The sequence below is a fragment of the Anopheles ziemanni genome, chromosome X (genome assembly GCF_943734765.1).
Source record: "Anopheles ziemanni chromosome X, idAnoZiCoDA_A2_x.2, whole genome shotgun sequence".
In the NCBI taxonomy this organism is placed as follows: Eukaryota; Metazoa; Arthropoda; class Insecta; order Diptera; family Culicidae; genus Anopheles; species Anopheles ziemanni.
The window spans coordinates 12192247-12334843 of record NC_080707.1 but is presented as its reverse complement, the minus strand read 5'-3'; the positions used below and the strand labels follow the sequence as shown (position 1 = coordinate 12334843).

Sequence of the window (142597 nt, the reverse complement as noted above, 5' to 3'; positions counted from 1 at the left end):
TATATAGGATACAGATAGCATAACGTCATTAAAAAGGAAGAGAGTACGAGTACTGTTTCCGTCCGCGCCTGGCCCCGGTGCGTTTCCGTTTTATAATAGCCATCAGAACAGTCTCCACGAGCATGGCTTGACAAATTAAAATCTAACGTTAGCATGTGTGGAATAAGCATCATTGTTATTAAATGCGAACAAATTTTAAAACTTTCATGGTGGACTCAACTAATTCAAGAATGTTATAAATAAATTGGAAAAGCACACGGAGCGTCGGAGCGAGCGAAACGAAACGTTACGAGCGAAAAAGTGAGCGACAAAAACCGGACTGTGGACGTTTTTTGAGATAGCGACGATGCTGTAAGACAGAGAAGAAAAACAACAAAACCCAAAATGAAACAATAGTTGTTACACTAAGAGCAGTCCAATCTGTTTAGATGTTTTTTGTTCCCCCCCTTTTGTCGTGTACACTGTCCTTTAGCTGGTGTTAGATTAATCCGTTCCTATCAGTTACTTATTTAATTTGTAGTTTACTTATTTAGACTAGCTCTCCTTAATCTCAGCGCCCCCGAGTTGAGGCGCAGCACTATATCTCTCAGCGATACTAGCTAGGTACTGGTAATCTTATTTTTTTCTTTCTATATGATCGTGAGCAATCCTCCCTACTCGTTCGCATCCACACGTACGCCCTCATACACACGGCACAAACAATGACTTTAACGTAATTGTTTATAATACTTATCTTGTACTTAGTATCAGATCCTTTAATGCGAAGAAGAGGCTACTGATACGAAATAATTTAAATTTTATCTGAAACAATTGTTCATTCGCGGAAGCACTCATCTTTTAATAAGATCGCACCGCTTTTTATTTGAACAACCTATTGCGCTTTGCATTACTTCCAACTTCAAAAAATTTCACACGACTTAAAGGTTCGTTTTGATGAACTTCGATGAAATTGATACAACAAGTAATGGTAGTACGGGTTTTGTTATATTTATTGTGCTTGGTAATGCCATTATCTTCATCCTTATTTCGATTTGCTATTATCTCAATGAGCTTAGGCTTGGTGATTATGCAATCCATGTTTTATTTCCCGGCTTGTCGATTGTTCATTCGAGAATCACAATTTATTCCAAATTTGTTACATAGTTATGCCCTCTATTTTCGTCAAAATTTCGTATCTGCGTTATTATCTGGCGCATTTGGAGCAATTCAAAACAGATGTAAGAAAGATAAACAATCCAATCGCTTAGATGACTCGGCCTTATAGGTAGCACAAATAATTGAACGAGTAAGGGTTGTAAGCTAAACGTATCGAAGTAAAACAAGCAAACCAATGGGTAATGTTTTCGAGTGGAAGCAGTAAGCAAACAAAAATAATCTTAAGCAAGATAGAACTCGTCCACGCGCCGAGGGCGAACGAATGTGGGTCGTTCGAGGAAAGGGGATTGGGCGCATCGTGGCTTAACTTTATTATACGACCAGGGAGGGCTGGCCAGGGTTTATGTAGCGAATCAGCAATATTTTTTACGTGGCAAGAAGGTATTATTATGTATAGTGACAATTTTCCTAGCACTAAAGAAGGAGCTCCCTTGACACGGGAGAAGATATTTTATGGGCCTTAGCGAACGAAGTCATCCTGTTCTTAATTTTAACACATTTTTGTCGTTTACTGTTTTTCGTTTACAGTTTTGGTGTTTTACTTTAGGTCGACCCCTGGTTGTGGGTTGTGGCGGATGAGCATTACTGACACTGACCTCGCTGCCATCGTAAAATGGTGGGAAACAAAGTCATATGATGAAGGGTCGTTCTGGTCCTGTGTGGGATGCAGGACTTAGCTGTTAAGCAAGGGAAGAATAACAGAACAAAAACGAAAAGCAACGTCTTCCAGTTGTCAAGAAGGAAAAAAAGGCGTGAAACAATAAAAAAAAACCCGAGGGTTGCATGTGATCAAATGAGAGCCCATCCGTAGTGAAAAATAATTGTGAAACCATACACCAACAGCCTGTAACATCACTTACATACCATTTGCGGTTAAAGTTGGCGAAGCGTGGTTACTAAACGATGTACAATTAGCAAATCCCTTTACGGGGGCGAATGACAAATGGGAACAGAACACTTAAAAGAGAGAAAGAGAGAGAACGGAGTGGGAAGGAGGCGATGAAACCATAGCAGTTAAGGTAGTGTTACTTAGGCGAAAGGACAGAAGGAAAGGAAGGCTAGCTAGAAATGAAGAAACGAAACGCTGTACCTCGTTAGTTTTGGTTTTTCCGTACTTTCTTTTTTTTGCATATGTTAAACTCCACTTTATCAAATCTTCACGAGAAACTACTTAATTTTGGGGGGGATTATTTGGAGCGTTTCGTTTACTCTCCCCCCTCCCCTACGTACTCCACGTGGCAATCAAAACACTAATTATTATGCAATAACGAACAAATCGCACCCCGATCAAATCGTTACGGAAGAGTGAGCACAGTGAGTGAGAGGAAGTGGGTGAAAATGTATGTACAGCGTATGTAGTGGTCAATATCTGGCCACTTGGTTCGGTTTGCAGCGTCCGCGCTTTATTCCTGTAACGATCCTCAATTGGTTGCTTTCTCCTATTTTTAGAGTTTTACCTAATTCCTCTTGTTACGGCGTTATATTGTTTTGGCGACGACGATGATGATTATAATAATTTCTTTACCTTCACTCTCCACACTTTCCATGATGGTGGTCGGTATGACACGATGATTATTCGCACCACAATACCTACACTCTTATTATTTTATTGCGATCCGCGAACCCTCTGTTTATGTACATAGTAGACAATTTAAATTGAATAAAAAAGAATTTCACACACACACACAACAACAACAGCAACAACAACGACCTGTCAAGCCATAGTTTAGTACCAAAGTGGGTGAAAGAAAAATTGCGCTTTAGTTGGTTGCAGTTGTTTTAAAAATTTGGTTCTGTAGTTGTTTATTGAACTTCGTCTTAAAATCATGGACTAATACGAATGTCGCGGTTTTGGTTGAAACGATTTCAAACGATTGCTTCGACGACTAAAATCAAATGTACATAAAGCTCTTATAAGCTAAGTGCTCTGCAAGGCTTAGTCTTAAGTTTTTTTCCCCATTGCCCAACCCTCGGTTATCCGGTGGCCGTTTCGCCTTCGTTCTGGTACGGTACGTAAAGCCTTTGGTTTTTGTTGGTGGTCAGGTCACTTGGTTTTCGTCTCGATGAGGAGACGCGCGCGGAGCTGATCGGTGGCGGTGCCATGGGTCCTGCCATTCGCCGTCGAGAGGAAGCTGTCGAGCGAGAGCGATTTGCGCGACTGGCGCGTACCTTGGCTGCGGTTGAACGCTTCTGAGCTGGCCGCCTCCGCTTCCGGCGCGTCCGCTGGTCCGCTGCTGCGCTGCTCGTACTCGAAGGTGCCGGAGGAGGATGGGGAGCGGGTGGAGGAGGGGCTTCCACGGTCGTACAGGCTCTTGATGCGCTTCTTGATCGAGCGCCGGTGACTGTCGAGCCGCCGGCCGAACCCTTCCAGCGTCGACGGTGACCGGCCGCCCGGTTCGCCACCATCGCTCTCGGACGCCGATTGGTTGGCGGTTCGCGCTTGGTCAACCGCCGCCGCCGCCTTGCCAGCGAAAACCCTTCGCAGTGCCAGCCGGTGCCGCGAGCCTTGCAGGTGCATCCGCTTCAGCTGCTTCCACAGACTGTTTCCGCCGGCCGGGGGCCCGGATGAGGACGAAGCAGGCAGCGAGGTGGAGGAACCGGACGTGTCCGACGACATGATCCGCTCCGGCACTTGAATCTGCAACGGAAACACACGGTCAGTTGAGTTATAAGTCGTGTCTGAAAGTTACTCTATTGTAACTCAGCTAATGCAATCGGTTCAAATCCCAAAAAACAATACATTTTTATAGCTTATGAAAAACTATTAACCCTATCATGATATAAACGATCTTCGAAACGCCAATTTACAATTAAAAACTTCGCTTCCACAAATTCTACTTCTGGTTCGTGAGATTATTTTTTAGTGGTTTCATGTTGCCGTTCTTTAATTTCATTTTGTTTGTTTTCGCATCGATTATTATTGATGTTGTTAGTATATAATTAAGATTTGTGTTCATCTTTGCTTGCTTTTATCTTTGTATCTTTGAAAAAAATTAGTTGAATCAGTTCAAACCCAACTTTTATTAATTAGGCTGGACACAGGAAGGGGGTATTCCTGGTTTTGCCCGTTGCAAGCTGATATACACTTTGAAGGAATTTTCCAGGGTCCAGGGTTTTTCCCTGGATAATAATTTTACCCAAAATAAAAAAGAGATTAAATTGCAACATACCATTACCGAACGGAATATGTGAGATTCGGAACACTTAATTGAATTCTGGCACGTTATAACAAGAATTATAGATCTCACAATGTCAAAATCAATGCTCAAAAATTATTTTAAATCCAATTATCGTTAATATTTGCCTTTAATTTAACTTTTTCAAACAAACCTAGGAAAAAGATATTTTCCAGTTTTTCGCTTGGTCTACTTGTTTAGCGACAAAACAATAAATACATTCATTCATACAAGAATAGTTTGCAAAGAGAGATTCCAAATGTTTGTTTTGACGTAATTGGCGGTGGTTGAAATAATTCTATCGTTTCTTAAATACTTTCCGTAACTTTCTGTAAAGTGTGTTCATTTAGGTACAAGATTGGTTTGCATTAAAACAAATAGGAAACGGGCCACCGTTCTTACCGGTTCATAGATGTGGTCGTCCCCGTAAAGCAGGACACTGTTGTTTTCCGGACGCCGAGCGTCTCGCTCGTCCTCCTCGAGCCGGTCGAGGAAGTCGTTCACGTCCTCGTAGTCGTTGTTGTTGTTGCTGTAGCACCGCTTGGCGGCCGGTCGGTGGCCGCTCCCGGTGGCCGTCGGAATCTGTGGCAGCGAGACGGACACGAACGGCGATCGGGTCGTGTCCACCGTGCCCGTGTGCGTCTCGTCCGGCCCTTGCAGCGTTTGTCGCGCAGCCCGGCGCGTACGCTTCGCGCATATGTCCACCACGGCGTAGATTGGCTCGCTGGCGGTTTCCCGCAGCTCGGCCCGGGGCTTCCGGTAGTCGCGAACGTCGGCGTAAACCGCGCCCGACTCTCCAGCGGGTGTGGCGTACGGATTTTCGCCGGAAGTATCCGCCCCAACCGGTAGCTCCACGGGCTGGCTCAGAGCCACCGAGGGGAGCGCACTGCATGAACTGCAACGAAAAGTAAAAGTAAATTCATTACATAAGCATTGACATTTTGACCAAGTTAGAAAACATGATCCACGAACAAACATTAAAACATGGAAACCCAAGAAGCGAGCATTCAAGTGAAGTTCCTAGAGAACAAAACAAATTAATTACAAACTCCAAAGCATCACACGTTATTGAATTTATCTCTGTTAAAATTTGTTTTAGTGAAAAAAAACTGTAGACATCGACAACACCATTCCTGAACTCCACGTTTTCAACTAGCAAATACAGTTAAGTAATGTTCGAACTTTCCGCACGTTTTAAGAACATCGTGGCATCTAACCGCAGCTTGAGAACACTAAAGTTATGTTTTGCATCTTATTGCTATCACCAAACTTGTTGTTTTCACTTCTGTTGATATTGGAACGTGAAGTTAATTTCCAACAACACTGTACAGTTTAATGAAACAATTTACAAGCAAACAAATTATTGCAACACTGTAATTGTTTCGTGTAATTAGCGATGAGTAGATTCTACACGAACTAAACCGTTCTTTGTGCAATTGGGTTTTATGTTACAATGTTCTCAAAGAATGTTTTTTTCTATTTATATTGTAACATGTAAGAATTTATTTACATTAGAGCAAAGGTTTGCCTGGAAAAACCAACTAAATTATATTATGAATCTTTCGGCTAGTGGAGATTCGTATCTTTAGTTATAGATGAAGCTAAAAATGTTTATGAATGTGCATTAATTAACTCGATTACTCAAGTGTTCGTATTGAAGGTAGTGTTTTGATATTTGTCGAAGCTTCACTAATGTTTCCAGTTGACTGATTCTCTTGACAAAAACAGTTGAATGCAATATGGTTAAATTCAAATTATGTAAATCAGGAAACAAGTCGAACTTTTTGAAAAGCAAACTGTACAAAAAGGTTGGTACTCTCACTCTCGTTTTCCTCAGGAAAATTTTGGATAGCGTACCTTGTGAATAGCTTTCTGGTAGCGGTGTCTCGGTGATTTTCCTCGTCACTCGAGACGGGGTGAATCGTTGTAACGTTCGAGTGTTGCTGCGCGCCGCCGACCGACTCCAGCGCCGCCGGCGTCCCGGGCGCCGTTCGTTCGCCAAACATGCTGTTGATGCGGCACACGTCCACCGACTGATGCGTTTTTCTCCAGACGTCCGGATGCAGCCGGAAAATCTTCTGCTGCGTGCCAGCACTCTCACTCTCCTCCTCTTCCTCCTCCTCCCCATCATCCTCTTCCTCCTGTTCCTCTTCATCCGTAACCTCTTCACCATCTTCCGGCGTCGCATCCACCTCAGCCAGCGCTTCCCGCTGCGGCTCATCTTGCTCTACTTTCGCCTCCGTCCCGTCGTTGCAACATTCATCAGCTTCGATAGCTGCACTGCTCCTCGCCAGAACACTGCCGCCTCCCTCCCGCTGTTCCTGCCTCTGCTTTTCCGACTGGCGCTCCCGCAGCCACCACTTCCATCGGTCACCATCTTCCGCGCCCTCGTTGCACGGTACCTTTCCATGGCGTCCATCAGTCCCACACGCTTGCCGTTCTTCCTCCTGCCTCCCCTCACCGCTGCAGCTAATTCTGAAACGAAAAGCAGTGGGTGAAAATAGAATCACTCCAATTTTCCTCCCTCTTCCGTCATCCAGGAGAAACTCGGAACTCCGTAGTTAATCGACAACTTCGACCACTGATGGGGTTTCCTTTTTTTTCATTTACCGAGCGAAATAACAATAGGAACATGGATTTTAACAATATTTTCCAAACGTCCATAGTGTGCTATTTCCAATTTAAAATGTTATTACAATCAGTTTCACAACTTGTTGATGCATTTAATTCGTATTACTGTGGCTGAGTAATATTTAAACCACACAATTCATAAAAACATCCATCGGTAAACTTTTGAAAAACGTTCGATAATATTCCAATAAAAACTAACAGTAAATCAATTTTTCAAAAATTAGATGAAAATATTATCAAAGCACGTGGTGGAACTGTCATCCGGAAGTAGAGTAGGAAAAAGGCGAAATCATTATTAAAAAATCCCAGCACCAACCTTGTGATTTCATCCTCCCCCTCTTCCTTTCCCTGACATTAATATTTTGACTGTGTGCATTTGTTATTGTTGGCGAGTGAACACCAAACCGACAGTAAGGAGAAAACCATCTGGAGGAAAATTCTCAACAAAAAAAGAAATCCTCCCGAAAAGCAACTGCATTCGACGTTGCATCGCCGCTGTGGAAATTATTCATAGGAAGTTCGAGTGAGAGTTACCCTGTTTATGTATATTTGCTTTTTCCTTCGGGGGGTTTTTCTCGCCCTTTTCGCTTTTAAGTACGGTTTTTATCTTCCAAACCAGACCTGATGTCTGATGCAGTTTGTTCCAGACGTCGTTTTCCTCTTCGTCGGGTGGAGAGTTGAAAAAAAATTGTTGTAACGATTCCTGTTCCATTTTTAAATCGATTGGAATTAAATGGAAGGCTTCAAAGTAGGTTTTAGCTTCCACCCCTATCCTGTTTTTTTCCTTGACCTTTGTACTCTTCCGTTGTAGTTGAGATTTACCATACCCGTTACCATGTGGAGTGGCAGTGGATGTTTGAGAAAAAAAAGATAACCTTACTGGATGCGAAGAAGGCTCATCGTTCGAACGTGCTGCACGCGAGTAGGCGCGAGAGGATTTGTTGTTTTCATGTTAAGTAAGACATTACCTGCGCAACATCGTTGTTGGCAAGAAGCACTGCGTTGAATCGTAACGCTTGTGTGTGTGGTTGCATCCAAGGTCGTGGAGCAAAATTCCGACCGCGTGTGCTAAAGAATGTGTCATCTTTGACTATAAAGTCTCTCTGGCTTCTTGGTTGCGGTTTTTCCAAGTCGCATATTTTACGCCAAGGAAAATTTTCACAAAGGCTACACAACCGTTTCTCGAAGTGTTTGGAGCGTGTCCATAGGTGGGGGGGGCTTTTGTGTACATGGCTTAATCGAGATCCGGGACGGGATAGTCATCAGCCAGATGTACACCATCCATAACCCCTAGCCCGATTACACAATCTCAAGAGCCTGCTCCACCATTAGCGTGTGGCGTATGTCGTGTCACGGTCTGCTTGCTGTCGATTTTCCTGTTTTCCACTCTTTTCTACGTGCTCCACGTAGAGTCCTAGACCTCTAGGCCTTCTTCCTCTCTCTCGGTCTCTCTCTTCATCGCTGCCTTTGCTACCCGTTCGGTAACCTTTTCTATTAAAAAGAAAAACCAAAACGGGGTGCAAACATGTGAAGTGACAAAAAAGGTTGCTGTGGCCCTTCTCACAGTGGGCTATCTAGAGGAGTTTTAAATTGGAATAAGATTGTTGAAATCACTTTAATGGTCTCTTTAAGGATATTCTTCAAAAAACAGACTCAAACTGTCCACTTGTAATCTGGTGATGAAATCTTAATTTCGAATAATATACTATGTCCTAATTAGCTGTGTACCTAATATTGGCATTCGAAAAGGATAAACAATTTTAAAAGGCCATATTTTCGTAAATAATTATTTAAATAAGAGCAATGAATTTGACTTTTTGCTTGTATTTTACATTACACGAAATATCTACTTTACGAAATACGTCTACTCTTCAACGTCTCACCCATCCCCTACCCCATCAGGCGCGAAAGACATGCTGGAGCATGTGATGATGTACATTTTGATTGCCACACAATCTTGAATCCTACCCGGCCGACAGAAGGGATTTCAAAACGATGGATTCGAAATGAACAAAACGATATGATAAAACTGTATCGTTAAACTTGGGTGTAGTTGAAGGTTTTGATTGCGAGTGTCCTTCTTGCTTCTCTTACGAGTTTAATGTGCCTAACCTTTCCTCGCACGCGACTGAGCAAAGCAGCGCACAAACAAATAAACAACGCACAGGAACGTGCACTCTCCCCCTCGTCACACATGTGATCACAACATCAACAACATCACCTTTTCGTGCCACTTCCAGCGTAAGCAATCAAATACCCCTCCCCCGGTAGCTGCATTGGCGATGTGTTCTATTTTCAAAAGTGCATTGGCCTTTAGTTTTTCCCGATTCGACTTCGGAAAGTGGATGGAACAAGCGGCCTGGATAAAGGCCACCCTATGTCTCCCCCTGAGAACGCTTGCTGTTTGTTAAAAGCAGACGTTCGGATAAACAGCTTCCGTGCGACTGGCGAAGATCGCTCGTGTTCCGAAAATATATCTTTGATAACGAGAAGTAGTATCCTTGTAAATGTAACCCTCATCTAGGTCACACACTAGCAAAGCAATATGGTTAGAACATTTTTTTTCGATTTTTTTTACGTACCCTGTTGCATTCCTGCTATTCTTCGATGGCACAGTTTCTTGTGCCTCCTGTAAGTTCGCTTGCGTTTCGAACGCAATAATCTTACTCTTCACACTGGTTTCTCCAGTATTACTACTTCTGTCACTACTAACGGTGGTATCATCTTCAGCGGCTGATTTCGATAGCGCCTCGATATTATTATTGAGCGCATCTTCGCTTCGCCTTCGCATCTCGGGCGGTGTCTCACGTCCTCTCGTCTGCTGCTGCTGCGGCGGCCGGACGCTGCTGGTGAAGCTTCGCGGGGGTTTCGGTGGCGCAATGGCGCCTATGGCTGAACTAACATCGCTGCGCTGCCGCTGGACGGTCCTGTCGAATAGTTTACCGCGGGGCGGTAGTGCAATTGATGCCAGCGGCAATGTAGAGCGCTGGAAAATGTTCTGCGGACTGCAACGAGGAAGGATAACAAAGGGTGATACATTTTCAGTTATCCGGTACATAAATGGTCCCACTCTATTTTTCCCAAAAGGATAGGTTGGAATATTGATTTGCCAAAGGATGTAAAGAGAATCCTGCAGAGATTTCTTTGCGTTGGTAGTGGACTAGGAATAATGCTTGGTCGAACTGAAGGAAAACAAGATAGGTTCACTGTTTCGTGCTTACCCATACCTGAACGACCTATCCATGTTCACGCCACCATTGATCGCATTCAGACTATCAAGCAGGGCCATAATCCACTCGGAGCAACTACCTTGATCATCGCATCGCTATACGGGATGGTCACAGAAAGAAAAAGATGCACCATTACCATTCCGCAACACAGCTGGTAGGTTACGCTACTCACGAATGTGTACATCACTTTCGAGTTCGTTTCGATCGTGAACCGCGGCCCCGTGGTGGGAATGACCCTCGTTCCCGGCACTAGGTTGATGATATCCTTGAACGGGGCAAGCTTCTTCTCGTAATCGTCCCGTGAGGAGTAGGAAAGCAACAGCTGATTCTGCAGGATGAAGAACAGCTTGCGCCAACCGCCCATTTTCTGCAGCATCCAAAAAAAAAGCGCCATAAAGGAAAGTGGGTGACACATTAGCGGATGGTTCGCGGGATACTTCGACGGTTGTCGCTTACATTTCGCTTCTTCTTCAAATATCCGCTCATTTTTATCACGCCGCTCGTCGACTTTGTCGTCGCCGTCATCGGCGAGGACGATGGTGAGGCTAGGGACGGTGTCGAGGCCGAGGTAGCTGGCGATAATGCTCCCTCCGGGCGATGGCGTGGCGGTGACTCACTCTGCGTTTCCGGCCGTTTTTCGGGTGAACCGTCGTCGTCGCTGCATGGCGGGTAATCGAACGAAAAGGCACTGACCGGGGTGGGTGGAGGACGAGGCTTCGGGGTTATCTTCCTGTTGCTGGCCCCGATGGTGCGCATCGTGCGGGACGCCGGATGTTCCGACGGGTTTGCCGCACGCAGTAGCGCCTCGAACGTGGCAAACGTGGACGAGGGGTCGGATGAAGAGGCTGATGATGTCGAAGTTGCTGGTGGTGGTGGTGGTGGTGCTGCTGCTGCCTTGGTCGACATGAATTTCTTCATTTTGAAAACTATCTCGCCTGGCTGCGAGGTTCGATAAACTCCGTGAACGAGCTCCCAGCTGCGTTTACGTTTCTGTTATATATTTTTTTTCCTCTTTTATTATATTGCACACGAACACTTTAGCACTAAAATGACGAAAAAACATCAAATATAACCAAACGGCTTACACACGCTTCTCGGGTGATTTTCTAATCGAAAACAAGTTGTTTCGTAGTTGCTAGCGATAGAGTAAATCAAACGTAAAACATATGTTGTTTAGATGCAATGGTTTCTTGAAATTCAAACTAGCCTCTGGAGAAAAAAATAGTCATTGAAACTTATGAGCTACAAATGCATTGGTGGTGGCAGTGAACATCACACAAATGCAATGAAAAAATGGCGTTAATCGAGCATCGATCACGGTTGATCGACACGTGATTAAGAGCGTTCCGCTCGCAAAAAAAAGGTAGAAAACAAAATGGCCCCACAGTGGACGTAATCGGGACAAAAAGGCACACTTGCTGGCAGGCAGCGGCACGCCATTAAGCAGATGAGCGTCACAGTCCACACAGAGCCGTGCACATTAGCCTAGCACACCGAAGCTGGCGGGTGCGCCATTTCGGTACGCTTACGCCGGGCGCCGTCAAGCCGAAAGCGCCGAAATAATTGGCTTCGCGCCTCGTTGCCACGCCACGGCACACGCCGGAATTAGGTTTTCTGATGGTTTATGCAATGGGCCCAAAGGAGACAACCAGTGGGGATAGTCGATTGACTGTGGCTCGGGTGGCACGCAAACGAAGGTATATTTGATTTTTCGAATTAAAATTGTTAATAAAAAACGTAGCGGAAATAAATAAATGGAAATTGAATAAATAAAGTTTAAGATGCTTGACATCTTTGTCCGAGTCGACTGAACTAAAACATACTTTGCTCATACAAACAAGCTTTCGGGGCTACAGTGCTATGTGTTATTTGTATTCCAACTAGTAATTCTACACAGAGAAAAATCTGGAACAAATGTTGATTGCACAGCAAACGGCGACGTATTACGACGAATCGATGTAAAAGTTGTCCGATTATGGCACGGATCGCGGTACGGTGCCAAATAACGGTGGAGCGCTAAATTTCACTTTTAAAATTCCTCCGGCATCCTCGAGCATTCGATTTTCCTTCTTTTACCCAAAGCATCGCATTTGCTTGGTCATTTTTTATTCCTCTCCTCGCTGCCAATCAATTTCACTCGCCGCCGCGATGATGTTCGGGGCACGTTGTTTTCACTTTTTATTGCCTTTTGCCTCGTTGTATTTTGCGTAGTCAGCTTTACGTAAAATCACAAAACCGGGTGGGGGGAGCAAAAATGTCAATAGGCATATTTGATCGAACGGCCGATCAAAGGGTGACCGGCTAGTTAATTGGGCTTTTTGGCTTTCCTCTTGCACGTACGTTTGGTTTTTTCCTCCATTTTGTGTGTTTTTTCTAACATACCTTAACTTTCATTTTATACGAATGTTGTTCGGCGAGGCTTTCATTTTTTTCTGAAATATTTGATCCATAACGACTGAAGCCGTGCATGAAGTTGCACTATGCGCTAGAATGGTATTTGTATTGATCATGGCGACGCAAGGTGAACGAAGCAAGCCACTGACCTCTTCTAATGCACTGGTCTAATGCACAGCTAACCAATAAAAATCATACCTCTGGAGTATGGTTATCCTTGACAACCGACGACAAAGTACGAACAACACACATATACACACTGTTCACATCGGACAAATTAAACGCATCACATCGCCCGCAAAACTGTTAACCACCGACCGCTACACTCCACCATTGACTGACTACTAGCCAGCGCTACTAGCCGCGTTGAAGATCGGTGTTATCCAATACTAGGCATCTCGCATTACACCTACACATGTTGATATTCGTTCTAAAATCCTTTTGTGACGAATACATATTTGGTGTAAAGTTTATAAATGGATTCCTTTCAACGAACCTTTACTGCCTTTAACACTAGAACTACCGGACTAGTTGATTCGACTTGTTTCAAAAGTATGAGTTTAAACATAACTAAATGAAACACGAATGTAGTATCTTTTTGTTCAAACAATATCTGATCTTTTGTAAGAAGTGGTAGTGTACAATCAATCCTTAAGAATTTATTAAGCCAATCTAATTTATTCATAGATTAAATAGAATATCTGACCATTAATGATAACATCAAATGCTGAAAAAATTGATTTTGACTCCAAAAATATATCTAAATCTAAATAAACGTTGAACGTATACTAGCTTATGAAAAATACTCGCTAAACAAACACCAGTCATTTTGACACGCGTTAGAATCTCGGTAGTTCTAATGTTGAAATACTGCCTCAAATTGGGGTAGTGTATCGTGAACTGAAGGTACTTTACAGGTGTTTTGTGATTCAATTGTGTTTGGTCGGTTTAACAAAGCTTTTGACCATAATATTTTAGGATAATTTCAAGGGAAGTGCATTCCAGCCAGCGTAACATACTTGCGACATTCATCCAGCGTAACATACATTCGAAATTCAACATCACACTACAGTAGGAGAAACGGATGAATCAGTAGATCGATAAACGAGTGCGATAGAGCTGGTATTTTTTTTTTTTTTTTTTAATTAGTTTATAGAGGCTTTGACCGTTTATAATGCTGGTATGGCCGGGCAAGAGCGTCAACTACAGGGTCCTGCCGAGCAGCGGGACATTTTGCAGCAGTATTACAGAATGCTTATTAGTATTACAGAATAGTTAGCCGCCGGATGATCTGATCCGCTTCGGATTGACATTTTTTGGACGGCTGGAGGAGAAACGTAAAGAGCTAGCGACGGACGCGTCAATCAAGCTCGGCACCGTCACAATAGATAATCAGACCGTGAGGTCAGTGAAAGAAGAAACAACGCCAGTAAAACCGGTGCGTACCAAACCGAATCCGGATCAGTCAGTCGACAACGGGGACAAAAGTGACCGACCACCAGCTCCTAAAACGCATGAGACGCGTACATGGTTGTGTGATGCACTGACCGATACGGTCTTTTATCGATCGCTGGACAAGCAGCAGAGGGGCGAGGTATTGGATGCGATGTTCGAAAAGAGTGTCCATACGAACGAGTGCATCATCGAGGAAGGCGACGATGGGGACAACTTATATGTAATTGCATCAGGTGTGTTTAATGAATACATTCGGGGAAGTCAGGAGCCCATCTGCACGTACGACAGTGAGGGGACCTTTGGAGCGCGAGGTCTGGCGTACAGTGTGCCAAAGGCCCCCACTGTCCGGGCGCAACAGGATGGCAAACTGTGGGTGTTGGAGCGAAGCTCTTATCAAAGGATTCTGCTTGATTCGGTACAGCTTGCTTTGATTCCCTGCTGCAAGCTGTACCGAAGCTGAGGACGCTCCAGGATCGCGACCGGTTAGCTTTGGTCGACACCGCGGAATGCTGCCGTATATGCCGCAGCTGACAGGGTAAAGGTTGCTTTCCTGGACGTCGGTGCTTTCGAGCAACGTCGGTGCTCAACAACGGCAGCGGTGGCAACGAGTCCCCGCTCGTTCAAATCTTTGGCAGCATTGATTTATACTATAACAAGGAAATCTGAACATTTGACGCCCAGTTTGATCGATGAGGATCGTTGCTTATCGTCGTGGATAATGCTGGCCATTCGATACGCCGAATTTACTATATGGACGTTGGAACGGTTCGTTCTGAATAATGAGTTTGTAACGGTCGAAAGTTGACCACCACCAGGTTCACTGCCAAATTATTTAAATAAATTTATGTTTGTACCACAATTCAAGATGGTGGGATTGCACTACACACGTGTCTAAGGTGTGAAACTTGAGCTTGGTTGGGAGCTAACAAAGCCGGACGCTACGAATTTCCATTACAACGTGACACAGAATAGCAATAGAAGTTTTAAGAACACACACACACGCACACACATATACACGGCCGTTGACTGGCACACTGAACAAAGCTGAGCCTCGAGGTGAGGCCCCCGAATCGCGATGGCCTGCGCGAACCTTTTGTCGCCCTTCCGATTGGGGTGAACGCGCCCGCCACCGGAGAAAATCGGCTCCCTTCAAACTCACCCTCGTGCCCGTTCCCCTATATCCCCTTCACTGTGCGGGGCAGACTGCCCACACTGTGCCAAGTCATCGCCCTACTTCTTTCTCGTCGTTTCATAGCGCACACAGTGGTGTAATACCGATGCGCTGTTACCGCATCAGCATACCGCCGCTGCTTCTGCTGCTGACCGTGGAGCCGGCGATGGAAAGTCCCCGAGAGCGCATTTACGTACCACTTGCAGCCTGTACTGTCACATTTCGCTGCGCACAGCGTTGCCACCGCACGCCGGAGTTGATAGCTGGAGTTAAATGGGCGTACGGATGGATTGGTGTATTTCGCCGAGGTTTTGTTTGTTAGCTTTCGGATCGGTTTATTTTGCCTAGGCGCCTAGGGGGGGTTGCCCGCAGGTGTTGGGGCGGCAGCGTGAGCACGCGCGCGCGCGCTCGCACGAGAAATTCGGTCCGGAGCACGTGCTTCCGCCGCGAAGAGACAAGCTGCACTGGTTGCGGGAAGCCGTGCGTGGCCGGCTGGAGCCGGTACGCACGATCGCACGGTTCGCTGGTCGGTGGACCACCGCCTTATCCACCGTACACACTTCGTTCACCCCTACCCTTCTCGTGGGCCCGCTTAATGTGTATGTCTCTCTTTCCTCTCCCGCTCCCCACAGCTCCCTCCTGCGGGCAGCACAACCTGTTGCGGCCATTTGCTATAATGCCCATACAATGTACAAACGATTTTTCCTCTTTTTCCCGCTATTGTCACCGCGATGGGAACCGTCATAATGCGTTCCAACTACCGGGATTGCCTTTAAACATCTTTTCGGGTGTGGATATGTATGTGTGTGTGTGTGTGTGTGCCAATGGACATTACACTTCGTAAAGCAGCATCTAAAATTTTCATCCAATAAACATCCTACAAAGGTTCACCATAAATTCGTGAAAGATGTTCCGCAACGTGACATTCGGAATAACCCAGGTTGTAATTCGATTCCTTCGTGCTGTTGTTCGGTTGTTCCGAAACACCGGGACGCGTTCCCTCGTGAGCTAAGAATGCTTCCACACATGCCTTGCACGCCGTTTTTACTAGCTCTGATTGCATTGACTAAATTGCAATAAACAACTTGATTGAAAAAACATCTTATATGTAATTTGGGGCCTCTCTCCCGACGACAAAGGGTCTCGCACCGGAAGCACGGTCTACTGCAGGTGCTGCTACTTGTGTCATGTTGATATTGGATTGTTTCCGAGACAAGCACCACGGCGAGCTGGAATTCCTCTTGCGAATGTTTCTGAATGTTTGCCCACTCCCCCTCTCTCTCTCACACACACAAACACGCACACACTCGCTTGATGACAGTCAAGCAGGTAGGTTCCCGTCATCGGGTACTTCCGCTTACACTTACCATCATTGTTGCGCACGCTGGACTGCTGAGGATGCACTGAAGGCGTTTATGGTTTCCAGTGTTCTCTGCAGCACTGTTCTGTTCACCAACCTGATGTACCTCCCGTACGTGCTGTAGGTGATGTTTCCTTAGCGGTTGAAGTAATACCGCTGCCGCGAAATATATCTGTGCAGACACGTTCTGATGTGGCGGGCAACCAACATCCAGAAAGCGCCAACTCTTCTTGACCATGAAAATACCTTAACCTTTCCAACAAGTTCTCGAACCTCCATGGTTCTACTCTAACGGAATACAACCGACTTGTATAATATTCAGGAGCGTTTGTAGCAATCTTCTACTCTAAATACTGTACACCTTTCAGTTCTTCGTAGTCTTTCTCATAGCCGAATATATACAAGGAACCTACTATGGCATGCGTTAGGAAGTCAGCAGTATCCGTAGGTTATGCTCAGGTAGGGCCATCGGCGAGCTGAGTCCGTTGTTCTACGGATTCCGCTCCCTAATCCCCTCCCTCCCTCCTCGTCTAAGGGTGACATTCGCTGGATTGGAGCGTCTGCTCCATCGTGACCGTGCCGGCATTTAAAGAAGCCTCCACTCAGCTGTCTCTTCTGCATGGCTCACCCCGTTTTTGGCGGAGACCATGTCACCATGGGCTGTGGATCGCGACTGGTACGGTGCACAATAATAATTGAAATCAAATGCATTCCTTAATGTCACCCTCCAGCAAACCAGCTTCTGTCAACCCTTTCGTTTACCACCGCCACCTCGTTTCCAACGCGCAACCCTGATAGTAAACTAATCTCCGATCCAACATGTTTCCATCTCCGTCAAGGTAGGGACACATTTGCACATCCTACCCTTTTTTGGCGAGCGGTTGTCTGGAGTAGTCAATTCACCCTCAGTCCTTCGCTCTGAGGGGGGGATCTCTGACTACCGAGATTCCTATCCGAGGGCGCTTCTGTAATGAGTTTGGCACTCGATGCACATGTGACCTTCACGGCGACATGTGCGATGAGCTCAAACTACTGCGAATGTATTTGTAAATTACAATCTTTTTGGTCAAATTGAATATGTCGACTTTAACTTCAGTGTCTGCAAGTAATGAAAAACCTCAGAAATTTTCCATCCACCGAATGGAAGCTTCCTAATCACAGCCTACACTGGATAAGATAGAAACTTCTTGACGTTAAGTGGATACTTGTTAAAGGAGGTTAAGTGAATTCCTTGTTTGATCTCTCGCACAGTGTGACACAAAATCTGAGGTCCTCAGTTTGAAAACGTTTTATAGGTTAATAGTGCATCTTTCAATCTGTCTTCGTTATAATTTTTTTAAAGGATTGCTTAATATTTACAAAAAAAACAAGGAGAAAATTTTTGGTTGCCAATATTTCACCATTAACTTAAGTAAAAATCCTGCCGAAAGGCGTAACAGTGGTTTCCACACAACATGATGTATGAATAAAAAACTACTGAGAGTTGTTTTATATTTTGATCATTCATAAGGAATGCGATTTCTCAGCTCCTGTTTGCAATATATGTCTTGATCGAGCGGCCGCCGAATTGTGTGCACTAGGTTTACTGTGCAACGGGGGAAGGGAGAGCCGTGCGAATGCAGCAGATCATCACCGTTCGAGTGCTGTCGTGCCCCTTTGGGACACACCATCCCCGTAGATTGCGGCACAACATGGTGTGAGCCACGCCGAAAACGAGGCACGAGATGCGAATTGCAAAAAAATAAAACGCCAAACGAAAAACATCTCAAATGTGCGGAGAAAAAGGATTGGCACTTGGTGCTCCACTTGCCGTGACTGTTCTTGCTCGTGCTAGTGTCCCCCGTGGGAAATGGTGGAGAATGGAAGCGAGTATAAATACGAACCCGGGAGCTGCCGGGTGCATGCAGTATTCTATCGCCGTTCGCTGATTCGTGATCCTCCTGTGAGTCGTTCGTTCCTTGTGGTTCTTTGTTGTTTTTCTGCATCTCGCGCTCCTTCCGCTTGGTCCGAGGACCTCGTATCCTCGTCCGGAGAGGCAGCCCCAGCATCAGCACCATCAACCCGTCCAAGCCCCGTGCCGAACGTCCTGGCAGAAGCTACCCCCTCAATCAACCAAATATCCACGCCTCGCTCGTCCTGCTTCCGGTGCACCATGTCGGCGAAAATGGTGACGCTGCTGATGGTGTTGTTGAGCGTATCGATCATGCTCCTGCATGCCGCACCACAGGCAGAGAAGTACGAGGCCGTAAGTACAACCAGCTCACACACAGAGAGACTTAAGGATGCTCGAAAGGGAAGGAACATTAACGGAGTGGGATAATCAATAGAATGAATGGACTCGTCCTGCGTTAGCTGGAGCTGGCAACATTGTTGACTCGAGATTCTGTTAGTTCGATTTGCTGAAAACACTATTTCCATCTTCTTTTAGTACGAGTACAAGTACGAGGTGAAGGATCCGGAGAAGCAACTATTTTTCGACAAAAATGAAGCCGGCGATACGGCGGGCAAGGTAAGGGGGGATGGGTCAAGGAGTGGGAGACTACTCCCCATCAGCCCAGCTTAGTTACCACTATCTACCACTTTCTCCCAGGTGACGGGCCGATACTCGGTATGGCTGCCGGATGGAAGACTCATGACGATCAAGTACATCGTGGACAAGGAGGGAGGCTTCCAGCCGGAGGTTGACTTCCAGGACAATGCCAACCCGCTGTCGGGCTAGGACCGATGAAAGTCAGGAGCGTAGCTGTGCTGTGTGTGTTTCTTTCTCGTCTGCATCGTGTACACCGGTTGTGCGACAACTAGTTTGATGTACGGTGGGCGTCGTCTGCTGTCGAATTGGGTGACCAGATCCGAACTCTATCCAATATCCCGCGCTGTCACCGATATACGCTGGAGATGGTGGTGATTTTGTAAATAAGATTGCAATGTAAACAAATAAAGCTTACCCTTTAAGATTTTTATCCCTGGCATTATTGTTGTAGCTGGAAAAAGAAACGTTCATTATTTTATTTTCGTACTACGACATTGGTAATGGAACCTAGTCCGGGGTTCAACCACCAAAATTAGGTAAGATAAGAACACATTACAGTTCCGTATCGGTAGCAGTAAGTGTTTTATTTGATCACATACAAACATTAAATCCAGTGGAAATACTAAGGATGTGTGACCACTCGTGCTTAGTCTTAATATGGATACAATTAAACCTTAGCAAAATTCAGAATATAGACGGTCTTTGAACACCTTATCATCGGGGCGATTCCATTTTTTTTACATCGTTTTCTTGCCGCAGCTTCTCTCTCTCTCTTACCTTATCCTTTCGCGGCCTAGCGAACAAAACTCCGTAATGACTCCGGACGACAACAAGGTGTTAATAACACTACAAAAAATAAAGTGATATCAAAAACAAACAAAATGCCCTATAGAAAAAAAAAATGTAGGCTACCTTAAATAATAACTCTCTGCCCTGCTGGCGGACCTGTGACAACTTTTTTTTCTAGCTTTTCTATCGCGTATCTGTTATGAAGAATTCACACCTTACAATCTACTGCTTAATTATACTAAGAGATAATCGTAGTAGTTCTTGCCTTGCCACTAGCAATTAACTTTTACCTTTTTCTATACGCTACCGGCTGGCGCAAGTTGGGAGTGTTAGGAAAATCCTAGAATACCACCTTCCTAACTATTCTGTAGCGCACTGCACTCATCTGCTGATCCACGAGCTGGAAAAAACTAAAAACAAATGGCTTAGTGCAGCATTTGATCGAGTCTATCTATCGATCGAGTATCGCTAGGATTTGCAGTTTGGATATCTGTGTTAGCAACGGTTTTTTTGGTAATACCATTTTAACCATCCTCTACGTGCATTATGTGTTGAGAAAAGGTTCACTGAATGTTAGGAATGGTAGAAACAAATTGAGTATGTGAAGTAAACCGTAGCGCTTGGGTAAATAGTTTTATCATAAGCAATCCCAATCTTTTTTGTATGAGTCTCGTGTGCATAAATTTACAGTTAAACTTATGCTTGCTCGGAAAGTTCAAGTCGAGCGTGAAAGAGGATGAAAAGTGCATTGCAATGCTAAAGAAAAATCTTGCAAAACAGGGTGATAAACTGTTCGTTCTGGGCAGGTAGAGCTCGCACGGCAATGGACAGCAAGCTTACAGACTGTACTCGAGCTCGTAGCGTATGTACTGGTTGGTTGGGTCGTTGGCGATGCGGGGGTAGCCAGCGATGAGCGCATCCTGCGCGCCAATGTACAGCGAGTTGTAGATCTTCCAGTAGACGTCGCGCACCTTGCGCGCCGGATGGAACAGCCCCTGGAGCGTGTACTGCAGAATCTTGACGGGACCGAGCGCGACGCGCAGCCCCTCGACCGCGTCCATGAACGCCTGCACCAGATGGGGCGACGTTTCGAAGATGTTTGGCCACACGTAGTTGAGCAGGTGGATCAGGGCGTCCTCGCACCCGAACCCGTACACGCCGAGCGCCATGTGCTTGATGGCGGCGCAGGCCGTCTGCCGGTGCACCAGATCGCGGTCCATCAGCGCATCCTCGAGCAGGGGACACACGGCGTAGATGTAGTCCTTGCCCATCTCGCCGATGTACTCGAACAGGAAGGAGAGCGACTTAAGCACGCCGTTCTGCACGTTCAGCTCCGGCACGCGGTACTCGTTCATCAGCGCCGGCAGCACGGTAAACGGGCGGCAGGTTTCGGCGACGATGGCAATCGCGACGGTGGTGCACACGCGATTCTGGCGCTCCTGCACCTTCAGGTTGTTGAGCAGCGTCGCGAGCACGTCGTGCGGACCGATCGCTTTCGCGATGTAGCCGAACGTGTTGACGGTCGCGCGCCGAATCGCCTTCTTGTGCGCCTTCAGCAGCTCGAGCAGCTCGAAGCAGATGCGCATCCACTCGCGGGCGGACACGTACTCCGGCCCACGATCGGCGATACGTCCCACCAGATCGATGCAGTTCTCCTGCACCTTCTCGTGCCGGTTCTTCAGGATGGGTGTGAGGCGCGGCAGCAGATCCTTGATCGGTGGTGTCATCTTCGTCATGCCGATCACGTTCACGATGGCCTTGAGCGCGCCCAGGATCGAACCGAGCACCTCCGGGTACTCCTCGCCGAGGTACTCGTACAGCACCACGCCCAGATGGCCCATCAGCTTCTCCTCCTGGCACGTCTTCATCACGACGGCGATGCGCGATATCAGATCGGCCGCCTGCTGGCGCACCTTCGCCGACTTGTTGTTCAGTCGCCAGAGGATGGTGCCGCAAATCTGTGGCAGGTACGGCTTGACGCGCTTGCTCAGCTGATTCACGATCGTGCCGAACCCGTTCAGCATGACGACGTCCTCGGTCGTTTGCTCCTGGAACGCGTACAGGATGCCATCGATGAGCTGCTCCTCGAGGCGCGAGTCGACGTCGGCCGCACCGAGGTTGGCCATTATCTTCTCGATCGTCTCCATCACCATCTTGCGGTACTGCTCGTTCTCGTCCTTGAGGTCGTCCACCACCCGGTTGATGATCTCGGACGCGCCCACCTTGTTCGCGATCTCCACCGTCGTGTCGACCAGCTGGCGGTAGTTGCGGCGATCGAGCGCCATCCGGTGGTTCCAGAAGTGCTTGAAGAAGTGCGGCAGGATCTCCTCCTTGATGTACTGCGCCTCGACACCGTCGGTGGCGCAGCACTGCTTCACCACCTTCAGCACGATCTTCTTCATCTCCTCGTCGGGCGACTGGAACTCGCGGATCAGAATAAGCATCACCTCACGCGTGTAGTAGTTCGCGTACTCGGCGTCCATCAGGGGAATCAGGTAGCCGATCGCCTTCAGGAACGCCGCCAAACCCTTACCACGGTGCGTACGGATACCCTTCCACAGTGGCTTCAGCACCGAATCGAACGACTCGATACCGTACGGGGTCGCTGCTTCGGCAAGCGCTGCCAACGCCAGCGCCGTGATCGTGCGCACCTTCTGCTGCTCGTCCACCAGCCCGTGCTCGATAATCTCGACCAACGACTTCAGGTGAGGCAGGATGGCGCAACCCATCAGGATGGCGATCTGCTGCACAATCTTGATACCGGTGTGGCGCGCTTGCCACGACTTCTTGCTCTTGCACACCGCCTTCAGGAAGGGCAGCAGCGAGGGAATGCCGAGGGCCGAGGCGACCACCGCAAACGCGCGGGCCGTCGTGTTGCGCACGTACTCGTCGATGTTGTCGATATCGGGACGCATGGTGGAGATCATCGTCGCCAGACCGGCCGCCTTCGCCAGGTTGGAGATGATCTCGCGGCCCTCGACACGCGCGTAGTAATCCTCGTCGATCAGCAGCGGCTCGATCACGACCAGGATCTTGTGCACGTACGGGCGCACCAGGTCGTCCAGCTTGTACAGGATGCGATCGATCACTTTCACCAGCAGGTGGCGCTCCTGGTCCTCCAGCGTGGGACTCATCAGCAGCGGTAGAATCTGGTTGAACAGCGGTCCGGCGCCAAACTCCCGCGCCTTGTCCGTGATCTGGCGCAGTGCGGCCTTCCGCATCGGCGGCGTGCCGTTCTTGATCTTCAGCAGCAGCTTCATGATCTTGCGCTCCTTCTGCTCCTCGGGCGTCAGCGACTCCTCGTCGACCTCCACCAGCAGCTTATCGAAGTACTGCGCGTCTTCCGGCTTCATGAACGGCAGGTTGCCTTTCGGCTGGTTGTCCACGAACTTGGCCGACTTGTCCTCGCTCTGGATGAAAAATGCCGCCGGTCCGCTGCCGGCAAGCGGCGTCGGTGTAGCCATCAGCTTGCGCGCCGGCGTACGGATCGGAATGTAGCCGGCCGGTGGTGGCAAAATTTTGTAGCCCGGCGGGAACATTACGTCCAGCTCCTCGTCGGTGAACGGCCGGTTGCGCTCGTCGATTTCTTTCTCCCAGCGGTACGCCTGCAGCTGCTCGGGCGTCATCGCTGCGAGGTGGCCGGGCGTCGGTGTTGCCATCGCCATCGCCTTTTGTCCGATCGGAGTGGTGCCGCCGGGGGTAAGGAGTGGCGTCGCGTGCCCTGGCGTGCCAGCCGCACCGTGCGGTGTCGGTGTCATCGCCACCGAGGGCGTCATGGCGGAGGGTGTCGCATTCGAGGGCGTCTCATCCCAACGCGAGCGGCGCTTGGAGGCGGGTGTGGTGCCCTCTAGCAGCACTCCCTCCCCGCTCACTCGGTCGGCGCGGGGCGTTTCGGCCCACGAGTGTCCGGGCGTTTCGCGCTCCGTTTTCGGTGTCTCGTCCCAACGGTTGCGCCTGGTCGATTTCTCTGCCGGCGTCTCTCGACCCGGGGTCGCAGCCGCACCGCCCGCATGTGCCGGAGTTGCATCCCAGATGCGTACGTTTGGCGTTGCGCCAGGTGTTTCACTGCCCTTGTGTCCCGGCGTCTCGTCCCAGCGATGGTCGGCAGGTGTTTTCTGCGGAAGGAACAATTAAAAACTGTTCTGTAGCATTTGTTTTAATTGTTTCCCTCCCCTTCAAGTCAGTTATTATTTTTCTTTTCTAAAAGTGAGTACCATGCGTAACTGTTTTTGGAAGTATTGAAGTATTCGGAAAACATTGTAACGTACTCATGGATACCAGCGATTGTCTTCATTCAGATAAGAAGTTGGGAGAAGGGGTCCCAACAACAATATTAGGGAAATTCAATGCTGAACCCATCTTAACTAGGAAATTCGCCGAATTTGAACATGTCCGCGTTAAGGTCTACCTCTTGGGAGCACGTATTCGTTTACGTGTACTTTCCACAAATGCATAAGCAAAATCTGATAAGTTGGCAAATAATCTCAAGATCTGCAGAATGTGTCAAAACAATAGTTCAAGAATTTTACTAAATATTAAATATAGATAGTATGCCCTATCAAACACTGTTAGGTGAAACTGCACAAAAAGCCAACCAGTTTGGTACGACAAAGATATAGCAAACAAAAACAACATAAATTTTACAAATTTTATAACGATAAGAGCCTGGCGAGTGATTTTAATGTTTGCCACCCACTAAACTAAAGGAGCTCGTCCTGATTTTTCTAATAAATTTAAGAGAAGGGATGGTCACACCATTAGATTCAACATAACACTGCACTCGGAGTATGTAAATTCAGCTCATCCATCTCGTGCTTCGTGAGCATTTGGAGATTAAAATCAAAGGTGTCTTTTAAAAACTATTCATGAAGAAGGATTATATTAACAATCTGATGACAAATATCTACCGTCATTTCGCCGACGGTGAGAAGCCCCCAAACATAACTAAAACAAACTTACCTCCGCATCCCATGTCGGAGTTGCCGGTACAGAGGGTTTCTTGGGCGGAATGAAATGTTCCTCCACCGCCTGATCCCAGCGCCCCCGTCTTTTTGGCTCGGCCATCGGAAGCTGCGGTTGCGATGCTTGCTTGAGTGATCCATTTGAGCTGATTTTAAGCGTACCGTCTTTCGCTTTCTCTTGAATTTTCTTACGGAGCTGCGGAAAAGGTAAGAAAAGTTAGAAGTGACGATTATTGTGTTCTAGATATACACTGAAGGAAACAAGAATAGCACCATTCGTTAATATGTATAAAATTTCCATAATTGAAGCTTTTTCCAGTTTGGAACGTTATTGCATTCAGTTTAAGCTGTTAAAAGCTTGAATTTTTCAAGCAGGATGGTGCTATTCTAGTTTCCCTCAGTGTACTGTTGAGAGATTGTATTTTCCATACCTCTTCTTCTTCGCCTTTCACCATCTGCTCGCGCATAATTTCCGTGTAGGATCGGCTGCCAACGTCAGGAGTTTTGCCACCTGTGAATATCGATGAAAATTAAAAGTACGCTCGAAAAAAGCTTCCTTTACTTGAGACAATGTCGGCAAGTACGTACCATCTGCAAACGGATCGACTCGCTCAGGCGAAATGACCAGGCGTCGCCGCTTCTGGCGGTATTCATCTTCCTTTTCTGCTACCGTGGGTCTTCTGCGGTCTGCAAATGGGTCGTAGTCCTCAGCCTGTAGGAGATAAACAAATAGCAAAGTTGCAGACCAAACGTGCCTTCTTCTCCAAAGCTTCCGGAGCGGAAGCAGGTGTTCTTACCTGTACCGCAATGTCATTGAGCAACGCCTGTGGGGCGGTAAACCCTATGGCGCCATTATTCCGTCCGATCGGTAGCCCCTCGTCCTCCTCGTCGTCAATGTCGTCGTTCGGGGCGATGGATGTGACGTATCCGTCGTACTTGCTGTTCGTGTTTCCATCATTGTAAAGATCCGTATCGAAGTAACCGCGGTCGGTCAACCCAACTCCTTTATCTTTTGCTGCCTCGGATGTGATTTCGCGATTTTTCGTCTGAAGATCTCGAATGTGCGCTTCGATGTCTGCAAATGGGAGAAACATATTGAAACAAACAGAAGTATATGGAACCGACGTGTCTGCTCTAGCGTTACAGACCCATTCATAAAAGCATGTACCACTCTGATGCCTTATCTTTTCTTTCTTAGTCTATATTTCATATTTTCGGGAACAGGATATAATTTAAAAGCTACTTATTAGATTTGAATTTGGTTGCATTACTGTTTGGCATTTCAAGACAGCAAATGTACCTTTTTCAGTCATAGAAACGAGATCAAAAGTAGAAAGGCGCAAAGTGTCTGTGAAAAGCAGGCCGCGGAAATGTTTCGTTCCGCAGAACGTAAGCAACCACTTCCAAACGATCCACCAGAGCTTCATTTATGCCCATTCGTGCCACTATTGTACATACCTTCGTGAGTTCTCGCTATATTTTCCATTTTGTTCCTATGAATCACTTATAAAACTTTCCGGGTCAATTGCTGGACAAATATTTTGCCTCTAAATTATAAAATTACGCGTAACTAAACACGGCAATTCTGCTAATATAGAAATGACAGGCTTATACCAAGAGTAGTGATGCTAACCCGGAGCGGTGAATTAAGACCGATCCGATCACAAATCAAATTGACATTAACTCGGAGCAATATCGAGGGATGTTTGATTATTTTTCCAACCTTTAATATAAATAAAAATGGATAAAAATCATCGGAACATGCTTTCAGATTAGACTTCGGAGAGTGATATGAATTAAAAATTGTCTTTGTTCTTAATCGGAGCCAGCTAAATGATGGACTCGCTCCTGTACCTGAGCGGACCTATCCGATTGTCGCTAATTTTTGTTTCCATCACTATTTCTTTTAATACGTCAGTTGCAGTTGTTCTATCCGCTATACCCTCAATGCTGGGGGTATAAACTTTTTCAAACCAGTGTTGTACCTTTTTGAATGCTTGAGTTTATTCCAATTGCTATATCGGGTACGAACATTAAAATAAACGAGGCGTGTAGAGGATCCAATTGCTGCATAGTTGAAATCAACGTCAAACCGACCTTACACATTTTTTTAGGGATTTATAGAACAGACATTAAAGCCAATGTTTGATAAAATATTTTCAAAGCATTTAAAATGATCTGGAATTTGAGCCCAACCCAGGGCTTAAATTTAAAACTTCAGCTTCACTAGGTCACTCCTTCAGTAACCCATTGAAAAGAAAGGTAATAATATTGTCATCACCTGACTAACAAATGCCTGTAAACAAAGCTCTGATCATGGTATGAACAGGTAGGACCAGTATCGAGTTTTCGATTGAGGCTGGTGTCAATGCTTTTAAGTACAATATTTTATCGGACGTCAGATCCGCCAATGTTTTTGAAATTTTCCAAATTCAAACCAAATTAAATACATTTTATTATTTTTTCTTGATGAAAGCCACGATTCCGAGTACTGTCCGGCCTCGGTTTTTGTCATCAAATCCGTGCAGGTTTACAATAACACATTCAGTGCTTCAATTTAAATACTTTTTTGATTAAGCAAAGTAGTCTGAAGCCAATGTGTATAAATATACAAGGTGACTTATCACGGTATCGGAAAAGGATTGGGCTTTTGAAATAACTCTTCTCAAATATGGCACCCCTTCCAAAGCGACATAAAGTCACCTTCTATATTTATACACCTTGATACCCCCCCTCAAATCCCATATGAATACCCCAGAAGTGCTACGTCAAGTCATGAAATGTCATTTTACACTGGTCGACTTCACCTTCTAATTTATACACCTTGGTCTGAAGCGAAAAATCTGCACCTCTCGTTTATTAGTCCATGTTCGAATCTTCTGTCATACAAAATGCATTGAATCGTCTGAGTAAAGAACAGAGCGCGTTGCTATAAACCATCTTCGAACAATTTGTCAAACGGCGAAAACCGAGGTCGACGAAAACCGGGGACAGCCTGTATATAAAATCCCACTTTGTTGACAGATAAAATCGGACAGAGCAAAAGCGTGATATTTCCCTTATACGCACACTCTACATATGAACTACTCTCGCAGGTAGCAGCGCAACGTTTAACACGAGATTTAATGCTCTGTTCATAGGTTCCATCAGAGTTATCATTGACTGCAGGTCTACACGGCGCTGCGACTTTCCTGCGACCGTGGTTTCTGAGACTCGGGGTCCACACTACAGCGCGACGTCGCTTGACAGGCGCTGAACTCCATATAAAAAAAAGCTTGCGCGATGTCTCGCGAATCGCGCTATGTTTTTTTTGCATGGAGTTCAGCGCCTGTCAGGCGACGTCGCGTTACGCGACGGTGCAGTCTGGAAAGCGTGAGACACTTTTGACATACGAGATGGCCGACTCAGGCTATTTTTTGATTACTTTGACACTTCTGTGGTCGCAATGAAAGTCGCAACGCCGTGTAGACCTGCGATGAGCTTTGTTCGTAGGGCAGCCACGCAACGTACGCAGCCATCGGTGTTTGTAACGCGACCGCAGCCCATGATTTCTTCATTGTACGTCATTTGGTGTCGCCATAGTACGCGTAAGTACGGGATTTCTTAAGAAATACACTTTTATCAATCATAGCGAAGAAGAAAAGCGCTTGCTATGACTTTTAAACCTAAATCCAAGGATCGTGATCGCGAACGCGATAGAGATCGTGATGGTGGAAAGTCTCGAAGTAGCATGAGTGGTCCAAGTAAGTCTCGCGATAAGGAGCGTGAGAAAAAGAGGTATGGATTTTTTTTTTCCGAGAACCACCTAAGCGCGTTTTTGCGCAGTCGTGTTGATTTATAGGTTAACCATGCCTATTTGTACCTCGCACAGCTCGGACAATAAGGAACGCCAGATGGATCGTGGGGCTGGGAGTTCTAAGGACCGCCATCGCAGCCGTTCCCGAGAGCGCAGCAGCGAGCGGAACCGGGATAGTGGGCGCAGCAAGGATAAGCGAAGGCACAGTCGCCCACGGGAGGATAGCCGGGAGCATGACCATCGGAGGCGGGATCATCACGAAAGACGCAGCCGCAGCCGTAGCCGGGACCGTAAACACCGGAACCACGAGAGGGAGCGACACCGTTCGCGTGAACATCATGACGCCGACGTTAGCCGAATGGCGGAGCGGCCGCGTCAACCGAGCCTAGAGAAGGAATACGATTATAAGGGCATTGAGTTCACTCAAAACGTTATGGCATCGATGATGCTTACCGCATCGACAGCAAATGATTTTGCCAAATTATTAAATAGTTATAACCAACAGCAGCAGATTCAGCAGCAGCAGCAACAGATCCAGACACAACAAGCACTCTTTGAGATGCATAACGAAAACAGCTGTTCCTCCATTGGATCAAAAGGTAACACTAACATCACTGTTGCTATTATCAAAGCACCTGTCCTTTAGCTCGAACGGCAAATGTTAAATCCTTTCTGTCGTTTGTTTTATGTTAGGAGAAAACAATGCAGCATCCGCAGCTATTACGAGTGGGCACAGTAGTGGTGGCGAAGGGGAAGCGGCTCGAAAGCGTAAAAGGAAGTCCCGTTGGGCAGGTGGTGATCACGACAAGACATTCATTCCAGGAATGCCTACTGTTCTGCCATCAACATTGACTCCCGATCAACAGGAAGCGTATCTGGGTAAGAACATCGATTAAAGCTATGGTTTAAGATGATTCCGCATTTAGTGTAAGTTCTTAATCCTTCATCGAAGGGGTCTATGCCACGAACTAATACATCATCTGCTTCTTTTCATTACAGTGCAACTACAGATCGAAGAGATCAGCCGCAAGTTAAGGACGGGTGACCTCATGATTCCACAAAATCCGGAAGAAAGGTTAGATCTTGTTCTTGCCAATGTAACTTCCCACTTCAACATCTTAAATTTTATATCCACAGTCGTCGAAGGGGCTGGGGTTGTCGACAGTATTTTCTTAACCTTCCTGAGCATATTCTCATATGTTCAAACGAATTCTCTGTTGCTTTTCGAGAGTTTAATTTTCACGTTTCATCAACTAGAATATGGTCTCCATCGATTACCAACGCTAACCCATTTAATTAATTAGGCATAACAACTTTTTGTCCTTTAGGGTGTGTTCAATATGAATTAAAAATCCATCCTACCTTTCAGGTGTACCCACTCCCCCACACCTTCCGTCAATCCGCATGCCCTTTTGTTACTTTGTTAATGGGCTAAGATTGCCTTTTGAAAAACCGATAAGTTTGCAAATTTGTCATTCAGCGTTTCCTCTCGTTTCGTAACTTCACCGATCTGTTAGGATCTCTTTTACTTTGTTTGGCGTTGTCGATTTAAAACGATGAATTTATACAAAATACCGTGTGCTCTGCTCTCGCCCAGTGGTCACACGCGTTCAGTTTTAGACAAAATAATAGGATTCTATCATACGAACGATAAATAATAAATTTTGCGAGCTTTTTAATAACTAAACCAAAATCAATGAAGCAAAGGTTTTGAAGGTGTGAAAAATGCACTTGAAAAACTGTTTTAAGTTTCGTCTTGTCATGTTTCTTGTCTTTCCATTATTTTTCAAAAAGGTTAAGATCTTACTCGAGACGTATGAGAGCACTGTGATTTATTGCTTTTATAAAATTGTTGTTTAAGTGAGGTTTTCTAGCGCGGGAGGTTTCGGAAAAGGATATGTTTTCGTATCGAAATAATAATCTAACACAGTCAAGGAATCCTCCGACACAAGCACACACACAAACACAAATCTGAATGCAAACAAACAGACGAAGAAAAATCAATTGCATACTTCAACTCGTTGTAGCAACAGGCATCTGTGTGTCCCAAGTGGCAAAGCGTATGCGCAACCCAGCGCGACCCAATCTCCCTCCGTCCGGCATGTCCTTCGTCTTCCAGCGGCTCTCAGCAAGTAAAAACAAACAAACAGAATCTTACCAAAAACGAATCATCCTGGAGACACGGCAGAACCTACCTTCTACGTGTGAACGGTTTATTAATACAGGAGCTTTAGGAAAAGGACGAGCGGATGGAGCGAACGCGTGTATGCTGGGCGTTTTGTCTGTGCGTGTGTGTGCGGTTGTGGTGTGTACGTGTATGCGTGTATGCAGATGTGTGACAGCATATGAACGAAGCTGAACTGAAAACACTCGGAACACAACACCCGCATACCACCCCTGTGCTGTTGAGCGTCAAACGCATCACATGAAGTGCAATATCGGAAAAAATGGATCAGAGCAGAATGAAAATTAACATATTCCTTTTTCTTTTCTCTTTTCTTAATGAAAACTATTCTCGTTTGTAATCCCCGACCAGGCGATTTAATCTAATACTTTTTTTAACTACATTTTAATTTATATTCAAAGACCTTCCCCCCCACAAAGGCGCAAAATGTCCAAAGACAGCCCGCGACACCAAAGGTGTAAGATAATGGTAGAGAGAGAGAGAGTGAGCGAGCGAGCGGTGCGCGTTTGCTTCGGTGCAGACAAACGGTTTTGTGACCGTTGTTGGTGTTGTTGGCCAACCCAATAGGTAACCACGCTACCCTCCCGCCCGACTCATGCAGCAAAGACCGCCGCCCCTCCCTCCTGTCGCTGTTTTTTCTGTATTTTTAACGCTGCAATTAATAATGAACCAATTAATTATTTTTTAAAGGATACCGATCGTTGCGTGCGTGCGAAATCCGTGTGTACCAAGCGCATAAAGTAGCCAATCGCAAGCAAACCCAATGTCGCCGCGCGCACGTTCGCTGCCCGAGTATATAATGTCGCACTTGCCAATGCGCTCGCTAATAACTATGATCATTTTCCAGCACACGAAACCAGGCAAATCGCGTGGAATACCAAAAAGAAAAAATAAAAAAAAAGATCACCAGCGAACACAGGGATAGTAAAAAAAAAAAAACCAAACAAACTCAAGAGTTGTGTTGCACAGAGGAAACAATGCATGAAAAGAACATACATGCGGGGTTGTTCTTCTCGAAGCCGAGCCCGGCAAAATCCGGGCGTCCATCACCTTGTCGCGGCGCAGGGTGTTGGTGGCCACTCATGAAACAAGAAACCGAAAAATGCGGAACCACTGCCCTACGCAAACACTAACGCTGTTGTTTTGTTGCTTTTTAACCCTCTCTTCAATCTCGCAACGCACAGGTCGCCATCGCCGGAACCGATTTACAGTAGCGACGGCAAGCGGTTGAATACCCGCGAATTTCGCACCCGCAAGAAGCTGGAGGAGCAGCGCCATCAGCTTATCCAGCGCATGCAGTCGCTCAATCCGGACTTCAAGCCTCCGTCGGATTACAAGTAAGTCTTCTTGACTGATTTTCCCTTTTCAGGCCGAATGCTGGATTGAAAGCCCCTGTTAGCCAATGCTTTCCATCGATTATTCAAGTGTGTAAAGCTGTGTAATGCTAAGCCAATTTAGCGGTTCCTTCATCTGTGACACTGGTTTTTCGATCATTCTAGTGGTTTTATGGACATGTTGTGTTTTATGGACCTGCCCCGTTAAGGGCTTACGACAGTTTTTCCCTGTGCGTACGTGGATAGTCAGTCCTCTCGTACAGGGGAGGGTCCGGTCTCGGTTGGGATTCGAACCGACGCCGTCGAGGTGGCGAGCCCCGGCGCTAATGGGCCGGTTTTCTAACCGGTGCTAGCGCTCGGCTGTCGCGGACCTGGTATTCTACGTAAAAAGCCGTATGTAATGTAGCTAGTTGAAGAAATATTCAAATTCAAATTCAATTCCCCCCGCTACGATTACGAGAGTTTACATTGGTAAACCGGTAAATGTGACTGAATTCTCATCGTTTCTCTTTCGGCAGGCCGCCTGTTATTCGCGTCAGCGACAAGGTGCTGATCCCGCAGGAGGAGCATCCGGACATCAACTTCGTCGGGCTGCTGATTGGACCGCGCGGTAACACGCTGAAGGCGATGGAGAAGGATACGGGCGCGAAGATTATCATCCGAGGCAAGGGCTCGGTGAAGGAGGGTAAGGTCGGGCGCAAGGATGGCCAGCCGCTGCCGGGTGAGGATGAGCCGCTGCATGCGTTCATCACCGCCAGCAACCCAGAGGCGGTGAAAAAAGCGGTCGACCGCATCAAGGATGTGATCCGGCAGGGCATTGAGGTGCCGGAGGGCCACAACGACCTCCGGCGCATGCAGCTGCGCGAGCTGGCCCAGCTGAACGGTACGCTGCGCGAGACGGACGGGCCGCGCTGCAACAACTGCGGCTCGAACGAGCACAAGAGCTGGCTGTGCCCGGACAAGCCGAACATCACGAACAACATCGTCTGCTCGGCGTGTGGCGGCACCGGGCACATTGCGCGGGATTGTCGCAGCAAGCGTCCGGGCCACGGTGGCCCGCCCGGCTCCACCGGTAACAACGTGGCCACGAAGATCGACGAAGAGTACATGAGCCTGATGGCCGAGCTGGGTGAAGCGCCGCCACAGCATCTTGACAATGGTTACGCCAATGGCTACCGACATGGCGACGGTGGAGGTGGCGGTGGCAGTGGCAGCGGCAACTCGCGCGGTTCCTACAATCTGTTCGAGTCCCGCTCAGCCCCGCGCCCCCTCATGTCCACACCGCATCACCCGCCGTCCCTGATGGGAAGCAATTCGCACGGTGGCCATCATAGCGGTGGTGGCAACAGCAGCGCCACCAGCAGCACCAGCAACAGCAGTGCCGGTAGCAGCGGCAGTGGCGCCGGCGGTAGCGGGCACCAGTGGGGTCACCAGCAGCACCATGGTACCGCTCCGATGATGCCGATTCCACCGGTTCCGCCAGCGCTGCCGACACCGCCACCTCCACCGCCCGGCATGCCCTCGCTGATGCAATGGGCCGCGCCCCAACCACCGATTCCATCCGGATCGCCGAGCGATGCGATTCCGGCTCCACCTGCTCCCGCCACCCCACCCGGTGGACATCTCTACGGTGGCGGTTGGTCGGCGGGGAAAGCAGCTGGAAGCAGCTGGCCGCCGCAGGCTAGTGGTTGCTTTATTCCTCCGCCACCCGGGCCGCAGCCCCCACCACCACCACTAAACAGTGGTGTAGCGTCACACATTCTCGCTCCACCCCCGCCACCACCACTCTCCTCTTAGAGAGGAGGAAAGAGAGAGAGCGAGCGAGAGAGCGACGCACGTGGAGACAAAACAAGCCTAAACAACTCGATGCCCTCTCGCTCGCTGCCGACATCACGTGCGTCGGTATGCAATATGTGGAAAGATGGTACCGCTCTTCCGATACACCATTTCACGTCGTATCCTAGGAAGTAGCTGCCCATCGCTTTCTCTCATGCTGGCATGGTCTTGTTTACGATTTGTACTCACGCCACCAGCGCATTCGTACAGTTATCACATGCCCACTGGCGTGTGCATTCCTCCTGCACCATACACCCGTTTCCGGTCAGGTCCTTGTACAGTAATTGACAGTTCAACTACAAGATCCAGCAGCATTCTTTGTAAATCACACTTTCTTTCACGCCAACGAACGTGAAAGTTTACGCTGACGTGAAAGAGAGTGTGATCTATAAAGAATGTTGCTGGATCTTGTAGTTGATCTGCCAAACCCTGTTTAAAGAACGAACTCAACGCAGTCGTGATGGGCTGCACCGTGTGGTGGATTGGGTTTCTCTCTTCCCAGGCATCTAAAAGGCGTACATTCTTAGCTGCAGTTTCAGTGGAACAAGACAAGATCATGTGTGCGGACTACATATAGTGCTAGTTACCTTACCGTTTTAACGATTTGCTAACGTATTTTTTATTCTTTTTTTCCTAACCTAACAATTTGCAGCCTCTTATATTAATTCAAATTTGCAATCACGCAGCATCGTCTAGACACAGTCGTATAATGAACGTATTTATACATACATAACGAAAGCAAGGCGTACAAACAAACCGCCGGTACATTTTAAGCTTTTCTCCCTCCCCCTTCCAGTTTTAATTCAGCAGCTTTTTAGGTATTTGCAATATTATAATTCTTATCCAACCGATAATAATGTCCCAGCTGCGAAACAGTAATAATGAACCATCTTTCAAATAAATATACATATTTTAGGTCCGTACAAATGACCAATATAGTGTGAATAGTGCGCATGAGTGATTCGCGTTGTTCTTTCCGTACTGATGACAGAAGGTTCTTGTGTTCGTTTAAATTAGTTTTCCTTCAAGCATTAGAGGTTTTCACTCTAGTTCTTCAATTTATTTTTTTTCTTTGGCATCGTTCTTTATACACCGAAACTGAAGCTATACTAAGCGATGTAATGCAATGTTGGGAAAGATATTTTTATTTAGTTATATTCATGTCCGCCACTCAGGGCTCTACGAGAAATAAGAAACGGGTGATACAAAGATTTGGTTATATTCTAACAACGTTCAGTCTTTATCCAATTGTTGGTTCTTGAACCTAATCGAGGTTCATGAACTCGTAGTCGGTTAAGAAGATGATTTCAACTTTTAGTAGCTTAAATATGAACATCACTTTGGCCTTCTGACAACGATTGTCAAATGTTTGTAGTCCTTGTAACAGGCATCTCGTCCTATCACTTCACAGAGCTATTTGGACACCTTAATTGTCTAATTGCATGCCTAGTATTGCATCGAACGGTTGGTGGACACCAAAGAACTCTAAAATGGATCGGACTAGATTGATAAACTACGTTTTTATACATAAAGGATCGTTGTATCCGCAGGCCAGCTTAAGATCTAAACCGAAAGTCCTGTTGGCCTTACTAATCATATCGTAGTAGTGATGTCTAAAAGATAGTGTTTCGTCTACAATAGGACAAATAGATCATACACCCTAGTACTTTGTATTCTTAAGTCATTTATGGTGTAAGAATCGAAACGGATGTCTTAAACGAGAAAAAAGATACTACGGGCCCACCGTCATAGTGGGGTCAACCTGGTTTACTGGGTTGACGGCGTGAAAGCCTGGAATACTGGCCTCCTCGTGGCGCCACCGGACCCTCTGGAAACAGAGGTGACCGACAGAGATCTGGGTGGGAGGGATATCCGACCTCCCGTACACTATCAGAGTGATGCCTCGAGGGGCCGGGGTTATGGTAGTGTGCCGCAGACGGAACGGGCCTGCGTAAGGTATCTGTAATCCTGGTTGCAGATATCTAGCCCTCTGATCTGTTTAGCCTCTCCGGGGGTTAGGATGAATCCTATGTCAACGGACAGGAACGTGAAGATGTAGGACGTGTTTCGGAAGGGACTCACTCTCCTAGATGATTCACAAAACGTGCCAGAAGTCAAGATCTATGCTTGCTCGGTTTGCAGGTGGACTGTAGCATTCTTGATCGAGACTGATGCGCACACTGAAAGTGGCTCCCCGGCTACGAAGGATCCGAGACACGGTGCTGCCCCGTGCTCGTTTCCTGGGGTTACTGGTCGATAGACAAGTTCCGCGCAGAAAGTTGCCCGACCAGTAGCAGAACGGGACCTGTCACGAGTAGGGTCAGGAAAGCACGCTAGTGCAGAACGGGACGGAAGCCACCGTAGACTATGACATGCTGATTTTCCCACCAGGGTAGTAACACCACCAGACACCGGTCACGTCCAGGACCTGGCACAACAACAGCCAGGTCAAAGAAGTAGGATCACCATCTCTTAGCCTTCCAAAAGAGTGGTGGTCCTGGAAGGTACGGTGTACCTTCACTGGAAGTGGCTTAACAGTAGCCAGAGGTTCAGAGAACCGCAAGAACTTCCGCTCACGGGTTTTTAGGTGGTAGTGGTGTCAGATAAGTCAGCTGTCAGTTTCCTTAAACTGCTTAAGTTCGCACTGCACCGAGTCCATTGCTTTAGGCAGGGGGAAACATGACCATGGTAGGCAGGGGGGATACCCGTTAGTTCTTTAGCAACACGCGCTTTCACCCTTCAGGAGTTAGTTGCGTGCCTCAGCGTCCGTGATCTGTGATTTTAGCCCAGGAAAGATGCCTCATCCATCATTGCTTCTACCGTGTAGGTTCACAGCGTGATGGAAGGTACAAGGCTCGAGGAGGGAGTAGTGTTGTTCTTCGGCCCACGGGTCGGAGTCCAATCTGAACGCTCACAGATAAAGTAAGGAAAAAGATACTCCAGCCCATTTCGCAACACAGATGAGTACGATTATAATACCACAAATATCGGTTTATGTTTACGAAACAAGCATTCAGCAGATATATCGTACGGAGTTCGGAGTGAAACCCATCGTGTCCCTGTTGAGCCTGTGATACCGCGGCCGTGTTTGGGTGAGAAAAATAGGGTTATAAATGTCGGTCGCGAGCCTTGGTCGTCGTTCGGGTGCTTCGAAGGGTAACGGGCACGGGCGGGGAATGAATGTAAGTCCGTCAGTTCAAGGAGCTAGTCCCACATTCATTCGATCACAATCGCCACCGGTCCAGGTCAGATCACGGCCAGTCGCTGGGTTGAGCATACTTCTTGGTCGAGCAAATTCTCAAGGCTGTCTAGTTGTCTTTGCACTCACTCCACTGTGTCTCGCGTCCTCGCTGCGTATCTTTTTATGTATATCGCTCGTGAAATTATATCACGAAACATGCAATCGGAACGCGACACTAGCGCGGGGTTTGCCTCACACACTCAGCTGTTCGGCGCTTCTAGAATGTTTAACCCCATCCTTGGTTCATGATGTCGTCTGCAAAACCGGTACTCCGGCATTCGGCAGCGGTGTGTTTTGCAATTCACTTAAGCCTTCTTGAGTTCGCACTATCCCGAGAATAACTGGCAAAGAACGGTTGTCCAGTGCTGGGGAGAGAGACCCGTTGCCATCGATTCATGTGGCAGGGCGCCGTAGGAAGCACCTTTCGGCGGTGCTTTGCAATTAGTCTCCTTCCAAAAACCAGAGCGCACCAGAATCTGCGGTGATGGCGGTGTGCGTGCGCGAGTTTGGCCACACGGTTTGCGCTATTACACTAGATGGCCATGCCGGGCGCTCCGGGCTCGTTATCGATCTAATTAACAACGACTTTTGCTCCCCCTAATCAACCGTCCTCCCATACAGTGGCGAGCTTACACGTGTGCGTACGTTACGTCCACGTCGTCGGTGCGGCTCCACGGGCAGAGAACGGTTACCTTTCGGCGACCCAACACCGGGTCACACGATGGCCGAGTGAGTGTTGATATAAATTTAATTAATTAGTTTCCCTGTCCCGATCGCGGCTGATCGAGCCGATCGGTGCGGTGTTCCAAATATGGCTCGCTTAACGAGCTTTGCACATACGTGTTACGTCTCGAGCAACTAGCCCCGGCCTATCAGCTGCTGCCGTTAAGCCAGCGATACTTTTGCTTTCTCTGTCGCAACGTCTACGTTGGTTTTGGTTCTTATTTGTCGGTGTTTTAGAGGAAAAGGAGGCATTTCGGTACCGGTTGACCTTCTAGAAGGGTACGAATAGTTATAATAGACTTTGGAGGAGAAGAGGGCCCGTCGTTGAAAACAAAATCGAAAATAACCTTACAAACTAGTAACCTGCGTACTGAGTAAGAAGAGTGAGTGGGAATGAGTAGAATCTTACAATTGAATTGATTGTTTTACACCTTAACTCCTGTTTGAATCCTTAGCAGAGATTGGAATCCCAAAAGATCGAATAAGCGGGTAAAAGAGCTACTAGATTTGAATCCGCGCGAATCTCAGACATGGATTCGAATCCAAAGATATATTACTAGGCATGCAATTAGACATTTAAGATGTCCAAATAGCTCTGTGATGTGATCGGACGAGATGCCTGTTACTAGGACTAGAAACATTAGACAATCATTATCAGAAGGCCAAAGTGATGTTCATATATAAGTTACTAAAAGTAGAAATCATCTTCTTAACCGACCACGAGTTCATGTACCTCGATTTAGTTCAAGAAACAACAATTGGATAAAGACTTTGCTTTGTTAGAATATAACCAAATTCTTGTACCACGCGTCTCTTGTTTTTCTTCTCGTGGAGCCCTGAGTGGCGGACATGAATATAACTAAATAAAAAATACATTTCCTAAATTTGGATTACATCGCTTAGTATAGCTTCCATTTTATAAAGAACAGTGCCAAAGAAATAAAAATAAAGGTAAAACTGAAGAACTAGAGTGAAAACCTATAATACTTTAAGGAAAACTAACTTCACTTAAAAGTTGTCCAAGTCTACCATGCGAACAAGCGCACTATTTACACTATATTGGTCATTTGTACGGATCTAAAATATTCAGTCTTATTCAAATCTCTTGAAGGAGTTGTTATTCTCATCACTATTACCAATGTGTGATGGTGTGATGGAAATGGTCCTACAGCTCGGCGGGTTTTCACCGGCTTAGACACCTAGTACTCGCATGAAGATGACGATGATTGATCGAGGGTTAGCCTAGTGATCGTCGTGATTGTCGTCGGCCCTCCAATCCAACTCATGTGCGATACCTACCTGCGGCTCAAACCTCCAAGCGTGCCGAAAACCACTTTGGCTTTCAAAGAAACGGAACACTGCATCCCTCCTCCCCTTCCAACGGCTCCTCCCTTCTGTCGTATCTGTCCCATCACAACCTTGGTGCCTGATTGGTTCCACCGCTCGGACCGCGGCGTGGAGGAGCCCGGTGGTGATCCTAAAATGCGCCATAATCCCATCGTCCGGTTCGCTCGGCACCGGGTAATACACATTTCAAGCGTCTCGATAGGTCACGGACGCGAAGTTTGCTGTCAGAATGTATGTCAGCGATGGCTGCGGTTCAAACCGACACAACCGTGGAGCGTGTGGTTGAGAGATTTGGCGAGCTAACCGTGGCATTACCTTCAGGTGCGCCATTGTCGTTTAGTTTTAGGCCTCTCGCATTTCTTCCCCGCTACCCCCGAGTTGCTTTGCCAATTCTTTTATCTGGTGCACAGTTCGACGGTGAGTGCGTCCGGCGGCGTCCAAATGGCGCCCACACGATACGTCGCTGCCCGCCGGGTGTATTAGTCGACACCCGTCCGGCTCTCGATGTTGAGCAGGGTTTACCTTCAGCTGGGTTAGGCTGCCCGGGCCCATCGACACACACACACAAACTTCGCTGGCGTTTTGCGCGAAAAACAAAAATAACCCCCAATGCCCCAACTCCAGGGAAACACCGAAGTCGCAAAGTCAAGTCAACAAAACACAACAAAAAAACCCCAATCGAAACCCAGCGAATGGGTTTCCGAAGGACATCGTGTCCATTCTTGGGTCCGCTGAAGAGTTTCCTTTTCTTTTTAATGTGCGCATGTTGCCGCTCTTGCGTTGCCGTAGATTGTTGTTGACTGTGAGCTACTTTTCGCTCGCCCGCTGGCTATATACACCGCCGTCCGTTTGTAGCTGCGTTTCGACACTTCCTTTTTCCCATCCGACCGATCGCCATCTGCGACAAAGGTCAGCTTGGAGAGCAAAACAAAAGCAAAAAAAAAACACAACAAAAATGGCGACAGAAGTCATTAGAAGATGCCGCACAGACACACCACACACACCTCGTATGCGTTGGATGCTGCGCAGTCAGCCCGTTGGTGCGCACCTCGCAAGAGCCTTCGATGTTCACGAATCTTACCACAGAAGCACGCCATCGACTCGGAAGAGGATGATTGACATGTTTACATTTTGGGAGAACCGAGATTTGTTTTGTTGACCTTCGCCAAACGCGCCAAAGGCCCTTTACGCCAGCGAATGCCTGGGGAACGCCAAGCCTGCCCGTCCTAACGGCCCGAGATCTAGCGCTCGAGCTCATTAAGACGGACACGCGTGCGCACTGATGGCGATAATTAGCCGATCCCAGGTCAGGCCGGAACCCTCCCGACAACCTGACTCGAGGGAAAGGTGGTCCCGAGAATGCCTTTTTCCCCTTCGCTCGGGCAAGCACCAGGTTGGTGAAAACCAACCGCCATTAGGAAGAACGCGCGCGCTCCAATGGGAGGATGGGAGCCCCACGACGAACGGACGGATGGTGTACACCTTGGGCATACATCATGGCATGAGATACATCTTCTCGGCTCAAGGACTCCATAGTCATGCGCGGCGCGGATATTACACAACAAACAACCGCAACGTGCGCCGCAATATACACGGCTGCATTGCGCATATTGTGCCTTGGAATTGCGACGATGGTGGCCCGCCGTCGTCGTGTTTGGTCCACGAGCCGGCGGTGGCGGCACGACAAGTGATTTCACTGTACAACGAATCGAATTAGCCCGCAGCAGCGCGATAGAGAGCGACGAACGAGTGAATGCAACCGCGGGCCTCGTACCGCAATGAAACGTTTGCACATTTTCCCTGAATGGGTCACTCGGAATGCCACGATTACCAAAAGTCGCCGAATACTTCTCGCTGGAACTCTGAATGCGTGATCGGCTGAATCTAAAAGTCTTTGATGTCTCAGAGTACTTACGGACATATAGCCTTAGTAGCTAGTTCTACTGTATTGTGAGAGATCTCTATCAGCACGTTTGCTTACGATGGTCCAGGAAGCTAGATTCAATAGCGGTACTGGATTAAATACTCGTTAAAGCACGAGAACAACGACTAGAGAATGTGTTCTGGAATCTCGAGACAGACACACTCTGGTATTACGAACAGCATTTACCGGTTAACAATAGGTCACCGTCTCTCTCCTCGAAGAGCGGCCAAGTTCCACTAGGGATATTGTGCCATTCAAGATATTACCTCTCATAAACCGCGACACCTGTGTCTACATAACCAAGGAATAGCATTTATCTGAGACTACAGTACGTCATAGAGTTTAACGTATGGCTACAGGCAGCACCCGGTACCGAACCGAAACCATAATCAACATCTACGAATTGGCATTGGGGTTTTGTTGTTTTCGTCACTTTGTGTCGCGCAATCCGCTCGACCGTCTGGCCAATTTGACAGAAGATTGCGTTTGTCATTGGTGTGTCCGTTGCATCGTCAGGGGGCCCGGTTGGCCAGCAATTGGATCGCCAGAAAAATTTGCATTTGACAAACCCTTCATTACGAGCGGCTGGATTGCGCTGGCGGTGAACCGGGCGCCGATTTCCTGCACCACATCGTGGTAGCTGTTGCTCCACATCTGCGCCGCTCGCTGATGGCGGCTGGAGCTGGAGAGCGTGCGGAGCGTGCAGATGCAGATGTGCCACAACGGCTCTCTAGCCGCTGTTTCCTATCAGCTGGGCTCCCTGAACGTGCGGTGAAAGGGCGTTTGTTGTTTTTTGTGTCGGCGAAGCGTCCGAGCCGTGCAGCTCTACGAAGGGAGAGGTCCGCTTAGGGGGCGCTAGTACCTAGGTAGCCAATGTCTAGAATCGGAGAGACACGACTTACTCGAGATGTCGAAAGGATCTCAGGTGTGAACCAGTCACCTTTCCTTACTCAACTCCGTCGAATATATTATGCTATGGGTAAACGGAAAGATATGTTTTATCTCATCTCTTAGCCAACAGCACGTTATAAGTCGTGTGTATGACTGTCTGAGTGATCGACAGAGGTACTTCTCGTTATCCTCTCTATTGTTTTTATAATTTTCTAGAACCTGTAGATCTAAATTTTCGCCTATACATCTGGGATTTCAAGATGCATTTCGATCAACATTCCATCTGCCTATGAATGTCTAAGTCTAAAGTAACCACTGAGGTCAGTTTTAGGCCCCAAAATTCTCGACTCAGCCGTCATGGAGGGTAATGGCGTCGCTCCGATAGGTAGGAGTCAGATCTGAAGCTGTGTATTTCGGATTCAGATTCATTTATCTGAATGTCTCTATGCTTCGTTTTTGGGATTCATGAATCTTTTAATGAGAGATTCATGAACTCCAAAGAAACATTTATGTTAGAAGAACAGAAAAGTAAAGCAGTACCTCTGAAGAAGGTTTTTTCACGGCGCTCCCCATGAAACTCCCGATGCGTTGCCGGAAAACCATAGCCCAAACCGATGGTTACGCAAAATATTTACCCCGTTCAGCGATGCATCGCTCGTGTGTGCGAAATTAAATGCACAAAGCAACCCGAGCCGCCATGTTGGCCAGCTGTGGGGCGCACTTTTGCCTAAACGTCACGATCGCGCGATCAAAGTGCCGTGAATGTACTTCTCCAACCCGCCACTACTGGTTTACAATAAGCAACCGATAAACAGACGCTACGGTTACACAAACAATGCATGATAAAGATGGAGGGGGAAGGAAAAAAAATATAGGAAAAATAAGGATACAATTGGGGTTTATCGCGCCGGCGTGCAGTACCTTTCTAATTCGATTCGGTTGCAATTGTGTGACACATAAACGAGCCCCCCTCCACTCATCGTTTTCCTCCAAATGGCTGGTTTTTTTTTCACTCTCTCTCTCTCTGATGACTTTCCCCGTTTTATCTCCCCAAAGAAAACCTCCCCCCCCCCCCCAAACCCGGCGAGTTATTCACGTGTAAGCGAATAATCCACGCAAAAAACCGTCACCGTGGACACGGGGTACGATCCGGTAAATCCCTGGATCTCCCCTGGCCGTCATTGCATAATCGAACCGCGGGCTCGCATTCCAGTTCGCGGTGAAACAAAACTGCCCTTACAACGCAGCTCGCACCCCAAAAGGCCATAAAGATTCAGGTGAAACGGTTGGCCTTGTGCCTGAAATATCAAAAAAGAAGAATGTACGACAGCAATATCTTTGTATTTAAAAGAAAAAGATAGATACAAATTAGGGTGTGGGAACAACAGGGCCACATTTGGGACGCAGGCTACGGCACACACACATGGGCTTCGCGTCTTTTTATTTTTTTTTTTTTAATGAGGACCGTACGAGGGCAATCTTTGGGGTCAGCTTGTTCATTGGGATATTTTCTTTTTTGTTACTTCATCATAAGAACAGCGGAAAAGGGAAAGAAACGCACGCTATCGATATACCGAATCGACCCATATGGGCTCATACAGGATGCTTCGCACAGTGGTCTGATGGTTGACCAAAAACCCCCTTAAACTTTTCGCTTCTCCAAGGATGCAGTTTTGCACGCCTACTCGTTATATGTATTTCACTAGTTAGCTTATGTCTTAATGAGTAAATTATGGAAAAATTATGCTAAAACTGTAACATATTTTACTGAAATCAGTGATCACAACGGATGCTGTGAAATTAATTTATTTTAGACGAATTTCAATTACAATTAAAAAGAACCGATTGGGTATTTTATGATTCGGAATTTAACTTAAAAGGATTTGGATAAGGAACGTTTCAGAAGATTCACACTTCCTTAAGTGTCGGTGAAACTTAATAAAATTAGGAAGAGCTGCTCGTTATGCACAGAAAAATCGTTGAAAACGAACGTAAAATGGTCAGCTGTTATGCAGTTGGTCCCACTGTGCGTCCGGCGGCTACCGTCTCGTTGGGACATTTAGGACCATCCATTTTCAATCCGAAGTAAAACACCGGTGGTCCAGCATTCGAACCAGATGCAGCCGGTTCGCGGTAGATCGAACGCCCCAATCGGACGCCCGAGTTTTACAGCCAGTGAGCTCGATTTACCAAGCTATTTTATTTGTTTTATACCTTGTGGGTTTCTTTACGTTGTCCTGTTTTTTGTTTTTCTTTTTGGGACCGCTCCATTCGAGCCGATCGCACTCCGCTGGATAGTGGTTCGCTCGTAAAACTACGGCTTAAAAACAATTCAATCGGGACCGGCTCCCCACGGGTCAAACCGTTCGCAATTTATTGAGAGCAATGCAGCAGAGTAAGTTGCGTACGCTAAGAAGTAATAACGTTACATGACGTAAAGGTAAATAAACAACTAGGAGCAAACCAGCGAACACAATAAAAGCAGCTGCACGGTGGTGTGCGACCGGTGGCAAGGTAGGGACAAATAAAAATACAGTAAAAAAAACTCCCCATACACACGCACACACACACGCACGCATGCGGTGAGGAAAACGGAAAAACAGACCTACATTTCGTAATTGAAGCAATTCGGTCGTCCATCTGGCGCTGGGTCCTTTTTTACGCGTCTCACGTCAAGCATCGCCGTCTCGGCTCTGCATCGCCTTTGACATCAGGGGAATTGGAGCTGCTTGGTGGAGATCGTGGGGGAAAGGGAGGACCGCTTGCAAGAGGCTAGTCGACGAAGTCGGACCCCATGGTCGACCGAACCAGTGGAAGAAATCCTGTCGATCAACTTTCTACACGCACGCGATTCCGATGCCGCTGAATGCATAATTGGGTTTGCATGCAACCCCACCTAGTCATCCAGAAGGTGGCAAGGGACGGGTAGGGTGGGGTTCTGGACACTGGTGTCGTGGCGTGGTCTTCGGTAGGTCAAAATGTCGCTCGCCAAACCGACGCAGACAGTATGGCACGTTCGGGCGGGCGGGTCGGCGGAAGCTGAACGAGACACAAAGGGCAACCGGACTGCCGACGGAGGCCACGAGCGAACATGCGGCATGATCTGCTACAGTTTACAGCCCACCAACTATGCCTTTCCTGCCAGCCAAACACCTCCGCCCGATGGATACCTGCAAAAGCCTTTAGGCTAGCTGTCACAAACATAAGCAACAAAGTAAACTCCAGAACTAAATGGGACGAAGAAAGGAAGCAAAGTGGTTAAAAGCCGAAAACACGGTCTCGAAGAGATGAGTTATTGAATTCCTTCAGCTCCCCCGGAGATTGCTCTTCCAACATTTTTATCCTTTTCACTCTCCCACACAAACAAACACGATCCATCGAGTTGACCTATTTCATCCTCCGAAGGACCATTAGTGCACAACCTTCCTTTATGCAAGTCAACGACAAAGAGAAAACAAAACTATAATCAGTAAGTATACTACTACTAAACGTCACCGCTACGCAACCGACCAAATGTCAATGTGACATTCGCTTGGATTTGCACAAACAATGGAGGGCAACTTGATGAAGAGGAGCAGTATCAGTTGAGGGAAAGGATGCAGCGCTAAAGAAGAAACAACTTTTCCCAACCCATACGACGAGATGCACACACAAACAAGATTTGATTCAGTCAAATCTAGTCCACCACTTATATTTTTATTACTTGTGTTTTGCATTGATAAACAATAAATAGGTCACACTTATTGAATTAACTGGCCAACAAACAACAAACAGAACCAAATAAGGCTACAATAGCAATCCAAATGTGTTGCCGACCTTCTGCTTAGGTTAGGCTGAGCATTAAGTTGTTTAAGCTTCGATAGTTAGCTACTGGAGGTGCCATAACTCAGCTGCTTTGTTGTGTTTGCGTCGATAGATTAGAAAGAAACCAAACGACACAACTGTTTCCAAGCCAATTGAACTCGAACAGATAAATAGGTTTCCAAATATGTCTCCGACCTCCATCTTGCTCTTCGCAGTATCGACGTGTTTGATCGATTTTTGACAGCTGACAAACCGATACGGTATAATGTAGAAATCAATTGTAAAATGTATTCCATTTCGGGAGACTTTGTATTTCGACCCGTGTCCGAGGTAATAATTCCAAACCCACAACAATTCAGGTCACCCACATGGGAAAATGATCACATTAAAAGCAGAAACATTAAGAAAATGGTAACGATTGTTTTCGGTTTCGTGAACTACATTTCATGTTTTTAATTTTGGCATTTACCAATAACGTCGTACAAATACGGCGAAAAACAGTAAACTCCCACTAACGCGAGCGTGTACCACCCAGCGTGCGTTTGATTCATGCACCGATCCCTTGAGCAACTAATCCTCCCTCCCCCCCCTCCCAGTACCCTCCCCTCCAAAAGGAGAGTGTCGGCTATAAAAAGGACCTTCGAGGCAAACGCGTTCACGCCTTGGAGGCGAAATAACTTTAAAAGCCAACGAAACGATAGTGCGTCATCCGCTATCGTGCTCGGTTGTCCCTTTCGTCCCCATATCGCTCCCCCCCCACCCCCCGATCTACCGCCTTCGGTCGGTCCGTGCACGCATAGGAGCGATTGGTTTAAAGCTTAACGAGGCCTGGTCACCGAATTTAGGTTAACTCGGGTTGTTTTTTGTTTTTTTGCCAGCCAAGAATGCGTACGCATTTGTGCATGCGCCAACATAGGTCCTTCGCCCGGGACGACGGAACCGCCCGCCTTCGGCTCGCGTTTGACGGGCACACGCGCGCGCGCGCACACACGCAGACACTAGACGAAGGGGAGTCTTGAGATATCTTGTTTAGTGCGCACGTGTATTTATTCGCCGGAATTTGTTGGGCGATCTCGTCCCTCAGCGATGCTGACGGCCGAGTTCGCGTGATCAGCAGTTCTCAAACAAGTATTTATTTTTAGTTAGTTTATAGTTGTATTTATTTCTAAGTGATGAATTCGAAGAGAAGAGATGGAAAAATCTCAAATCTTTGCCTTAAAATCTCTGCCGTATCTTTTGCTTTTTCATGCTCTCTTTCCCCATTCGCGAACTAGTGAACAAAATAGCTTACTATACTTATCTAATGCACGATGAAACCAAAACAAACTGTGATGGTTTACAAAGAACTGCCATCACTCCAACGGACGACAAGGAGTTAATTATCAAATTTATTTTCGATGGAGGTTTATTCATGTATCAGATTTAAGACTAACAAATTCGAAATAAACACACCCATTTGATACGGAAAGGATACGTGCATGCCTATTTTATGTTATTAAAAGACATTTGGAAGATATTTTTATAAAGCAACGTATGTATTGTGTCGCTAAAAAGACAAAACTGGATCGGGTTGGAGTGAACCACTAGAAAATATCCCTAACTTTGAGAACAATTAGAAAATTTCCCTAACACAACATAGCTGAATCAAAAACACGCATTTGCTAGACGAACCTATTTTCATACGATAAAACATAAAGACATAAACTGAATGTTTTCTTTGGAAAAAACTTTGTTTCATGTATTTTTCAGATGTCGTTTAATGACAATCTTTATGTTTAATTGTTTAGTTCGCTAGTTAGTTAGCTTGTTTATTTGTTTGTTTGTTTGTTTGTTTGTTTGTTTGTTTGTTTGTTTGTTTGTTTGTTTGTTTGTTTGTTTGTTTGTTTGTTTGTTTGTTTGTTTGTTTGTTTGTTTGTTCAATATCAATACTGTTTTTCTGATGAAGGATTCTCACGGAGATCTTTTTGCACGACTACGGTTAACTTAAACGGTTTCCAAGTAAGCTTGAGAAGCACTGCACCGCTAGATCGTCGGAACCGCGTCGCTCCAAAGTGAACGCTTTGGAAGATTCTCTTGGCCAAAATTTTACCACACACCGTGTTACCTTCCCCTTTCTGCGCCTCCCCCTCCCCCCTTCGCACCCGATTATGCTGGCCCCGATCAATTCGATCGATTTCTCACATTCCCATTTTCCCTCGTTATGCCCCTCCTCGGCCCGGGGGTCGGGATGTGAACGCGAAATATTGTACATATGCGAGGAGAATGCGACAAAAGAGAGTGGAAACGGGTAAGAAAATCGCGTGACCTCTGCATGACCGTGTGAAGCCTTGCGGCCATACCAAACCCAGCCCGCACCCCCCTTCCTATGGCGTCATCCCTTCGCCATAGTTTCGTCGCTCGTTCGATCTATGATTTTCAGCGGGGTTTTCTTTCGGCGGCGGCGGCGGCGGCGCGGGGCTGCTAATTTTTTCCAAATTAAAAATACCCTTAAGGCGATGAGGCTGTACCGGCTTGCTACTAAAAGTCGTGGACACACTCACCACATGACGGCCGTGCGTAAAGGTCGTTCGTGGCACGCTCGGGAAACCGGCCTGGCTCTAATTATTGGCAGGCAAAACTGCTCGTAGCTCCCCCTATCGAAACCCCACTCCCTGCTCCGCATCCGTCCACATGATCGGCTTACGCTCTAGACTCACCCTCCTGACTGCCCTTCCCCCTAGCTCCCCCGTTTGACAGCCTGGACAGCCCCAAAAAGCGAAAGGCAGGGGAGATTTTTAATGAAAATAAATTCATGAATGACTTTGATTCGACCGAAACTGACTAGAAACAACAAACAACTGGCTCTTGTATCGGTGTGTGTGTGTGTTTGTATGCTAGTTAACCGTTGTCCACCACTCGCTTATCGACGGTTCGGTATGTTGCATTCCCGCATGCTGTGCGGTGGGCTGGGGGAGGGAAGTTAATAAGATCACGAAACAGAACCGACACTCGAGAGCGTTAAAGCCTGATGGATTTAAGCGCCCCCGGTTTTTCCAACCAAGCGCGAACGGCGTTGTGGGGGTTGGGGAGTGTGGGAGAGGATGCTTTGAATGGCACCCCCCATGCGCTACCCTACAGCCACATCCGTTCTTCCACCTCCTGCCCGCGTGCGTCACCATTTCGAGGGACTCGTAGACCAACGACCTCTCTTGCTGTACTTTCAGGCTGCACGTGGCTCATGCCAGACGCAAGTCCGGGAAGGAGTAGGGGCGGGAGGAACGATGGTGGTTTGGACCAACACCCCTCTTCCCACCCTCTTATCCTTTGCGAGCCAACCTCATCCCACCGGCCCCATTTAACAGTCTATACGGTTCTTGGGCGTAAGACGATATTTCAAACGGACGGCTGGGTTATGTAATCTTTCCCTCGCTGGGGACGTAGGACCCCTTCCCTCAACCCCTCCCGGTTTTGGGCTGGCGAAGGGAGTGAAGCAAACAATCGAACGCTCACTGGGAGCAGGGCATGTTACCGTTGACTTTCAGACGGGTCCTTCTAATGGTACTGTTAGATAAACACACTCAACCGGCAGGCCATCCTCAACCGATTGCACTGCGACGGCTTTTACAGGTGCGAATCATTGCCAAGACCGCATTTCTCCCTTCGCCCAGCGAGGCAGTCAAAAAGCAAACAGTATCTAATCAAACTTCCGGCGTGAAAGCTTCATCCGCGAAAAGGCTGCATTGGAAAATGTCGTCTGAAACGTTCTTGATGAGTTAGTAGCACAAAAGAAGCTCTTTCCAATCGAAATCATACGATAGTTGCATACAGAAGAGGGATTAACACTAGAAAACATTCCTTTGGAATCTTCCGATAATGCTTTTTGGAGGCCATTTTGATTGCACTTTTTAAGACGCTATAACTTCTCTATTTTATTATGATTTCTAATCCAAAACCGGCTCCTGTTTAGTATATTTCATATATTGGGCAATCTTTTCGCGTTTTTAATTTTATATGCACCTCTTCATTATTCCGCTAGCTTGGTGTAAAGCAAAACAGATCGAATTGAACGGAGTTTTTATCCTTTTCAATTTTTATTTGTTCAAAATTTAAAATTTAAATTAAAAAAAAACTGTGCCCTTGAAAGTTAACATAGTAAGCAAAGTTACATAGTAAGTAAAGTTGTGGATTTTTTATTTTCCACATGTTGTTTCCGTTCCATGCCATGTTCCATTATTCTGTACGTCTGCGTACTTTTTTTATTTACACCAAATATTTTGTAAATATTAACGATGAAAAGAACTCCAACTCGCTTTTTTTGCCGAGTTGGCTGAATAAAGAGAAATCTGATATTTTTGGTTTTACATGTAGCTTTGAAATTTAAGAAAGTCATTCCAAAACTACCGCTATTTGGATTTTTGGAGTGTCAAACAGAAGCTCACAGCAGGTTAGTAGCGAATGCATCCAAAGTGCAGAGCGTTTAACATGCGAACTAGATCAATGAAAATAAGCAAATAATCGTGTTAACAACAACTTTCACACATCGATTAAATAAAACATGTAAAATCATTTGAAATTAAGAGCTAACAGTCGAAAAAAATATGTTAGAAGCGAAAAAAATGTATGTTTATTTCTTTTATTTTGAGCATCTTTACTTCCAGCCTCAGAAGATTTGTTCACACTTTGTTTTAAAACTTTGCGTCACTAGAAAATCTAGCATCCCGTTCCTTTTTGTAAGTCGTTCGCTTACTACGAGAAGAAGTTTCTCGTTTAAGCTACAAATAATTAACCTGTGATCATTCTTTTTTAAATATCGAAAACGTTTTGTGTTCTTCTAAACAAAAAAGCAGCTCTTCGGGAAAAAGAAACTGTTTGAACATGTTCAATTTAAGCGTTTTGTGTTAAGCGGCTGCCAATTTTGTTATGTTAGAAAGTGGTAAAACATAGGTACCAATACACAAATATATATTCTACCAGGACTAACAGATTAATATAAATAAAGATAAGAAAACATTAACCATCATGAAACCAAGAACGACCAAAGATAGCATAAATAAATGATTAGCAGAAGCCGTTTTAATGATTTCAAATCAACTAAAATGACTAATTTATGCTAAAATTAATGGTTCAAATACGGTGAATTCTAATGTTTGGTGTTTGTTCGATTTCCAAGTAAAAATTCATCTATTTCAGGATTGCACCGTTCGGAAGCAGTAGTAGTGCCACGGGGGGGGGGGGGGGGAAACGACGAGGCGGATCTACATTTGGGAGGGCCCCGAAAGTGCACCAGCAAGGCAGGCACACGAAAGTGAAAAGCGAACGCCGCGTGCGCGACCTCTAGCGACCCGCAACTTGCGCAGGGAAAGTGAGCCGGGAAAACGGGATTCCCAGCATCAACACCGTTCCCGACGGGTGCGATGCGGGGGGGGGCGAGGGAGAACGGGCCGAAGAACTGGTCAAAAGTTTAAAAAACAAATGTGGTGTGCAACGAGAGGGGGCAAAAGAGGTGTGGGGAAAGAAATTGAACCACAAACCGGCGTCCGGCAGCAGTTGCTGGTGAACCGTCGTGCGGTTGGCATCGGGCCCGAAAATCTCCACCAAACCGGACGAGGTGCTAAAGGTTCTTGCCTTCGATTCGCCCGCAAACGACCTGTGATTGCACGAAAAATTAAAAGAGAAAAAACGGCGCAAAAACGGCGAAACGGAACGAAAGACTTCAACGCCCGACATACCGCCAGCAAGCGACGAACCCGTGCGCGCTTCGGTTCGTATCGTGAGCGCGTGCGCCCCCCGTCCCCGCCCCTCCGCCGCGCACCGCCGAGGTAACCTGCTTATATCACCGCCCCAGTGTCGTGCCCTTTCCCCCTTCCTCGCCCCCCTTCCCCCCCTCACTCGAGGGGTCCACATCCTTCGTTGGGTAAAAGGCAAAGAGAAAGAACTTCGAACCATTCGGTGCATGTTGATGTTGGAAAACCTGGGAGGGCCACGATCTGGTAGAATAGAAAGGGAGCGGCCGTTTCGGGAGAGGATAAGACGCGGTTAATTTTTTTTTTATCGTCGCCTTTCCTCTTGCATTTTTTTTCGTGAGCCTTTGTGTGTGTGTTTTCGGGGAGAGACTTCTGCCGGTGCTATCTAATCCCCCCCCTCTCCCCCTCGTTAGCCCTTCCAGGCCATTTGTGTCATCATCATCATCATCGTCATCATCATCATCATCCATCCAGCACGCGCGCGCTTGGAAGGGAAAAGCCGAGCCGAAACCGAAGCCGCGTGCGTCCGGCCGGCGCGCGGGGTTCGTCGCTTACGCGAGCCTTTACGTGCCGTGGCAAATTCGAGCGGCGCGTTCAGTTCTACTCGAACCGTTCGCGGCGACGGTTTACAATTCTCAGCGCTCCTCGTATTTGAGCATTTTTCCCCCCCGGTGGCCAAGCGCCAACCGTAGTTAGTTGTGGTACGTTCGAACCACCCTTCAGTAATTCCTGTCCAGCGGTTGTGTGTGTATGTGTGTGTGTGTGTGTGTGTGTGTGTGCGTATGTGTGTACGTATGGAATGTGTGGACTGACCGAGGACCGCTTTGGGAAAACAAATCCATCTCTGGATTTCTCCAAACCCTTTCTTTTCATTTCTCTTTTACGAGGCGATCTGCTCTGGGTTCGCTTCTCTGATGGGAACTTTCCCGGGAAATTTAGCTTGCATATTCTGTGCCCCTTCTCCCTCCTTCGACCCTTCATTCATATTTATTCTTATCACCTACCGCAGGAAGGCCCCCAGCGAACCACCAGTCTTCAGTGTGTCGTCTTCAGTGAAACTCAAGTGTACCCGTTTCGGTGTCGTCCGGTGTGTGTGTGTGTGTGTGTGTGTTTGGTTGGTGACTTGGTGGTTTTTTTTTTTTTTATAAAGTGCCAGTGGACCCGATGCAAACAAGCAAACAAACCAAACTCGATTAACAATAGCGAACTACGGGTCATCGGAAGGGGAATCCGTTCCCGAAGAACAACCATAACCTCAACCTGCTGTTGCAATCAACTATTTGCGCGCGTGACAACACAAGGAGAAAAGAAAAGAAGAAAGCGCCCACCGCTTCCCATCACCCTTTTTCCGCGGCCTCTTCGGGAAAACGTTCCCGTTCGAGCCGAGCACCATGATTCGGTAAGTTTACGAGAAGAAACAACCCTGGTGGGAGGGGTGGGAAGAGGGGGAGAGAACCCTCAAATGACCTCCCGTTCGCCACGCTCTGGAGTTGGAGATCCTTTCACTCGTCGGGGCGAAGTTATGATTAAAAATAGTGCATACCACCCTTGGGCTTGTGTCCGGCTTTATCGGAAAGGCCACCAGTTCCCTGTTTTGCGGAGTTACTGTGCGCCTCCCTCCCCCCCAGCCGGATCGGATCCCGAGATCGCGCGTTGCACATTGTGCAGCGGGCAAGACTAACGAGGGGGGGTTTGGTTGTTTCTTCTTTTCATAAAAGCAGTCAAAACCGAGAACGAAGGGCACGAGACGAGGAAGCACAACGGAACGGAACACGAGCACCGTTCATTTGTCTTGCTTCTTGGCTAATTGAGAAGGGAGGGTGGGAGAACCGGGGGGCGGGTTGGTTGAAATCGATTGGAAGGATGTAATGAAGGTTTTTCGAAAGTGACAGTGAAGCTCGAATAATACAAGAAGAACGAAATAAAAAAAAACAACAACACACACCAGGCAACAACGTGTTGCTTTGGCACTCCGCCAGCGGAAGAACGTAAGCGCCAGGCGGCTGGGGGGAGGGCGAAAGGGGACGGGAAACCACCGCTGATCTCAAGTAGGCCAAAGAGGGCACGAGCCAATGCCAAAAGGGAGCAGCATCTCGTACTGCTTTCGAGCAGAACGATCTGATAGACTTTTATTCGCATCAAGCAGAACAAGAGAGGACAGAAGAATAATGTTCCAACCGGAAGCTGACATGTTGGTGGGAAACTTTTCCACACAAAAAAACCCGGATCGTGGCGAGAGTGGTATGAAAGAGTTTTCACCGTACGCATTTCTTTTTAAAAATTCAAATTATCATCGTTGTCAAATACTTTTGTCAACGCAAATCAATGTATGAAAATTAACTGTAATTAGTTTCGATCAATATTACTTTTTTTACACTTATTTAGTTCAATCTTTTTCAAATAAAATTTGTTTTATTAAACATTTATCAAACCAACGATTTTTTAAAGGCCAAGCAAAAACTTAGCTTCCCAACGAATTTATATGACATATTACTTTAAGTTTTAAGTTACATTTTCATTTATTTATGGAACAAAAACTTTTTAAAACTAGTCAACGTTCTTTTCGAGCCAAAAAGTATCACATAAAACACTAAAACAAGGGATGTGCAATACGTAAAAGTGGGAAGAAAATACTAACGGTAGTTTTACCAAAAACCAAACCGAGTTCGGAGGAATGTTTTCCTTTTCTTCGCGTCGATAAGGAAACATACGAAGATTTGATTAAAAGAAACAAAAAATCGGTAGATGCTCGAATGTCATGTTTTTAACGATTATCGAGTTTTCGAATGAGTTATAAACATTTCAAGAGCGAGGAAAAACCATGTGGCTTCAAACGATTTTTTTTGTAAATTAATTTTACAGTTTTTCTTCTTCTGCTGCCCGCGTCTCCTTTTTCTCCTTTCCTCTTCATCTCTTGGGTTTTGCCTTGTTTTCATTATTTTTCGTACTCTTTCATGACACTTTAACCCTCGGCCTATCCTTCCATTCCGTCCCTCCCTCTCACCGCTTCTTGCTCGAGGAAGGTTGCAGAGGATGTTCCGCATCGCACTCGCCTCATTGCTGATGAATTGTTGATGCGCTGGAAAATGGAACGTGTCGCGTCATCGTCGCACGGTGCTGCCGCTTCAGAGGTGCAGAGGCGCAAAATGGCGTTTCAGGCTCGGGCGGGCGGAGAGCGCGGAGGAGGGAATGCATAAAACGACGTAGGCACGGGCACAGAAGTGCGAAATGTATCACAATTGTAAAAGGAAGCCGCCGACCGCCAGTGCGCTTCTTCTTTTACCGCCTCAATCGCCGATTTGATGGATCATCTTGGGTGCTTTTTTTTTTGTTGCTTGCCTGCCTGCCTGGCGACGTGTGGCCTTCCAAGCAGGCGGCGCAATATCGCGAGCGTGGGATGAGCATAAAACATGCTCCACCGTGCCGCCAAGCAGCTGTCAACGCCGCGTGGCGAGCGATTTGGCAAGCCTTCCGAGAGGAGCCTTCGGAATGGTGGGAGTGTTACACAAGAGGATTTCGAAGTACCGTACTTTGGCGCATCCAACGGTGCGCAAACCAACGATGTTGTGTTTATTTATTTATTTATTTTTTTGTGTTTTGTTTCGCTACGGGAAAACGAAACCAAACGCTGCTGTGTGCAAACGAGCTTCAATGGGCTTTAATTATGTTTGAATTGAGCCCAAATATTTAGCATGCCATGTTTGCAACGGCGTTGAAGGACTTTTTCCACCGGAGAGAAAAACTTAGGAAATGGCAAAAACAAACGAATTAAAAACTATTACTCGATGAAGTGCAAAAAAAGGCGAATAAACTTCGGTTTATTATAACAATCGCATTTAGGACGCGCTTTTTTCCTGAACCATGCTGCAGCAGTAGGAATGATCGGTCATTCGCCCCGAGGTTTTGTCCGAACAATTCGATTTGTGTCCCACGTCACCACAAACCAAAAAATAAAATAAACCAAACCAAACCAAGAAAAGCAAAGCGATCGTAAGTAGCGCAGGGCGGCAACGGTAAAACCCGATAGCGTCCGATTGTTCGGGGTCGTCTTCAGCGGCAGGTGCTAAACAACTGTTTTCACCGCGCCAGAGGAAGAACGCTGGGACTTTACGTTGGCCACAGCGTGGCCAGTTGCCATTTATTGGCCGCCGGTCCGGATTTGGGGCGCGCGCGGGCTATCTTTTATGTTGACCGTGATTTGTGTCATCCCATTTTTTTTTTTCTCGGTGGTTTTAGCCAGCGGACCCGGCGGGCTAAGTGGGGCAGGCAGCGGCGGGGAGGGGTCGGGGTGGCTTATCGGTGAACCTGTACCGGTTTCGGTTCGAAATTCTTGACCGCACTCTCAGGCGCTTATGATAATTTTTGCCGTTGCCGTCCGCCATTGTCAAAGTGCTGCACAGTGGGCTATTTGGAGCATTTGATTTGGCATTTCAACCGTCATCAACAAAATGGTACCATGGTAACAATCACGTGTGGTTGAAATTTATACAAACAGTGGCTTCTCTCTGTGTTCTCTGTTCTGTGAACACCAAAAAATATATTGAAACAGGTGTTATGCTTGATTTGTTTTAATATCCCTTCTCAAAAATTGAATTGATCAAGATTAATTGCTTAGAATTAATGAACTGATTAAAGAATAGCTGGGCGATTACGCCGTTTAGAAAATCGGATTATGAGCTTGGCGAGGCGGCGTGTCTTTGAACTCTAAGGCTGGTGCTTTACGGCGTCACTATAGGATAGACGAAAATGTTTGGGATTGGACAGCTGCAAGCTGCGCTAAGAAAAAATCAAAATCGTTTGATTTTATTGGATGGTCGTATCCGATTTTTATCTGTCAACATCTGTCATTTTTTAATCCTGGAATTTGGTTCCAAGCCGGTCGTTATGCCAAGAAGAAGAAGAAAACCCCTGGCTTTGAGGCTTTTATCTAGAAAAAATAATAAAATTAATTTCATTTTACTAGAATTTAAAAAAATAACATAAACATTAGTGAATCTGACGATCGATAAAATATCGTGTGACAAGGCACTGACAACAGCCTAACCAAGACCGGATACTTTCGTTTAGGGTTGAGGTACGATAGGACTGACTCTATCCAATCATGCAAAGTCCAATTAAGTCCAGAATGTGTAGGTAGAAGCGAAAACTGTTGTAAACGCAAAACGATTGTAATACTTGTACATTCAAGTAGTTTCTTTCGGTTTGTACAACTTGATCCTGTTGATTCGGCAATACTGCATTTTGTCAACTCTTGAATCAAGTGCGAGTATCGCTCAATTTTCGATACTGGATGGTTAAAATTGAGTAGTTGATGGGAAATTTTTTTAGTGGGCAAAAACGAGAAGGTCATTTCCAATTCGAAAAGTATTTGAGTGCAATAGTCGTAGAAGCTGTCCAACAAACCGAAACTAGGTTGCAGGTATTTCATTTGACTAATACGTGAATGTCCACACGCTTTCCCAGCGTGCGGCGACCAGCAGCCGGCGCTCTAACGGTTTTCTACTCAGTTCTCTGCCGCACCTTCCGCTAGAAACGCTAATTCTCTTCCGCCCCGTACACTATTTGATTAATCTAAGCCCCGTGATCTGTCCATATTTGTCATGGGGTTTTTTTTTCTTTCTTCTTCCTTCATTCCTTTCTATTTGCCTACCTTCTGGGGCTCTGGGCGGTTGCCTCTGCTTTCACTCGTGCCGTCGTTTTTCCCAAATCGGCTTCACGTGCAGCTCATCCCCAAAGGCAAACGAAATAACAATCCTTGGCATACCGAGACCTCGCCTCACCTCGCGTCGGTTCCCAAAACCGAGCGAGAGAAAGAGCCATCCCGTGGTTCCCGTGTGGCGCATCATTTTGTTCATCATTTGGTGCCCATCTTTGATGCCATTAACCTCAATGTGGCGGACGTTATTGGTTGATTTCGGTTCCCTTCCTTTTTCGGCTTCGTTGTTAGTTGTTTTGCTCTTCCTTTCCCGTGCGCCCCCTTCAAATGACAACGACAAGATGTTACCGAAGACGACAACAAACCGAAAACCGACGACAGCGCCTGTTGACAGAACCCGGTGGGGCTTAAAGTAGTCCCCAAGTGGATTCGAGTCAAGTGGCTGATTCCCCAGAAAAAAGTCCTCCACCAGGTGGAATTAGGCATTAGGAATGGGGCAAACACACGGCTAGAACCCTAACCACATCTTCAAGGATATGCCAATGTCACGCAACGCCGACGGCCGTTATGCGCCGATCGTTTTAATCTCTCGCCGTACGCAACCCCAGTCTGCATTCGTACCCCCAAGGTTACTATACCCTTCCAAATTCCCATCGCACGCTTGACTTTTTGAAAGACTCTGCAACCGGGTCGTTGAAAGGTGCTCCATAAAATTAGCATTTTATGCCCTCCCCGACCCCAAAGAAGGCGATCCACGCTTGGGCAACGGCGCAACGGTGTAAAATATCAACATAAATCTGTTGGAAAATATATATAGGCAATTTCAATTTCAACCGGTACACATTCCGTCGCAATTAGCACGCGGCGGGTTTTTCCACGGCTTCGCAGATTTTCTTTGAATGCTCCAATCAGAGCCAAAAAGGGAAAGGAAACGAGGTTGAATTGAAATGAAATTGAAAATAAATACCACCGCAGAAACAAGCAACCGGGCAAAAAGCAAGAAGCCGAGATGTGGTTATCGTCAAGAGGGCCGCATCAACATAAAAAACGGGGCCCCCGGGTGCTGAGATGATTCACGCCGGTGATGACTTCAGCGAGATAAAGATTTCCCTTTCCCCCCCCAAGCGGGTTGGGTTTCTTTTTCCACCGGGGCGTTTTCCTCCAGCCAGTCAGCGGCCGCAAGTGGAATCGAAACCCGTTACCAAGCCCAAACCACCAAACCTTCCCGCGACGAATGTCTTCTTGACATTCCCACGTGGCTGCACTTGGGGTTCGAGCTGAAGCGAAAGGAACCTTTTTTTTTTTGGTGGAGTTCATGTTTTTTCGGAATAGGGTGATTTTTCGGTACTCAAGTGCGGGCGACCCAACCCAACAGCGAGTGGTGGGTTTTTATTTCTTGCTGTTGCCAACACCGACCGACACCCCTGAGCTGTCAACAACACCGAGTCACAAAACGCCTTTTGGGTCGATTGCGATCAATTTAGCTGGTGTTAATGTACATTTTCTCCTCCGTTTTAACCACTTGCCTGGGTAACTCGATCGTATAGACACTACGAACAATAAAGGCCAGAAAAGTTGCCAGAAGTGATGTAATTCCATGTTCGTACGGTTCCTCTTCGGTCGGGTTACCGGAAGGGCAAGGGTGGGTTGCGTGCAACTATGAACCTGTAAAATGTTGAGTCCTCTCTGATCGGATTTCGGATCTTTCTAATAGTCATTCAGGTGTTTGGTGAACAAATTGGTAACGTTGCGGTACAAGACATTATACGCCACTCGACAGTTCGTAATGGAACACTGTGCAATGACCCGTCTTACACGACCGAACCCTTAAAGGCTCAATAATTGGTAGATTAATCAAATATTTTCTAACGAAAGGAAAATAATGAAACACGAAACATAAAAATGGCTTGGTTGAATACAGTTCGTAAAATTTATTAAACTTCTTGAAAAACAAAACAAAATGATTTTCGCAAATGGTACTTATCACTAGAGTTTCAAAAACAAGATTGGATGGGAATAAAATAAACCAAGACCAATAAGCAGGTACCAAGACACAGTATAAATTGAATTCAAAGAATTAAATGTAGCAATTTTTGTACAAAATATTAAGACAGCCATTACGCAATATTGAATAATCGTGAATTAGTGTCATAAATTATTTTTTATGTGAATAAAAGGAGCTACACTTGCTTCTATTTGAGCGACTGTATTGCTACCCAATCGCTTCTGAGGGTTAACCTGAATTACCTTCTTCGTTCTTTTTCTATTTACTTGTTTTGCATCGCTTCTGCGGCGTGTCCGCGCTCCATCTTGGCGACGCGATCCGCCGCCCAATTTCACGGTCGGTGTCATTGCCCTTTTACGGATGCCATAGCCCGCCAAAGAAGGGCAACCCCGTTGGAAGGCGGGACACATTAGCTCCCGCCGGGGGAAAAAAAAAAAATAAAACCGGTCGATCTCGAAATCGAGCGACGAAATGAAAACAAACACTCGAGGAAAGGCAAATAAAATCAGCTAAACGCGGGCCGCTTGGTTTAGATCCGATGGCGATCGGCACTAAAACGGCATTCGCACACACACACAGGCCCGCGTCATTCGTGCAGCGTCCCGTGTCGATCGACCTCGAAACGGAGGGTTTAACACAGCGTACGAACTGGGCCAACCTGGAACGGAAGAAGGTGAATTCTCTCCGACACTGTGTGGCTGTCGTGTGTCAAAACAGGCTCTTCTAGGCTGGCACCTGGTGGTGGGTACGCCAGGGGAAGCCTTATCTGTGCAACACAGACATTGACTGGAACCGGCGGCTGGCTGTGGCAGATCGGATAAGGCACTTTTACTTTCCTCTGCGGAGTCTGGTTTCGGATCAGGTTTTATTTTGCGAAGTACCGAGCGTTCGCAATCGATGCGTGTAGCACGCCAAGGGTTGAAACGCGCCACAAACATGCCATGGACAGCCACGCAGCCAGGGTCTGAGGATGACGTCCCGGGCGTGAAGGTGACGTTGCGAGTTCGATGCTCCCGCCGGATGCGCGTACCCAGATAAGAAAAGCACAGTGAGGAAAATTAGCCAATAAAAATAAAAGCCAACTCGCCCTCCAGCTGTGTGTGAGTGTTGTGCGTGTGGGGTGTTTTTCATTTTGAAGTATTTTCCCCGCGAGACTCCCGGGTTCGGGGTTGCTATTTTTCTTCCACTGCACACATTTCCAACCGAGGATCGAGTTTCGAGGCGTACAGTGTGTGCCGTAGAAAGTGCAGCTGACTGACCGGCTGGAAGCACGAGACCGCCCAGCCTCTAACGATATATGTAGCTAGTTCCGGTGAAAGGCCGACGCCGCAGAAGCTCCCGGGTTTTACAAGTTTGGCGAGACTCAAAGATGCACCGGTTGTGAGGTTGGTTGATCTTGCTACCTAGGGCAAGCGATAAGGTTGGAGGGTAAGCTATTGTATGTCGTCCCTGCATTGCAGTCCACCATCTGCTGATTACATCATTGTAAGCGATCAGCTCATCACAGTCGTCCGATCTGATCAGGCCAAAGTCGCTTCCCCCAAACGAGGCTAGGCTACACTTTCCACCCAGATGGTGAAGGTGATGCAAAACGTCATGTCATGGCACGTCATCCCGTCTTTGGGAGTCGGCTCTATATGAACTCCCCGGGCGGGTAGAGTGTCTAAATCAAAAAGCCCTATTCCTCAACCGCTAGAAATTGCAAGATCCTGTACCAGGTGTGTGACGCAATACGTCAGCCAGCATTTTCCAAACGGGGGGATTCGAAACCCGTATCGGGGCTAATGTCAGACGAATCGAATCCCTTCGTCGGATTCGTGCTTTTCTTTTTCGCGTGTTTGTTCATCGCCAGCGCGGCGGATAGACTTTCTGCGGTTGTTTTTTTCTACCCGCTTAACCCTCTTATTATTCGCCTCCAATTCGTCCCACATCGCAGAGGAATTCTTTTGCGCCGGTACTCTACCCGGTGCCGGTGACATGTGTGGTGAAATTGCGAAAAACGACACTCGGCAAATCGGCATCGACATCGGGCCCATAGTAATGCTGGCGAAGCAGTCCGTTCAGCTCTTTGTTACGGATCTGCAATCTGTCTGGTAACACGAACAACAAAAAAAAAAAGCACACCTGTCCCTCATGCGCGCATGCGATCGATCACAATGAACTGTCATATAGCGTCGCTCTCCATCTGCGTGAATACACCGTTCGGGGTGCCACGGCTCGAGCTCCGGTGGCTCCTAACGGCAACTTATTAGCAATGCGCAAACAACGACGCAGCATGCGTCCTATGTGCACACCGTTCGTCTATCGATATTCACCGCACATACGCTGCGCACTGCGTTTGACGGCGATCAGGTAGGCCTGACCTGATTGTCAGTCTCATTAAAGTGTGCTTTGAGATACATGAACCGGCGAGTGCCCGCGGTGAACGGATCAACGCAGCGAGCTACAGCGGCCGTGTCTGGCCCGGCTTAAGAAGAAGCCATTGGTGTGTGCTTGTGGCGTACTTCTGCGGACCACATCCTGCCCCGGTGCACGTGCCACCTGGCACGGCGTACGCAATTTAGGTTGCTCTTGTTTCGTGCAAATGGTCAGCACATCTCGATGGCCGTTGGTGTTAGCACACACCTCATTGACATTCCGATGACTGCGGTTTGTCGATGCTCAACCATGCCGTTCGCTCGCGGCTATCACCGGTAATGGTTAGTTAATATTCATCTCGATCCCGCGGCCACCTGTGGAGGTTCTCGCCAGCGTACGCAACATCGACGAGTCTGAAGAATGTGTGGCGCACCACCTCGCAGGCAGGACTCTCGGCAGGACCGACGTAGAAGTAGAATGTTGTGCTACCACCTCTGCATCCCGAGCCAGTGCGTGCTAGATTTCGAACGGGCAGCGAGTGGTCTGCGCGGTCAGCCTACCACTTCTTCGGTTTGCATGTCCTTACCACGCAACAGTGCGTTGGTAGAGTATCGCGTACGCAATGGCGTACGTACCGCTGGCAGCTGGCAACAGTTCAGAAAACAAAAGTGAAAGTAAAGTAGGACCACCGGCTGGAACTAGCTTCAGCTAGCGAGAAGCGGTCCCTCCCTGCCATCAGCTGAGATCGTAAATGAGTCTGAAATGTGTGTGCACCTTATGTGTTTTTTTAAGTTTTACCCTCCGCTCCGTGTGTACGGGTCTCGTGCATGCTTGCTGCACCTCCTAACTGCCAACGTTCGGTGAAGGTGCCTACAATGTGGGTAGTCACGCAAGGCAATTACTGGATGCGTTACTGCCTCCTCTGCCACCAGCGTGCACGACGCTGGTCTGCAAAAGAACACTTATAAGCGGATGTTTTCCTATTTTTCCGGCTAGCAAGCACAAACGGTTGTGTGGAAAGGAAGACATACCGCCAGTAAAGACATACCGGACCAAAATGGCAGCCTCTCTCTTCTCCCATTTTTTCCCCCTTCCCAGGTTACTGGCGATAGCGGCGGCTATTGCGATCGTGGGCATCCATGGGCAATTTCTGGCCTTCGACCAGCACGCTACCGAGTGTGCGCTGTACGTGAACGGTCCCGGCAAGTCGTCCGCCTTTGACTACAACCTGAACCTGTTCCGTGGAACCATGTAAGTATTTTTCGGCGGGCGCAGCTACTTGGAACTTGGACTTGAAACGTGCGTGCACTTTCTCTACTTTCGCACAGTTCCCCGCTGCATGCCGATCAGACCACCTGCATTACGTACGATGCCATCAACCAGGCGTACCTGGATGCCCGGAAGCGGATCCGCGTGTCGCAACCGAAAGGTGATTGGAAGACGGAGGACATCGCCACCGTGGGTGAGCTGCTGCTAGACATTTCGATTCAGCTGGCCAGAACGTAAGTTTCGCGTTTATGGTGGTGGTTTCCCTAGTGGCGCTGACTCCATCCATGTCTACTACTCTCACAGGTACGGACTGTCATACGAGGAGATCGAGAAGGGTCTTCCCTCGATCGACACCTCGAAGACGTTGATTCGGGAGGTGTGCCCAGCGTTCCTGTCCGGTGTGGAGTGCCGCCCGGGCAAGTACCGACGTGTGGACGGTCTCTGCAATAACCTGAAGCACCCGACGTGGGGTGCAGCGATGACGCCCTTCCAGCGCCTGATCGGTCCGCTCTACTCGGACGGAATCAACGCACCGCGCATCTCGATCACCGGCCACGACCTGCCACTGTCGCGTGTCGTTTCGCGCACGATCCACCCGGACGAGGGCTACCATGACCACGCCGGCACGGTGTTCGTCATCGCCTGGGGTCAGTTTATGGACCACGACTTCACGCTAACGGCCACCCCGCTCGACCCGATCAACCGCAACGACCCGGAGGAGTGCTGCAAGCGTCCGCCGCACCTGAAGCACCCGTACTGTAACGAGATTCGCGTGCCAGACGACGACTACTTCTACCGCCTGTTCAACGTCAAGTGTATCGACTTCGTGCGTGGCTTCCCGTCTCCCCGGCCCGGATGTCGACTCGGCTCGCGCCAGCAGTTCAACACGCTCACCTCGGTCATCGACGGCAACACCATCTACGGCGTGAACGAGAAGTTCACGCGGAAGCTCCGCACGGGCTACAACGGACTGCTGCGCATGAACCCGGTGTTCGCCGAGTACGGCCTGAAGGATCTGCTGCCACTGAAGCTCGACATCCCGGACGAGGGATGCACGCGCCCGAACAAGAGCATGTTCTGCTTCGAGGCCGGCGAGATCCGCGTCAACGAGCAGCTGGTACTGACCTGCATGCACACGCTGTTGGCCCGCGAGCACAACCGCATCGCGACCGAGCTCGGCAAGATCAACCCGCACTGGGACGACGAGACGCTGTTCCAGGAGTCGCGCCGCATCAACATCGCCATCATCCAGCACATCACCTACAACGAGTTCCTACCGATCCTGCTCGGCAAGGAGGTGATGGAGAAGTTCGGCCTGCTCACGCAGAAGGAGGGCTACTGGGATGGCTACGACGAGACCGTCAACCCGGCCATCATCGATTCGTTTGCGTCCGCCGCCTTCCGTTTCGGCCATTCGCTGCTGCCGACCGCCGTTGAGCGCTGGTCGAAGGCGCACAAGTTCATCGCCTCCAAGCGCCTGTCGGACCTGATCCGTCGCCCGTACGATCTGTACCGCGCGGGCGTCTACGACGAGTACCTGATGGGACTGATGAATCAGGTTGCACAGGCCATGGATGACTCGATCACGCAGGAGGTCACCAACCATCTGTTCAAGAAGGAGGGCGCCCGCTTCGGCATGGATCTGGTGTCGTTCAACATGCAGCGCGGCCGAGAGTTCGGCGTGCCCGGCTACATGGAGTTCCGCAAGTTCTGCGGTCTGCCGACCTCCGATAACTTCCAGGAGCTGTTCGGTTCCATGCCCAACGAGACCGTACGTCGCTACGAGAGCATCTTCGAGTAAGTATTCAAAAACCTCCTGCAGACCTCCTCAGTGTGGCATCGTTCTAATTGATTTGATCCGTCAACCGTGCGTCTATAGACATCCGGCCGATGTGGATCTGTGGTCCGGTGGTGTGTCGGAACGCTCGCTGCCCGGCTCGATGCTGGGACCGACCTTCGCCTGCATCATCGCCACCCAGTTTAGCTACGTTCGCCGCGGTGACCGCTTCTGGTACGAGCTGCCCAACCAGCCCTCGTCTTTCACGCCCGAGCAGCTGCAGGAGGTCCGCAAGGCGAAGCTGTCGCGACTTATCTGCGACAACACCGACCTTATCGACACCGTGCAAATCTACCCGATGGTGTTGCCGGACCATGAAATGTAAGTACTTGCGTCGATCGGCAAATCCAGGCGTCTCGCTAACCTCACAACTTTCTAAACCCTGCAGCAACCCCCGAGTGCCATGCAAGAGCGGAATCCTTCCATCTATCGATCTGACGAAATGGGCCGACTACGGACATGAGACCCATTCGCCGCATCAATATGTAAGTACACTGGGCCCAAAGTTAATCCGGACGCTCAAAAAATGAGCATGCGTCCGACTTTGTGGTCGATTTTAGAGTACTTAGAATTGATAACAATGATTTTTGTTCATTGCATCTTCTTGGTGCACCTTCCTACGAAGTATGTGCAAAAAGAACGGTGAAAAAAATCGTACCCAAACGGCGCAATAAACAATAGAGTGGAAAAAGTCAGAATTTTGACGGCCAATCGCAAAGTCGGACAGTTATATTTCATCGTATTTTTGTTAGCTAAAGTGGTGTGTAAGTTAGTTTCGACACTTGATATTTGTTATTATCGATGCAGAAGACTCTTGGGCATCGTTAGAAGCACTCGGATAATTCGATTTATTATATTATTGAAGTTTTTATTGAGATATGCGTCACACTACTTTGTTGGAACGAAACGTCATCATTTATTCATCATAACGATGGAAAAAGATTTCAAAACATATGAAATTAGACTTACATTAGCAAACTAACAGATTCAGACATCATTAAAAAGTATAACACTTCAAAAAGTATCCTAAAATCACCAAAGAACTGCTCTTTGCAGTACACAATTCGGGAAAGGGGAGGTAGAATGATTCAAAAAACCATTTGATGTAACCCAGTTACTATTGCCCGTCTACTAATTCTCAACTACTTCCCTAATATTATGTAATTTTCCAACTCCTTTAGCTTACATGCACTCTCATATTATTTTGGAACCTTTAAAAACTCGGACAGTTTTGGTGAAACCCTTTCCCTCGAACGCACCATATGTATCGCCTTCTATCTGAGAAAAAATTGCGAATTTTTGTGTCAACTGTAAACAGGACATGCACAAAATATCATGATTGTTTAACTTTAACTATCTTTTCGACGTAGAATGATATAATTTGTTCCTAAAATCATTATATTTATCGATATCAGTTCTAGCAACAAAATCGTAGTTTTCAATTTTTCTCCGATATTAAAGATTTCTTTCCCGGGGTTCTGGCATGCAGCCCATTGCAGTGTAAATAGTTCCTTATAGTTAGAGTACTTAACAAACACTTTTAGTAAAGTTTCTTTTAAGTAGTAAAGTAGTAAAAGGGATGAATCGATTGGTTCTACCTCCCCTTTCCCGAATTGTGTGCTGCAAAGAGCAGTTCTTTGGTGATTTTAGGATACTTTTTGAAGTGTTATACTTTTTAATGGTGTCTAAATCTGTTAGTTTGCTAATGTAAATCTCATTTCATATGTTTTGAAATCTTTTTCCATCGTTATGATGGATAAATGATGACGTTTCGTTCCAACAAAGTAGTGTGACGCATATCTCAATAAAAACTTCAATAATATAATAAATCGAATTATCCGAGTGCTTCTAACGATGCCCAAGAGTCTTCTGCATCGATAATAACAAATATCAAGTGTCGAAACTAACTTACACACCACTTTAGCTAACAAAAATACGATGAAATATAACTGTCCGACTTTGCGATTGGCCGTCAAAATTCTGACTTTTTCCACTCTATTGTTTATTGCGCCGTTTGGGTACGATTTTTTTCACCGTTCTTTTTGCACATACTTCGTAGGAAGGTGCACCAAGAAGATGCAATGAACAAAAATCATTGTTATCAATTCTAAGTACTCTAAAATCGACCACAAAGTCGGACGCATGCTCATTTTTTGAGCGTCCGGATTAACTTTGGGCCCAGTGTATAGCCATCCGGCCATCGTCAAATTGATGCGACAGATTGAGAGCGATAAACACTAATCCACCACTTCACATCTCGTTTTCGCAGCAATTTTTGAACGACATTCCCGAGACGATCGGCTTTAAGAAATAGGAAGCTAAAGTGAATCGACGTTTGCCACCTCACAACGTTCGCTGAGATTCTAGAATTATTGTTTACCTTTTACTTTTTTTGTTTTCGTATTTAACATCGTTCTTCAGCAGCCGGGCAAAGTGGGGCGGGCAGCAGGCATCGCATAAACTCGAAACATTTCCTTCAGCCATTAGAAAAGAGCTAACTTCCCGCAGTCCACCTTTCAAGTTTTCGGTCTCGTCTAGCATTTAATCGTAAGGACCTTCTCATCCCTTCACGCCCTTTGAGTCTCCCCTACTCCTTCTGCCATTCTGCCCTGTACTCATTGTATTATACACATTTCATGAACTACTTCAAATCACCCCGCTTCTAAAATATTGTTATTTGCGAGCAGTACCTAAGCCTTTGCTCCCGTAAAACAAATGCATTTAGCCGAAGCAAATCTTCGGCGGAGACGCAGCCCTAGGAAATAATGAACACACGGTTGGCACTGGAAGGAAAGAAAAGACAAATGCACCCGCATACGTCGTGCTACGCCTCAGTCGCTTCTCCCGGGGTGGATTTTGCGCCATCTTTGTCGGCAGCCTCAAACCTCAATCAAACCAGCCATCGACCACCGCTACTTACCGGTGAACTACGGAACAATGTTCTGACCCATCTCCCGCCTTTCGGATACCCCTAGCCATTGCCATCAACAATCAACAATCTTCGATCGCTCGCACGAGTCGGCTTAGAATAGGTGTCACGTAAATCCAGTCCCCGGTTGAGGCGAGGATGTGCGGAATCCTACAAGAACAAGTGCTGCCACCGGCGTTCTTCACCTTAAGACAGTTATATACATATATACATTAAAATCATACGTTGATTCTGTTTTACCGTTTTTATTTTTTACTTTATAATTTAGAACGGCCCTTGTTTTGTGTAATATTTATGTAAATAATAAATTGTTCGATCAAATTCGTAATGCGTTTTTCCCCCCGGACGACGGGATTTCACCGAACCGCGGATTAACAGCCTTTTCTTCCCAGAAACGAGTTCTTCCTGCTAGATAAAGAGTTTTGCTACGATCTATTCCTACTAATTTTCTTATCCACTGCAAGGAAACAGCATTCCTAGTTATCTGTGGCTTCGAAATCATTGGACATAGCCTGAAAGGCCAGAAATTCCTCACCTGTTGCGTCTACCTCTAACTTTACCGTACGCCCAAGTTTGCTGGGGAGGAAGCATATTTTACCAAAGCCTAGTTCGATTGGCTCGTCCTGATCCAACGGCAACCGACCCTTTCCACCAAGCACGAGCAGCACGGAACCGTTCGCCGGATTGGAGAGGGTGTATTCGCGTACTGGTGCCGGCAGTCTAATTTCCGACACGGCGAAGTCCTTCACCGGCGGGAGGAACGTTTTCGTGTGTGGCTGCACGGTTGGTTGTAGGAGCTTCGGTTGAAAGATCATGCTGTTGGCGGGTGCACAGCGATAGGATACGAGTCGCAGGAGTGTGTCGACGTCTTTGAACTTTGGTGTCAAGCCCGCCCGGACTACGTTGTCTGAGCACGCCATGCACTCCACACAGTCGCCATCGAGGTACGCGTGCGGCACGTTCGCCGCCAGGTAGATCGCCTGGCCGGGTTTCAACCGCAAGTAGTTCAGGAAGTAGATCGATAGCACACCCACGTCGGCTCCAAAGTCATCGTACAGGCGCTGGAACAGTTTGTCCAGCAAAGCCGGTTCACCAGTGCGGATGCGTTCGGCAATACTGTTGATGCAGCGCTCGATGGCAGACTGGTCACTATGCATGAGCCGCTCGTACGCTACCTTAACGGCATCTTCTTCCTTCGCAGCGAACTTTTGCAGCACGTCCTCTCCTAGCAGTACCCGCAGCTCTCTTGAAGCATTCAGCAGCTCCGCAGTTGCATCGTACTGTCTAAAACCACATAGCGCTTGAAACTCGGTCAGCGCGATAGCCAACTCGGGCTTATGGTTTGGATCCTTGTAAACGTCGGGAAACTTTTCGTGCAGTTTTTCCGCCTCTACCTACGGAAGGGAAGAAATATGTAGTGTCTCTTGTTGCTTTATGAAACAAAGATAAACAAAAACATACCTTATCGGGATGAACCTGCACACTGAGGGCCTTCCGGATGCTTAGCACCTTCAGCAGAAACGGTAGCTGGCTCGCCGTTTCCTTACCGATCATTCCGACCGGGTCGTTCTGTATAGCTTGCTGCAGGGTCGTTCCATCACGCTTCAGGGTTGCCGGTCCGTTGACGTGGTCTCCCATCCACAGTTCGGCGTACGGACAATCGTCCTTTATCTCCAGCGTATCACTGTTCGCCTTCGCCAGCTGTGCGACGTAGGACTGCTCGCCGATCTTACCCCAGTCGTAGTTCTTCACATTGCCGACGATTTCCATTTCAGCAACTTCGTTTCTCTGGAAGGCGACTTGGTTATTTATTAATTTTCGCGTTTGTAATAAACGATGAAGTGTATCTATTGACGTGTTTTGGTTTTGTTTTAATTTTTCCGTCAACTGTCAGGGCAAAGTCAAGACGGGATTCCGCATTACTATCGCAGCGCCATCTTGCTGTGGGTGTCTCAAACTTTGACTTTGGATTCAGGGTTGTAGCCGAACGGTCAACTGTGTTGTTTCTGCTGTTTTTGTGATGGACGAAGCATTTGTGGCTAAATTATGATATTTCAATTATGTACGACTGCCAAGCACACTTGTTGGTTGTGAAGAAATTGTCTGTTACCCTCAAGAGGGTCTGTAACTTCCGTCAACTCCGTGTCGTAAACAGCGACCGTCTAGATTATGCTGTGAGTGCCCTCTCCCGATCGGGAGAGGCGTAAGTGGAACGCACATTCCGGGGCAAGTCGGGCTTTGCTGCTGCTGCGGGGCCCATTCAGTTGACTGTCTCGTGTTGCCAACGGTAGAGGTGCGTGCAGTGGTGCGTTGTGAATGGCGTAATTGGGCTTGGTGTAGTCGATGTCGGCCGCCCCCTTCTGGTGTGACGTTAAGTGTTTGTGAAACGGTACATAACGGCATCATCGCGGCATGTCTCCCTCAGCCATCCGTTTTGTAGAACGATGAATGAAAATGCCCTCCCTCCGCACGGTGGCGTTCGAGGAGGGCTTGGTTTACCTGGACACTGCAAAGAACGACTAGAAGCAATGGGTTTTTGCGCTGTCCGAATGTTGTGTGCTCTCGGTTCAGTTTCCTTCCTTCCGTACCCGTTTGGCGATGGCTGCTGGGCGCGTCGTTCGACGCTGCGGATCGGGTTTTCCGGTGGTTTACTGGCAGCTGCATCAAATTCCATTCGCTCCGAGGCATCGACGGTGATTCGATTCGCCATTTCCGGACGAAGCGGACGGCGCCAAACCGTGAAGCCATTCCGTAGGCTCCGTAGAGGGGTCAGTGGGAACACGCTCCGGAGGCGAAGCCCCGTAACATTGGGTCGGGTCAGGATGTGCGAAGCACGGAGTGGTCCTGCGTGTGTGTGCAAAAGCATTGTGTGCGCAGCGAATGCCCGTCTTCATACGTCAAAAACAATCGGCCGCGATTCGGTCGTTGGCATACTATTGTGGCGGGCGTTAGTCGGCACCCAGCGAACCCACCAATGGGCCTCACATATTATCCTAAGGATTGTTTTAGTAATATGCTGAGGCTGACTAAAGCCCGTCGTTTGCAACCAACTCGGCGGTGCATTCTCAAGCGACGGGAAGATGTCAAAGATGCGTCTTATGACAATCTTTCTAGCGGTGCATTCGAAATGCATGCAGCTCGTCGCGGTCGTTTTCAATTGTTGCACCAATACATCGAACCGCGGGGATGCACGCTTCCTGCTACCGCCACCGTCGTCGCCACCGTCGCTGGCAGACTAGTTTTAGTTGGGTTGTTGCTGCTGTCTAACCCTCACAGCGCCATCGCACAGTGCTCCTGGAAGATGGATATTTCCCCGTCAGACCGAGTTAAAATTTGATATGGTTTTATGAACTTGGTTCATGATTAGAATTTATATACTCGTATTTTGTCCTTTTGGGAACGTTTAATCAATTTGGTTTTGCCAAAACCCCAGAGATTATCGTTTGTTTACGTTTCCACTTTCTAGAGTTCGTGCAAATAATGGGCTAAAACCTTTGAAGAAGCTTCTATTTGGTGCTATACATTACATCAACGGTTCGGTCCCATTGACGTGATTTGTATGAAAATTTATAGCTCGATGCGGTCGGATTGATTCGATCATAATCGGTGCTGAAGCTGTGTATCTTACTTGAAACTTTCATTATCGTGCACCAATTTTTTTATTGCCGAAAGTTAGATTTCATTGCAATGTTGTATTACTTAGCCAACCTGGTTGGAAAATGCATTTATTACTTGTTGACCTCTCCGGTTTGATTTCCTTTCAATGAAAGATGGCACTCGACTAACAGTGTCGTCAAAAAGGAACAACCTTTATTACACAGATATGTGATGTTCAGTCCTAGAAATTGAGCTGATTTGTTGTCTCTTAAAACGGGTATACATTTTGAAATAGTCCAGTGGAGTTCAAATTTTCAATTTTATTCTCACTCATAGTTTAACCGGCGGTTAAGTTGGTTGTATTAAACAGATTTATCACATTATTCGAAGAAAGATCACAATTTGTATGCTTTTAATGAACCACTGTGCGGCTTTCGATATGTCCATGCATAAGCATGTTGGTCGTGGTGTGTCAAGTTGACAAGCGCCCGAGCGGGACGGCACGCTACCGACATGCTATTCATGCCATTTCCTCTCGACCCGTGGAGGGCAGCAACGTCTTCATTCACGCTACCCGCTTCACATTAGTGCGTGAAACTTCACGGGAACAGGGTGTGTGCCAGTACGCTGTCGTGTGTTGACAGGGTAAACTCGCCTGTGAAGCGCTACTCGTGGTCGCGATTTTTTAATTCATACATTTAGCAAAGCGCCACCGCTCCAGGAACAAAGTGGGCAACCCTTTTAATAATTTCCTCCCCCAATCCAGCGCCAGTGGCGTTCGTGGCGTTGTGCGTGCCCGCGTGTGCTTGTGTGTGTGTGTGTGCGTGTTTGTGTACGTGTATGTTTTACGGTTCGGAACCCACTCCCGCTCTCGCCCCCTGCTCGCTCCGCGGGGTTGATGACAGTATGTGGCATCATCCTCTTTTCTGTTTTCTTGGGTTGATTGTTTTTCAGCTCGGTTCTGCGTCCGCCGTCCCGTTGCTGTTGTTCGCCTCTGCCTCTGCTTTCTGGAAAAACTGTTTCACGTCAAAAAAAAACCCCGAACCGAATGCTATCTCCGGCGTGCGTAAACCGCGTACGGAGCCAATTGCCAAATTCCGGTCGCGCGCGGGTTCGCGATCTCGCGATTTCCCATCCATACACTCCGACCCCGACCCTCCCCCGGTTCGCCCCGTCGGTTTCCACTGCATCCACCGCCCAGGATCGCACGGTATGCCGAAATATGTGTTTTTCTTTTATTTTTCCTTGCGTTCGTCGTCGTCGTCGCCGCCGTCGTGTGTGTTGGTGTTTGTGTGTTCGTGTGCGTGTACGTGGCTTTGAAAATGGTGGGCGTTTGGTTGGAACTGTACAAGGTGCAGAGGTCTACTTTCGCCGTGTCCGTTCTGCAGTGTTGAATCTTTTCTTCTATCTAACGTTTTTGTTGTTGCCCCCCAGGGTTTACCCTCCCGGTTTTTGCTACATTAAAATGTTAAACCCTCCCTCCCGCCCGTGGGTGTTTGATGTTGCTGGGAGTGAAGAGTTGTGGAGTTTTTCCTTTTCTTCTTTCTATGTTTCATTGTCATGTTACTGTTTTTGCTCCACATCTCTCCCGAACGTTAAACGAAGGGCAGTGGGGAAGTGTTGCTACTTTGTGCACCGTTGGCTTTTGTTGCCATCATATCGAAAACTCAACCCATCAACCCCAGCAACCAACAGCTATCAACCCTCGAGCAAGCAGCAGCAGCAGCACCGGCAGAACAGAGAAAGAAACACACCAATGTCCACCGTTCTTCAATCAACAGGCGACTCCGGTGGTGTTCAGTGTGCGTCGCGTACCCCCCCACCAAATCGAAGAAAGCCACCGACGAACACTTGTAAACACCGGGCAAACCTCGCGGGTTTGTGGAAAAATAGATGACGGTGTTCGCAGAGCCATTTAATGTTTCGCCCGTCGGGCTCCTGCCTCCTTGAGCAAGTACGTTGACAAACAACAACGGGCAAACGAGCCGGAACAGAAGGAGCGAAGGAAAAACAACACATTAACACACGCGGCACATCAAGGGCAAGGGGACGGAGGGGATGGAGGAAAGCGGGCAAACAAATTAGCCCGTCCGTTTTGCTGCGTGCGTGAGCTTCGCGTGAAACGCGGCGGCAACGTGACTCATTGAAGAGGGCAAAATTAAAGGAAACGGTGGTATGCACTTTTGCGGCAAACATACTTAAGGCCCGGCCTGACGAAAAGATAAACCACTCGGTCAGAAAATCCCACGGATGCTTCCGGATGGTTAAACAGCAGCAATAATGGCAGAGCTACATGGTGAAAGATGGGAGGCGAACGTGTGACACGCGAAACGAAAACACCAGACCAACCAACTGTTGCCACACTCCCGCTTTGTCCCCGTCAGGCAGATGCCGGTCGGTTCCTAGGTCCCCGCTCACGAGGGAAAACTCAAAGCTTTTTAAAAGCAACGGGTAAAAACCGAAAGATCACTCCGATGGGGTTTGTCTTTCGTTGACCCTTTTCCGGGAAATCCATTCCCTGCCGAACGAGGGGGCCGATTTTGGGGCCGCCTTGTGTGTACATTCACTTTCCTTAGTTTGCCAAAACTTTTCCCAATATTGCTCCGTACTCTAATACCGGACCCCCTCTCTATCAATTAACGATCTTTGTTTTTCCAGAAGTGCTTCCATTTTTAGGAACCCTTCTGTCCCATCGCAGGTAGTCCGGGTTCCTCTGGGGCCGCACTTTCCGGGTAGCATGTAGTTGTCCGCCGGTCGTGTGTGCCATGAGCAAGAGAGCAGAAGAGCAGGGTTCCGAACAAAACAAAAAAACCGACCGGGAAAAACCAACCAGCCGTGGGTGGTTGGGTAGTTGCAAAATTCTCCGCTGGGAAATGAATCCACACGCTTACCAAGGGGAGGGGGTCAGCGACCCTTTGCTTTTTCTTTCTGTTTTTGAAGTTAGCATTTGCTGTAGTAGTGTAGTGTACCGAGACCTTCACTACCGCTGCCCGCAAGTGTAAGGTAGACGAGAAGTGTACGGACGGAAGTAGCGGGCAGAAAAATAGACAAATCGAACGGAAAAAAACGTACGATCGGAAAAACGGCGGCGGCGGTTGTTGCGAGGTAACGCGGCCAACATCCAAACAACGCGGCGGCATGTGCGTGTACGTGTGCGCGCGTTTACACGTGTGACTCGGTTGTTGGAACGCTCGGAGGAGGGGGTAGTGAACACAAGCACCCCGAATATATATATATCCTCTTCGATAAAGAAAAAGAAAACAAGGGTGCGGTATGTAAATTGCCCGACATTCAGGTAAAACAACCACCTACCCCCGAAAACGCAGCAAGGAAGTGAACGATAGGCAGCAATAGCTCCGAGAAAGGAGAGACGGCGCACGGGAAGAGGGACATTTGCCGGCACAACCTCTCCGTCGTGAAGGAAAAGCATCGGTGCTTAGTGGCAGCGGAAGCGCGGGAAAGCGAACGACGGTGATCGGCGCCCCGTTGGCCGGCAACCGCGGCAACGTTCCAGGATGTTCAAGTACATACCCATCTTCAAGGGATGCAACCGGCAGATCGAGTACGTCGACAACCGGCACTCGTCGCTGCCGAACGTGCCGGAGGAGATCTTCCGCTACTCCAACAGCCTGGAAGAGCTGCTGCTGGACGCGAACCACATCCGTGATCTACCGAAGGTAAGTCCAAACATTCGCTGCACAGTTGTGTTCTTAACTCCCGCACCTCTAAAACTTTCCTTTTAGCAGAGTACCCTTCCCCCCTCGACGGATCAAATCCGTGCGGACATCAGAAAAAGGTCGAATTACAATCGTGACTCATTTAAAAAATGTAGACTCACCGAAAGGATTCCTTTCCAACCAGTTGTACATCCATTTACCAAAGGTGGTTCAAAGCGGTGTGCAACTTGGAAGTAACTTTACCGAGAAATACCACTGTCCAAACCTGTTGTAGGTGCTCAAGCTCCGATCTGTTCGAAGAACATTCCCGAAGCGAGTGGAGTTACCAAATGTCAATCACGGTCACACTTAGCGCCCGCCGATTCCTCGGCAGCTTCCTACTGACGTGATTCAATCACACATGTGTCTTATGTGTAGGCGGCCCAAATTTGCCGCTTATCTTGCCGCGAGGCGAACGGGCAGGACAAGTGGTGGCAACTCTCTTCGAACACCCTTGCACATTGGACACCGAGAGATGGCAAGTAAAAGTGCGCCATGATTTAGGACCCTTTTTTTTTTTTTTTTTTTTTTTTTTTTTTTTTTTTTTTTTTTTTTTTTTTTTTTTTTTGTTTTCGGGGAGGAAACCTTCAAAAGGCGCCCACCTGGCACGACAGGTGGGGAGTGTCTGATTTCTACGGACTAAAACCTAACCCCGGCCTCTAAACCCTGGCTCCACCCAGATCCCGTCTTAACTGATATGGCATGGGTGGGGGTGATGTTGGTACATCTCGCCTTGGGTGATGCATGGCATCATGGCTCGTTTTAACGTGCATCTCTTTATCGTTGTCGCTGTCGTCTCCTGGCTGGCATGGGGCTTTCGTAGTTCCACATCCGCTGCAGATTCGTCATAATGCTTTTACTGGTGGAGCAGGCTGCCTGCCACACATCCTCACTCGCACACATGTCGTCGCATAATTCTCGTAGTGTTGGATATGATCCATCGGGCCGTTGGAGAGGTCGTCTTTCCGCGTTGAACCGAGGGCAGATGCGAAGCACGTGGTCTGCTGTCTCTTGTTCTGCTGGGCATGCTGGGCATGTTGGTGACTCAGCGTTATCGACCCGGTGTTGGTAGGCGCGGAGAAAACCAAACCCCGTCAGCACCTGCGTTAGGTGTCGGTTGATCTCTCCGTGCTTCCTTGTTGTCCATCTGGAGATATCTGGGATGCATTCGCGGGTATGATGTCCGTGCCCAGCAGCCTCCCATTGATTTAGGACCCTTTGGTTACATGGATTTTTCCACACCGCCAACTGTCTAAAGTTTTCTGGTTGTTTCTTTGAAGCTGCTGACTCATTCTTTGTTTGGTATACTCATTGATACCAATATAACCAGTTCCTCTGTATACACCATGGCTAATCTACTACATGTTGCTGCAGTGTGCTTTAATTCGCTAATCAAATGTTTAATTATACAGTCAGAGTTTTTGAAGATCCAAAAATTTATAGCTAGTCCATTGGAGAGACAACCATTTGCCTTTTAGAGACAAGATCCAGATTAAAATGGGGATGCTCAACGTCGGACAACACTTGTTTTTGCGCATGTGTCATGGGATTTTCCCCAAATTTTTCCAACTCTTCAAAAAAATTGATCAACTCTTCAATTTTCCAAAACGAGGTGAAATCGGCGGAACTATTTTTGCTCTTTCGATTAATCTAATTCCACGAAAAATTGCACGATTTCAGTGCGGATCACCATCTGCCTCTTCTTCTAGGAATTCGGGCGGGGGACAGTCATTGTGACATCGTCTCGCTCGCTTCTAAGCAATAGGAGAGAGAAAGAACGGTACCGATGATGTAATGTGTGTTTTGATTACTCGAAAGGAAATTACCACAATTTCAATAAATTTATGAAATTGCTTTATTTAGGTCGTCCATCGTGGTTGTGTCTGATGAATCTTTCTGTGTGTTTAAATTGGAGTTGTGCCTTCTGAAAATGTTGGAGAGATATGAATCTTTCACCCAAGATTCATTCAGATTGCTCTCTGAATATTGGAATCTTTAAAATATTGATTAATCTTTGGAAACATTCATTTATCTTGATGAATCTTTCAGAGGCATGGGGATCAATCGACCAAAAACAACACTTTTTTTGTGATTCTTCGACCTCATGAATCTGTCATTGAAATGTTGTATCTGTTCGAATCTATTCATAGATCTTTGACGATTCGAATATCAAAACGTTGATGAATATTATCAATCTTTCTTGAATTGGAATGACATTTTCATGAATCTTTCTTGAAGTTTCACTTTTATTCAATCAAAACAGAAAAAAACAGGAGTCTTTTCTAAGAATTGTTTACGCGTCTGTAGGATGATGAATCGCTCACTCATAGATAGATCGATGCAGTGGATCATTCCAAGCCATATATCTGAATCCGAATTGCCTAACACTAGTTTTTTTACGGCTCTCTCTAAAAAATGTTCACCTATGATAATTTGATCTTTCGACGTGTCGATTCGTTCCCATAATCTTGCGTGTGCTTGATTGTAAATGCATGCCGCATTGATTCGTTTTAAAATGTGTTACACATGAACACCCCCGCCGTCCCTCCCGCACACCTAACAAAGGTCAGATCATTTAACCAAACCTCGCACCAAATGCGGTGCCGGTCAGTTGTTGCCCGTTATTCCCCTCGGAACAAAGTACACGGGCGTATTTTTTTTTCGTCTTCTTTCCGTTCGGACGCAGGTTTGGAGAAAGAAAAGTACGAAATCGAACCGAAAAATCTCATTCTTAGCCAAAACTGCTCCAGCAGCGGATCGAGCGATGTCGTCATGCAACTCATCCGTCGGTGGAATGCTGTAGTGGCTGGGACATGGGAATGGAAAGCAACATCACACGGCAACATCGTACACTGGTGGGGGGGAGGAAAAAATAATAATAACAATCGCGCAGAGGCCGACATGGGCAGTGGGAAGCGGTGGAAAAAGCTGTTGCTGACGAAGAGGAAAAGGGCAAGCCGCGGGAGGACGGGGACGAGGGAGGTTACCGACTACTCCATTCCCGATCCCGCGAGTGATGGGACGCGCGCGTCGAAGAGTGGCCGCCGCGAATGCCACGGCATGCGGTACGGAAGGGGCGCTACAACGGGACGCGGTTACGGGGGTGATCTTCCCACCACCAGCACCACCACCACCACCAGCAGCAGGGCTGGCTATGTCCCAGCCTGGAGTGGCGTACACACACCACCACTGGCCTGTACCTGTGTACAGGTTCGCGCTTTTGAGGCCATGATGGGCTTGCAGCAGCAGGTACGCATCGCGGGTCCGGTGACGGCATCGTTGACGCGACCTCGATGTGTGTTTGTGTGCGGTGGTCAACTCGCCCCTGTCCCTTCTCTCCAGCGCCGTTCGCCATCCGGCATGGCGGCATTTCGCTGGAAAGTAGTGGTGCGGTTCTGCGACTCCACCCAGATGCGCCTCACCAACGACAACAACGATCCATGGTCGCGATGGCGCGGATGATGATGATGATGATGATGATGGTGATGGTGGCCGCACTGAAAGCCCGGAAAAAGAATAGACCACTTGTGCATTGATCACCACTTTTCCCGTTGTTTTCTTTTTTTTTTGCTCCGCTCCTCGCTGATGGAGAAGTGCATTTTTCCTGCCCGGGCGAATGTTTTTCTTGTGATGATCTGTCATGTCAATACAAGAATCGTTTGAACCAAAGTTTGGAAGTTTGACGTTCAGGAAGAAATCGCTTTGTAATATAATTATTTTACCGGTTTGGTTTTTGAGTAAGTTGTGTTTATTTTTGGAGTAAACATGAATTATTCAAGCATTTAATAATTCATTACAGGATAAATCATTGAATCTTTAAACTTTATTGTTCCGTTGTCATTGCTTTCGTTGTCATTTATTCAAATTATTACTTGTATAAGATTATTTCTTAGTTCATTTGACCGAAAGCAAAACTAACTTTACCGCAATACAACATAGCAAACATCCCCAGTACAGTTTTTACACATGTATTCTTTGTTTCGAATGTTTTTGAGACTCATGAATCTTTGAATGATAAATTCATGTAACCCAAAGATTCATGATTGCTTGACAAACAGATTAGTGAAGCTCAAAATATCAGTGAAATATGAAGAGCAGACCCATCTTTTTCCCACACCCAATAAAGAATCGTAATGATACATCAAAGGTTCGCCGAAGATTCATGAATTTTTCAGAAGATTATTAACGTTTTAGGAATCAATTCTTTAAAAAATCATTCTCAAAACTCTAATGTATTCCTTACACGCCCTACATTTTTCGAGCACATACTGCTTGCACCTGTTACAAATAGATCGGATTTTGTTATCTTTACGCAGTACTATTTGGCAGCATCGTCTGGCGTGTAGATGATCTTTTGATGTAGTAAATGTTTTATCTGTGCATTACTGTTACAGATGTTTTTTCATCATTTTTATCCTATGTTACTTTCCATTGCTTGCTGAAACGGCCATCTTGTTCGTGATTGATCAGTTTTTCATAATGTTGCATCTCGTAAGATCCTTTGAATGGAAGCTAAACTAACTTCAACCGCATCATAACGTAGCATACATCGCTATTATTGTATTTACAGATGTATTTCTTCTTTGTACGGCATGTTAGGATCACATACTGTTTGCATCTGCTTCACTACTACCACAAATGTTGGTAGTGTTATTGTTTCTCTGTACTATTTGGCAGCATCGTCTGTCTTAGTAGATGATCTTTAGATGTAGCAAATGTTTTTTTTTATGTGCATTACTGCAACAGATGTTTTGTCATCATTTATATCTTTTGTTACTTTCCACTGCTTGCTGAAACGAGCATCTTTTTCGTGAATGATCAGTTTTCCATACTGTTGCATCTGAATCTTTTGCGAACAGAAGCACACAATTCCCTCTGATTCTCTTGTTGTCTTCGAAAAACAATGTACATATCATGTCCGAAAACTGGTCATGAATTTGGTGTACAATTATTTTCAATTTAAATTCTGCCTTCAACCATTAGTACAATAAAGTTTCAAAAGAGTTTTGAAACGAAAAACTACTGTTATTTGAGTGTGACTTACGTGAATAAAGAATCAACTTCAAAACAATTGATATAATAACTTCGTAAGCATTCATTGTTCACTATGAACATTTCAAGATATAAGGGAAAGTGAATTATCAACTACGATAGAATCATTTTACCTAAATAATTATTCGTGATTGAAAGGCACTATTGCAGTCTAAATAACTGATCTGGTAGTTCTCCGGTTAGTTCGATTAATTCTTTCTTGATCAATTTTTGTTCCATTCAGCATCGCGAAAGCCGTTCATCGTGGAGTGTCCAATGCATTCGAACACAGTTTTTCCAGGTTGACAGGATCGGGGAATTGTCCATCCAAATGTTCTCACTATAAACCACTGTGAAAATGAAATCATTAGCCTTTGAGGAGTATGATCTTACTGTTGTTGTGGTTGCTTTTGTATTGCAATTGTTTCTGCAACTGTCAAACGGCATCAACGTCGACACTGGAACGTTGGAACGTTCCTCCCTCGACGTGGTTGTAAGCAACTCCAGTTTGGGAGATTCAAGCAATGCGAACGAAATATTGTAATGCAAATATGGACGTTTTGTCCGGGAAGCGACGAGCCCCATCGATCCCGGAGCGCAGGCAGGGTGCGTGCCGTGCGCATGCATACACAACTTTTCCCGAGCATGTTTTGTGTCTATGTGTGTGTGTGTGTGTGCGCCTATGCCTATCCCTTCAAGCCCAACCGCGCATCCCGCAATCGAGCAACGCATTGCGGCGCACTCCAGCAAATGCCCTCCGCCATCACAACTGGACACTTTGTCCGCTGTGTGCTATCCATGTATTTGTGCGCGGTTACGGTCAGCATATTTATATGGTGGAAGCCATAGATGAAAGGGCAGCATCGCGAAGAAAGATAAAGAGAAAGAGCGAGAAAGAGAGAGGGAGAGGGTGAAAAAAAATCAGTTTTCCGCCGCAAACCGCGATCGGCGTCGGTGTCGGTCCAGGTTGTATCCCTTTCCCCAGCGTGGTGAACCTGGTGTGGTACGATGGTGGTAACGGAAATATGCTCCTCCAGTTTCGTCCCCACTCCATCGGACGAAACTATTTCCATAGCACTTTTTTAAACAGCGCACACTTTACATTCATCGCTTGACCATCGATCGATTGATCTTAACTGTAACGATACCCTCCGAACGAACCGGAACAGAGGGAGAGAGACAGAGAGAGAGAGAGGCATAGAGAAGTGATAGCATTACTATAGCTTCCCCTTGGTTTCTTCCCATCTTAGGGAAAAGTGTTCCAACATGCACCACCTTTCGACGGGACCTGAAGGGTTTAATTAACAACATTTCCCTCAATTTGACGTAACTAGTTTTAGCCCTTGATGAATGTTTCCATAAAGCCATAAAGATATGTACGATATTTTATTGACATTTGGAAACACTGGTCTTATTTTTTGTTTAGCGTCATTCTGACACTGCGCTAGAGTAAATCAGTGTAGAATAAATAAAAAGGATAGGTGCCGTTTAACGTTTAATACGTTGCTTTAGGACAGAAAACTGGAATAACTTCCTAAGAAAAAGCCTTTAGCTTTTTATAAAATACTTTCGCATAGCTTATACATAAAAATGCGAATTTCAAGGAAATTATTCATACTTTTACGCTGTGGAAAGGACTGAAAGGATTAATGTTAAAGTAATATCATATTTGAGAAAGCGTTTCTGAAACCTCTCGTCACAAAACATCTACATAGATGTAATGTGCAAATAAATAAATCTGTAACCATTATACCCTTATTAGACGACCAATATTACTCACTCGATTTTGGATAATAGTGTTCAATCGCCATTGACAGGAATATTGTTGTCAGAAACCGGTTGTGCCCGGTTCCGATTTTCTTTCGACTGATATTTTTATGCCAAAGAGGAGATTTGTTTACTTTTTGCTCTGTTGTTTGCAACAAATTTTATTTATTACCCTAAATTGAACAATACTTTAAATTCAAACATTAAAATGATCAACCATCTGCAAAACCCATTTGGTGGAACTTTGCGTTATTACACGAGTGGACAGCAATTTTATGTCAAAAACCAATTTTGATATTAAAACTCTGTGGAAAGGGACAGTAAAATCCCTCGTCTAATAACGGTATTATGCAGAAAACTATTGTGAAAGGACTACAAAACCCTACGGAATAAAACGATCCAGAAAGAAAGCAAATATTGTCAATTTTGGTTTATAGCAATACGAATAGTTAATCCTAGGACATTTTAAGTTTCTTTTTTCTTGTTTTCTTTCTTGTAGTTTGATGTAGCGTTATATCTTTTACGTACCCTTTCGAACCGCGCTTATTTTCCAACCGTTTTGAAAACGCCTATTGTTATGTCGCGTTTTGCCCAACCATATTGCGCACTGGAACAATCTCCCCTACTTTAACGTCAAGCCGGGCTTGTATGATGTGGTCGTTGTTTCCTCTGGTACATTCCAGTCCAGGCCACGTGGTTTCTTCGACCATTTGGGTGGTGGAATGTTGTCCGATTGGTGCGCAACCCCGTGCATCCAGAAGTGGTTGTGACATTGCTTTTCTGTGCACTTTTATTTACTTTTAGATCATTTCATACCATACACCTTTCTCGAATCGGATTGAAATATTTCTCAAATTTTGAATTCACCCGTTTCGTCAATTCAATATCAATTTTGTTTCAAATCAATTCTTGTGCCTCAATTGGCAATACAAATCAGCATCACATCATTACTACCTTTAGTTTGCATTACTTTATATATAATTTAAATGCGAATATCTGCGTAAACGTCATGCATTATGATTATGAGAAAAAATTCTCACTTGACAACGAAACAAAGTAAATTTTTTCGGTAGCAGTAAATGCATTTTGCGCACAGTGTTTTCAAGCAGTGGAAAAATAACAACTCTGCCAAACACATTTTGCCCTTCGCTTTCCCATAAACACCACCATGTGTGTAGTGTTTTTGTTTGGTGTTTTTAATTTCGCTGTGAATCGGGAGTGTGAGTCACAAAGGAAAAATTATCGGGTTGTGATATTTATGTTCAAAAATTGCACCATGTTCAAAGCCACAGGTGCTACTTCGTATAGTATTTTGTTTAAGTAAACTTGTCGTTTGTTTTTCACCTCCAACTTTACTTTGAACATTTGTGTATTTATTCATCGTTCGATGGGTTTTTTTTGTCTTCCTCCCGCGTAGGGCTGGAAGTGAGTCATTAGCCAAGTGCTGGTCAGTTAGGGCGATATTAATAGAATAACGATGGATTTTTCTTCTGCCCTGCATCGGTGGACAATACAACCACCACCCTGGGCACGGTGGGAGGGGACAAGGATTTAATGGGTTTTTCGTACCGCCGCCTTTGGTCAACTCTCGTTGTTATGTGGAGGCGTTTGCAGTTTATCCGGAAAAATAAAATAGAAGCAGTTTATTTAGCCATCAAGCTGACAAGCAGTGTTGAACTTTATTGCTTCTTTTCCTCGACATCGAGACGCCTCAGGTATATCATTATTGTTTATCTGCGGATGCAATGCGCATTCGTCCGACTTCTGTGTTTATTTTTCCGTTGCTATATCGCTAACGCATTTTACTTCATTTTTAAGCTGTCTCGATTATTATTTTCTACATGTCTTTCTCCCCGCTCTACTTCGCTTTACCCGCTCGCCATTAATCGACCACCCTCGCCATTACGATATAACCTCATCATCGTAATGGGTGGAAAGTGCTGGAAATATATCTCTAATAAGCTCGCCCGTGCTGTCGGGCTACGCAGAGTGGGCGAGGTGGGTGTGCCAAGAATCCTGCCACCGTTGCCAGGAACTAAAATAGCAAAACGGTAAGCTCTCCCCGATGCACGGATGCTGTAAGCTCCGGCAGCTACAAACCAATCAAAAAAGGAAGTGGGGAAAAAACGAATCCAAACCAAGCGACAGAAGGAAGCCAAAAGTAGAACAGGAGGGAGCCAGGAATCCGCGGAATCGCCGGTGGTGCTCGGATCGAATCCGGTGGACAATGCAGCCAGGGCTGGGGTTGCGCGCGGACAAAAATCCAATCCTCCCTTGCCAATCTAGACGAGCCGCTGATGGGGTGCTACTGCCACGGAAACGCTAGTAATTGCCCTTGTTTTTATTTTTTGCCTCCCCAGCGCCGCTTTGTTGGCCTTCGACAGGAACTAATAATAAACAGCAGTTCCTCATGTTGCGACAGAGTTTCGGCGTTGCCCGCCCGCTTTTTGTTTCGCTTGTAATTGCTATCGTTAACAATATGCAATTGTGTGATGCATGCACAGTGCGCGATGCTGTGGTAGATACACACACACACACTGTGGAGGAGTTGCTGGTGGTGGTTCTCAACTTTGCACCTCACCGGGAAACGTCCGGAGCTTTCCAGAGCACAACTTGCAACTCGGAAAAAAAAGTCAGATGGGGTGAAACAAAGCGATACCATAGCACCGCAAGCAGCTGGCAACATCATCCACAATAGTCCTGTTATAGTCATCTAGCCCAGTTGGACTCACACTGGGAAAGTCGTCGTATCGATTTCATCTGTCAATTTATTGTATCGATTTTAATAAAACGAAATTCTTGGTGAAATTAGATGAGCTCGAGACAACACATTAAAAAAGCTTCACATATACAAATGTTTGTACGTTCAAATCTCGTTTGAAGTTTATTTGGATATTTTGACAACTCACTGAGCGATGGCTCATTTAAAAATAAATAAGCCGCTGTTTTGTGTCAGAGACTTCGCTCTTTTGAGGTTAAAATGCCTTTTTCGAGACTTTTCCTTTTGAACTCTGGTAGTCCCCTTGCACTTTTGACACAATAGTTTAAAAAAGTGCACCAATGTTTACCCCTACAACTTTTCCATCTGCGATATCTATTTTATTTTTTATCTTGTTCAATTTTACAATTAGCATTCAAAAACTGATTTACTATTCGTAATTTTTCGATTTAGTATTTTAGAGATGTTCAATTGTTACAAGTTACATAATTATCATATTATAAAGTGATTAATTGCAAAGAATAAGAGAAATACCAATGTTAAATGGTCAATGTTTATTAAACGGTTTTGTAATCAGTTTTCTTTTGTAACCTCATACTGTCTTTATAAAACTAATATGCAATCAGTGTTTGTTGAGTAATGTATGAACAGTGAACGCGGTTTTTGTACAAATGTGTTCTAGTGAACAAGTTATTTGGAAATCTACGATTTGATAGGTGTGTAAGTGTATTACAAACGGGCCTGACAGTTGACGTCATTTTGTACTGGTATAATTATTACGGAAATGGCCGCTAAGTGCTTCCGTGTGCAGCCCACTGTGCGGTTGGACTACAATATTGCTCCGCTTTGTTTGTCTCTCGAGTTGGGTTGTTCATATTCTCTTTGCATCGAATTAGAGATTCGGGAATCTTTGAATGAGAAATTCATGCAGATCAAATCAGATTTCTGAAACAAGTAATTTTAAAGGAATTAAAAGAGTAAACAAACTAGACAAAAAGTGTATTCGTGATGTATTTGCATCTGTCCTGACTAGTAGCTCTTTTACTCACTCTTGGAATCCGACTCAGCGACTCTTTTGCTAACTCATTTGAAATTCAAATCTCTCTTAAGGATGCAAATCTCTGTGGCGACTAATAAATCATTTTTCAATTCAAAATTCACTAAGGAGTAACTTAAAGAATCGAATCATCTCGGTGATTGTTCAGCCTGATTCAGATCATTAAAAAGATTTGCTATTCTCACGACTATATGACACACCTCTAGTTGTCTTTCGCTCGTTTCGCTGTCTCTTTGGCGAGGATTCGTTTGTTCTCGTTTGGATTTAGTTAAAAATGGGACGCCAACCATCGGGGGTCCCACATCATCGTGCTCCGTAGCTAACTTTGCTAACAAGCTGGCAGTTCCCCGGGGCGGGGAGGAGATGCACCGTATGCGCACTAATAAAACCCATCTCCCACCAATCTTCCTATCGGATGTCCTCGGAGATGGTCGGCAGCCGGAAGTGCACACCACCACACGAACCCCACGGTGGGTTTTCTGCGCTGGAAGAAACTGGCTCACTCCCGCGAATCGATTGATTCGCATTTGCCACGACCTTCTTCCCCCGCCGTTGTTTCCGTTTTTTACCCCCCTCTGTCCGGTGTCCTTATTGCTCCTGTGGGGAACTAACCGAAGTGGCGGGGCAAGGTGCTGGCGGGTGGAAGGCGAACACATTGTGCACGTAAACCATTAACTCTCCCGGGCGCAACAACAGTGGAAAGAAAAATAAACCTAGCGAAAAACTAACAGGTTGCATTGTGTGTTGCATCTGTGTGCTACTTTCGGGTTCGGGGCCCGAGTGCAACCAAGGAAACGCAAACGGATGATGCTAAAGGGACGAGGGGGAGAAGGGAGGTAGTAAATATCACAAATAGTACAGTGAAAAAGTAGAGCGAGCGAGCGGGCAAAAGTGACGGAAACGCGCGGGCGGCGGGCACTTCCGTCCCGGGAAAATGGGTGCGAGAACTAGGGAAATGCTGCTGGCGGCGGTTTTTAAGGTTATGCGTGGTACCACCACCGTCCACTCCACTTCCAGTTCGCCCCCGCGGTGGAGTCGTAATGAATAGAAAAGCGAAAACCTGTTTTTCGCCGAAACACTTCGCCCACCCGTGCCTTCGGGCGCTTTTCCGTGCCCCCCCTTCCCCTGCTGCTCTTGGCGAACAAGTAAACAAAATAATACTCCGATTCGGAATAAATGTGATGTGGCCTCGGGAAGCGCTCCCGGTGTGTGTGTGCTGCGGCCGGTGGCTGGGAAGACAAACATTTAATTGAATTGGAAATTTTAAATCGAGCCTCCAACCACCTTCCTACCGTCAGGTCGGGTCGGCCTCCGCCAAATGGCGCCCTGTTGCTTTTGTCGGAATGAAAGCGACCTACCTGCATACTCCTGGCTTCGGCGACAAACCCGCGCGAGTCCCCCCCATTTCCTCAGCACCACCAGTTGAGCATTCCGTTTGCTGTTTTTCTTTTTATACACCCCACGTCTCCTCCTGCGGTAGATAAAATTCCGTATGTTCAATCGGACATGTTTTTATTGCAGCTCTCCCCCATTGTGTCCTACAGGACGCGTTTTATTTCTGTGCACGTGGTTTTTTTTATTGAGTACGTGTTGAATGAGCTGTTGGCGCCAACCATTTTCTTTTCAACCACCTTGGAAAGCCTCGGTTGAAATGTACCGGGAACTAATGGAGCTATCAGAGAAATAAGCCATGGATGGACAGAGTATCAAAATTGGGATTTAAATGCACTAACGCAGTGGTAAAATGGAGGTATAAAGTTTATGGCTCCGTGTTTATTTCAATACTATTTCAATAATATTAGCGAAACAGCTCGCTAAGACACCAACTTTTGACTCAGCGCGTCCTTTTTTGTTACTTAAAGTTTAATCATGCTAAATGATTTGCAACATGAAATGAATATTCTCATCAATCAATCAAAACCATCAAATGAGTCAACAAATGCATAAAGTGAGGTTTGCTAGCTATAAATTCGTTAAATTGGGTTTATAATTTCATACACTTTCTGCGTGTTTTTAATAAACGTAAGAATGAGCAATAGAATTGGTAAAAAACACATGGCAATAGAAATAAAGTAGTTGACAAGTAAATAAAATCTATAGCTGTACGAGCTTGTTAACAAAAACACTATTTCACACAATATTTCAATAATATTAATTAAAACAAACATCTAGAACATCCATTTAATACTCAGCATCACAACACCTTGCAGTAAAACAAGCTAGACATAGTTGTCAATTATTCAATCAACTGATTCAACAAACGCTTCAAGTAGCGTTTTGCAGCTCAAAATACAGTAACGTGTGGGTTGGGATCGTTAAAAAAAACATATGAATAAGTGATAGAACTGGTAAAAAACAAACAAAAGAAACAAAGTAAATATAACGATAAAGTAATTAAAATGTATTACTTTATGATCTAAATCATTTAAAAAAGCACCTATTATATCGTAAAATAGTGTCTTAGAGAAGTGTCTTAGAGACAAACATGGATCCGCTCCGAATAATGCTTGCTTTTGAGCGTGTATTAGTTTAATCTTTTCGAATCGGCAAGTGGATAATGTAGTTTAATTTTGCAATATAAATAATAAGAATCCTCCTTGATCCATTGTTTTTCTTCTTGTTTTTTGTTTCTCAAGCAACTTGGTTTTAATTATTTTGGAGCACTTACGTCTTGCGTCTCCTGCCATTTTCTTTTTCTAATGTTATATTTTGTTTTTCACTTGCGGTTTCACCTTTTTATCATTCGTGTCTTTCTGCATAGTTTACAAAATTATCATTTGTGTGGCCTTTCCGAGTTTATTATGTGTGGCATTGCAATGGTTTTCTCATAACTTCCACACACGCAGTAGTTGTTTACAGGACAGTCGTTTTCCGCAGCAAGCAAGGATACGGCTCCACATTTAAATGGTGCTGCCTAACGATTGCATCTTTACGGGTATCTTTCATGTACTGCTTCACAACTTGCGGGCTCGGGCTGATTGTTTCCCGAGCTGCAAACTCGCCGCTTGGGAGGCATGCTTAGAGGCACGTGCTGTCAGCGGCCTGTTTGTGCCCCCCCAACCTGCCATCCAGCAGCCTCAGGTTGGGCCACCGAACTTTCGCCGTTGTTTGCCGTTCGTGTCCCGTGTTTGAATCACGCACCGCACTTTGGAAGACCCACTACCGTCTTACGCTTACTCATTGCCGGTTCCCGCGCTCCGCGCCACCGCTGCAGCAACCTTCCCCTTCCGCTTCGACCTTCGCTAAACTTCGTGTTTGGATGAGACTCCGGTGCCAAGTGTAGGAAAATGCGCTTCAGAAACATTGTAAAAACAACACTTAACACAAGGGGGTTTCTTTCGCCGCCGGAAGCCAAAGCGGGGGTGAATGCTGCTGTGCTGCTGGTGTGTGTGTGTGTGTGTGCAACACCGTGCACTTTTCTTTGGCGGCAGCCGGACGCAGCGTAGTGCAGTGGCCAGTCTCGCAGATCTACGCAGCTGGCGGCTGCCCACTGGCCTCGAGAGGAGAAGCGTCGTCGCTGTTGTTGTTTGCCTTTCGCCTGGATGATGTGGAGGAGTTGTTGCCGCAGCACTCCCGCAAAACAAAAAAGGGGTTGTACCGAGAAGAATGTTAAGGTCCGTCCGTAACCTACATAAATTTCTATATTTAACACGTTTTATGTCGTGTTTCATTTTTTATTGAATTTTTACGACGCTTGGCAGCCAGCTCGGATTTATTACACGCTTCCTCTCAAATCAATCCGATTTTTAATTTTAAACACGTTGGGAAGCGTTCGAACGTACGGTGCGTTCAAAAAAAAATTCCGAACTCCGGTCCTGTTTTTTGTTGGCTTCCAGCGCGGTTGCGGATCGGTTTCACGCTATGTTTACAAAGCATATATACCGGGCGTGTGCGAGCGACGAAACCATTTGTACAAACTGCATTCCGAAACCTATCATTTGTACTCCGAAGGTTTTTTTCCCAGAAATGAAGATAGTTTCTGGTAAACCTGTTCCCGGATCATATCTCAACAATTATAACTAACCAGTTGTAATTTGATTATTGAAATTGTTGTATTCAAAACCAAAAAGTCGCATAAAATATGGAAACAAATGAATGAAATTGATATTAGCTTCTCGTTTATGGGTCCAGTTTTTTTTCCTGAATCCGGTTGAAACTTTTCACCATTTTCCGAGGGACGGGGGCGCACTTGACGGGGTTTTTGCTCTACCGAGTTGATTTGTGTGAAGCTTTGGTTATTTTAATTTTTAAATTCGAGCTATTCCACTGGTTTGGGGTTTTTACCTATTTTTTGTTTGTTTTCTTGCTGAACTTTACTCGTATATCGGATTGTTTGGTAAAAGCAAACAGCAAAATGTATTATTTATTAAACAAGTTTGAGTTATTATTATTTATTACACAAGTAATAAGAAACTCGAGGTATTTGTGCAACAACACTTGTGATTAAAAGCTTAAAGAACTTTTGCTTTGCGTACTTTCGAGCGAAAAAAGAAAGTGGTCGAAAAGAATATCATAAACAAACTAAACCTTAAACGAGCCTGTTTGATTTTTTTTCGTGTTTCGTAGTTCTTTGAAAATTGGTTTCATCATGATTTTGTATTGTTTGCAAATGTGCTTTCCGATATGAATAATTAACAAATGGATATAATTTTCTTCTTCTCTTGAAATTGTTTATCTTACAATATTAGTGTTTCGATGAAATACTTACGCATTCATTATTTGTTCAATTACATTTTACATTACTTTCCAACTTGTTGATTGCATCTCCCTCTCTTGTATTTGATATCCAATTATGCCAATGGTACAATGGGCTTGTTTGAACATGTAGCAAATTTCCAGAACCACGATGTTATTATCGCACGGAAAACAAACCGCTGGAGAGGTGACAAATGAAAACAGCACCTTCCATAGAACTTCATTTATTCTATTTTGTTCCACGCAATTTACTGTTGCATGTTTTGCATTTCTCTCGTGTCCGATGCAATGCCGTAATGCAGCAGCATTTCCGCCCGAACCGTGTTGGCAGATTGATCGAATAAGGCGTCGCCAGCGTGTCCGGTGCATCGGACCAGCGGTTCCCGGAATTGAGTTAGGCTTGCTGCGGGTCGCAGGACATGAATCCCACTCCCGGTTCGAGTTGGAGGTGACGAATGATGAGGCAAATGCTAGTGCATCCGCCTTCTATGAAACGCTGCCGATGGCAGCTCGTCGATCCGTGATTGATGCGAAACCTAATTCGATTCGACCTCTGTCCGCTGGATTCGAGTCCGGGACCGGAATGTACAAATTGCTTCGGTGCGCCCGCTTCTGTTACCGCTTCTATTCATTCGTTAATTCGTTCGCTTCTCTTATTCGTTCCGTTGCAGGGATTTTTTCGTCTCTACCGTCTGCGGAAGCTGGGCCTGAGCGACAATGACATACTTAAGATTCCCTCCGACATACAGAACTTTGTCAACCTGGTCGAGCTGGATGTGTCAAGAAATGGTGAGTGTAATTTCCGGCCCGTCCGCTCCATATGCCGAGGGGGAGTCCCGGTCGCCTACCGTTTCCGCGTTGCTTCCATTTTCGGTTTTCCTCCTCCACTTCCACACAGAAATCGGTGACATTCCCGACGACATCAAGCACCTGCGCAGCCTGCAGATAGCCGACTTCAGCTCGAACCCGATCTCGCGGCTACCGCCCGGGTTCTCCCAGCTGCGCAACCTGACGGTGTTGGGCCTGAACGACATGTCCCTCGTCGCCCTGCCGCAAGACTTTGGCTGGTACGTAACCATCATCCACTGTTTGTTTACCTGTTTGCGTTAGCGAGTCTCGGAATCTTGTAAGATTCCACTCATTACGGTACACACTTTTATCTGAAACGTTCGACGCGCTTTACAAATCAACATTCCGAAAGTTGTCAACAAATGTCTTCGTCTGTCAAAAGATGGTACAGTCGTTGCCACCAAACTGTATCTCGAAAGCAGGTGGTGTTGTCTCTATGCCTCCATGTTTTCGAACAGCCCATCAACATTTGTCTCCAAGGTTTTGCAAGAGCTCATAGACTTTCTGGTTGTGTCTCGTAGTCATTTACTTTTGTCTCGAGTTGAAGACAAGAAAATAAAACAGGCTATTGTGCGTTTCGTACCTGATTACTATCTGATAACATTAAAATGGTCAAATGAATGCCTTAAAACAAACTTTAATCAATTATCACGCATTTTCCCCCACGATTTTCGAGTGCGTTTTTGTTTATCCACACAGAAGCAATGAATTAGGGGAAATAAACCTGTTTTGATAGCTGCCAAACGTCACGGATTTTGTTTGTTTACGATAGTTGTCATGTATTTTTTCAATTTCGCTCAGTACCAAACTTTTTATTTGTTATTAATGTTGCATAGTTTCTTTTTTGTCGACCATAATGGTACAAACAAAAATCTTTATTTTTACAGTCAAATGTCAAATAAAAAATGTTTAGACAAAACTGACATTCGGAAGACAAAACCAGATGAACACGAGACAAAAATGAATTAGAAGCAAATCCAGATACGTAATGTCTTAGAGACAAAAGGTTGATGCGCTTTTTCGATCATAGTTGGGTTGGAAGCAGAGATAAGTGGCAATGACAGTAAAAATGGTAGCTTTTTCAAGGACTATCATGTCGAACCAATGTTTGTCAAAATGCGTGCTCACAGACGATGATGGATTGTTCGTTTCGCTTTGATATCGTTTGACAATAGTCTGTCGAAGCTGGTGTCGCTGGAGTTGCGCGAGAACCTGCTGAAGAACCTACCGGAGTCAATTAGCCAGCTGACGAAGCTGGAGCGGTTAGATCTGGGCGACAACGAGATCGATGAGCTTCCGTCGCACCTGGGCTACCTGCCGTCGCTGCAGGAGCTCTGGCTGGACCACAACCAGCTGCAGCGTTTACCGCCTGAGATTGGCTTACTAAAGAAATTAGTATGCCTGGATGTCTCAGAGAATAGGTAGGTCGAAGTGGATGATTGCGGGGCTGTATTTGGTATACTTACACACACCGTGTGTTGTGTGTTGTCTGTCTTTCTCTCTCGGTCCTCTCTAATTCTGTAGATTGGAGGAGTTGCCGGAGGAAATCGGCGGGCTGGAGTGTCTGACCGATCTGCACCTGTCGCAGAACCTGCTGGAAATGCTGCCGAATGGGTTCTCGCGGCTGGTCAGCCTGTCGATCCTGAAGCTGGACCAGAACCGGCTGCACACACTGAACGACAGCATCGGGTGCTGCGTGAACATGCAGGAGCTCATCCTGACGGAGAACTTCCTCAACGAGCTGCCGGCAACCGTGGGCAACATGCTCGTGCTGAACAACCTGAACGTCGACCGGAACTCGCTGGTGGCGGTACCGCGCGAGCTCGGCAATTGTCGCCAGCTCGGCGTGCTGAGCCTGCGCGAAAACAAGCTCACCCGCCTACCCTCGGAGCTCGGCAACTGTACCGAGCTGCACGTGCTGGACGTGTCCGGTAACCTGCTGCAGCACCTGCCGTACTCGCTCGTCAACCTGCAGCTGAAGGCGGTGTGGCTGTCGGAAAACCAGTCCCAGCCACTGCCCACGTTCCAGCCGGACGTGGACGAGGTGACCAAGGAGCAGGTGCTGACGTGCTTCCTGCTGCCGCAGCAGCGCTACGTACCGGCCAACCCGAGCCACCGCGAGGATACCGACTCGGAGAACTGGGAGGAGCGCGAGGCCTCGCGGACGCACTCGGTCAAGTTCACCGAGGACTTCAACGCGGACAAGGACAAACCGTTCGTGCGCCAGAACACGCCCCACCCGAAGGAGCTGAAGATGAAGGCGCACAAGCTGTTCGCGAAGGAGCGCAAGTCGGACGACCTGTCCGGCAACCTGGACACACTCTCGGAGGAGTCCGCCTCGCGGCCCTCGCTGCTCAACCGCTCCGGGTACGGGGCGGCCACGATGGAGGACATCCAGGGTGCCATGCCGACCGAGACGGCGCCCGGCGAACCGGAGGGCCATTCCAACCAAGCGCTGCTCGACACCGACGACTACCCGGACGAGGACGGCTACGAGAAGCGGGTCGGCTTCGAGGTGAACGAAGACCACGAGGAGGGGGACGACGGTGGTGGTGAGGGTGACCGGCAGCACCAGCAGTACCAGCAGTACGGCGACGAGAGTGACGAGAACGGCGGCAAGAAGCCTATCTCCAAGCTGCACCGCAGGTAAGCCTCGTCCAACCTCTTCCCAACAGGGTTTGCTCGCTCGTGTGTGTGTGTGTGTGTGTGTGTGTTTGCGTGGTTTTTTGGTGTGTGGTATGCCTGCCCCCTTTCCCCTCCCATGCAAGTGCGTCCCCATATGTTCCCCGTTGCATTTTCACGTTTCGCGTATAGGTCACACACCAAAATTCCACGCCACGACCACGGAAAACCCCAACAGCTTTCCTGGCTCAAGACGTGACTCTGACTCTCTCTTTCATTTTCCCCCCCATTTATTCTCTGCCTGCAGGGATACGCCGCACCATTTGAAGAACAAGCGTGTGCACCATACCATCACTGACAAGAATACTAATCTAATGTTCACCTCGCTGAAACTAAAAGAACTGTCCCCGCCGAAGCTGGACGAGCATCCGACGGTGGAGCAGTCGCAGGCTGCGACGCAATCCGCCACCCATCCCGAAGGTAGGTAGGGGCCTGAACCCCCGGGCAACCCGAAAGCAACCCCTAACCTTAGATTCAATCTTACACTAACTCTCCGAGGGTGTCGTTGTTGTGCAAACACGCTGTTTACGCCGGTGAAGTTACAAGAGACGAGATCGTATACACATGCGTCGCAATAGTCATCGGTCCCTTTTGGTTGGACTCTACACGGTTCCATGGGTGATAACTGGAGTACAAGGGAACATTGGGCCGAAGTCACTAGAAAGGGCCTCGAATTCGATGAGATTGTTTGACTAAGTGATCGAGATGTTTGCCAGCATTACATCACGATCCATCATCGTCGGCATTACGTCATAACGTCTTTCGGTTGATCATCTTCAGGCGTAGTATATTCTTGTCGAAGGCTATAGAGGCCCGATGTGTGCTTCACATTAGGATGCATCACATTCCAGCGGTCGGCAACGGTGGTGTAGCGGTGGAAAATCAATGCTAAATGGAGAGATACAGAGAGAGAGAGACAGGGAAGGAGAGGAGCATGGATGTGTGCGATAAGATAAGCAGCGACTAGTTTCGCGGTGATGTGCGAGCATGAAGCTGAGGCGGCCGCCAATTCGACACACCAGTGTGTGGAATGTGTCATGTTCCAACATCGATGCCTCTGCGGTGGCGTACTTATTTTAGGTTCGCGGGAAGCAATCGAGCAGGGCGGCGATAAGGCTAACGATGTAGCGTAACTGATAAGCGCCCCAGGGCCAACGTAGCCATTGCCGGAAGTTTAATGCGGAACGGTGAATGGAATGTGCAAACAGAAGATCACAGGTCTTCAGCAACACGCGAAGTGTTCACCTGCCAGCAGAGCGGGCCCTGCGCAGCTTACGGAGGGCGAACAAATATTTGTCTGCGATATTTTGAGGAACCTGAAGAAGGTAACAGGTACTTGACTGGTGACTCGGACTCCGACTTCTCGGCTTCTGAAGCAATCGCCAAGTGCGTGACCTTTTAGCTCGGTATTCGACCGATTGTCCTCCTTAAGGGCGAACTCATTTGCGTAGGTTCCAATGTTTGCCCTTAGAGACTAGTCCGAACATCTCCGGACTTAACTACCGGCCTTCCCAAAAAAAAAAAAACGCTCGCATTGCTCGAGAACTAAGCGCACTCCGCCGCATGTGACCACACATCATTGCACAATTGTTTACCGACACTACTCTGCCCCATGCGCTGTGAAGATGGCGCAACGGGGCGTATACTCCCTTAAGGCGGTTCCAGCCTGGTAGCGCTTCATTAGAGTGCACCCATGATGACGGACAGCTATGAGGGCACCGTTGTGGAGGTTACCAGAAACCGCACCCCTTCGCGATATTAGCCCCCCACCCTCTTCGCTCCCTTTCCGAAACGGGTGAGGGTGATACGTTGGGTGAAGGGCGTGGTGTAGCACTCTGTGTCACTCGTTGCTCCCCAGACGTGGCGTACTTCCCGTGGCACTCCACGCTCTCGGCCTGGGAACGCACGGTTTCAATGACGCTGTGTGTACACATTGCGACGACGACGACCAATTTCAGATAAGCTCCCTTTTGTACACGCTGTTGCTCGTTCGATAAACAAACAGGTAGAATACCCTCTCCCGATCGTCCACCTGCGTATGGGTGTCACGAAGGTATCCGCATTCGGTACAAACCTTCAAACCGTCCAAAAGCCACCTATCTGCCGCGTGCGTATGTGTTGAGCATGTTGCGCGCGATAACAGAAGGAGGAGGGTGTCGTCGATTTTGTGTGTCAGGGTTGTACGTCGAAAAACGGCGACTATGACGACGATAGTGGTTGCTTCGCGCTGTCGCTTTGTCGGTGGGGGTCTTTGGGAAACACATTAGAGTTTAAGCATTCAAGATTATTCATTTTGGAAGTACCCTAACTGCATTTCATGCGTGCCTAACAATGGTTACTAGCTGTGAAATGTAGCGTACCTCGGGATTTTAGCTTAGGGTGACGTCATCGAAGAAAAAGAGAAATCCAATGATTCACTACCGTTGATCTTCATCAGCTTGTACACTGGTTCTTGTACAACGTACCGATTCACCAAATCCAACCGGATAACAAACTTCTGACGTTCCCGGGTGCTTAGTCATGGGTGTCAGGAAGGAAGGTTATAGTGGCGACAATCGAATCGTAACCCTTAGGTATAGGAGTGGATACCTCTAAGGGCAGCCTGTTAGCACTTTGCTTATCAGATCTCTGGACGGTGGTGTATGGAGCACATACAAACACACAATTATCAATTCACATCCACTCATGGGTGGGTTCCCCTCAATGTAACGGGTATATGTAGCACTTCCGTAGGCCACAGTCCGCCCGGAGTTACTGCATCATGACGCGTAGGTGGCGTAGTCCAATATAGTAGTCTCTCAACCGTGGCGTGGTAGTATCTTTGGAGAAGAATTCTCAGCGACGCCGTACGGGTTGTAGTAGCTGCCCGCGTGTCGCGCACGTAGAGTGTCGTTTGGTTCTGCGTTCTATCGCGATAAGAGGTAGTTTTATCGAGTGTGCGCTAGCTCCGCTTATCGGGACCACGCAAGGGGCCAGTACATCAGCATTTGGCAATCGCTCTCGCTTTGCTGCAGCACACCTTATCGATGTCGCCGACGCTACGGCTGGCAAAGCCTGTGGATCGGTCCTAGTGCGCGGTTCGTCGTGGTTTGTCACGACGCGCGATGTTGATACCAGCCGCCAGCATATTGCAGCAGAGTACACCTCGCGGACAGATCGTCATCTGCTACCTATTGTGGAGTTCTTCCAGCCAGTGGAATACGGTGCTAAAGCTGTCGACCATCCGAACAGAAGATTTTCCAGCTGCATATCGGTGAAATCCGCTCTAGAAACCTTCAACGAGATCAGAACGTGCGCCACTGAGTCATCGTTGACGCTGCGCGTCTAACCACCGGAATCGTCTCCAATCAACCGAAAGTGTATGCGTGTCCGTGGTGTTGTGAGGTGCCCTTTCCTATTCTGTGGCAGCAGCTACACGCTCGTTGCCCTTTGGTAGCCCTACAAAGCGCGTGTCCCACTAATTGAGGGTGAAAATTACGTTATCCCAGTTATTAAACCGAACTCTCTTCAGCCTCTCTGCCTCCGGCGACAGGGTGGCCTTTACATCCGCGTCACTGGAGCGTGGCACATCGTACGCGTATTTGTGTGTGTCTATCTGGCGTAAGGTAGCTGAGTGTGAAATTTTCGAGGCTGTTAGATTAATTTTATCAACGCAGCAAGCAAAACCGGACGGCCCTCGAAGTCCGTTATCGAGTTGACGGAACTCCTTTTGTTACCAAACTACAGCAACCTGCTTCCGTTGCCATCCGTTTGTCCCATGTCCCATTAGCTGTGTGTGTTGTTTTCCAGCGGCTGCCAGTGTTTGGGTTTGACGTCCTTTTGCGCTCTTTGTTGTAGCGCCAAGTTTATAAATATTTTTGCCTCACCGCAGACCACCAGAAGAGAGGCGAGAGGGGGTTGTGAGTTGAGTTTCAGCGATGTTTTCGGTAAAGTTCAAGGTGAAGGACGAGGGCAAGGCGAGGGCGTCACGGCGCGGGCGGCCGCTCTCCCGGCGCTCGTCGGCGGCGTCCTCGACGCGCTCCTCCAACCTGTCGTCGCTGGGCGGTGGCGCGTCACCCGCCAGCATCCTGTCGAACGGTAAGAAGAAGTCGGGCGGCCGGAAGGACGACAAGCGGCGCATTCGCATTATCACCTCGGTCAAGGGCGGCGGCAGCGACGGCGAGCAGCGGACGGCGGCGGCGGGTGGCGGTGGATTCGCCCTGTTTGGCAAGCAGAAAGTGTACGGTAAGGGAAGGGACTCTTGTCTTTGACGACTTTACGATAACGCTGAGATACAGCACCAAAAAAATAACATCCACTCCAGGACAGCAGGCCGAGACAAGCGCCATTTTGCCCCTCGGCACGGTCCTAGTTCCAACACCTTCGGCTTCGTCATCGTCGTCAACCCAAGACTCGCGTACGAGTCTTTATTAATAAATGGAGGCTCAAAAAGCTCAATTTTCTTAACAACTTCGCCGTGTGAAGGTGTTTTCCGAGTTCGAAACAAAGGATCAAACTGTCCTACAGTGCAAGTGTCCCGAGGTAGCCTCAACCTGGTGCCGTTTTTCGAGCACCTTCGGGCACGCGCTAATTGAATAGGTACACATACGTTAAACAAAAACAACCCACACACAACCGAAACCCTTTGGACCATCGATAGCACTTCGATACTAGGTCATAATTATGTGTGTTTGTGAAATAACTTCATTGGCGAGGTGCAAGCGCACGCGAGGAGGGAAGCGACGAAAACACCGAGTGTACCCGTGAATAAACAAACATGTTTGACTACACAAATCGCCAGCGTCGTGTGCTGTTGCCAGTCGTAAACAGTGGCTACGGCGGCGATTAAATCTCGCAAGAGCGTGTACACAATGTGCTAAGCGGCAGAGGATAGGAAGCTGCCTTTGCCTCTCGCTTTTTTTTTTTTTTTGTAAAAACCCTTTCGGTCCGCGGTGTCAGATGTGTCTCCCCCCTGAAAGGCATTAACAGAAGCACGGTGGACAAGAAAAAAGAGAACTTTACTGACAAGCGTCAGAAAAAGGCATCTTCAAAGCGTTATGAAAATTAAACGGATGCAGTTTATAATGCAAGGTAACAAAAAAGGCTGAAATCTAACGTTTCAGTTAGAGCATCGGGCTCTTTGGCACCATGGAATGGTTTCGAGTTGTTTTGTAGTTTCGTGAACATGATCAATCACATCAAAACAAATCGTTTTCAGGTAGAAGACAATAATTATTTGCAAGATATGGAATGTAAACAGTGCCTAAAATACTGTAACGAATCGTTTCATAACACTATGTCCGATTTTTTTTATAGAAAGCTATATTTTTATAGATCAATAACATTTGTTTGAAAAATTTGGTAAATAGTCAAATAATTTCCATCACCATTTTCTCTCTAATTAGAAGCCATTGCATTTGGTAACTAAAATGGTGTTTTAATTTTTATCTACCTTATCATCCTCAAATCTACCTTGTCCTCAAAAAGTGCAACAAAAACATCCATTGAAGGATGTAGAGCATTAACCTTGCCGCCTTTTTCAACAAAAACAAGCAGTATTTTTGGCTATTTTTGAGAAAACCACCTCAAACCGCGGTAGAGGCGTGCTTCTTCGGAGTCATGGAATTTTTCTATTATTATTCGGAATATCCTTGGACTTACGAGACCACAATCTGTCATTTTGAACATCCTGAAGGTGCTGTAACAAATCAAAGAGAATTCATCGGAAAAGAAAAGCGTAGGAGAGTTGCTTTTTCACACTGTTCCAATGAAAGATTGCGAAACTCCGTCAAATCAGACATTTTTTTACAGCTTGCAATTCCTTGGGGTCTTGTATAAGTAGACTGGACGTGGCCTTTTTCGAGACGTTAACATCAGTTTTTGATGTTTGTCGAGTTTTTTAGCAGACGGCTTTAATCACTTGCTTTTCAGGCTGGATCTGTTTTGGTCATCAAACTGAAAAGTGTGTACGGGAATATATTGGAGCAAAGTGTAAATAAGCTTATTGAAATCGTGCATCCTTCGCGACGAGAAGAATCATTTTCGCTTGGAAACCACTGGTTCACACCAACAAGAATGCGTTTATATCGGTGTGTGTGTTGTGTGTGTTGTCTCTTGTTCCCAGCGAGATGCCCAGCAGCGTGTTACTAAACCACAATAACGATGGCGCCTCTCCCCCCCCCGTCTGCGGTTTTGCTAGGAACTGTTCGATAACGTTTCCGGACTTGGAATTTTCCCATTTTAGATACCCTCGATGCGTACACCGCACTCCGGGAGGAACGGCTCGAGATCCACATCGAGCGCACGTCCGCCGGGCTGGGCCTCAGCATAGCGGGTGGGCGCGGCTCGACCCCGTTCAAGGGCGACGACGAGGGCATCTTCATCTCGCGCGTCACCGAGAAGGGCCCGGCGGATCTGGCCGGGTTGAAGGTTGGCGATAAGGTGAGTCACATGGATGGTTGCTGTTCGCAGAAACAGGGGGGTCCATTAACGTCTTCGTCTTCGTTCCTTTCCGTTCCGTAGGTACTTAAGGTCAATGGAATCTCGGTGGAGGATGCCGATCACTACGATGCGGTCGAGGTGCTGAAGGCGTGCGGCTCGGTGCTCGTGCTGTTCATTGCCCGCGAGGTAACGCGCCTCATCGGACACCCGGTGTTCGACGAGAGTGGCTCGGTGGCACAGATCAGTGTGACCGACCACCAGCACTCGGACGCTGAAGGTAAGCTAGCGATGGTTTCGCCGCCGCCACCACCACCCGTGTCGCTCGGCATTCCGACCAGCGACAACAACGGGTACCTGGGGTCGGCCGCTCCCTCACCGAACACGGTTGGGCTGCCGAATGGTGCCGCCGGCGTCTCCGGTGGCGCCAACCTCGGCGAGATGCTGGCGAACGGCAACGAGATCACGCAGAAGATCATCCTGCACACGACGCTTATCCGCGACCAGATCGGGCAGGGACTCGGATTCTGCATCGCCGGTGGTAAGGGACACGCACCGTTCAAGGACGGCTCCGAGGGCATCTACATTTCGCGCCTGAACGAGAACGGTGTCGCACACAAGGACGGCAAGATAATGGTGGGCGATCGTGTGCTTGCGGTAAGTAGTGTCCGAAGTAGTGTTACCCCATAATGAAGCGAACTCCTTTCAAGCCAATCCTTTTCTTCCGCCCGCAGATAAACGGTGTCGACATTACCAACGCCCACCATGACTATGCGGTGCAGCTCCTGACCGACCATCAGCGCTTCGTGCGGCTGGTGGTGCAGCGAGAGGTAAAGGGACCACTGGATGCACTTCACAGTCCGCGCAGTCCACTCGTCGGCCCCGCCGGTGTCGGAACACGTACCGGGGCCGGCAGCTACCGAGCCGGTAAGCACGATGTAGAGTGCAGGAAAATTTTAACAATGGGAAAATATTGTTGAATTTGTTACGAATTTTATTCGAAGAGATGATCTTAACATCTAAAGTTCAGTGTAGGAAAGGAGTGTTTTTTGTAACGCAAAATCCAGCATATTTATTATTAACCTGAAAGTAATTTGTGTTGCAAATATCTTCTCAAAAACCCAACTGGCACATTACCGACATTTAAGAAACATTCTACAATGTATAGTTTGTCTACTGCAGATGATAATGCTCAAATTTCTTTGCGCTTTTAAGATAGACAGTAAAGCATAACCAATTTTTCACTCGTCTGTGTCTAGCGGGACATGTCCCTTTTGTATTTGAGATATTGCATTTCAATATGTTCATAAAATGAGTTTCACGAGGGGAATTCATTTGATCAAATAATTAATGTCAAACTGCATCACAAGCAAGGGCTACGAAGATGTTATTTAAAAAAGTCTTCAATGAAGAGATATTTATATAACGTCGATAATTAAACCTCAAATGGTTGAAAATTTGGATTTAAGGCTAAAGTAAAGCTGTTTTACTTGCACGCCGAAGTAAATGAAATTCAATTTACTGGTTCTTGATGAATGAACTGGCGTGAACAGTGTGTTGCTTAACTAAATCAACAAATATGTTAACGGGACTAAATCAACAACACACGGGCCGATTATTTTGCGAATATTTATGACCTGAACAGGCATTAATTGAATCATTATCATGTCACGAGCCAATCATTCAGGCAATATTATGTTAGAATCAACGGGTTCTAAACTAGAAATAATATGCCTAAAGAAAAGCTAGTCTACCAGTTGAGTTGAAATCTTTGAAAAATGTGTCTTTGAACTTTTAAAATACATGAATATCTGTTGCATTTTTATCACTTAGCACTACATATTGTTCCCTCAACATGGTTCAACGTCATATTTAGGATTTCATTTTTTTTATTTGTTCATATTTGTTTAGGAAACGTTTCTTTGAAAAAAAAATTATTAAATAGAGGTTTCTTATTTGTTGTAAATAATGCTAGGTGCCAAATTTGATTTAGTGTATGTTTTATTTTTGTAGTTCATATATTGATTGACGTACTTGACAAATATTGCTTTCCTACTTCGAAACGAGATTTTGATTTTTTTTTTATCTTTGCCTTTTGTTATAGGATACACTGGTTACCGACGCTCGACGACAGACGACCAGCTCGCTGAAAACAATGGCAGCAGTCCGCTTCAGTCCGGCGAAGCAGCCCGGGCTGCAGGTCTCGAGGTCGATGCCAAGGCGCACGACCAACAAAAGGTAACTGGCAATGGTGGGCCTCCCGCTCTCAGTTCACTAAGCTCATATGCACCGCCATCGGTACCGCACCATCACCAACACCTGCCATCGTCTGCTGCACATGAGTCACACCATCAGCAGCAACAGCAACAGCAGCAGCAGCAGCATCAACAACAATCGCATCTGCAATCGCAATCACATACGCAATCGCAGCCTCCCCTACCAGCACCCCGTACAGTATTAATGCAAAACGTAAATAACACCCACAAGCAAAACATCACTAGCTACGATGGTAGCAACGGCGTGCCGCCAAAGCAGCAGCAACCGTCGGATCCGCAATCGGCGATGCAGGTCGCCACCGGAAACGGCACGGGGCTGGCGGGTAGCACTAACAATAACGGAGTGGTCTCTCACTCCACACACGACGACCCACAGGTAAGGTTTCCGTTTTCGTAATCGCCGTCCGTCCGTCCGTCGGTATTCCGTATCCTGCATGCAGAGAGAACGTTATCGAAAACTCGCCCGGGGTTCTCGGGAAGCCCACTCGGAGCACACGCTGGGTTTCCGCGCGCCAACAGAGCGAAGCTCGAATGCTGCTAGCATGTTTCCTCCTCGAACTAGTCCCACAGCCCCCTCTCCTCCCACAACCACGTCTGCCGGGGTCTTCCTAGTACGCGAATATAGCAGCTGTTAACACGAACAACCAGAGATGCACTCCTTGTTGCTGCTAGACACGTTGTGTGATTAATTCTGTTGCACCGCACGATGAATGGCTGCGTGTTTGCATTTTTGTTGTGTATTTTGTTGCATTTCTTTTTTTTCGTTGTAGTACACCTCGTTTCAAACACATCCAATGGTTTTGCGCACGCATAAGAAGCATAGTACAAATAATATCGTGAAGCAATCTAAAACACATTTCACCATCAATACTGTGTCATAACAACTTTTCCCTCATCTCACAACACACATCTCGAAGGCAGTTTCCCGTCCAATTCGTCACTTCATCGATCATTGTAAAATCAAACGCGAAAATCAACCATTATAAAGTACAATGTTCCATTGTTTAAAACGCTTCTATCCAGGTTCCTGCCAACTGTATGTCCTTTTTGGAACGAGATTAATTGGGTTTTGTCTGAAACGAATAATTTATAGAATATAGGAACTTGTCATTTTCCTGAATCACAGTGGAAAAGTGATTTCCCGATGGAAATAGTAGGAAACCATATTTTACTTATATCTTTGCATGATAGCCTTCGGGTTAGCTGTCAAAAGCTCAGGATTGATACTAGTCATCGCTTATTTACAATCTTTTGCAATACTAAACTAAAAAGATTACCAACCTGATAGGTGAACACTTAAGTATAAAATTGGCTGAACGGATTTGGTAAACAAAATATGAGGCAAACAACAGAAAAACATTCAGTATCAAAATGTGTTAGCCTATATCAATTCCATTGTTCATTGGTACAGTGCACTGTAAAGCTCGACCCGAATTTGTTCCATCGCTTTTTGCGAACGCGGCTTCGAACCCGGATGGATCCGTTGTGGTTCCTCTCGTATCCGCTGTCCCGGTAATATTACTACGGTTCCTTCCCCACACCAGCCATATTAACTTCCACCACCCTTTGCCACATTTCTCAGTAACTACCCCGTAAAGCTATTAGATGTACAAATAAGTATTAGCGTATGCGTGTGTATGTTTTTTTCTTTCCTAATCCATATTTTCCCATTTTTCTTTTATTTCTTTTCCATATTTTCCATTTTCCCCCAATTCTTGGTTGTTGTGGGTTGCGCCTGGCCGCCTGACACCTTGACCATCACCAACGACCCTTGACACTCCCTTCTTCGGTGCAAACGCCATGACCGCCCGCCCGCCCGCTCACTCGCTCGATCGCTCGCTCACATACCTAATCCACGCCCTCTCGTGCGCCTCGCATGATGTGCCCGACTTTATATGTATATATAAATATACGTGTGTATGTGTGTGTATGTGTGCGTGTGCATGGTGAACCCTTGATGAACATCTACGGACCTGGGGGGGTGGCATTTGTTGTAACTCTTCTCCTTAATCGTACCGGCTACGGACGACGCGGTGGTTGGAATACACCTAACCTAATGCAACCACGAAAACATCAACATCATCGATCATCACCGGATCAATTGCCATCTGCATCACCCTTTCCCCCACCTCCGCATTCATTTGGTCTTTCTCTCGCTCACGTGGTTTCTTCTTTCCCTCCACTTTTCCTCCCGCCTTCTGTCGACTATCTCGACGTACCCTTTTATCTATCTGCTCGAAAATCTTTGACCACGTTCGTCTGTCCCGTGGAAAACCCTTTTCTCGCATCATTCCATCGTCGTTTTGATGTGGAAAAAATTGGGCGATGGTTTGAAACGCATACGAATAAACCATCCACAATTTCCGCTTCGTTCTTACGGAACGGAACCAAAACCCAAAACACATCGGAATCGGGTGAAAAAAAACCAAACAACGACACGAAACGAAAAACTCCCTACAGGTGTCAGCCAGGCCCATGACCAGCGCAGACTTTCAGGCCATGATACCGTCTCACTTTATCAGCGGCGGGCGGCAAGTAAACGTGGACCGGTCGGACCACGGACCCTCGGTGACGGTGACGGTGCAGAAGGCCGTGCCGGACATGCCGATGCTGCCGCCAGCGCCGACCGAGCTCGGCACCGTGACCGAAACGATTACCAAGTCAACGTTCACTGAGACGGTAATGACCCGGGTTACTGACAATCGCTTATTGGAACCACTAATCAGCGAGGTAAACACAAACGTTTTCCAACGATTTTTTCTTCTTTCTTTTGTTTCTATTTTTTTGCCAACCACCGAGCACATGTCTACCACACACACCCTAGAGAACGGATTGAACGGAAAAAAATCACATTATTACTATTACCATTTACCTACAACTATCTTTTATTATCTTCTTGTCACCTCCGTTTCGCGTTGTCTCCAGATAAAGAAAACATTCACAGATTCTTCATTTATGTACTCTTTAAAACTTCCTCTATTCCGCTTCCGGCGGGGCGCTCTTCTACAACTCTGTCTTTGCGCAATTAAGTGTGTCTACTCCACTAGCATGATCAATGTGCCAACAATATCAAAACAAATGGAAACGAAATGATGCTTATACTGTAACGCCGAGGTTGCAGCATGCTGCATGCTTCACAATGCGACGAGATATCCTTTTCTATGCTAACTCTCTTTGAAACTACCTCATATCATCGTCAACGAAACGGAAAGCCGATGGTCAATCGAATCCGTATCCTGGCATAGACTGTGTGTCTAATATATCTCTGGTTTTACTAATCTGTTGGATATTTTAAATATCGCACACTTTCGTGTGTATGTTTTAGATTCATATAAAATGAAGACTGCATTTATGCGTGATTTTGATAGTTTACCTTTGCCTTTCTCATTCGTCTATTAAATTATTATTATGTTGGAAATGTCACGTTCGACTTGTTTAGTTCATAGTCGAGGAACTTATACAAAATGTACACACTGTTGAAACATTCAAACAAAATCAAATCAAACTATTGCATCTTTTGCTAAACACATATACGATCAATAAACCGCTTTAGTTATTTTTGATCGTGATTTGAAAACCGAATTTGTCAATCCAGAATCAAATTCATTTTGACAGTCATTTAGGCATTATGTTTGTTGCAAGTGCCTTAATTGAAATTGCTAGGGTCCTGGGTTATTGTTCCCCAGTTAACAACCGGTGTTGGCTCACTTTGGTACTGCAGCGCTGCTATTCACTTGGTTCCCTTTTACCTCTCTTATTCTCTCTATCTGCTTGTCAAACCTACAGCTACACACACGCACTAACTGAACGAATAACATACGTATTTTTATTTCCGCTCCAAAAATTCCCCAGTCTGACCGTTTTCATTCCATAACTCGTACTTGCACCTTTTGTTTCATACATATTACTCCTAATTTCAATAATTTTACCGAGTGGCTGTTCATATTGTCCTAGCAATCCTGTAATTTACTATGATGCGATTTACATTTAACTGTGTGCACTTTTTTGTTAACTCCATCGTGTATGTTGCACCCGATGTGTTGCGTGCTAAACAACCGTATACTAAATATCTCGCACTCACCGACGCTGGAGTTCTAATTACTTGCTCTGGGGTTTCATATGACTGCGTTTCCGTTCCGTGCACGCTCCGTGATGATTGCTGCACCAGTGTGTATAGGGTGTCCACTGATTGAGTCACCATTTTATCTGTGTTTGTGTTCTGTTTCTTTTTTTTCCATCTGTACATTAATGGTGTACATCAAAAACTCTCCACACAACTGCTGCTGGTATCGTCGATTCTGCAGGAGGTCGTACTGCCGAAGGATCAGGGCTCACTAGGATTCAGTATTATCGGAGGTACCGATCATTCCTGCACCCCGTTCGGAGGTAACGAGCCGGGAATATTCATTTCACACGTAAGTGTTGACAACCCGATACACCACGAAGCAAGCAATCATTAATTACCTTTTTTCCGTTTCCGTGTTGTAGATCGTTGCCGGCGGTATTGCGGCGCTTTCCGGTAAGCTGCGTATCGGTGATCGGATCCTGAAGGTGAACGGTACCGACGTAACGCAGGCCACGCACCAGGAAGCGGTAATGGAGCTGCTGCGACCGTGTGACGACATCAAGCTGACGGTTCAGCACGATCCGCTGCCGGCCGGGTACCAGGTATGGCGTGTTCCCAGTGTGCCTGCATATTTTTTAGCACAATATTTCTTGCTTGGAAAATGCCATCATCTTAGTACTTTTCTACACTTTGCCACTTTCGTCTGCTAACCTCCGGCAAAGACCACTAAAGGCGTTTCAGCTCAAAGTTTAATTTTAACGCAATAGAAATAAGCGCAACGGCCAGCTCCTCATGGTTGAAAACAACATGACAACATTTCGTCTTGAAAAAGCTACGATTCGGTGATGTTCCAACGTCGCGGTGCCTTTAGCGGTTGTTAAAAAACTATCTGATTTCGGCACAAATTCAGAGACTCGTAAAACTAAATGATACTTCATGAGCTTTTCACATTTGTTTGTGCATCGTTTTCCGTCATACTACATTTAAGCATGCTAAGGTTAATTACTCACGAGCAGGAAAGATATTGTGATGCGTCTAGAGATCAATCTACCAAGCTTCATGTTTCGATTCAACCGAACACCAAGGATCTGTAGATCTTCTATTTACCGACAATATTCGAAATGACAATGCAATCGAAGAATCGATCTGTGTAGATCACAAATATTGTTATAACATATCTACTATCTACTAGACGCTCTTTTCAATTATTCAACCTCTTTTGCCTCACCCATTCTCGTTTTGCAAATGCGTATACACAAAAATCCGCATCCGCTACTCTGCTACCCACTGCCTACGCCCATTCCATAAAACAGCATTTTGAAATAATTGCATTGAACACAGAGGTATGTAAACGTCGAGCCAAGCGATATCGATGTTTCCCCTTGTTATGATTTTCAATACTCATCGGAACGCGAACGGTGGTTCAGCTTTATTTCGATTTGTTTTGTGTTACCAAACCCTCACCCGTTTGCTCGGTAGGCTTTAAATAGTAAATCATTCGTTATGGACTACTGTTCCGTTCACTAAGTTACTTGTGACTCGCTGAAGGAATGAAAATTTCTCGTGCGAGATTTAGTGCATGAAGTTGGAGTATTCGCCTTCGTTTTTTCTTCTCTAATTGTAGCGTTTATGTTATCCTTTTTACTTGAAAATAAGTTTGATTTAATGTAATGTACGCTAATGACGTTGATTGTTGCCCAATTTCCATCGCAGGAGGTACACATTGTGAAGCAGGAAGGTGAAAGATTGGGAATGCATATCAAGGGTGGCCTGAACGGGCAGCGTGGCAATCCGCTCGACATCACGGACGAAGGAGTGTTCATCTCGAAGATCAATACGAACGGGGCGGCGAAGCGTGACGGCCGTCTGCGCGTCGGCATGCGCATCCTGCAGGTGAACGGTCTGTCGCTGTTGGGCTCGACGCACCAGGAAGCGGTCGATGCGTTGCGCGCCACCGGTAACCAGCTACATCTGGTCGTCTGCAAGGGCTACGAGAAGGCGGATCTGCTGCATCTGGCCGGTAGCGCCGGCGGCATGAGTACCAGCCTAAGCAATAACGGGGAAAATGCTCGGATCGGTAGGAAAAACCCCCCACCATAAACCCCGAACACAGGGCATAAAGAATTTGTGACTTATTCGATTGTTATTTGGCAGGCTCGCGCGCTTCGGAAACGGGATCCGAACTCAGCCAGAGCGTTTCCAGCCTGGACCGGGATGATTCGGTTCTGTTGACGGACGCGCACCGGAAGCTGAGCGTGGACAAGATCGACGAGGAGGTGACACCGCCCCAGAATGCCGCCAGCACGGAGGCACTCGAGCAGCAGGCACCGCAGGAAGTGGTGAGTGCCACCTCCCGGGCGCTCGCAAGTGTCAATCCCCAGGACCAACAGGTAGCAGTTTTGCCGAAGGAAAAAAGCACACCCGAGAAGGTACAGGAACACGGCACACGACTGTAGTAGCGGTTGCTAGTTCAAAATGTGGTTATAACGCACCCGTTTCTCTTTTCCACCCTGTCCAGGTGTTAGACATCGTGCGGGCCGCCGAATCGCTGGCCCTCGGGGGTCCGTTGGTCGAGAACGGTCCGCCGAAGTCCCCGACGGAAACGCCTTCCGAAACCTTGCAGAAGACGACCACCATCGTGATGTCGAAGCACACCCTAGACACACAAGCACCTCAGGTAAATAGCACACCAATGATTCGGCCACAACATGAGCTGCTATAGACAATTACACAAAACACACACCCCTCCCAACACACACATACACACACGTCAACACATCTACACTGCTTCTACCAACGAAACGAAACTGTAATCGTGCTTATCTCATTCTGCTTCCCCTGGGCCTATGTGTATGTGTCTGACACTCCTTGTATTACTTCTATGTTGTTTAAATTCTGTAGCTAACGTCCATGAGTATCGATCGGATCGATCGTTGGTCTCATTTGTGCCGTGACACATACACATAACTACTCTACCATGTATCCATTACAACGGAGGACAGGAGCAAGCAGCGGGAAAAACTCTTACCCGCCCTTTCTCTTTCCGCTCGGACAGCTAAAGGGTGAAAACACACTGTTCTTCGACAACTTAATCGGCACAATTACTTTCGAGAATATGCTTCTGTTTTCTGCTCGGAGACGAGTGACGTTTGGTTGGGAGATTTTGGTTCTTTTTTTCTCATTTTCTTTCTCGTATTACTTTAACCGGAGTTTTCAAAGTTGACATGGAACATTACTGTTCATTTATCATTCAGCAAATCGCTCTCAAATGTGTATGATCATGAGCTTTTTGTTTTATTATCCAGTTTGATTCAGGGCGGTTGCATTGCTGTAACCGAAATTATATTTTCGTACACTATGGGATATTCATGTCGATCACTTTGTTTTTGTTTGTTGTGCTGTGTTTTGTTTTATTTTACTTTGCACGACTTTATACAACTTTAAGTTTTTGATCATTGTTGTGGGAATATGAAATTTAAAATGTGTTAATATTTGGTGTGTTAAGTATAACGCTCTCTTGAGATTCGTTCAATTCCAAGTCTTTTGGTTGGGACCAGTTTGTTTGATATATTTATTCTCTTCTGTGTTCGCGATTCTATTGATTTTGTATGAAGTAATCAAAGACCGCCAATGTACCGATTGGTTGTCCCGCGGTATCTTGTTTGTTTTTGTTCGTCTTTTTGGGCATTTTTCAGCCGAAATGTTTCAACGGTGCTGCTGCAAACTTCTGCTGTTTGGCAGGAACATGTTTCTATTGCTGAAATGGAAGCCGCTGTTCATTCACAAAATATTTTTCTCTTTCTCTCTCTCTTTCTCTTTTCTCTTTCTCTCTCTTTCTCTTTCTATGCATCTGCCTTTTTCTTATCATCCTCACCTTCCCTTAAATGGTGGTCCCTTTTTTGTTACTGATCGACGCCGTTATTTCGATCACATGCCCTCTTTGATCGGTTTTGGTTTCTCTGGCATTTTCGGTTCGCTGTGCAGTTAAAGACATCGACAAACAATCTTCCATAATATTAGTTTTTTATACAACCAACGAAGACTGAGATAATATAATTTAGCAAACCAAAGGGGGAGATGAACAAGCGTACGCCATACATTCGATTTGCAAAGGGACGACATCGCTCCGACGGCTAGAAGTTATTAGAGGATCGAGCAGAAGTTTATTTAAGCACGGTGCAGTCCAGATGGCAGTGATTAAGGCTTCACATGCTAAGCGATTCACAGTGGACGCTTATCCATTACCTGTGTGTAATGAAGCAGGTCCGGATCGAATCTATAATTAGTACGTTAGATGTATTTTCCGTTTGGCCGAAGGCCGAACTGTTCGGGGATTGCGAACGTTTACCAAAACTTATACGTGTATCACTTTCTTGTAACTGTGCAAAACTGTGCCACACGAACCCGGTCCCAGCTTATCGTGGGTGTTCCGTAGCCGTTCGCCAACACAACTGTTGACTCGTTGTTCACAGCCAGATGTTTTGAAGTGTCGTTAAAGGATATAACTGTCTCAAGAATCTTCTACTGCAGCTTGTCTTCTTGCACACCCACCCCACGCACAAACACTCACATTTACACACAAAAACATGTAAATCAGGTAGCAGAAAGCAGCGTTGCAACAACCAAGAAATAAGTCAACTAACCTGCCATCCGTTTACTAAGGAAAACTGAAACCTACTGACATTCAGTGGAATCCGAAACCGGAACAAATCATCCACTGAATAGTGCAGCATAACAAAACACTTTGGATTTACCTTTTAATGTTTCCATATATATGAATGAATATATATATATATATATAGATACATACTATACATATATACACATGAAATTATATATATATAAATACATATATATATATAAATATATGTTTATATATAGAAAAACAAACCTAGCTAGATTTTTTGTACATTTTTCTGGAGAAACAAAACGGAACCAATGTTTGTAAAAATGGTTAAACAAATAATGTACAAACCGGACAGACAAATCACTGACAGTCGTGCATGTGTGCGTGCTCAACTATACCGACATGTGTCTGTTACTTTACTTTACAATGTCACGATTTACTACTTCGAACACTAGAGCATACCTAAAGTCGACATATAGCGCAAGCAGAAATGTTGTTGCGCGCACGCGTGTGTGGTTTGGTGTAGCTGTATGTTTGCGATATGGAGAAAAAGGTGTTGGAAAAAGGGATGTTTCCTGACTATATTTTCCCCACGGGTTGTTTTGTTGTCGACTCAGAAAGTTTATGTTTGCTTAGCTAACTAGGAATAGGTGGAGGGAACGATAGATAGGGAAAGAGTGGATATGTGTGCGAGAGAGGGCGATGAAACGGATTGTTAGTACGCACTACTTGTTGCTCCTTAGGAGTCATGTTGCGCCATCGCATAATGCTTGAAGTTGTTGAAAGATTTACACAGAGTAAGCGTTGCCCCGGGATACGACGGTGTATCCATCTGATGTTCCTGTTTTGCTGATTGAAGGACCAAATGAGGTTAGCAAATGTTTGTATAAGTTGGGAGAGCAGTCGTGCGCCTAGAAAATGTTAGTTCTTTAAACGTAGTTATGTCGAAGGGCCCCCCCCGGATCCGTACGTCAAATGCAATCATTCGTCAAAATTCGCTTACCCGAATCATGCCTCTGCGGATGTTGAGTTGCATATGCAGGGTATAGCATTTCCTTAACCGTGGCTCGGTCCGGGCGTGTTTGGTGGTAAATCCTCAAGGTATCATGCGTGCGTGCAAGAATATTCGCTTTGACGAACCTTTCTTTAACATTCTTAAAGATGTTACATACACACCCAGACAAAACCTAAAGCGTGAAATCAACAACAAACAATATCTCTGTCCAAATAGACACACAGAACGTACGATCTTTGCGGACTTGCTGGAACATTTCTCACACATTTTCATTTTGGCAACCTTTAAACAGTTAGGTCAAGCAGCTTAAAAAATCGAATTTGCTTTTGAAGCAATTTAATTGTGATTCGTTATTCCACGCAAACTTCGCAAAACCAATGGCTAATGAGAAACATTTCATCTGTCGATGTGTTATTCTACTGGAAACATTTATGAGTTAAAGAGCCTTGTAATTGCGTAGCAACAGTAACTAGGGAACAACTATCACAGGTGGAAGGAGTGGAAAAAAAACTTTACTCTGCCGACGGTGCCGTGGATGTTCCATAACTTGCTGGGGTGAGGGCCTAGAACTTCTTGCCAACTTGCACGGCCAACCTTGTCCTTTTTGACGTTCCATACGACTTGCCGACGGGAGCATCATGGTCGGCATCATGAAGTTGCTAATGGATGGCTGCATGGAACACGTATCCTATACGCAGCCGATGTGGAACATGAGCGAAAATCAATTTGAAACTTTAATCAATGTGCGAACATAATCGCATAATCGTTTCCTCAACAACTACTTAAGCGGCTAGCGATAGTTTGCCAGAAGGCTCGAAGTAATGGAGGGCGGCCGGTTTCCTCGTTCCAACATCGTTTTTATATCTTAAAGACAACGTCGTATGCAGTGCATGGCCGGAATTGTTCGCCTGGTTTTTTCGGGGGCACGGTTTGGGGCCCCGACGTGTACTCTGGGTTTCATGTTCGAGGAGAATTTTTAATGCTGCCGCAGCTAGTCGAAAAGAAATATAAACACGATAGTAAGTAAGTTAATGAATGTAAAAGAAAAACAAAAACACACCTACACTTACACGTACACACATTGAAAACAGAAACAAGCAAAAGCATAAAAAATAGTGAGATGTCAACACAACTATCTAAATGGGTATGATGAATGTGTGAAATATATATCGCAACGTGATTTTCGGTGACATAGGCTATAATTCCGTTCACTTGTTCTTGGCACGTTGATAAAACTAACATAAAGCTGCAGTCGTGGATTGGTCCATGTTGTATGTGATAATTCTTGTACTTGTACGTTATATATGAATGGTACAACTCATTATCGCACATCTGTTACCCCCCCTCCCCCCTAGGCTTCTCTGTCGAGCTGTTTCCAATTTTTCACGCGCAAAATCAGAGTGAGTCAAGATGGTTGAGCAATAACAGGGAGGTTGAACGTAACGCTGGGGCGCTTCACCAGTTTTATCCCCATTCCGCCTCCTGATCTAGTTCCATCGTCCTTCTGTTCGCTGAATCTCGGCTGGTTTTCCTGTCCCGATGTTATTGACGGTACTCGAATCCTTCTAAAACCCAGCTGAATAGAGAATAGGCAACCAATGCGTAACATATATCGTTTGTATTCGAAAAGCAATCACTTAAAGACTATACACACAACCCCTTTTATCAGCACGAAACTATCTTCTTTAACCTTTTGTGTTCTGTTAAGTGCTCATGACAAAAGTTTTCTTTATCGTAGTGTTAAAACAAGTGTGGAATACGGTCGTGTGTTCCACTAGTTTTGTGAATATCCGACTGGTTGAAAGTTGTTGCGGTTTTACCTTCTCTTACTATCGGATATTGGTTAATAACAATTCCTCACAACTGTGCCCAACGGAGAACCGCGCCTATAATTGTTTTCCTCTTCGTTTTATAGCTACATTGTGTATTTTTATGCTATATAAACGTGTTCACTGTAGTCGCCATTTGTTCGCGATGAAATATGAAACATTTCTCTTTCCTCTTTTCCTCATTCCGAGGAGCGAAACTACAGAAGGCTCAATTCCAAACAGGGGTTTGCTTGTCGTAAAGCTGTTCATCAAAATAAAATCGATGTTGCGTTGGCAACTGATTTGTTCGCAATAAACTTACGGATGGTGTCAATCAATGCACAGCAAAAAGTGAAGAAAATTCCCACACAAACTCGAACTAAAACCTAAACGTTAAAGCAGATTCGAACGGGAAAGGGAAATTACCCTGCTGCCCAAGAGCTAGCTTATTCGCTGAATAATATTGATCGTGTTAGAACATCTTTTTGCCTTTCACTATTTTTGTTGACAAATAGCTAAATCCATCGGTGGAATTATAATAATTATTGCAAAAATTAAAAAAAAAAAACAACAATATAGAGGAAAAGTAAAATTTAAGAGCAGAACTCGGAACCATGACCGAACGGCGCGACAAGTCCATGGTTTTGCGAGACAAACATTAAAACTTAATGTGTTACGGATCTCGTAACCGAGGGAGAGTGGGAGTCGTTTTTATTTTTCCTCCTAACAACATTTACCGAGCGGAAAGATGAGATTAGAGCTCACAGACAGGTGGCTGAAGCAAGCAAAATTATGCCAAAACACAAAACCCCCGGGAAAAGTCCTGACGAGAGAGTAGTTCAGTACGGCTCTGGGTAACGTCAAAGCAAAAAAGAGCGTTAACGATAACTGTTGAATAAAACTGTAGCCAAAATCAGCGCAAAATGGAGTTCACTGACTTGGTTGGTTTCATTTATATTTGTTTGAGACGACACGTACGACGAACAGAGGAATTTTTGCTTTCGATTTTGTTCTTTCGTCCTCTGGTTTTCTTATAGTTTTTTGTTAATCGCTTCGCTAGTTGTCTTTGGATACTATTTCTTCCACCTGAACTGCTTTCGAAACTTACGTTTTGCGTGCGATCCGACGCGCGCTCTGTCGGAATCCTTTTTTCCAGGCCCACCTCCCAATTTGGCATTTTGTTTTTGCTTTGGTTTTGCGTCACTGCAGTCACTCCAGCGATGGAGATTTTTTTACAGAAAATCGATCGAGGAAAACATTGGGCCGAAGCAGTTTGGGGACCCCCCGGCCCCGCGGGAACACAAAGAAGTGCTTGCCTTCCGTGGTAACTACTGATCAGCGATGGACCGGAGAAGTCCTTGCTGTTTTTAAACTCTTCTTATCCCTCCTCTTTTTTCGCTCACTTTCCTTGCCTTGTCTCTCTGTTCAACTACACACGATGTAGTAATTTTGCCTGTCTGTTCCAACATTTGCGAACATTTGATTACCCTTAGTTTGCTGTTTTGCTGCTGGACTATTCGGTCATACTTCTTCTAGTTTGTTACTTTTTTTCTATATTCGATTGAAGCGTCTGTTTTGGATTTGGTTGTGCCGTTGTTTCAATTTTGGTTGTACTACAAACTGTTTGTTTTTTATAGTAGTCACTTAGATAGTATGTTTGTTTTTTGTTTTGTTTTGTGTGCGTGTGTCGTTATTGAAGTTGTACTAATTGGCTTTTTAACTAGGAAACCTTGGCCTGTCCATTCTGTTTTGGACAATAACGAGCCATGTTTAGCTGTGTAATATATTTGTCTAACTATTTGACCCAACCCTTTCCCCAATTGGTTATGGTGTATGTGTTAAAACTGGTTTTGTGTTCACATTTATTGGGTTTTTGTTTTCATCGACGATCAATGTTTGCGTTCATTCAACCGTGCGAAGGTGAATAGGAAAGCTATCGGTTTGGTATTTGTTTTTCATGTAAAATTACTATCCCTCTTCCCTCGTTACCACCTCCTGCACTCCTTCTCCCCCAGCTCATTCAGAACAGTATGTTTAACCTCCTCGAACAAAACGAAAATGAAGTAACTCAGCTTTCGCAAAAGCCATTCGGAATACCAACTGTCTCCAGCTACCAGCCCTAAGTTGTGTGATCGATCGTAGAGTAAACATGACCTAACGTCACCTATCCGTCATCTCATAGCGCTTTGGAGCCCATCCCCTCATATCATCTCAATTTCCTTTGTTTTCCCTTTTCTCTTGTAATGTATAACCTGGTAGTTGCGACTTTGGGTGTTAGATTTCCAACCGCAAACCGTAATATATTAACACCCTCTATTCTCTCCTTCTGTATACCCCCGTGCCACTGTAACTGTATCTCTTTCTCTCTCTTCTCTCTCTCTCTCTTCCCTTTTTTTTCTTTTTTACAATTCCATCCCTGGCGTTGATTGGTCGTCATTTTAATTTTTGATTATATTTAACAACACAAAAAAAAACCCAATTGTCGTGAACAAAACCGTAAAACAATCCAAACCATTTTTCTTTTTAATATTCGCAATTATATACTCATGTACTCGGTAGGTTGAACGCCGCTTCGGAAGCGTACAGTCGTTGTCGCATGCGAACGACCGGCCGAACCCCTCCATTAACAACTCCTCCAATGTAGCAAACCCCGCCGTAGATACTAACACCAGCCAGAGCGACTTCTTCCCCCTTCCCACCAACACCGGCACCAACGCCAACGCCGGCGGCTCGGACGGCAGTGGTGGTGGTGGTGGTGGTGGTTTGCGAACGAAAAAGTCCCCCTCGCCGGCGCCGGCCGCGGAAGCGCCCGCAGTGGCCCCGACCGTGCCCTCGCACCGGAAGTCGGTGAGCTTCGATCTGCAGGAGGACACGCACGAGTTCGATACGGCCTTACACCGGGCCCGGGCCGCGTTTGCCCATCAGCAGCAGCAGCATCAGGAGAAACATTCAGCGCATTCGGTTGCGCCCGATGGCAGGACGCTGGATGCTGACGTGGCCAGGGAAAACACCCTGTCACATCCGCAGCACGGTGCGCTGAAGAGCATCCTGCGAGCCAGTAGCCCCTCGTCGTCGAACCGAAGCAACAGCTCCACACCGGAGGGTGGTCGGCAGGTGCAGGGAGGGCAGGGCGCGTCCCGCTTCACCCCGACGGTGGCCGATCTCGATGACGGCTCGGAGTCGGAGGAGAGTTCCGACGAAGAGGACGACAGCGACGACGACGAGGTGGCGGAGGACGCCTATGAGGTGTTTGTGCCGGCCTACCGACCGGCAAGCAATGGCAGCTCGGCCGATCCGGCACGCCCGAAGAGCACCTCGGTGAAGGCGACGCACCTCGGGGACATCCGGCGGGCGGAGGTGGTGCACAACCGGGCGGCGACCACGCTCCGGGAAGAGTTCGGCCAGGGCGACCTGGTGGAGTACGAGCACGACTCCACCACCAACACGATACGGGAGGTGGTGGTGCGCGAGCGAGTCGAAATGGTTCCGGCGCGCTACGAAACCCTGCCGACGCACCGCAAGGCACAGTTCGTGCACGAGAACACCCCAAACAACCTGCTGGTGCCCGAGGACATCCACCGGCAGGTGCTGCTGGAGGAGAATGAGGTGCGCAACAAGCTGCTCGCCCAGTACGCGGCACACGAGCAGCAGTACCTGCATCAGCATCATCACCATCACCACCACAACAACCCGACGGGAGTGCTTTCACCGACGTACGCCTACGAATCCGGCTCCTCGTCCGTATCTCCGATGCCGCTGGTGGCGCACCCGTCGACGCCCTACGAGCCGCCCCACTACCGGCTGCATCCACCGACGCCCGCCGAGCTCGGCTACCATCACCACCATTACCCGCCGCCGCATCCGCCGCCACCGCCACCGCCGCAGCATCACCTGCCCGCGCAAATCTATCCACCGGTGCAGATTCTTCCGGTGCACTACGCCAAGCTACCGACCCCGCAGCACACCATCTACACGTACGCGTCCACCCCCATCCCGTCGGTCCATCCGGCGACGGTAGTGTCGTCCGGGCCCGCCAGCTACCACCATCCTCATCTTATCTCCCACCACCAGCCGTACAGTGCCTCCACGGTCACGTACGTCTCCTCGGCCCATCCGTCGCCGGCGGTGTACCGGCCGGCTCCTCCACCACCGGTGAGTGCGATGCTAGTAGACGTTCGGCAGCCGACAGCAGCGACAGCACCAGCACCCAAGCCGGCCGCCCCACTATCCGACCAATAAGTAGTACCACCCAGTAGTTGCCTTGCGTTGTAGTAGTGGCCACCGCCGACTCCCGACCAGACCGTTTCAACGACGAATGCGCCTGCCGAGGTTAGGTCCCACCCAGATTTTTCCTCCCAATTCCGCACCAAACCAAACCGCACCCACCGAAGAGAGAGAGGCAATCAAAAAAAAAAAAAAAAAACCCGGAAAACATACACCAACACCGCACAGAGGATGACAAAACTAAACAAAACATAAACAGAGAGTTGAAATAGTTGTCACAAGCAAATAGAGGCCCCAACACTCCAGCACACAAAAAGCACGTGAAGGTCGGAAAGGATACGAGCGGTGTGTGTGTGTGTCATTCGGTCGGTGTATACTAAGTGGGTGACGCAATCTGTCATTTCGGCTCCGCAGGCACGGGTTTCCAAAAACAAACAATCAAAAACAACTCGCTGGAGTGGAGAACCAAACAAACACAAGCAGTCCAGCAGGGAAGAAACTCTTCCAGCACCCAGGAAAATCGAGCAAACCGGTCACACTTGTGTCACTAACCTTAATGTAGCACTAATTAGCGAAGTGGACTAGCCATTTCCCCCTTTTCCGTTTGCCCCCTCCGTTTAGGACAGTTTAAACCGCCACCTCTTCAGTTCAGTAGTTTTTTTTATCGTATTAATCGCACGCAAACACCGATTGCACATGTAAGCATGCACATATTAACCAAGTAGATAAGCTAATCTAGCAATCGAAACCATGGAGAACCGTGAGTAGCTCTTCCGGACTTTTTTTTACGGTAAAAAGGGATTTACAGGGATTTTTTCTCCCGGTTTCGAACGTATCCTGTCTGTTACTAACCTTTAGAGATTGTAGATTAAAGTACAAGCAAAGTTGAGCTCTGGTTTGACGACGCAAACTGCCGTACCCAAAAGCCCCAATAAACCGTGCATCGGTGAAAATGCATCGTCGTTATCGAACACCATCAGTGTTACCACTTTTCTTAACATATTCATTGAAGTTTATCTTTCCAATTATAGTCTCATAGTCGATTATTGTATATGGTTGGCTTGTATCGTGCCATCTTTGTTGTCAAGTAAATAAATAACTACATGAAGTGATCAAAGTTTGCAGTGCTTTGATATCATTTTGCAGATTATTTTACATCGGTTCGCTAAGACCGCATGTATCAAGATCTATTTGTCGTCGATATCTCAACTTGATACACATCCTTTGCTCTTTAGGTTATGCATTTTATCGAAAAGAAATCTTTCATCAGTAATATCAATGATGATTAATTGAATGTTTAATTAAATGTAATATGATCCTTTTCTTGTTTCGCTCTATGACATATCCTTCCATTTTACTGTGTTGGTATGGGGTTTTTTTTTTTGCGAGTTAGCCTTCGCTTTTGCCAGACCAGAACAGAAACCAAAATATGCCAAAATATAAACGCAGTGCTTGCGTTTGCTTGCGGTGTTTTGTTCGCTTTGTTTTCGTTTTTAATTTTTGCCTATCGAGTTTCGCTTCAAACAACAAAACAAAGGAGAATGACATCTCGGTCGATATCAAACTTGGGTTGTTTTCGGATTCGTATGAAGCTGAGATGATATGTATTTTTTTAACATAAATCAAAACAACTTTCGTTTTGCTAATACGAAAATAATCTGCGAGGAAAGTATAACAACCACCGTTTTCTTGTTCGCCCCGCATCTCTCTTCATCCGAATGCCAGTTGTTTATGGTTGCAAAATGGTTTGAGAGACTGGCAAATCATTTAACATTTGTGCCTAATACGCTACCTGACTGTTGCCGGTTTGCATCGGGGTTTCAGCTGCATGGCGAACAACACCGCGAGGATGCGCTGTTACTGCTTTCAACACTCAAGTCTTCTCCTGATCCGTCAAGCAGTCCTGTTGCGGATGAATGCGGACGGAACGATCCCGATCTCGCCGGAAACAAAGATTGTCCAGGGCGACCGCACAAAATTCACCTACATCTCTAGCGGCCGTTTGTTAGAAGCCTTTCTAATCAGCTTTGTTTTTCTTTTGTTGCCTCTTGCAGTCCCCACCGTTGGGGCCAAAAACACCGAAGAGCGTGTCGGACAAGAAGCGGTTCTTCGAGAACGCGATGGAAGACCAGCAGAAGCCAACGCCGAAGTCAGGTAAGTCGTCGATCCCACCCTTGTGTTCTTTTCTCTTTTGTAATCACACTGTTTCCACGGTTTCGTTGCAGAGAAAGTCTTCTCCTTTCTATCGCAAGATGAGGTAGAAAAGTTGAAGCAGGAAGAGGAGCGCAAGATCGCGACGCTGGGCAGGGAGAAGATCCACCGGCGCTTCGACGGCGACGAGGACGACGACGATGATGACGAGGACGACGACGACGAAGGGCGCGACGATGACGACAATGCGAAGGAGCATTCCGAGGACGACCAGAGCCGTCGCCGATCGCCGGCGGCGCAGGAAACGGAAACGGACAAGTCCGACATAAACGATAACAACATGAGGTACGTATGATGAGGGCAACGCAAAACGAGACTTAGTCGTGGTGTGCTCGTACTCCCGTGCCGCCGAGCAGGCTGCAGATTGCCGCTCCGCCCAAAAACAAAAAAAAATGCCAACGAACGGAACTCGGAAACCACTTGCAAAACGGGCAGGGCTCTCACGAAAAAAGGTTCAACGAAAGGCCGTTACAAAGCACCTGATCCACACTGCTTTGTTTTCGCTCGATTTCGCTCCCTTCTTACTTACGCTTGCTCTAACCTACCTTCATTTCTTTGCTCTTAAGTTATGTGCTCATGTAGAGTCGATTACCTTCTTACTTTTACCTTTATACTTTCACGGTAAGGGCCCTGCAAACGGTCGTGCCTAACCGAAACCCCAAAACAATCAAGCTTGTACTCGGTTTCGTTCATTCCTACACCGTTTTCCACCACCAGTAAGAGGAACTGCTGGCTGCGAGAGCACACGCGGCAGAGTTTTCTGTTTTAATCATCCTTGCGAACTACTGCTTTTACTACCGTAGAACTTGTACACCTCACTGCCACACTGGTTTCCAACTACCTTTTTGGGAAAAGTATACTTTGCAAACTCAAAATAACACTTTTTACCTTTCTACTAATCGATGCAATTAGGAGAAAATTAGGACAACACCACCATCACACAAGCGAAGGAAAAAAAAGATATGCCTAGGATAGGGTTTATTTAGTAACATGCGTTTATGTGTGTTTGTGTGTGCGTGTGTGTTTGTTTGTTTTTTCTTGTAAAAGTATTGATCAATAAGTTTGTAATAGTTGCTGATTTCTTCGTTTTCTAACATTTTCACCTTGTACTTCCTCTCCAGGAACCCGTTGGCAGAAATTGACGCTGTATTTAGAACCTAAACAAACAAGATACACCATCTTCCCCCACGCCCCCCTCTCTCTCTCTCTCTCTATGATGCACTAACACACTTCACCAGATCCCGAAACACACACGCGCGCTAGAGAAAAGAAAGAAAACACGATAACGAACAAAAAGCCCGGCAAAGGGTTGCCAGGAATAGCAGAGAAATCAAATCCTACCTTGCATCGGCACAACACACCAACACCACACGCAGGATCCAGGACATCTCGCCCGAGCTCAGGGTGTAGTTTTTTTTTCTTTTTCGTTTACTATGTTCTCGTATTCGACGAGTACACGCGGGAATGACCCCAGGGTGGTTATGCTTTACCAACAACGTACTTGCATTTGTGTTTTGTTTTTTCGCTTTTTTTGTTTTATCTTCAAGAGCTGCTAATCCAATGTTGCTGCTAGTTAGGTGTTATTTTTGCCATGTTTCCAACAAGTAACATTCCTCCTACTTTGTACTTTGTTTTACGCCGGAAGGCCGTCCCGGCAAAAACCTACCCGCTGTTGAGCGCAATATTGAAATGACCGATCATGTTTGTGGTAGCTTCATACAGCGATGCTTGTCATTTATATTTTTTTATTTTGAACACCTTATTTATTGTACCTTACATAACGAGAGCAGTGAAGCACCTTCGGAAGCCTAGTTTAAGCCCCAAAACCATTTCACGATGTACGTTCCGTGTAGTTTTTTTTTGTTTGTATCTGCGTATTTCTCTATATCTGTATGTATCTTGTACCGGCGACCTTTTTTTTACGGTCGATCGAACCACCTGCGACTTATTGTACTATTAACCGAGTGTTATCGCTGTACGTCACCCAACACATGTTGTCTGATTGTTCCATAGTAAAATTAGCGTTTTTTAAACAAAACAACACTGTGTCCTTTCCTTGCACTGACGCTCAAACGGAAGTGCACAGGACGACGTAAACGTTTAGCAGCAAGATATTTGTTGTAGAAGCTTTGAAAACAAACACAAACCCGAACCGAAAAACGGTCGCTGTGTTGGAGTTTCGTACGTAATTTTTGTTCTCAAAGTTCTATGTTGTATAGCATTTTATTAAAATAAAAAAAAGGGAGGATATCCTTAATATTATTTCAAACAACACACACACTCACACACACACACACATAAACACATTTTCTTGACCTCCCCGTTACAAAAATACCTGCCTGCATTGCATTGAGCGTAATTTACACTGCAATGGGCCTTACCTTCCTGCAAATTTAAATCTATTTTTGTTGGAGTGAGTGGGTGTATGTGCGTGCCTGTGTGTTAGCGAATATGTCTAAATGTAATATTTTTATGTAGAGTGATGAACCATCACAGCAGCAAAACATATTACAACACACCGATTCGACAATTAAGGTAGTAACAACTTCGAGGCAAAATTTTTTAGGGAAACAAAGATAGTTTTTTCGTTCGTTTTATCCTTACTATTACTATCTTGAATTCGCAAACATTCTTTCTCTGTACATATATACCTATCCGATCGATATAGTGATTTAATAAAACTAATCATTGTATGCTTGCAACACTCTTCTATGTTTCTTTCTTTGCCCCTTTTGACCTCTACCCAATTTTCTCCGATCTGGATTCTACTCTACTGTTGTATTTGGGGTTTTGCTTTAGTTTTCTAGTTACTGTTAAAAGTTTACTTCTAATTTTCTAGTACTTATATTGTGGTTCTGTTGCCCTTTTTTTTTTAATTTGCTGGTATAACCGGGGAAAACTCTAGCGGGTTTTGTATAGTTTTATCCTCCTTCCTATCCACTAGCCTTTAGTCAAACTTTGGTCGCTTGTAAAACCAAACAAACATACCGTTTTCGCTGTACCTTCCTTCGTTCGAACCGACCCCTGGCGAGTGAAAAAGCACAATGGATTGCAAAGCGCACCAAAGCTGCTGTCGTATGTTTTGGAGATGAAAGTACGTGTTGTAAACTTAAAGAAAGCCAATTGTATTCAAAAAGTAGTCTTGGCGAGCTGTAGATTTAAGTGTTCGAGCTTATCATGTGTCCATTCCCCGTTCCCAAAACTCAGCGTTTTCTCGCGTATCATTGATTTCACATCCAAATTTATTTGCGAACACGCTCACGGTCGCCTCCTGTTCCTTCATTTCGATATTCGACATGCCACATGCTGTGAATGTTCTCAAGCAAAAACAAAAAAGTCTAACGCTGTGTTTTTTTTAACTTGATTTTGAATATTTACATCTATCTATCTATCTGTCTATCTATCTATAAAACCAAAATCAAATACCCATCTCACCCCTTTTAACAATGCTTCCGAACGAACAACCACCACCACAACGACAACGTGCACAAAACATGCAACGGCCGGTGCAAACGAAACGCTTCGAAACGAAAAAAAAATACATTAACCGAAACCGAAACCGATACCCGGCGACCCTCAAAACTATCGATACACCGTCTTCCTTCCAACTTCCCCCCATCAACATTCCTCCATAACTTCGCCTCCAGTCCGACGCCGGCGTCGATCGTGCGGGATGAGCTGGTGCGATCGCCGGTCGCCGAGTCGACGGTCACGCAGCAGAAGCTGACCCCGTCGCAGTTCGCGTCGCCGCTGGTCGCGAAGACCCCGATCAGTCGCATCCCGATCCGGACGGCCAACGCGGAGAAGCGAGCGCGGGCCAACAACTGTCTGCCCCCGGAGTACGACGAGTCGAAGCTGAGCCCGTCCGAGATACGAGCGTTGCGGTAAGTTGTTTCCGAACAGGGAATCGAACATATTTATTCCTCTTCATTTGTTTCCTGTTATAAAATAGTTAGTTGATATTTTAGCTGTTTAATATTAAATTTATAATAATTAAGTTTTCGATTAAAAATCTAAAAATTAAAATGTGAAGATGCAAATGACTTACAACTTTGTCTAAAACATCTCGGATATAGAAATAATACTGAAATTGCAAGATAAAATAAGTAATAATATTGTGATTGATTGAACAGTTTTTGTTTACGTGACATTTTAGTTAAGCTTTTATTGCTTTAAAAACATTCTACTATTAGAAGTTTTCCTAACCGTAAATTAAAACCAGAGGTGGACCAATCCATTCTGGAGCCCCACCTTCAAGACATTTCCATTGCCCTATATGTTTTTAATCATATTTGCAACATACAGTCTTCACGTTTTCCAATAGGAATAAATACGATAATTTTTCCGTTTTATTTTCTAACTCCGTTTCATGGGAAATATCAATGGAAGAACTTAAATAATGTAGCCACTTTGATTTCCTTAACGATTTCAGATTGTACTTTGATACAGCTTTGTTTTCCAATCATTTCTATAACTACATCGACGGTATAATTTGATATATAATTCACATTTGCTTCCACATCACTTTTACGCTTTTGTATATGAAACTTTAAAAATTACATATATTTAGTTAAGCAATCTAAACAAGATAAAAATGTCCCTTTCTAAACCGAACGGGTCTATTGGAAGCAACTCTTTTAACACTTTTCTTCATGAATTCATATTTATTCTATTTTTAAAGGCTGTTTTTTATATTGTGCAAATAGCTACCATGATTCACAACACCCAAACATTTGAAATCGCTTTCAAATTATGAAAAATTTGAGCGTTGATAAAAATTATTTAAATTGGTAACAATGCACTACTTTCCTGGCGGTTCGTGAATCGAAAGCACTTTAAATCAAACGGAAAGACTAGATGAAAACAAAGCAAACAAAAACATACTCTACCAAGTATTTAAAAATCAACATTAACAACAATAAAGTAACAGAAGTCTTTGATTAAAGTATGCTAAAGCGAGAAGTAGAGGAGATAAATAATATCTTTAGTAAATTTTTCCGATCTTAGGTTTTTACACCTTAAACTGATTTGAGAATAAACGTATCATCTTCTTGTGGTTTGATAAGCATATGATAAGTCAAAATTTGTTCAGTTGTCAAAGACAAAGTATAAGATAGACAGTGCATTATTGTTTTGTTATTTGTTTCCAGTTAAAAACGTAGAAAATGGGATTTCTTATTTATTTGTTTTTGTTCTCATCTCTTGCAGCGCGCAAAAGCGAGCCGCCTGGAGACAGGCGCGACTAAAGTCGCTGGAAAACGATGCGCTGCAGGCGCAGATTATGATTCAGACGATGAACGCAGCCATGCTGCACGATGATGGCACCGCCGGAGGTGGTGTCGGCACGAACGCCAACTATGCGTCCGGCAAGCTGGTTGCGGACGGCGAATCGATGTTGCAGGAGGGTGAGAACGCACAACACCAACAGCAGCAAGTGTTGCAGGTCCTAGATGAGGAGGTAAGCATGACCGGAATTCGAATGACGTTTGGATGCAAACTCTTTGACTTTGACGTCTAACAAAGAGGATTAAACCAGTCACCTCAAACACTGTCCCGCCCCGTATAACCCGTTTTGGGCCGCTAGAACGGTATCTTGAACTGCTAGAACAAACCCGACGCGTTGCGCAGTAGTTGGCGTGTCTGTGTTTGATTGTGTGTTTCCCAAACAAGAAAATACTTAGCGCTTACTGTTAATCTACCCTTCTGGAACCCTTTCCCTTCTCTCTCGGCGACCCCGGAACCTGTGCGTTTCTGCGGACCCGAACCGAAACCGAAACTGTGTGCTAACCCGAACCGTAATAACATACCGTAAACCCACACAAATACACACACCACCACCACCACCCCCTCTCCTCCAACCAATTTTACACGCACGGATCAGACGTCCGTCCCTCAGCGGAGGAATGGTTTCCCAACGGTTGGGGCAGACACAGGGACAACCAACGACATCCAGGACGAACGCGATGAAACGGAAGGAGGAGGAGGAGGAGACGAAGGACAGCGATGGGCAGGGCGGTTTCCGCGGCTCGCCGTCAAGTCGCGCCCCGGCAGCGAGGTGGTCGTGCGCGAGACGGAAAAGGTCGTGGAGGAGAAGGTGACGCGCCGGACGGAGGAGGTCCCCGGTGGAGGCCTCCGGACGGTTGAGTACATTGAGAAGGTCATCGAAACCGAGGTTAGCAGCCATGGGCTTTGCTCCACCTGTCCTCCCCTTCCACACAGTCCACACACCCACACACACCCACAACCTCCACCAGCTTTCGTATTCGCTAAGTTTTTTTTTACCTCACCCTCAAACCTGCACACTGTTCCTTAGTTTATGTCGATTAGAAAGCATGAATTCTTACTCGTTTATCTTTTGCATGGCTGCACGCTTGTAGTATGCACATCGTTAGCAAGGTGTAGCAATATGCAACACACCAGAAGCGAATTACAAATGTGTGTAACCCGGTCATATATTCCACAAAAGTGAAATTCGTAAGCAATTTAATTTTTAAAACAACCTTTTCTATATTTTCCATAAGCAAAAACGTAACAAAATAGATGAACACTGAAGTTCACTGCACAACTTATCGCACACAAGCTAAAAGGAAGACAACATTGGGTTTTCATAGAGCCCTTATCGTCCTGACAATAGCAGTTGTGAATTGATAACACCATTTTTCAAGTAGCTCGAGGAAACATTGCTTATGATTTCTTCTCTATTATTATCGACTTCTGCCAGGCGAAACGACCACCTCATGCCAAAGCGAATGTTCTTAAGTTTGTAATAAACCTTTAAGTAGGTTTTTTTATTACAGTTTTGCCTTGTTTTATTGATTCCTACAATTTATTCTATTTAGGTTTTGTTTTGTTATTCTTTTACTAAGTTTTAGTAATGTGGTAGTAATGTGTCCTTTTTAAAAAGTTTTTTTTTTAAATTTAAGCCAAATAATTGATGATATTCATCTATTCAACTCGATAAGATTTTCACCATAAATAAAATAGGCAATTGATAATTGACTTCCACAGCAACATTCAACTGTACAAGTCATTATGTTAAACTAGAGTTTTTTTTTTGCGCTTACAGTTTTTAGAAAGTCATCTTTTTACTCGCCTCTAAATTATCGGATTTTCGTTCATTGTAGTTTTTATTAGAATCATTAGTTTGTTTACATTTTACAAACCCTTTTAGGAACCACCATTATTTATAGTTTTACTTGCACTACGGCTTATTTTTTAACGAAAGAATTTATGAAGAGATTTGAACATATCACAATGTTGTGCTTATGAAAATTAACGGTGCCTTGAAAAAAAGATTTCCAATAAATTACCACTGCGATGGAGACGCCTGGTAGCTCTCTTCAATGTTGCAGATCACGAAATTGGAAAGCATGGTATGTAAGGACATTCTCCTGCAAAGGAACCAAAGCAAACAATAATAAGTCTGCTTCTTTAGAACACAACACAGAATGGATGTTTTTTTGTTTACTTTGTCAAATTAACGTGAAGTTAACGAAGGTTAATTCTGCTATTAAATTAGACTTCTTGTAACATCCTTGTTGGATTGAAATTGCTGAAACCCATATAGTTGTGTTTATATTCTTCTTAACCATTCTCAAGAATAGGTTTCTTGACGGTGCAAAAAGATTTGAAATTGAATTGTTGAGCGCATCCGGTATTAGGTGAAAAGTATGTTAGTAACAAAATACCGCTTGTAGGTACTTCATAGATATATTTTATGGTGCTCCAGAGATTGAAGTCATGTTCTCCGCAAAAAAAACCTGAGGGGCTCTGTAGAAACAGGATACACCAACAGAAATTCCAATTTTGCTATTGTCGCGCGAGTCTGGTGGCAATTGTTGTTGATTTATCAATAAACTCGTAAAAGCTTTCTGTTTTTCGTATTTTCGGGACGCAAACCCCACACAGTACGGTTACACAGAACGCACCGAGGTAGCACTTATGCACTCTTTTATTTTCTCTTCGCAATCTTCTGTTCGTTTTCGCACTGAATGCAATTACACTTCTTTAATTCGCAATCAAACATCTTCCTATCAGTCGGACGTAGTTTTACTCTTAACGTTGAGATCCAAACTAATCGTTGCTTCTTCCGTTGTTCTAGGTTGAAACGATGCGAGAGAAAATAATCATGTTTGAGCTGGAAGACTCATCGTCCGGAGACAGCGAGCGGATTGACGAGCACGACGGAGTGACCAACACCACAAGCACGGCCAGCGCCGCAGAGGAGCTGCCCAGTGACGAGGTTCGGGTGGATGAGGACACAGCACCACCGTGCGCCGAGGAAACATCGAGCACCGTACAAACGATCGTCGAGGTGATCAACCCCATCCTGACGGGCGATGGCCAACCGCACGACATCGCGATCGGGCGATACAACGACGTGTACGGCGGGGAGGACTCGTTTGCGTTCGCGTCCGACTCACCCAGCTCGGCCACCGGGGGAGGCGAGTATGGTTCGGCGAGGTTTGCGTACGAACCGACCGGACCGTACGAGTCGATCAACGTCAAGATGAAGCACGTGCTGCGCGAGCTGAAACAGTGCGAGAAGGTGAAGCAGAACCTTTCCAAGAGTCTCACCGAGGAGGAACTACGAGAGCAGAACGATCGGGACGATGAAGAGGAGGATGAGGAGGAGGAGGAGAAGGAAGAGATGGAGGGTAGCTATGAGTACCGGATCGACCCTGCCGCCGAGTGGAAGGAGCAGCCAGACGAAGCGGACGTTGAGCGTTACGAGGAGAAAACGGGCGCCATCGGAACGGTGTTTATGGTGCGCGAGCGGCTCATCAACGACTTTTACACACACCAAAACGAGCTGGCGTACGAACAGCAGAACCATCAAAAATACCAACAACAGCCAACGCACGACGTCGTCGAAGACGCTGTCTACGACGGGGAGGAGGAGGAGGAGGATGAGGAGGAATCGTACCGCGATTGTGAGGTGATCACCAATCCGAATGCCGAAGGCTTTGCGGTGGACTTCGACACGCGGGAAGCGGGCAAGAAGCTGTTCCAGCAAACGATACACTCCGAGAAGCTGAAAGCTGCCTTTGGCACAGGTGAGGACGATGACGACGAGGACGAGGGCGAGAAGAGTGATGCCGGCGACGATCGGCGCAACGGGAACACCCCTGTAACGCCTGCAGTTAGTGCCTCCAGCTCCACCGCAGCTGCAATGTCGACGGCATCGACGACGACAGCGGCGACGACGGCGAACACGATGGTGACGGACACGGTCATGCACTCCGAGACCACCGTCGAGAAGAGCGAACAGGTGGAATCTTCCACCGGGTCCGGGGTGAATGGTAGCGGCAAGCGGAAGAAGCGAAAGGGTAAAAAGAAGAAGTAAAACCCAAGCCAGGGAAAGCGCGCACGGGAAACAACGGTTCAAAGGTAGTCGCTACTCCACGAAAAAGAGTACGGTCCTCCGGTGTCCAAGCACATTCCAAGCTCACGTTTGTCCGCGGGACATCCGGAGAGTCGCGAGATCTCTTTCGGTGGAGAGTTCTTCTTTACCCATCTTTGGCATAACGGCGATGTTTCCCCCTTTGTTGTTCGTGGAAAGTCAGTCCTCTCGTACAGGGGAGTAGGTTCAGGTACGCCAAGGCGTACTGAAACCTTTAACAACACACGATTGAAACCCACAATTGCTAACGACACCCACCAACAACTGGTCTATCTTTCAACCGTTGCTCCAATGTTGCCGCGAACACCCTCCATCGTTATCCACCCATTCACAATCCAAGCCGAATCCGAATCTTCCAGCGGTGACGCGCCCGGTCCAGCGCAGCACTCCTACTAGCGAATTTTAATCAGATTTTAACAGCATTCCGGTCCGCACCCGGGAACACGGGCAGAAACGGCGAAGCGCAGGTGGGGGAGACGGAGGGTGGGAGGGAGGATGTTTACAATCAACAAAATATATAGGTGTACACGTTCAGGGTAGGAACAAACGCGACTGATAGAACACAAAGCAAACGAAGGGAAAAGTGAAGAAAATTTGTGCGATTCTTTTTAAACTAATTATTTTAAACAGTTACATGTTCCAATGCCGAGTTGGCCACATAGTCATCGTCCGTGCAGTAGGGGGTTATACGAAGGAAAGGAAAACGGAAAGGACGTGCGTGACAGGAAACGTATGCATTACAAGGGAGAGATGTCCTCCCCCAGGCGGCGGTCGAAAACCCGGCGGCAGCTAATCACTAAATAATTCTTCCGTTTTATTATTTTTTAATTATGTATTTACTTAATATATTTCTTTTCATAATATTCATAGAGCTACCGTAGGTTTGGTGCGTGGCGTTGTGTTTTTTTTTTTACAACTGTTACCACCTTTTTAGCGCGATGTGCAATACGTTTGCTGTCGTTTTGTTGCTACAAAAGGTTAGAAGGATCGAGTTCGAAAGCATTGCACATCGTGCGGTGAAGGTGGTAAAAGGTGTATTATGCATTATTCCTTGGAATGCTAATCAAGTCAACGCCGCGCTACCGCGTCCAATTGCAATCGAATGGTTTAATATTACGATAATTTGTCGTCAAATTATGTATGTTAATCTTTAGATCATTTTCAAAAAATGCACCTATTTGTCAATGATAGTTTTTTTTTACACTTGATTTATTTTCTTTAATCCTGATGCAATAATTACTGATAATTATCATCTAACGAATCTTCAATTGCCCTCAAATATATCATAATATTTATCGCGACTTATGCATTTGCACATTATTTTCTTTTTTCAATTAAATTCATTGAATTTATATTGCTTTTTACGCAAGGTAGATTTTATAAGAAGACCATGCGAGACAATGTGGAGAGGTGAAGCGATGCAAGGCGAGGAATTAGTATGCACAGTTTGCATCTTCGCTGGCGGATCACAAAAGGCGGAATGAAAAGCAAAACAACAAACCGAACCGAAAAGCTAACAAACAACAGCAGCGGCGAAAACTGAGCAAAAATCTCCCGTCGATCGATTCCTTTACGTTCTAGTGGCCGCATGGATCGGCGTGATTCGTGTGCTTCTTTTTTTAGTTTAGTTCAAATATATAATATGTATTGCAGTAAAATTGCGCACCACACTCTCCTCTCCCCACCCGTCCCAGTATGGCAATATATCATCAAAGCAAGGTGGAAATAAAATTAATATTTAACGTAGCTTGGTTTGGAGTGTGTCCCTTTTCTGTGAATTTATCAAATTTTCCGACGTGGTGGTTGTGAGCTACAAAGCGCACACCCTAACACGTTGGAAACTTCTATGAAAGAAACTTTAGTAAAGTCATTGGATTCGATCGGAGATTTTCTCATCGAATAGGCAAACAAACAGTTTCCTTTGGGTTATTTCATTAAATTTAATGGTGAAAAAATAAAACACTTCATGCTAAAAGTTTAATAAAAGAAATAAAATCTCCCGTTCACGTTTGCTAATAGCAATGTGCTATCTTCATTGCCTATCTTTTGTGGAATTTATAAAACAAAATAATACATTAACGCCACCGTTAACCGAACGCGACGAACAACTGGAGAATGCGCCCGGATGAAATATATTTGCATACGCAAAGCTACTACGCCGACTATTAAAATATTACTACTATTACTACCACTACTATTACTGCTAGTACACGATAGAGACGCTACCTGAGCAGGTGCGACATTTTTGCAGGAAGCACTTACAGTTACTTACGAGTGAGTACTGGCCACAATGGAGTTGGAAGGTTCCTAAATCGCGTCCTATTTTACGCTTCAAATCGTCGTTTTTAAAAACTAATCTAGTCTGCTTTATCGTGACCAGATTTTAGATTAAACAAAAATAATAAAACGGTTTATAGTTATTGGCTTAGAGTAAACATTGCGTTGGAATGGCGCTCCAATCGTTTTTTTTCCGGGATGAGGTGTTCTATATATGTTACTGAAAACGATCGTTGCAGTGTATGGGTTGCTTGTGATCAGTACGATACCCTCATACGGGGTAGGGCACGTTCCCTACGAATGTTTCGGGTTTCAGGAGTGCATTGTTATTTTAAATAGTAATTGTTTGCGTACAGCTCGACTGTACAACCTGTTTTGGCTGATTGAAGTGATCGATCGATTGGAGATGGAGACTGCGTGCGGTTGGCTCTCCTCGTGGCGCATGGTAGATTGCAGAGGTGTTTGGTGTGGCGCAGAACTAGTGCGTCTCCTGCAGCACCTTCTTGGAGGACTTGTTCAGCACGCGGATGACGCTGGCGCGGTTGTTGATGCTCTTTTTGCTGCCGGACGACTTCTTCTCCACCGCGTTGCCTCCGTTCTCGTTCGGATGGTTCAGCATCGGGCTGCCGCTCTTCAGTCGCTGGTGCTGTGCGGAAGAGAAGATGGAAGTCGCGATCAGCTCCTAGCCCTACGTGGGTTGGTCTCTGATGCCGGGTGATACCTTGCTATTGCTGCAGCCTTTCTCACGCTCGAGCAGCTTATCTTTGAACTCGAGGTCCTTCTTGTCCGGGCCGCCGAACACCATGCCGCCGAGCCCGCCCGCCTGCTTGTGACCCCCGTCCTGAGCGTACTGCTTAGCCAGCGCCGTCTTCTCCAGCAGGTCCTTGTGATCGACGCCGTGCGCATGGCCATGCTGCCCCTCCAGGTAACCGTCGGGCTGGTGCTGCTGGTGATGATGATGGTGCTGATGTCCCCCGACGCCACCACCACCCAGCTCGCCTCCACCCAGGCTCTTGCCGTCCAGGTCGAAATCGGCGACGACCGGACCCGACTTCTTCACGCCACCCTGGGCAGTCTTGACGCTGTGCTGCGGGTAGTCGCCGCCGGCCACCGACGGGATCTGGGAGATGTCGAGGATCAGGTTCTCCTTCTCCGGCTTGGTGATGATGTAGTTCACGCAGATCACCGTCTGGTCGCTCATGTTCTTCGTCTGACAGACCATCGTGCAGCACGACTGGATCCAGAAGTAGCCGGCGTTCTTGTTCAGGATGCGGTAGAACGGTGTCAGCACCTGGCCCTTCTGTATCACTGGAAGAAGCAAAAAGCAACCCACCCTCGCATTGAAGCAGAACGAGAATTTGGAATCGGCGCATGCAACACTTACGCTCGCTGTGGCTCTTCTTCAGCTTGTGCGCATCCTGTCCGTGGCAGAGGGTGTAGATGCTCTTGCCGTTCAGCTCGTCGGCGGTGTAGTCCAGAAAACTGGAAATCCTAGCGACAGTGAGATCGGGGGGCATGGTTCAAACGACATGAAGTCCCACTACATCCGTGACCGATACGTACCTGTTCTCGCAGTGGATGATGGTGAGGTCGAGGCTGGTGCGGAACACGAACATATCCGACTCTAGCTTGATCTCGTGCAGCGAGGGCGGTGGCAGCGCGATCCCGATCCCGACCATGCCGATCACCGTCTGCTTGTCGGTGGTGGGACCATGCTGCGGCTCCTCCGCCGCGTTGTTGTTCTTCTTGCGCAGGTGGCACAGCAGCAGGATCACCCGGTAACCGGACGATTTGAAATGGCAGCCGCGCTTGGTCAGCGTCGACTTCATGCGGATGCAGAACGCCCGGTCGTCACCCTCGTACGTCTCGCCCGGCAGCAGACCCTTACCGCCGACGCCGTGCGCCGCTCCCGACTGCTCCTTGCCGAGCTTCAGCACCGTCGTCTTCTCGGGAGGTTCATCCGCGTAGCCACCGTAGGCCGAGTACTCGGCACTCTTTTTCACGCCCAGCTGCTGCTCGACCTCCGCGTGGTCGTGCTTGTGCACGTAGTCGAAAATGCTGCTACCGGTCATTTCCACCTGCGACAGCCCGAGGTAGATCGAGACCGTCTCGGAGATGTACAGGAAGCGCCCATCGACGCCGGTGGAGATGGCGAACCCGTCCAGCGACTGCAGGATGTGCGTGCCGAGGTGCGTCTCAAACATCTCGTTGAAATACTGGGGCGAGTTGTAATTCTGGAAACCCATTGGTTCCTTACACCACGAAGGGACGCCGTTCTCGCTGAACTCCTTCAGCTTGAGGTAGCTGATCGTCAGCCGGATAATGGACGCCTTGTCCAGCTGGCTCGTGATCGCGGCCGGTAGAGGCAGCATCTTCGCCAGCTCGTAAAACTCGTAGTTCTCCTTGCCCCGCCGTGACCTGGCCGCATCACGCGATTTCTCCTTCCGCAGCTCGATTAGTCTACGTCGAGAAGGTGGCCGTGTCAGCGCCAAAAGTACAAACCCCAAGCGATAAAAATGTTCTACTTACCCCGGTTCGACCGTGGCCAGGTTGCTGGACACCGCCGAGTTGTGGCTCTGGATAGAGGAGTACGTGATGGGACAGAAGTCCTGCCCGGACACGATCCACGAGTGGGGAAAGCCGGAGTTGGTCATGCTCAGGGCGTTCGACATGATTTGTGATGAACGATGGAAATTGCTATACTCGACTTGCAAGGAGGAGAAAGGGAACATAATGCTGCAACGGAGAGACAGATTACGTGCCGTCAGTGGTCGAGCTGGACTAAGAATAAATTATTTCTCACCCAAAAAACCTCTACAGTGCTTCAAATTTTTGTTATAAGCCCTGCCACTTCACGATTAAGCGATAAACAATATCCGTTGGTTCTGGACTTTTTCAAAAGGAGGGAGCTCTAAATACGCGCTCTACGATTGAGCTAGATTTATTGAATTTTATTGGAAAACCACCTTCTCTTGAGTTTGAAAAACGTAAATTGACCTAAATTAACTCTTTCTCAACCCGTAACGAAACTGCTTTGCCCCGGGACACCTGAACGCGAAACGATCATTTTTCGATGTTGGCATTTCAAACGGAAAACGTTAATGAGCTCCAGCTCGGTATCGCTGGCCCTATTATTTTGGGGACTTTTTTTCCTCCCCCCACACTTTACCGATATACTTACGAGTTCAATCCCAGATTAGTAGTGTTTCCTTGGCCACAATTATGCACAATTCGATTGAGAAAAGGCGAAACTTCGCGGTCCACAAATTCAAACACTTTCCACTAGTGGTGCATTTTCCCACACACGCGAGTGCTTCCTACGTCTTCGAGGGTCGAACGAATGGTGCGTCGACGGACAGTGTCGGTGCAACGGTGGGGTGCTGGCTCGGAGCTCACGACACTCCGCTGTAAACTGAGCTACTCATCCGCCATAGTGAGCCGCACTTCGTGAGCAAAATCACCACACGTCAAAGTGAGAAAAACCTCTCACCGCAGCAGGTTTTCTGTGAATTGGCTACTTTTGAGCAATTTTTTAAAAATATTGCATCCAGACGGTTATCCTCAAACTACCCTCGGAACTCTGCTTCCTTGTTTCTTTCTTCTTATTTTTACAAAATTTTCTCATTTGACTCATTTGCCTTTATTATCTATATTTTGCTTGGTGCAATAGATGTTCAGTTGATTGGATTTCATTTACAATTATTTATGATTGATTTTACTTTTGTGAGGAGTTTCTCAGCGGTGTCAGAAGGTTGATAGGCCACTAATGAACCATGAGCTAGCAACGTTTGAAGGTTGATAAACACAGCTTTATTCGATGTGTAAGTTTTAAATAACTGAACATTAAAGCAACGGTTTTCTTCAGATGATACTCAAGAGGTAAGAGTGTTGAGTACAGCGCTATAGAAAGTTTCTCAAAAATTCATAATTTTTCATAGTGCTTTTAGACAAACTGTTCAAACATTTTCTCATGAATAAGTACCGTTGTGTTTCGTAGTGGAAACGCTCTAAATATAGACTTATTCAATTGCATTTAGCTTGTAACGGCCAGTTCGATAAACCGAATCTGGTGAGATCCCGTTTGACAGTTGCTCAGTGTCAGCTTGACGTCCCGTGCGCCATTATTTTGAAAGTGCGTTTGAAAGCTAGTGGTGGTACGCATCGGCCTGGGATGCTGAATTTCGTTCGTTGTAAAAGGATTTACTTTGGCCAAAATTGGAATGAAACAAAAGACAAAATGTGAATAAAAAGCGGTGGCAAATTGCAGGAGTGCAGGAAAAGTGTAGCCAGCAGGTGGCTGCCCGTAAAAAGGGAAGACTCCCTTCGGGCCGGACCCGTGTGTGTTTGTGTACGCGGCGCTGTGTTTACCAAAGCCGCGCTCGCCAGTTCGCTGGTGTAACCATTGCGTGGTACGATTCTGTGAGCCAGCCGCTGCCAACGTTCGGGTCCGCTGTACATTGGCAGTCCGCTCGCGAAAAACGGATCGCCTACACCGAGGGCGCACCGAAGGTGGTCGCGGCCCGTCACTGCACGCGATCGTCACTAGTGCGCAGGTACACAAAGGAAGAGCATCGAAATATGGAATAAGACAAGAAAGGGTAATTTTTCATCCTCAGCCGTGAGCACAGCCGTGTCCGCATTGAGGCAAATTTTTTAAAAAACCGTCACAAACGCCAGCCCAAGCAGTCTGGCCCAAGGCAGTGGTGACGGTGGTTTAGCGTGTGTGTATGTGCAGCAAAATGTGCATCCAGTGCGCCGTCGATCCGGTCGTGGTTTCCCTCGGTGGTTCATCGTCGCATCTGGCAGGATACCAGTGAAGGCAGACCAGCCAGCTAGCCAGCCAGCCAGCGAGCCAGCGAGCCAGTCGGCCAGCGCACCACACACTCTCACGTACAGGCACGGGCACACCAGCGAAGAAAGGGCACCGCAAAAGAAAACCCCTGTTTTTCCCCGCACGCGCACGCAAAACCCCCCACACTCTCCGCTGCGGAGGAAAAAGCAGCGATTCCGATAGCAAAAATCCCAAAAAATCGGTATCTCGGGTGGAGCGGGACTGGGAAACGCCGTTCCCTCGCGGACAACTCTCTTTCCCGGTGGTGCGGGACGGGCGAGGGTTGGAAAATTCGCCAATAGAGAAGCGAGGAAGGGCGAACGTCTTTCGACGGTCGAGCGGTCTCTTCCCGTGTGTGTGCGCCCTTTCCCCGTGTGTGGTGGGAAATCGATGGTGGGCTCATCGTCGTCGTCGTCGTTGCAGACGACCGATTTCCCGAACCACGGCAGGAAAACCGTTGTTTGCCCGTAATATCGTTACACGGTAGTTTTACAGCAAAAAACGCTGAATCGGAACCCTCCTTGTCGAAAACGGAGCAAAAAAGGGTACAGAAACATTCGCACGGAAAGTAAAAGTCAAAGACACACGGGCTCTCGCATATCATAAAGAGCGCAGGGCATTGCAGCAGCAGCAGCAGCAGCAGCATTGGTAGCAGCATTGGCAGCAGCATTGGCAGCAGCAGGTTCGTGTGTATGTGGCTGTATGTGTGCACGAGAATGCGTATGTAACGTACGTTCACTGTCCACCCGCAAAGCGTAGAACGCCAGAAAGAAGAAGTAGGCGCCTGCTCGTGTGTGTTTGTGCCTGGCTGTCAGTGTGTCTGGGCCCCCCCTTCACCCGTGGATGTGTGAGTGCTTGTACGTGTGCCCCGTGCGTGTGTGTTGCCTTTCTAGTGGTGAGCAAAAACGAGTAACACTGCAAGTGGTCTTCGCTTCGCTTAGTAGACGACAAGGAATCTTTCAGGAAAATCTGTCAAACGGCCTACTGCTTCGTGTCCATCTCTCCGTGTGTGTGTGTGTGTGTGTGCTTCCATTTCGTTCCTGTCCAATTTCCACCGGACGCAGGACGAACCAGGCTCGTTGTTCCGCAATCGATTCGCAAGGAAGTGGTGCATGCCGACGTCGACGTCAGAGAGTCTCCGTAGAAACCAAACCCGTAGGCCGCGCCTGACCGAAAACCCGATTGCGGACGAGATTGCCCACCGGGTGGGTCCCTCCCTTCGCGTGTTTCCGGTGTTTCCGGAGTACACAACACGAGGCACCAGTAACATTACCGTGGTGGCGCACGGTTTATTATGTTCTTGTGTTTTTTTTTGTTTTGTTTTTTGGTTTTCAGACCAAAACGGCTATTTATATTGCGGAACAAATATTGAAGCACACCGAGTCATTGCATGCCCACACGGCCATGGACTTTCCCCTGATACTAGACCGTCTGCCTGCCTTGTCTGACTGTCTCCTTTTTTATTTTTGCCTTGTCCACGTCCAAGAAAATCCTTGGCCGCCTCTTCCGCCTTCAGGTTTTGCGCCGCTTGCACCACAGCACCACCCTGTCTCGGTGGCCTACTTGATCCGGCGGCCTCGGACTTGACTGTCCAACAAAGACATTTGTGTGTCATTTGATCTGCACACACGTCCGGGAGGGGGGGGGGGGGGCATCGGAGAAAGGATACGAACAAGGAGCGCACAATCGGATGCACGGAAGACGGGACACATGCCAAGGAGTCGGAACCAGAAAGATTCCCATCGAACCTATGATACTTCCCAGAGGAAAAGGGGAACGTAAATCTGGGAAAATCTCCACAACCGTAGTGCAGAACGACTTTCGACGACTCCGAATTTCTCCGATTTTGCAATCAGCATATTTATCGCTTCCTAAGGACGGCGTGTCCTGCGAATCGATCGAAATGCCCGTCGTCCCCTTCTTGGGGTTTTACGGCCCACCGACACTGTTATTCGGGTGGGGAACGAAAAAAAGTATCTCATTTTCCACTAATAAGGACCATGGAAGGGGGGAAGAGGAGGAAAATAACTCGGTGCGTGTCTATGTGATACAATAATTAATACCATGCGTGCCGATAGTTTTCGCCCATTTAAAAAAAAGAAAAAGGAACGGCACTGGCAATTTCGTTCTCGATAGATAAAAAAGGAAGGAGAGCAGCGAGGGGGTTCGGAGTGAGGGATGGGGATGCGACGTCGTCGTGTCCTTTAGGAAAACTGCCATGCGAACACATTGCGAACCACTCCCCACTCGGTTCGCTCGAGCTTTGCTGCCAGCTGAGAACAGATGACGATTCTTGTAGGCTTCACCCACCCAAATGGCTCGTGATTGAAGTGTTTCGTGTGCGTATGTGTGTGTCTGTGTGTGTGGCTTTCGGAAGGACGATGGTGATGATGGTGCTGATGATGTCTTCCAATTTATAGCACCGGGTTTTTTCGTCCGACCTGGGTGTTGTTGAGGCAAACGGGAAAGGTAATATTGAACGGTGTATGTGTCACCTCTGCTGCTGCTGCTGCTACAATCAATCTCGGTCGTCGGCATCGTGTTCAACACATCCACTCCTCACCACGCAAGGACGTGTGTATGGCGGTTTATGGCTGCGTTGCGCTGGACACCTATCAAACACGCTTGCCGAACCGTGCAGCGGAGATATCGATCAACACAGCCCGGAGCCGCACAGTGGTCGCTGTCCGGATGGTCGCCGGCCGCATGACGTGTGTGTTCTTCGTCCCGTTTTTTTTTTTTTTTTTGCTCCCCCCGTACAAGCGAAACATGACACATGGGCGGTGACCGTCCCAGCATGCGGGATGATTTGATTCTGTCCTAGGATCTTGCCCTCTTGCCATTCGCAAGTTACATGCCGAGGGATTAAAAAAAGACCGTGTGCGGCCCTACCCCCCATGCACGCTATGTACAGTGTGTATCTCAGCCTGGCTTTTTTGTTGGCTTATATTTTTCGAAACGTATCTTCCTGCTTCACGAAGTACGGACGGGGTTTTGTTCGCATTACTCGTTCTAAGCATGCCCGCCTATCTTTCGCTCGGTTCGCTATTTTCTTTCTCTCGCCCTCTGTGTGGGGCGTTCCACGCAGTCCCTTTCTCCCCCCGATACCCACCCCCCATCCACTTTCAGGTTAAGGGACCGCGCGGTTTGTCACACGAACCACGCGACTCACCAAAGCCAACTGAACCTCGCGGGATGGGTCTCTCCGGCTCTCTCCCTCTTGCTTGCTCGCCTGCTTGTTTGCTTTCTCTTCGGGTATCGATTTTCCCACCCGACCCCGAGAGATCACTGCTCTGGTTTTCTGGGTGGCGAGTGCTTTTGAAACGATTTGCCCCAAAATCCGCATCCAAAACATCGCGAACATCACAGAAAACCAACCCCGCTGGTCATTGCCTGCGTGTGTGTGTGTGTGTCTGTAATGTTGTTTTTTTTATCTAATTTCTTTTTTAATTTTTACTCATCTCCTCCTCACAAGAGGTGTGTAGCACAAGAAGGCGCAATTATTTTTTGCTTCCGCACGCCCCGCCGCCTTCGTTCGGTTTCCATAATACCAACCAACCAACCGGAGATTTTCGCCGTGTCGCCGCGGCTCGAAGACAAGGTAACGGCCAAGGTCGGCCATCTCTTTGAGGTGCCATCCCGAAAAAAAAGAGGTAGCGGTAGTCGTGCGTAATGCTCTCTCTTGTCAATCGCTATTTTTAGCATCGCGGTAACAAGCCAACTTTGCGGGAAAGTCAAAACGAAAACCTTATCCTAAACCACGAACCACACGAAAATATATGTATGTGTTTGTGTGTGTTGATTAGTGCCGAGTGTGAAGGAAGGGAATCGGCACATCATCAGGAAATGTTTTTGTTTTGTAACACCTCCACCCTCCCCCATTTCTATCAGGAGGGGGTGCAGGTAGATCGGAACAGATTGCAGAACCTAAGTGCTGGAAATCACGCAAAGAGGTGTTCTTAACACACCTCTTTGGGTAATAGGAAACATACCACCTTCCCGCGATTATTTTCCCAGGTTCTTGGGTCTCTTGGCATGAACCTAAGCCAACCGAAAAGGATATAAAACCAAACCGTTCGGCATATGGAAAATTTCAAAATTTAGGACCATTATCGGATCCATGCTCCTTCCGTTCGTATGACGCGAACATCCTTTGTGGGAAATGTGGAACCATCCCCCCACCGCACGACACCTGCTAAACGGCTCGCGCAAGTAGGAATATTGTTTACGCCCGAGCTGTCTCCTGGGGAGCAAACGTGGCCGGGTTAAAATTACACGGCCCCATGGGTGGGCGATCCAGACATTCCGAAACCGGGCCCGGTACTGGTGGCCTCCCAAGAAAAACCGCAGTGCCAACTGCCCGCGGTGTGGCAATGTCAAATTGGTAGCTCCATTAGGGGGGGAACGATACAAATAGCATTTTCTTTTGCCCCTTACATACACACCTGACACCACCACAGCATTTACGGTAATGGATGAAGACCGGAGGCCTTAAAACCGTTGTTATATGGAGTCGGAAACAGACTCTGCCTCGGTTCGAAACATTCATTCCTTTGCGCAAAACAAATATAATGTACTTAAAGACATTACGACGACTGCAGACGAAGCGGAGATTAGTTTCATTTGGTTATCTTTCATTGCTTACTTATCATCTCACATTGGGTTAGATGTTCGTACACAAGTCCTTCGTGAGCCTCATCCTGCTTATCGGTCTATTTTCATTCCCGAAGACGATTGCAATCATATTCAAACAACTGGATTGAAACTATAGATTGATTACTATCTCTCTTCAAAATAAAATTAGTTATGGTCATTTCAATTCTAGTGCATTACCAGATGCTAGATTTACGACATAATACATCAGAAAGGTAAAAGACTGGCGGTAGGATTATTGTTTCGCATTCAGGACTTTAGCAAAGATAAAAGTGGAAAAACAAAGAATTAGAGTTGTGTCTAGTGAATGATAAAGCGAGATTCATTCGCATAAAACTTTTACCCAATCGATTTGATCGAATTGAATCATGTTGAAGATTAGAATCTCAAAACATTGATTATTCTTTCGAAACTTACATGAATCTGAATGAGTATTTCATGAAACTTTATGATTTTGTTTGCTATTCCTATTCATTCTAATTTTTAAGAATCTTAAAATCAATGCAAAGAGTCATCTCCTGATTTGACATTTGATTTTCGGAAAGTGGCGAAAACCCTACTTAAAATCTTCCGCAATATCTAAGGCAATATTGAAGCCTCACAACTGGAAAATAAAATATCGCACATCAGTAACTTTTCCGAAACCGAAAAGTTCCAAACAATAAGCGCTTGAAACGGTTTCTTTTTCGTTTCGCTTTGGCATTAACACTTCGCACAGTTGATTCGGTTTAGATGTATGTAGTTCGTTCCCTGCGAATTGGTCGAATTTTTAGTCCTCTCCGAAAACTGTTCGTGGTGCGTCATCAGCGTCCACCGGTCGGCTACACAGCTGATACATAACGATTCTCGTGCCGGGATCCTGTGCCTGACAAAGGCACACATCAAAGGAAGAAGTTTTCGATTTTTCGCAACTGCGGAGGCGAGCGAGCGCAATAGTGTTGGTTGCCAACCCGTTTGGTTGGTTGG

At 46.6% G+C, this 142597-nt stretch overlaps 8 protein-coding genes across 8 annotated transcripts; 4 read left to right on the top strand and 4 right to left on the bottom strand.

Moving 5' to 3' along the window:
- Window positions 1-2927: 2927 nt before the first annotated feature.
- LOC131291084 (uncharacterized) lies at window positions 2928-11110 on the bottom strand. The gene is made up of 7 exons (XM_058320274.1): window positions 10649-11110; window positions 10365-10559; window positions 10190-10287; window positions 9545-9967; window positions 6189-6806; window positions 4734-5226; window positions 2928-3793 (listed from the first exon to the last, which is right to left on the bottom strand). The coding sequence occupies exons 1-7, from the start codon at window positions 11108-11110 to the stop codon at window positions 3200-3202; spliced, it is 2883 nt and encodes a 960-aa protein (XP_058176257.1). The 3' UTR covers window positions 2928-3199.
- A 7577-nt stretch (window positions 11111-18687) lies between these two features.
- LOC131290959 (pro-resilin-like) lies at window positions 18688-19302 on the top strand. Its single transcript, XM_058320151.1, has 3 exons — window positions 18688-18817; window positions 19001-19081; window positions 19163-19302. The coding sequence occupies exons 1-3, from the start codon at window positions 18725-18727 to the stop codon at window positions 19289-19291; spliced, it is 303 nt and encodes a 100-aa protein (XP_058176134.1). The 5' UTR covers window positions 18688-18724; the 3' UTR covers window positions 19292-19302.
- Window positions 19303-20708: 1406 nt separating this feature from the next.
- LOC131291433 (splicing factor 3B subunit 1) lies at window positions 20709-26338 on the bottom strand. The gene is made up of 6 exons (XM_058320642.1): window positions 26311-26338; window positions 25650-25927; window positions 25441-25564; window positions 25284-25363; window positions 24851-25048; window positions 20709-24006 (listed from the first exon to the last, which is right to left on the bottom strand). The coding sequence occupies exons 1-6, from the start codon at window positions 26336-26338 to the stop codon at window positions 20728-20730; spliced, it is 3987 nt and encodes a 1328-aa protein (XP_058176625.1). The 3' UTR covers window positions 20709-20727.
- A 2125-nt stretch (window positions 26339-28463) lies between these two features.
- Window positions 28464-33964, top strand: LOC131291083 (splicing factor 1). The gene is made up of 6 exons (XM_058320273.1): window positions 28464-28629; window positions 28724-29247; window positions 29342-29527; window positions 29648-29723; window positions 32018-32170; window positions 32686-33964. The coding sequence occupies exons 1-6, from the start codon at window positions 28505-28507 to the stop codon at window positions 33962-33964; spliced, it is 2343 nt and encodes a 780-aa protein (XP_058176256.1). The 5' UTR covers window positions 28464-28504.
- Window positions 33965-62732: 28768 nt separating this feature from the next.
- LOC131291082 (peroxidase) lies at window positions 62733-67095 on the top strand. The gene is made up of 6 exons (XM_058320271.1): window positions 62733-62926; window positions 63004-63177; window positions 63248-64741; window positions 64824-65102; window positions 65170-65266; window positions 67051-67095. Exons 1-6 carry the CDS (start codon window positions 62733-62735, stop codon window positions 67093-67095), a joined length of 2283 nt encoding a protein of 760 aa, XP_058176254.1.
- An 862-nt stretch (window positions 67096-67957) lies between these two features.
- Window positions 67958-69496, bottom strand: LOC131291289 (mannose-6-phosphate isomerase). Its single transcript, XM_058320482.1, has 2 exons — window positions 69172-69496; window positions 67958-69104 (listed from the first exon to the last, which is right to left on the bottom strand). The coding sequence occupies exons 1-2, from the start codon at window positions 69478-69480 to the stop codon at window positions 68187-68189; spliced, it is 1227 nt and encodes a 408-aa protein (XP_058176465.1). The 5' UTR covers window positions 69481-69496; the 3' UTR covers window positions 67958-68186.
- Window positions 69497-74648: 5152 nt separating this feature from the next.
- Window positions 74649-129813, top strand: LOC131291081 (protein lap4). The gene is given in 26 exon segments (XM_058320270.1): window positions 74649-74984; window positions 90964-91081; window positions 91191-91359; window positions 92317-92562; window positions 92666-93787; window positions 94071-94243; window positions 100047-100243; window positions 100325-100897; window positions 100975-101167; window positions 102345-102892; window positions 104977-105246; window positions 106821-106931; window positions 107005-107184; window positions 107896-107925; window positions 108296-108659; window positions 108737-109011; window positions 109101-109259; window positions 116592-116952; window positions 117052-118169; window positions 120311-120410; window positions 120482-120795; window positions 124170-124351; window positions 125676-125925; window positions 126349-126639; window positions 128569-129124; window positions 129176-129813. Coding segments are annotated over 26 exon segments (8700 nt in total). The 5' UTR covers window positions 74649-74822.
- Window positions 129814-132625: 2812 nt separating this feature from the next.
- On the bottom strand, window positions 132626-135336 carry LOC131290450 (protein trachealess). Its single transcript, XM_058319600.1, has 6 exons — window positions 135329-135336; window positions 134677-134883; window positions 133711-134607; window positions 133532-133638; window positions 132869-133455; window positions 132626-132793 (listed from the first exon to the last, which is right to left on the bottom strand). The coding sequence occupies exons 2-6, from the start codon at window positions 134877-134879 to the stop codon at window positions 132626-132628; spliced, it is 1962 nt and encodes a 653-aa protein (XP_058175583.1). The 5' UTR covers window positions 134880-134883; window positions 135329-135336.
- Window positions 135337-142597: the final 7261 nt, after the last annotated feature.

Coding starts and splice junctions, on each gene's coding strand:
- LOC131291084 (XM_058320274.1), bottom strand. CDS start 11,110: ATGAAGAAATTCATGTCGACCAAGGCAGCAGCAGCACCACCACCACCA. Junction 10,288..10,364: donor CGAAAGTGATGTACACATTC/GTGAGTAGCGTA, acceptor CATCCCGTATAG/CGATGCGATGATCAAGGTAG. Junction 3,794..4,733: donor ACGACCACATCTATGAACCG/GTAAGAACGGTG, acceptor TTTCCGTTGCAG/ATTCAAGTGCCGGAGCGGAT.
- LOC131290959 (XM_058320151.1), top strand. CDS start 18,725: ATGTCGGCGAAAATGGTGACGCTGCTGATGGTGTTGTTGAGCGTATCG. Junction 18,818..19,000: donor AGGCAGAGAAGTACGAGGCC/GTAAGTACAACC, acceptor ATCTTCTTTTAG/TACGAGTACAAGTACGAGGT. Junction 19,082..19,162: donor CCGGCGATACGGCGGGCAAG/GTAAGGGGGGAT, acceptor ACTTTCTCCCAG/GTGACGGGCCGATACTCGGT.
- LOC131291433 (XM_058320642.1), bottom strand. CDS start 26,338: ATGGAAAATATAGCGAGAACTCACGAAG. Junction 25,565..25,649: donor TCAATGACATTGCGGTACAG/GTAAGAACACCT, acceptor TATCTCCTACAG/GCTGAGGACTACGACCCATT. Junction 25,364..25,440: donor AGTCGATCCGTTTGCAGATG/GTACGTACTTGC, acceptor CGATATTCACAG/GTGGCAAAACTCCTGACGTT.
- LOC131291083 (XM_058320273.1), top strand. CDS start 28,505: ATGACTTTTAAACCTAAATCCAAGGATCGTGATCGCGAACGCGATAGA. Junction 29,528..29,647: donor TCAACAGGAAGCGTATCTGG/GTAAGAACATCG, acceptor TTTTCATTACAG/TGCAACTACAGATCGAAGAG. Junction 29,724..32,017: donor CCACAAAATCCGGAAGAAAG/GTTAGATCTTGT, acceptor CGCAACGCACAG/GTCGCCATCGCCGGAACCGA.
- LOC131291082 (XM_058320271.1), top strand. CDS start 62,733: ATGGCAGCCTCTCTCTTCTCCCATTTTTTCCCCCTTCCCAGGTTACTG. Junction 62,927..63,003: donor AACCTGTTCCGTGGAACCAT/GTAAGTATTTTT, acceptor ACTTTCGCACAG/TTCCCCGCTGCATGCCGATC. Junction 65,267..67,050: donor CCCATTCGCCGCATCAATAT/GTAAGTACACTG, acceptor TCGTTTTCGCAG/CAATTTTTGAACGACATTCC.
- LOC131291289 (XM_058320482.1), bottom strand. CDS start 69,480: ATGGAAATCGTCGGCAATGTGAAGAACTACGACTGGGGTAAGATCGGC. Junction 69,105..69,171: donor TGCAGGTTCATCCCGATAAG/GTATGTTTTTGT, acceptor TCCCTTCCGTAG/GTAGAGGCGGAAAAACTGCA.
- LOC131290450 (XM_058319600.1), bottom strand. CDS start 134,879: ATGTTCCCTTTCTCCTCCTTGCAAGTCGAGTATAGCAATTTCCATCGT. Junction 134,608..134,676: donor CTGGCCACGGTCGAACCGGG/GTAAGTAGAACA, acceptor TTCTCGACGTAG/ACTAATCGAGCTGCGGAAGG. Junction 132,794..132,868: donor AAGGCTGCAGCAATAGCAAG/GTATCACCCGGC, acceptor TCTTCCGCACAG/CACCAGCGACTGAAGAGCGG.